Genomic DNA, 131,838 nt, shown 5'->3' on the forward strand with positions numbered 1-131,838 from the left:
TGGGCATCGGACACTCTCCCCCACCCCCCGCATCTTGTCCCCAGTGTATCGATGAGGAAACGGAGGCTAGGGAGGTTCAGTAGTTTGCCCCCTTGGGCTGGATGCTCTGTATGGGAGACATCACCCCTCAAACCTGCAAAGGCCCCTGGGAAAGCGTGTTGAAATGCAGATTCTGACTGAGTAGGTCTGGCGGGGGCGGAGGGTGGCAGGGGGCAGCGGGTTGCTTTCCCAGACTATGACTGTAAGTCACAGGACACTTGTCCTGGAGGCAAACAGAACCCTATGATTAAGATCACATCCTGCTTTTTATTTATTCTTTTAAATACATATTTATTGATTTCAGAAAGGAAGGGAGAGGGAGAAAGAAACAGAAACAACAAGAATGAGAATCATCGATTGGCTGCCTCCTGCGCGCCCCCTACTGGGGATTGAGCCTCAACATGGGCATGTGCCCTGACAGGGAATCGAACCATGACCTCCTAGTTCAGGGGTCTTCAAACTACAGCCCGCGGGCCACATGCAGCCCCCAGGGGAGTCTGATCCTGCCCACCAGGTTTTTTGGGCAGTGAGCGCAGCCGAGGTGTTACAGTAGGAATTAGTAGTTCATATAGTCCGGCCCTCCAGCTCTCTGAGGGACCGTGATCTGGCCCCCACTTTAAAAAGTTTGAGGACCCCTGTGACCTAGTTCATAGGTCGATGTTCAACCATGGAGCCATGCAGCCGGGCCTCACCATGCTTTTTAAAGAAGAGAGAAGGGACATATATAATTCTACAACACCTCATCTTTGCCCCCAAATAAAGCCTCATGCTCAAAATGTATGGGAAGGTCATAGCTAAGCAGGTGGTGCAGGCAGTAGGTGACCCAGCACAAAAGCATGGGCAGACCCGTGTGAAAAATGACAGGAGGCCCACACTCCACACTAATGCATCCGTGGAACATTTCCAGGAGGGACAGAGAGTCCCTTCTCGGGGACACTGCTCTTTCAAGATATTGGGGATCCGGCCAAAACCAGTTTGGCTCAGTGGATAGAGCGTCGGTCTGCAGACTGAGGGGTCCCAGGTTCGATTCCAGTCAAGGGCATTTACCTTGGTTGCAAGCACATCCCTAGTAGGAGGTGTGCAGGAGGCAGCTAGCTGGTCGATGTTCCTCTCTCATCGGTGTTTCTAACTCTCTCTCCCTCTCCCTTCCTCTCTGTAAAAAAATCAATAAAATATATTTTTAAATATAATAATAATAATAATTTGGGAGCAGTCATATCCTCTTGACATATTGCTCGGACAGTTGGATGTAAGGTTTTGGAGTTCCAGGTGCATGGCAGACACTGGATGAACTCTGGGGAAGGTCCCACAGGGCACGACCCCACCTGCATTCTGCTGGCCAAGGGCTCCAGCACCTTGGAAAGTGTCCATGGACCCAGCTCATACCCCGGAAGAAGACAACCATTGACCCGGTTCATACTCCATGGGGCCATCACCTCCCGCCTGGATGACCAAGGTGTCAGCCCCAGTCCTCCCACTCACTCATGGCCCTGCCCAGTGCAGCCACCATTGCCACTGCTGGCCTCCCTTCCTGGCACTAACCGGCCAGCTCACTGGCCAGCATCCCTGAGCCCCTCACTGGTCCCAACAGGACAGATCCAGGTCTTGCAGCCCCCCTCATTAGGATGCTCTTTCTCCAGCTCCCCACTGGGCTCACCCCAAACCCCCCCCCCCCTTATCATATCTCTGCTCCCATTGCACCATGTTACATGTTTGACCATGTGGAATGTCATGGATGTCAACAAGTCCCCCCCCTCCCCTAAAGTTCCCAAATTAAAATCCCTTCAGGCCGAAACCGGTTTGGCTCAGTGGATAGAGCGTCGGGCTGCGGACTCAAGAGTCCCAGGTTCGATTCCAGTCAAGGGCATGTACCTTGGTTGCGGGTACATCCCCAGAGGGGGGTGTGCAGGAGGCAGCTGATCCATGCTTCTCTCATCGATGTTTCTAACCCTCTATCCCTCTCCCTTCCTCTCTGTGAAAAATCAATAAAATAGAAAAGAAAGAAAAGAACAGATGGAGTTTCAACTCTGTTGGACTCCCCGTGTCAGCCAGCCCCTCCTGCCTCTCGAACATTCCCTCTGTAGGATCATGTGGCCCCCTCCTTTTCTCTCCCCTCCCCCTCGCCACTGGGGAGCGGTGCTGAGCCAAGGCTTTGCAGGACGCGGGCACAGAAAGCTGGAGAGACTCAGCAGCCACTGGGTAGGCGACAGGCGCGGTACAGGGCGGGATGCGGCGTTTGAGACGCAGCGTGGCGCGTTCCCATGAACGCGAGCAGATGGGGCCTCCCTCCCCTCCCTCGCTCCTCACGTTCGCGTTGGCTGACCACGCGGCACTGCTGTTCTTTTGTTCCACACGGAAGAACCTTCTTTGCTTCCAAAGCGAGGAAGGAGAGCACGGGCAGGGGGTCCGGGAGGACGCCACGCGAGCACCTGAGCAGCCGTGGGGTGCTCCCGCCTCGTGCCGGGACGCTGCTGTTGTTTACTGCACCCAGTCCCCCCTGGAGGGCCCTCAGCATATGGTCCTCCCGCCAGCTCCCCAGCACCTCCCGCGGCATATGCGCGGAGTGCTCCCTCCTGGGGGACGCGGGCGGGCCCCTCCCCGGGCCCGCGGCTGCACCGTCTGACAATGTACAGGTTGCATATTGCTGGACGCCGCCTCCGCTGGGAGCCAGCTCAGCCTTTTAGCGTTCATTCAGCGGAGAAGGGACAATAGCCGGGCGCCCAGTGACCGTGAACTTGACGGGTTTGGTCTGGGGCGGGGAGGAGGGACGACTCCGGGGAAAATCTGCAGATTCCACGGGCGGGCCACACGGGGTGATGGGACCTGTTGGCTTCCAATTTATCATCATAAAACGAAGGCCATGACCACAGCTTCCACGTGGCGCGTGCTCACCACGTGCTAGGCGCCGGGCCAAGATGTTGAATGTCAGATTCTGATCCAACCGTTCCGGGCAGATCGCGCGGCCGGCCTCCCAGGAAGGCAGGGGCCAAGTTCAACTTGTGCCTGCCTCTCTCTCTCTTCAGACCTCCGTGCGATCGCTGTCAGGTTGAGCTCCCTGAAATGCATTCCTGATGCCAGTTTTACACTTTAAAAAAAAAAATGGCTCAGCCGAAACCGGTGTGGCTCAGTGGATAGAGCGTCGGCCTGTGGACTGAAGGGTCCCGGGTTCGATTCCTATCAAGGGCATGGACCTTGGTTACGGGCACATCTCCAGTAGGGGGTGTGCAAGGGGCAGCTGATGGATGATTCTCTCTCATCGATGTTTCTAACTCTCTATCCCTCTCTCTCCTCTCTGTAAAAAAATCAATAAAATATATTTTTTTAAATGCCTTTGGTGATAGATTGGGGAGGTGGGAGAAAGCAAAGCGGGGAAACCTCTGGGATTGGATAAAGAGTGAAATTATAGGAAGAAGCTTCTTGTACTTATGGGGGTGCAGGATATAGTTCAGTCAAGGGTTAACCAATTAACAGAATAACAATCACCATGAGGGAATGTGTGGGTTCCCTCCCCTCTAACCCTCCCCCTGCCATCTGCTGTGCCCCGGGGGGTCCAGGGAGAAAAAGGGAAGTTGCAAATTACTCTGACATTCCACAGGTGTGTTATCCTAGATGCAAAAAGACAATGGGCTCAGTTAAGAAGAAAGCTGATCTTTCTCAGGGAAGATTCCAGCCTAGGGCATGACTACCCACCACAACTGCCCTTAAAGTTTTCACTCCAGACCCTCTGTGGTCACTATAGGTCCGGGGTCGGCAAACTGCGGCTCGCGAGCCACATGTGGGTCTCTGGCTCCTTGAGGGTGGCTCTTCCACAAAATACCACGGCCTGGGCGGGTCTATGTTGAAGAAGTGGCGTTAGAAGAAGTTTGCGTTGAAAAAATGTGGCTCTTTGGCTCTGTGGACTAATGAGTTTGCCGACCACTGGGCTAGGTCTTGGAGGTTACTATAGGTCAGGTCTTTGAGTTTGCAAGGCTGCCACGCAGGCCTCCCCTGAGTTAGTCAAGTTAGCATGTGGCTCCTTTTCATGAGAGAGAGAGAGAGAGAGAGAGAGAGAGAGAGAGAGAGAGAGAGAGTGAGTCCTGGAGGAGATGATGGCGGTCAGGAGATGATAGACAAAGCGTTAATGATAGATCCTCCCTTCCTCCAACTGATGGACGGAGAATGACGTAAACTCCACCTGCAGTCCGAACATTCCTGAGCACCTAACCAGGCACCTTACAGAGATTGTACATCGAACCACCAATCAGCACCTGCCAAATACCCTAAGTCCCCAATTCCTAAGTCCCTAGGTCCCTAATCATGTGCCTTATGTGAAACCACCAATCAGGATGTGCTGAGTGCCCTAAGCCCCGCCCCTTCCGTTTCCTCCCCTCAAAAGGTGCCTGCACCCCGGCCCTCCTCCTGCTCTTTCTCCTCCGGAAGGCAGCCCCGCAGGGGTCTTCTCCCCAATAAAGCCTGGGTCCTGGCATCCTGGTCTCGGGCCCCTCTGTTTCTTTTTCTTTTTAAATATATTTTATTGATTTTTTTACAGAGGAAAGGAGAGGGATAGAGAAATAGAAACATCGATGAGAGAGAAACATAGACCAGTGCCTCCTGCACACCCCCTACTGGGGATGTGCCCGCAACCAAGGTACATGCCCTTGACCGGAATCGAACCCGGGACCTTTCAGTCAGCAGGCGGATGCTCTGTCCATTGAGCCACACCGGTTTTGGCTCGGTTCCCTCTGTTTCATCTTTCAGATAAAGATGCGAGTGGCACTGCGATTTGGAGACAGGCAGTTAGCGGAGCCTGACAGTGGGCGGATCAAGAAGCACTTAGGAGGCATAATGTTCGTTTGGTACTTTGCTCCGTGAGGTGGATGTCCGCTTTCATCTGCACTCAACCCCACAGAACCTCTGGGGGGCCGGGGGGCCCCGTTTACAGCGTGACGTTTCCCGCCGCCAGATGACGGTCCATTTGGGATGCATTACAAGCCTGCTCGCTGTCATCAAGCATTCCCGGGCCCATGTTGCATCCATATGGGGGCTGGACCACTTGTTCGTCCCGTTCCCTCCCATTTGGGGGGGGGGGGCACGGTATAGGAAAACTGGGGGCGGAGGGGGGGGGAGACACACAATTTTGCATAGATGTCTTCCTTCCTATTCTCTTTTTTCTCACGTTTCTAGATTGGAAACCAAAAATGTTGACAACAGCCGAAACCGGTGTGGCTCAGTGGATAGACGTCGGACTGTGGACTGAGGGGTCCCAGGTTCGATTCCGGTCAAGGGCATGTATTTTGGTTGCAGGCACATTCCCAGTAGAGGGTGTGCAAGAGGCAGCTGATCGATGATTCTCTCTCATTGGTGTTTCTAGCTCTCTATCCCTCTCCCTTCCTCTCTGTGAAAAATCAATAAAATATATATTTTTTTTGTTAAATGTAGACAACACTTGATCAGCCAGGACCTCCTGCCTCCAAAACCATATTGACCCATGAATTTCCCTGCAAATATGTTACATACATAAAACCAGGAGGGCCACTCCGATAGCATCTAATCAGAGAACTGCTTTTTTTTTTTTATTTCTCCCATCTTTGGCACAAAAAAAAAAAATGAAACTTCTTTGAATCATGACATTCCATTCAATGCACGAGGGGCCAATGGTTTTCAGGGTCCCCGGTGATGTTATAGAGCCCTTTTTTATGGTTTCTGACAGAGGATCTGCATCAGGCATCAGAAAGGATGAGCTCATTGCTTTCAGCCGAGTCTGAATGACCGTCTCTCTCTCCCGCACCTAATCCTACCTGGAAAGCAATAGCCGCGGCTCTGCCTTCCGCCTCGCCCCCAGTCTCCCGGCCACCTGCATCTCGTTTTCATTACCCAGCTATGTCTTTGTTCCCCTTTAAGAGCTACAAAGCAGGGCCTGGCTGGAATGCCCTGGGAACAGAGGGAAGGAATGTTTTAGAATGGGGGTGGGGAGGAGGCAGTGGATGATGGAAATGAGCTTCCTCCTTGAACCCCGTATAGTTAGGGCAGGGGTCTTCAAACTACGGCCCGCGGGCCACATGCGGTCCGCAGAGGAGTCTGATCCGGCCCGCCAGGTTTTTTGGGCAGTGAGCGCAGCCGAGGTGTTACAGTAGGAATTAGTAGTTCATATAGTCCGGCCCTCCAGCTCTCTGAGGGACCGTGATCTGGCCCCCACTTTAAAAAGTTTGAGGACCCCTGCGTTAGGGCAACGGAACCAGGCAGTGAAGGATTGGCCATGTGAGTCCTTCGCTTTGCACCTGCCTCCATGGACTCTCTCCCCTGCTGCCTTCGTGCTGCATGCCCCCCCCCCCCCCCCGCCATTGACCATGGAGCTCCATCTTCCCCGTGGCAGAACCTCAAAACTCTTATGACTGTTGGACATTAAAATTGGGACTCAGACGTTTTTGGTTATGATATGTTTATTTCCAGTCTGCAGTTGCAGGATTTTTTAAAACTTCGTGGCCCTCGCTGAAACTGGTTTGGCTCAGTGGATAGAGCGTCGGCCTGCAGACTGAAGGGACCCGGGTTTGATTCCGGTCAAGGGCATGTACCTTGGTTGCGGGCACATCCCCGGTGGGGGGTGCGCAGGAGGCAGCTGGTCAATGGTTCTCTCTCATCGATGTTTCTAGCTCTCTCTCCCTCTCCCTTCCTCTCTGTAAAAAAAATCAATAAAATATTTTAAAAAAACAAAAACAAAAAACAAACTTCATGGTCCATGCGCAGAAGTCGGTTTTCGGCTGGGCGAGTCTATCTTGAAGAAGCGGCATTAGAACATTCAAGGGGCCAAAGAGCCGCATGTGGCTGGAGAGCTGCAGTTTGTCGACCACTGAATTCTAACCCATCACTTACTTGGGGGACAAAACAGCAGCTTGTCCACTGACAACACGGCTGACGGCACCCTGCTCAAACCCTTGCAGGTCTGCTGTTTCTTGCTCAGTCGCCAGTTGAGCGAGCTTTTGTTAAATATTTCCACAAACCGGGTTTAATAGCAGTGGGGAGACTGAGCCAATCATGGAAGGAAATCAGGGCCCAGGAGACCTGCTTAAATGCAGCGACCACTCCGGAGGCCACTTCGTCTTGCCTATTAGGAAATCCTAACGCGATTACAGCTTCAGGCTCCGCGTTCATTTCCTCCACCCGGAGCTGGATCCTCATCTCGCCAAGTAATTCGGGGCCATTTGGACTCAGTTCCTGGCTGGAGACTAACCATTTCTCAGCCACGAGCACCTACATTTCTCATACCGGGGAATCCCATAATGCCGCGTGCGATCGTTTTTAAACGCGTGTGGTTTCCCCAAGACTGCGTTTTATGTGGAAATAAACGAAGGGGCCCCCGGTGGGAACAAGCAGGGACTCTTACGTCTGAGCCTGCCACTGGAGGCCTCAGCCGCCGACACCTGCGTTTGTCAGAGAGGCAAAGGCGGACACGCAGCCAGCAATGAAGGCTCAGATGATCCTGATTGGATGCTGTTCATGGAGAAGCAGGACTTGGCTACCTAGAAGGGGGGAGAGCTACCTAGAAGTGAGAGGGGGGCATGTCCTATGGGATTGGTTAGCGCAGTGGTCGGCAAACTCATGAGTCCACAGAGCCACATATCAACAGCACAACGATTGGAATTTCTTTGGAGAGCCACATTTTTTCAACTTAAACTTCTTCCAACGCCACTTCTTCAACGTAGACTCACCCAGGCCGTGGTATTTTGTGGAAGAGCCACACTCAAGGGGCCAAAGAGCCGCATGTGGCTCGCGAGCCGCGGTTTGCCGACCACTGGGTTAGCTGTTCCCATTTGGCTTTCTCCACTGGTTCCTGAGATGGAAATGGGCAAACATGAGGGAAGGTGTCAGTCACTGACCAAGTCCTGGCCACTCGGGGTTCCCTGTCCCAAGGGCGACTGGCTGATTTCCCGGTCTGGTTCCTGCAGGTCATGGGTCAGAATTCTGGGTTTTTGTTTGTTTATTTGTTTGTTAATATATTTTATTGATTTTTTACAGAGGAAGGAAGAAGGAGAGAGAGTTAGAAACATCGATGAGAGAGAAACATCCATCAACTGCCTCCTGCACACCCCCTACTGGGAATGTGCCCGCAACCAAGGTACATGCCCTTGACCGGAATCGAACCCGGGATCCTTGAGTCCGCAGGCTGATGCTCTATCCACTGAGCCAAACCAGTTAGGGCCAGAATCCTGCTTTGTATTCCTGATCAGACTGCAATCAACATGAGGAGAGAGTTGGGGGGTGAGGGGGGGGGGGATAAAGTGCATTATGTCCCAAACTCCATGCTTCTCGGATTTTAACGCCGGTTATTCCTTTTCTATTTTGCAATAGCACAAAACACTACCTGTTCCTGAGCTCTCAAATCACATGGGGGGAGAGCAAGAGCACAGGAACACTCATATGGCCCGTGGCGCTGTGGCTTTGAGCTCAGAGAGGCATCTGCTTGCAAATGATGAGAAGGACCTGCCCCTGTCGCTATGGATACGAGGGCCCGAGGAAGAGGGGGGATGGACAGAGCTGGGGATGAGCAGTAGGTGCTGAGAAAAGGGGGAAATCCCGGAAAGAAGGTGCAGGGCATCCCTGAACAGGAGCATGAACCCTCATGCGTGAACCACACACACACACACAAACACACACACACACACACACACACACACACACACACACCACACACACACCACACACCACACATACACACACACACCCTACACACACACACCACACACACACCACACGTACACACACACACCACACACACACACACACACCACACATACACACACACACACACACACACCACACACCACACACACACACACAGGAGCCCTGGAGTTTGTGGGAAACACAGATTCTAACGCACAGAGCGGAGGGTGCTGGGGAGGGCTGCCATCTGACGGGAACATTTGGCGTCTGAACCGCCTTAAAAGCTGACCTTCTCCCCGGAGCCAAACCCACACGCGGCAAGCTGCACGCGTTCGGAACACAGGGCTTCTCCATGCGCGGGGTTCACGGATCGGAGCAGCAACTATAAGGTCCCGTCGTCATTCCAACCAGAGCAACAGGCACCTGTGTGAGTTCTGCAGCAGGGAACGGACCGCTTTGCTTTTAATCCATCTCACATTTAAAAAAAAAAAAAAAAAAAAAAATCTTGCCGAAACCGGTGTGGTTCAGTGGATAGAGCGTCGGCCTGTGGACTCAAGGATCCCAGGTTTGATTCCGGTCAGGGGCACGTACCTTGGCTGCAGGCACATCCCCAGTAGGGGGTGTGCAAAAGGCAGCTGATCGATGATTCTCTCTCATCGATGTTTCTAACTCTCTATCCCTCTCTCTTCCTCTCTGTAAAAAATCAATAAAATATATCTTTTTTAATCTTGCAGGAGTGCACAGTACACACACACACACACACACACACACACACACAGATAGAGAGAGAGGGAGAGAGAGAGAAGCGAGACAGCATACAACACGGAGCCCCAGGGAACCACATGACTCATTCTGTCTTGAAAAATGCCAACGAAGTCTGTTCCAGTGGGAACTGTCCCCAACGATGAGCCATTGCGAACGTGAGTCATGACGACGCGGGAGATACAGCCAGAAATCTACAAATCACCTTTCTTTCCTTCCTCCCCTGCTCCCCCGTGTTCTCTACCCAACGGCCAACCTCCTACGTATATCCCCTGGTGTCAGTTCCTCCTGAGAACTGGCCCCCTTCTCCTCCCGACCCTAAGTAAGCCCTACCTCTGAGTGCTTGCACTGTCCCCCATGCCCACCTCTATCCTGGCAAAGTCATCATGTATGATCATCCTCTAGTTCACATGTGTCAAACACAAGGCCCGCGGGCCAAATCCAGCCCGCCAGGCCTTGCAATGTGGCCCGCACCGCGCTGTCATCACTGCACTCCGCTGTCAGTTTATGACATTGTCAGTTTATGACTGTTCAGTAAACCATTCGGCCCGAGATTTAGGCTGGATTTTAGATTTTGGCCCCTTCTCTGATTGAGTTCGACACCCCTACTCTAGTTACAAGCCTGTCTGCTCTTAAGAGACTGTGAGATCCTGGAAGAATAACTGCATCCTTTTTCTCTCTCTTGACTCCATATGTGCCCAGCCCAGGTGCTGGGCAGATGGACGGAGGGATGGCCGTGTGGGTGGACGGACAGTGAGGTCCCAACGAGAGGCCCTTGGCTTCCCCCAGTCCTGCAGGCCTGCCAAGGACGCCAGCCCGAGACACACAGCCATGCGGGCTTCCTCGGCCACACAGCTTGGACAAGTCTTAAGAACAAACTATTCTTTTTTCTTTTCTTTTTTTTTTTAAATATATTTTATCCATTTTTTACAGAGAGGAAGGGGGAGAGAGAGAGAGTTAGAAACATCGATGACAGAGAAACATCGATGAGCTGCCTCCTGCACACCCCCAACTGGGGATGTGCCCGCAACCAAGGTACATGCCCCTGACCGGAATCAAACCCGGGACCCTTCAGTCAGCAGCCCGACGCTCTATCCACTGAGCCAGACCAGTCAGGGCAAACTATTCTTAAAGCAAATGTAATCTACATTCAAAGACAGTCCTGGAATGCGTTGGCTGATGCATTCTCCATGAATTCTCCTACAACCGTCATCAGATAACGAAAATCATGCCACGGACCCTGCACACAGCTGTAAGGATGGAGAAACCTCAAGGAAAGGAGCCACCGTCCCCAAGACCCTTTCTGATAATCATGAGGCTTTATGGCAGCGGTTCAAGCAAGACATCCTCCATGCTACCCATCCTTCCTTCTCTTTGGCCCCAAGTTCAAGTGGAAGGGTCTGACCAATGGGAAGGCTCGAGAGGCACATAGGAGACACCGTTTAAGGGGACACGGAGTTTGACAACCAGTACCAGTGCAGAGACAGCGCCTGAGATCAAGGGCCTCCCTTGATGGCTTCCCTGGAGGACTTTTACATGAAAACTCCAGCCTCGCCCAGGTTGCTTAGTGGTTGAGCATCGACCTATGAACCAGGAGGTCATGGGTTCGATTCCCAGTCAGGGGCACATGACCCGGTTGTGGGCTCCATCCCCAGGAAGGGGCGTGCAGGAGGCAGCCGATCCATGATTCTTTCATCATTGATGTTTCTCTCTCTCCCTCTTCCTTCTCTCTGACATCAATAAACATATATTTTTTAAAATAAATAAATGAAGCTCCATTCTTACAAAGACACCCATGAGGCCCAAGGAGAAAGGCTGAAAGGAGGAGAGTCACGCATGCTTGCAGTCCTGGCTGCTGTCCATGGTACTGATTCTATTGGGCTCCATGGCTGGGGCCTCTGGCTAGAGAGAGGGGGACCAGAATGCTAGAGGCTCACTCAGGGGCCCTTTCCAGAGAGGGGTCGGGAATGACACACGATTGCATCCAAGGATGCTGAGAAACGCACTTCTTATTTTTGGCAAAAGATGTCACGGGGATTTGGTGATTTCATAAATCCAGAGGAAACGCGGCGCTGAGCTGTGTAAGCTCGGCACCGCGCCCGGCCGCCGCTAGGTGGCGCCACTCAGCAAGGCAGTTGGAGGCGGCTGCTCAGCTCTGGGAAGGGGGCGGTTCCCGCAGGACAGGCTGTTCCCATGACTGTCTGCTGGGTAAAACCCCATCTTTTATTATTATTTTTTTAACACTTCTATTTTCCCAACCTGCAACAACGACGTCCAGGCAACACTTTACGAACACAAGTCTCTGATGCATTTGTCAGTTCCCCTTTAGTTACAATGGGATTTGGAGAACTGGTCACCGGGAGACAAAAAGATAGGAAATTATCCCAAATTTTGTGACTCTTGCCTGTGGGTAATGTCTGAGTTGAACCATGAACATTTTTAAAGCGCAATAAAAATTTTAAGAACTAGCTAAAATTTCTGCCCTACATGGTTTGGCTCAGTGGCTGCAGCATCAGCCTACGGACTGAAGGGTCCCGGGTTCAATTCCAGTCAAGGGCACATGCCCGGGGTTGTGGGCTCGGTCCCCAGTAGGGGGCGTGCAGGAGGCAGCTGATCCATGATTCTCTCTCACCATGGGTGTTTCTCTCTCTCTCCCTCCCCCTTCCTCTTTGAAATCAATTTAAAAAATAGATTTTTCTTAAAAAAGAAGAACTAGCCAAAATTTCTTGCATCACTTGCCAATGCAATTAGATAGCTCGCCCAGCGAGCCAGAAACTCTATTCCCGGGGAGGAGCGTATCCACAAACGTGAAGGCGGTCGGAATGCTCACAGCAGCTTCATTCATAACAGCCCAGAGCTGGAAACAGTCCAAATGCCTATCAACAGGAGGACGGATGAACAAACTGCAGTGTGTTCATAACATGGGCTCACGCTCAGCAATAAAAATTGCTGACGTCCTGACTTGGACCGCGGCGAGGCTTTCTGTTGAGTGAACGGAGCCAGACACTGAGCCCTACAGACGCTAGGATCCCATGCATAGGACGTTCTAGAACAGGCAACGTCACCTGCCGTGACAGAGAGCAGATCGGCGGTTGCCTCTTGGGGTTGCCGACCGCCTGGAAGGAGGCAGGTGGAACCTACTAGAACCGTGGTCGGCAAATTGCGGCTCGCGAGCCACAGGCGGCTCTTTGGCCCCTTGAGTGTGGGTCTTCCACAAAATACCACGGCCTGGGTGAGTCTATTTTGAAGAAGTGGCATTAGAAGTTTAAGTTTAAAAAAATGTGGCTCTCCAAAGAAATTTCAATCATTGTACTGTTGATATTGGGCTCTGTGGACTCATGAGTTTGCTGACCACTGGGCTAGAATAATGGAAATGTTCTTGGTTTTTAAAAATATTTTTATTGATTTCAGAGAGGAAGGGAGAGGGAGAGAGAGACAGAAACATCAATGACAAGAAAGAATCATGGGCCGAAACCGGTTTGGCTCAGTGGATAGAGCGTCGGTCTGCGGACTGAAAGGTCCCGGGTTCAATTCCGGTCAAGGGCATGTACATTGGTTGTGGGCACATCCCCAGTAGGGGGTATGCAAGAGGCAGCTGGTTGATGTTTCTCTCTCATCGATGTTTCTAGCTATCTATCCCTCTCCCTTCCTCTCTGTGGAAAATCAATAAAATATATGAAAGAAAGAAAGAAAGAAAGAAAGAAAGAAAGAAAGAATCATGGCTCGGCTGCCTCTTGCACCCCCCCCCCTACTGGGAATCGAATCCCTAGCATGTGCCCTTGACCGGAACCAAACCCGGAACCCTTCAGTCCACAGGCCGAAGCTCTAGCCACTGAGCCAAACCAGCTAGGGCGGAATGTCCTTGTCCCTGATTTGGGGTAGCTACACAGGTGTGTACATGTGTGTCCATAGGCATGGAGCTGTGTGCTTTGATTGGTAAAATATGTGCATTTTACTGTAGGAAATTGTACCCCTCTCCCTCCCCCGCCATTCTGGCTGCTAAGGTTAATGGGAAGGAAGCAACCAGAGGACAATTAAAAGGCGCATGCAGTTAATGTGGCTGCCACGAGAGGGCAGTCTAACACGATTCCTGCAAGAGGGATACTCAGGGCTCAGAGGTAACAATAGCTTAAGGCTTCAGAAACACATTCACAAGTCCACTTAGTGGGCTCTCTTATTGCAAAAGTGATGCAAAATCTGGGGTTGGGGCTATGGCCTTAAAAACAGTGATTACAGCGAACATTCAAGAGAGGAAAACTGGAAACCTTCAAAACATCCAATGGTGGCCCTGACCAGTTAGGCTCAGTGGATAGAGCATCACTCTGTGGATTGAAGGGTCCAAGGTTCGACTCCAGTCAAGGGCATATACCTTGGTTGCGGGCACATCCCCAGTGGGGCTGTGCAGGTGGCAGCTGATCCATGATTCTCCCCCTCCCCCTCTGAAGTCAATAAAGACATCTTTAAATTTTTTAAAAAATATCTATTTATTGATTTCAGAGAGGAAAGGAGAGGGGGAGAGAGAGAAACATCAATGACGAGAATCATTGATTGGCTGCCTCCAACAAGTCTCCTACTAGGGATCGAGCCCACAACCCAGGCATGTGCCCTTGGCTGGAATGGAACCTGGGACCCTTCAGTCCGCAGGCCAATGCTCTATCTACTGAGCCAAACCAGCTGGGGCCATATTTACATTAAAAAAGAAGAAGAAGAAAGAAAGGTAAGCTTTGCATGGAACAAATTCGGAAAACCGTAGTAAAGATCATATTTGCTATTTCATTCTAAACTTTAGAATCTAAAGGAGCTTCGTGCCATGAATAATATAGCATGTCCCAAAAGTAGACTTCTTAGAAAAACTTTTTTTAAAAAATCACGATGAGGACAACAACGTATTCAGCTTCTACAAAGCATGGCGTGTCAACCACAGATGGGATACGGAGGACTGTGCTCCATCACAGATGGTCTATTTTTTCCTATATTTCACAAAACGGGCAATTTGTACCACTCTTTCTTTTTTTTCCTTTTTCCATTTTGCTCTTGGAAATCCTATAGATGGAGGAGGAGGGGGGAAAAAAACACCTCAACTGAATGGAAACATGAACACATTCACTTTTAGTGCTGTTTGTAATCTTCCTCGTTGGTGGGGAGGAACATCACTGAATATTCTGTCATTTACTTGAAAAAAAAAAAATAAACGTGGAGTGTAATTCATTTTAGGTGAGCCATTTGTTTTATGAGCCGTGCATGTTTATTTGGAGTGTTGTGTTTTTATGGAGCGCCATAAAGACACTTCTTATCAATTGATTTGTTGGATCAGCAGTGGGCCTCTTTCCAGACCGAGACGTGGCAGCTTTGCCGAGAACATTATCCAGCTCGGAACGCCAGTGCCGACGGGAATCTGGGCACATCAGGGCCCGCTCTCCCTGCCTGGGAGACCTCATCTCTAGGATTCCTCCTTGTCATCACGTGGCTGACAAATGGCTTCTCTCTTTGTTGATGGTTCATTGCATACAGGGGTTTGGATGGTGCCGACTTCCGTGCCAAAACCGGGAGTTCAAAAGTTCACGTCTAGTCTCACGTGACGCAGGAACTTCCAATATGGTAGAACTTGCACCTTTGATAAATAACTAATTGCAGCCCTCCCTGGCCAGGTGGCTCAATGGCTGGAGCATCATCCTTTGCACCAAAAGGTCAAAGGGCTCATGCCTAGTTTGTGGGTTCCATAGGGGGGCAACCAAGGATGTTTCTCTCTTGCTCTCTCTAACCTTCCTCTATGTTTAAAATCAATGAAAACAGATATGAAGGTGAGGATAAAAATAATAATAATTCATTGCAATGCAGGGCAGAAATTGAAGGAATTGGTTTATTATTTTGAGGGTGTTAAGAATAACTATCAGGCCGAGACCGGTTTGGCTCAATGGATAGAGCGTCGGCTTGGGGACTGAAGGGTCCCGGGTTCGATTCCGGTCAAGGGCATGTACCTTGGTTGCGGGCATATCCCCAGTAGGGGGTGTGCAAGAGACAGCTGATCAATGACTCTCTCTCATCGATGTTTCTAACTCTCTATCTCTCTCCCTTCCTCTCTGTACAAAATCAATAAAATATATTTATTTTAAAAAAAGAATAACTATCAGGAGGAGTTCTTTTTTCTTTTTTCTTTTTAAAAATATATTTTATTGATTTTTTACAGAGAGGAAAGGAGAGAGTTAGAAACATCGATAAAAGAGAAACACTGATTAGCTGCCTCCTGCACACTCCCCACTGGGGATGTGCCCACAACCAAGGTATATGACCTTGATCGGAATTGAACCTGGGCCCCTAGAGGCTGCAGGCCAACGCTCTATCCACTGAGCCAAACAGGTCAGAGCTAAGAGTTCATATATATATATATATATATATATATATATATATATATATATATATATATATGGAGAGAGAGAGAGAGAGAGAGAGAGAGAGAGAGTTTATTTATTAAAATAAATAAATAAAATATATTTCTTTTATTTTTATTACTGATTTCAGAGAGGAAGGGAGAGGGAGAGAGAGAGTCAGAAACATCAATGATGAGAGAGAATCATCCATCAGCTGCCTCCTGCACGCTTCCCTACTGGAGACAGCTTTGCAACCTGACTTGGAATCAAACCGTGACCTCCTGGTTCATAGGTCGATGCTCGATCACTGAGCCACACCAGCCGTGCCCGAGGAGTTCATAACTCGAATGTGTATTTGTACCTTTCAGCTCTACGTTGCAGCCGCCTCCCATCTAGCCTGGGCACTATGAATACTGTCCTGGAGGGCTGGGCGAACTTCCCACAACTCCCAGACGCCCCAGGGCCACCTTGGACTCAGGATCACATTCATATGTGTGTGTGTGTGCAGCATGAGGTGACAGGGCCATGGTGCAGATCTCCCAGAAACACCCACCAATTGTCCCGGGAAACGTCCTTTGACACCTGGGTCCCGCCTGGCCTGAAGCAGGACAGGGGAGCGGCCAGACACCACAGCTGAGCGCACCAGCTCCCAACGCCGTACCAGGACACTGTATCTTCCGCTAAGTCTTTCTTTTAAATCCCCGAATATCATCACATCTGGTGGCATCCCGTGATCTTTATGACAGGGTGTTTAAGATGATTTAACGGGCTGGTGCGGAAGAATCTCAGCGTTGGCTTAACTACTGCGCCTTTAAGAGAATGGAGCCATTGAGAGCTACTGCGGAGAAGGCGCTGTTCGTGGTGCTGAACGGGCTTCCTTAGGCACGTGGGTGAGGGTGGTCGCTGTCAATGTAGATGCTCAGACGTACACAGAGTGTACACAGGGAGAGGAGGGTGAAAGGAGGCGCCCTGATCAACATCCGAAGCGAGCAGAAAACTGCAAAACGCAGAAGACGGTCCCCCGTGGGAAATGAGGGAGGGGTGCTGAGCACGGGAACCAAGACTTGAGTGATGTGCTGCAAAGAGATGACTTTTCTATGTTGTTTTTTTTAAAAAAATATATTTTTATTGATTTTTTACAGAGTGGAAGAGAGAGGGAGAGAGAGCTAGAAACATCGATGAGAGAGAACATCGATCAGCTGCCTCCTGCACACCCCCCACTGGGGATGTGCCCACAACCAAGGTACATGCCCTTGACCGGAATCGAACCTGGGACCCTTCAGTCCCCAAGCCGACGCTCTATCCATTGCGCCAAACCGGTCTCAGCCTGTTAGTTATTCTTAACACCCTCAAAATAATAAACCAATTCCTTCAATTTCTGCCCTGCATTGCAATGAATTATTATTTTTATCCTCACTTTCATATCTGTTGTGTTTTTTTTAAATATATTTTTATTGATTTTTTACAGAGTGGAAGAGAGAGGGAGAGAGAGCTAGAAACATCGATGAGAGAGAACATCGATCAGCTGCCTTCTGCAAACCCCCTACTGGGGATGTGCCCGCAACCAAAGTACATGCCCTTGACCAGAATCGAACCCAGGACCTTTCAGTCCACAGGCTGACGCTCTGTCCATGGAGCCAAACAGGTTTCAGCTCTATGTTGTTTTTTAAATACATTTGTATTGATTTCAGAGAGGCCGAGACTGGGAGAGAGAATAAGAGAGAAACGTCAATGATGAGAGGGAATCACGGATGGACTGACTGCCTCCTCCACGGTCCATGATGGGGATTAAGCTTGCAATCCTGGCATGTGCCCTTGACCGGAACCTGAGACCCTTCAGTCTGCAGGCCGACACTCTATCCAGTGAGCCAAACCAGTTAGTGCTATTTGTCCTTTAAATACACACACACACACACACACACACACACACACACACACACACATATTATTGATTTCAGAGAGGAAGAGAGAGAAACATCAATGATGAGAGAGAATAATTGACTGGCTGCCTCCTGCATGTCCCAAGCTGGTGATCGAGCCTGCAACACAGGCACATGCCCTGACCAGGAATTGAGCCATGAGCTCCTGACTCATAGGTCAATGCCCAACCACTGAGCCACGTGGGTCGGGCTGGTGAGGGATTACTTATCTGCTGTCCCGTTAGCAAGTCCCCAGCTGGGCCTTCGCCTGCTAACAGGTCGTTCCCCAGTTTGACAGCAGGTGGCTCAGATCTGCTGCTTCCATCCCAGGACCAGAAGCGTCCCGCCTGCAGCCACATCCAGCTGCAAAGAACAGGCCAGGGTAGCTCACTGTCATGCCAACGGACCGTGTTCTAGGAAAGAATGACACGCTACCCCAAGCAATGTCCGCGTTCAGGGTCTGTTCCCATCCTAGCAGCTTGCCTAGGAGATAAAGTCTTTCTGTGATCTCTGATTGGCAGCGAAGAGGTTACATTTTAAGTAGGACAGTAGGCTCCTACTGAGGTCCCCTAATAATAAATGGCAGATCCAGAATCGGGGTTTAGTCTGTTCAGCAACAACAGAGTTCTTTTCACTCCCCTGCACTATCACAGTACAGGAAGGAAAGGAGGAGGGAGTGAGGGATGAAGGAAGAGAGGGAGGGAGGGAGAAAGGAAAGAGGAAGGGAAAGAAGGAAGGAAAGGATGGAGGGAGGGAGAGAGGGGGATGGAGTGAGGGAGCAGGGAAGGAGTGGAAGGTAAGGAAAACAGAAGGGAAAGAAGGAAGGGAGGGAGGGAGGAAAAGGAAAGGGAAAGAAGGAAGGAAAGGAGAGAGGGAGGAAGGGAGGGAGGAAGGGAGGGAGGGAGAGAGGGAGAAAGGGAGGGGGAGGGAGGGAAGGAAGAAAAAGGGAAAGGAAAAGGGAAGGGAAGGGAAAGAAGGAAGGGAGAGAGGGAAGGAGGGAGGGAGGAGGGAGCCAGGGAGGGAGGAAAGAAAACACGAATTGTTCTCTTGTAGGCTTTCTTGGCTCTTTAAAACATTTTGGTGCAATGTGCTAAGAAGGAGGAGGAGGGGGGGAGGAGGAAGAAGAGGAGGAGGAGGAGGAGGAGGAGGAGGAAGCAAAGCAACTGTGTATTGTCTACTGATGAATCTCTCTTCCAGTTTTGGGTCTCCTGCTAATAAATTTCCCACGGTGCCATACCATACAGGCCCGGATGACACATTCATTCCACCAGCCTAAAATTCAAATGAAACGTTGACTAACAAGAGGCCTCCTGGGAACTAGGCTGCAAATTAGAATTTAAAAAAAAAAATTGTTTCTGACTACAGGAGGCTTACAAGCACGTAAACAAGGATGGGAGCCGAATGTGGGAAGAATGTGGCAGGGGCAAGTTCAAGGACCCATGACGGCCAGGAGCCCACGGCCACCAGACTGGGTGTGAGCAGGCAGGTCATGGTGAGGCAGCATCAAGTCTCTAAGCAGAAAAGGGGGTGGTGACCTGGTCATAGGGCAAATGTGGAAAGAAAAATCTCCAATTTGTGGGGTCCCAGGCCCCAACCCTCAGAACCTCAGAGAGGTTGCTGAGTACTACCGACCTCCTACAAAAACAATTCACCCAGCCCTAGCTGGTGTGGCTCAGTGGATAGAGCATCGGCCTGCAGACTGAAGGGCCCCAGGTTCCGGTCAAGGGCACATGCCCAGGTTGCAGTCTCAATCCCCAGTGGGTGGGGGAGGGGCGTGCAGGAAGCAGCCAATCCATGATTCTCCCTCATCATTGATGTTTTTCTCTCTCTCTCCCTCTCCCTTCCTCTCTGGAATCAATACAAATACATTTTTTAAAAAGGACATATATACACGTTATATCAGAACATGTATACACACTGTGGATGCAGTTGGACGACTCTGCAAGCTGGATGAAGAGGAATTTTAACCTCTGCCCAGATTAAAAGTAGGAAACATACTTTAACCTATTTTACATGTGACATTTCTGCTTGCTTGTGACCTCTGACCTCCCACACAGGTGTGTCCTTAGGCAATTGTGCATACGACATCAAGAGGTTCACGGAGACCCTCAAAGCCAAGAACACAGATGTGCCCCTGGACACCAGCCTCAGAGACCCCGTCCTCGATAATTCCCCTTTCCCTCCACAGACATTCTGAGACCATTGTTTTCACAGACATGAGCCCGGCTAATGTTGGCATTACCTGGTTTTTGCTGATTCCATTCACTCTGCAATTACCCTCCCGTTCCCTGAATGCTGCCTCCATCAGCTATCACATCACAAAGTCTGAAAGGAGCTCAGTTCCAGTGCCCACTCCATTCCGACCAGTGCCCAGATGGCATGAACGTGCCCAGTGGGTTTCTAAGCCTAGACTAGACTAGAAAACACTGGGCTATGTTCAAGCTTCGTAAAAATTTTGCCCCGTCTTAGAATTGGTACCTGTATTTCAATCCTGGTCTACTCTGTGTGTGTGTGTGTGTGTGTGTGTGTGTGTGTGTGTGCGCGTGCTTTCTTTAACATCCTCTACACTACAAAGCACATTATATAAACTTTCAAAATAACTTGAGCCCTAGCTCAGTGGTTAGAGAGTCGGCCCACAGACTGAAGGGTCACGGGTTTGAATCCAGTCAAGGGCATGTACCTCGGTTGCAGGCTTGATCCCCGGCCCTAGTCGGGGCAGGTGCAGGAGGCAACCAATCAATGTGTCTCTCTCACATCAATGTTTCTCTCTCTGTCCCCCTTTCCCTCAACTCTCTCTAAAAAATATATCTATAGGTCAATGGAAAAAATATCCTCGGGTGAGCATTAACAAAAATAAATAAAAACAAATTTTAAAAAAGTTGAAAGTCACCGATGGCCTTGAATTTTTAATGGATTAGGGCCGTGGTTGGCAAACTGCGGCTTGCGAGCCACATGCGGCTCTTTGGCCCCTGGAGTGTGGCTCTTCCACAAAATGCCACGGCCTGGGTGAGTCTATGTTGAAGAAGTGGAGTTAGAAGAAGTTTCAGTTTAAAAAATGTGGCTCTCCAAAGAAATTTCAATCATTGTCCTGTGGTTATTTGGCTCTGTGGACTAGTGAGTTTGCCGACCACTGATCCAGGGAAAGGATGATTTGAAGGGAAAATGACAGCAAGTTCTCTATTGCTTCTTTCTCACTCGTTGCAGTTACAGAAAACCTTCGATCAGACCTCTGACAGAGACCACGCACACGAAGCAAAAGGTTAATGGTGTTGTCACAACCACCACCACCCCTCTTTTTAAATCATTATCCTCGTGGTTTTTATGGCGATATTACCTTCACCTTTGCATGAACCCACTTCGCCAGCTGTTCCCTCCGCCGTGAAGTTGGCTGAACAGGATAAATGCCACGTTTTATCAACCAAGCCCAAGGGGCTCCGAGGCTGCCTCTTCGAACCACAACGGGAAGGGGAGTTTATTGCAAGTCTCGGCTTTGATTTGTAAATTGTCCTGAAGTCAAACGCATACGGGATGCCAAGGTACAGAATGCAGAAACGCAAGACGGCGTGAGCGCAGAAATCGGTGTCGTAAACGTCGATAGGTTGACAAATGAGGAAGCTCAAGACGCCTGAGGAAGGCACGCAGCTCCTCCCTCCCTCGGTGAACTCACACCTCGGGCACCTCTGGGCCTACGCACCCCGAATTCGGGATCCTTCCCTCCTCACAGCCCCAGCACCCCCAGGAACTGAGGAGACAAACAGCAGGTACTTTTCACGTACACAGAAAGTCTCCACACAGTTCCAAATGTGACAAAGTGAAGGCATTATTTAATCATGAGGCAATAAGGTGATGAATAGCAAGAACCTACAGCCAAAAATACTCTACCCAGCAAAGCTATCACTCAGAATCGAAGGCCAGATAAAGAGCTTCACAAATTAAAAAAAATTAAAATAGCTAAAGGAGTTCGTCACCGCCAAACCAGAATTATATGAATTGCTGAAGGGGTTTCTTTAGGAAGAGGAAAAAGATAAAGATGAAAATTATGAATAACAAATATGTAACTATCAACAAGTGAATCTAAAAACCAAGGGAATTAAAAAACCTGATGAACAATATTAACTGGTGAATATAATAGAATCAGAGGTATGGAAGGGGAGTGGACTGAAGATTTTCAGGGAAAAGGGGAGTGGTGGATGCGGGAAGAGACTGAACATAAACTGTGCACCTATGGATGAGGACAATGGGGCGTGGGGAAAGGGCAGAGGGTGGGGTGGGAACCTGGTGGAGGGGAGCAATGGAGGGGGGAAAATGAGGAACATTTGTAATAATAGGAACAATAAAGATTTATTTTTTTAAAAAAAATCATGAGACAATAAAATAAAAAATTTAGCCTGGCCAGCCTGGCTCAGTAGTTGAGCATTGACTTATGAACCAGGAGGTCATGGTTCAATTCCTGGTCAAGGGCACATGCCTGAGTTGCAGCTGGATCCCCAGTAGGGGCCGTGCAGGAGGCAGCTGAGCAATGATTCTCATCATTGATGTTTCTATCTCTCTCTCTCTCCCTCTCCATTCCTCTCTGAAATCAATTAAAAAATATATTTTTAAAATACTTTAAAAACTCGTTCAACATTCTACCAGACAAACGTAAACACAATCACAAAGCAAGAGCATCGAATGCTATAGAAACAACTCCGAAATGTTATGTTCGTCAAAGGCCGAGCTGTCCAGCAAAATGGCCATGTGGCGGGTTGTGCATGCCAATGCTCTCGAATGCCAGGAGAGGCCTACATTTCTGGCAAATTGGACCCAATATTCACATTCAGGCTATGAAGGCAACTGCCTCAAGTTTCCTGATTCCCATGGACATATGGCAGCTTCGGCCGCCGTTCCATTCGCTCCTCGATGGCACAGCCATTTACAATCATGCAGGCCTGGAACACTTAACTGCTGCTATTTCCTGCCGGTCACGTTCCCTTCCTAATTCACACCGCCAACTGGGGAGGACAGGAGGCGCCAACCCGCCATCTTTCTTGGGTTAATTTGCATACTTACTCCTGATTGGCTGGTGGGTGTTGTGAAGGTACAGTCATTCAAACGCGAGCAGTCATCTATATGCACAAAGTGTGCCCACAAACTGTGGAGAATGCAGAGTCCAGAGAGCAGATGCCACCAAATCAGATGCCTCCCCCCAAGTATCTGCCCCACTCCTGCTCAGTGGCTTCTCACAGAAACTCACTCATGGCTTTTTAGACTGAGATTCCAGCCATTGTTAAGCAGGGATGAGTTTGAGCAGGTGGCAGCCGAGACAGTGTGGCTAGTGCTTAGGAGCACAGGCTTGGAATCAGAACACTGTGAGGTCCCATCTCAGCTCCACCTCTTTTTTTAAAGTATATTATTTCAGAGATGAAGGGAGAGGTAGAGAGAGATAGAAACATCAATGGTGAGAGAGAATCATTGACCAGCTGCCTCCTGCAAGCCCCCTACTAGGGAATGGAGGCTGCAACCCAGGCATGTGCCCTTGACTGGAATCAAACCCGGGACCCTTCAGTCTGCAGGCTGACGCTCTATCCACTGAGCCAAGCCAGCTAGGGCAGCTCCACCTCTGACTGAGTGAACTTGCACAAGTTACTTAACCTCTCCTGGCCTCAGTTTCCCCATTGAAAAAACTATGCCCAAAATATTTACTATCCAATAGGGTTCTCCTGAGAATTAAATGGAACAATATATGCAATAAACCTGGTCTAGAACTCGCAACATAAAAAGCACTCACTCAATACATGCTCGTTGTTACTGCTTTGAAAAGACTAATAAAAGAGTAACATGCTAATTGACTGTACCTTCATGACGCCCACCAGCCAATCAAGAGTGAGTATGCAAATTAACCCGACAAAGATGGTGGGTTAATTTGCATACACAGAGGGCTGAGAGCCCGGCAGGACGCAGGCATTCAGCACCACCCAAGCCACTCCGGGCCTCTGGGCAGTGTGGGAAGGCAGAAAGGCAGTGCCAGCCAGAGCAAAGGTGGTGCCAGCAGCCAGAGGAAGGAGGGCCCATTCTTGCATGAATCTTCATGCATTGAGCCTCTAGTCACTAATAATAAGTTAACATGCTCACACCTCCCAGGGCTGGAACAGCAAGCCCCAGCAATGTTTGACTCGCCTACTCGCAGTAGCAAAACTGATGCTGGTCCAGGAAGAGCTGGCATCAGCCCCCATGTGGGAAGGTGGGGAAGATGCCGCGGCTCAGAGTCCAAGTCCCAACCCATGTCAGCATCTCCCTCACCTTCACACACCAACTGGTTTGAAGCAGCAATGACAGAAGCCGAGACAGACTTTAGCACAAAGAAGGCAAGCACAAGGCTGAGCTGACCTGGGCAGATGCCCGGACAGGGGGCAAAACACAAAACAGACACAAGGGCTGCAGACTGATGCTCATGGGACATCCAGGGCTCAGGCCACACTGAACTGGCTGGGGCAGGAGGAACTCTCCAGACTCGTCCAGAATCAGCTGGAGGGAGCGAGTTTGCACCATGCTGCCAAGACCCGCTCCCCATAGACTGAAGGCAGTGCTGTACTGAATCTGTCCCTGGATTAAAGGGACACGCCCATCTCCCTCACCTAGCCAAAGAAAGGAATAAAGTCCTCCATGAAGGGGCAGCACAGAGTGCATATCTGAAACAGCAGTTATCGTCTGGAAGTCCAATTCGGGGTGCCCCTGAGCCCTAAGATAAGACGCGGCCCAAGGACCCCAGCCTCAGAGTCATTCTCAGCAGAACCCCCCTAAGACCTTGCCAATCCCAGTGGCTCTCCCAGGGAGACAGACTGCATTGCTGCAAGAAGCTACGGATTCAGACTTAAGACATGCTGTTAGGCCAAAACCGGTGTGGCTCAGTGGATAGAGCGTCAGCCTGTGGACTGAAAGGTCCCGGGTTTGATTCCGGTCAAGGGCACATGCCCGGGTTGTGGGCTCGATCCCCAGTGGGGGACTTGCAGGAGGCAGCCGATCCATGATTCTCTCTCATCGTGGATGTTTCTACCTCTCTCTCTCCCTCTTCCTTCCTTCCTGAAATCAACAAAAATATATTTTAAAATAAATAAAGTCTCACATTAATCATCTAAACTCAAAGAGAACAGTAGAGCAATCTTTAGTTTGGGATCCTTATAAAAGGATCCAAAAGGGGAAAAAAAGAGAGAGAGAGAGAGAGAGAGAGAGAGAGAGAGAGAGAGAGAGAGAAGAAAAAAGAAAAGAAATACAATAGTTATATCAGGCAAGGTCTTAAATCTCAATATGAGAGTAAGCTACCATTATTAGCTCACTCACTGACTTGGAATTTTTATAAGGGATGTGTTTAAAAGGGTTAGATGATGATGGCCAGATAGTGAAGGCTGTGCTAGATGGAATGGATAAGGGATGGAAGATTAAAGAAAACAATGGGACCGAGGACAGGGGGAAAGAGCTCGGGGCGTAGACCGGTCATCAAAACAACTGGACATGTCTCTGAGTCTACGATACTGAAGTCACGAAACCCTTTTGGGTGGAGCAGAAACTGGGGTGGCTGGTTTAGAAACAGCCTGATTCATGACCTGACCTTATTTACAGCAGGAAGAATGACCCGTCCCAGCCATTCCCATCTGAGACGGGCTGTGAGCCCAGTGGTAGAACTGGTTCCAGTGGTACCTGATTGGGAGCCACGGCACTACATGCCACCTTGCCCATTCAAGTCCCCAAACCTCATAAGGAAAAGTCACTGAGTTGCACTTTCCAAGTTCATTTCCTCTCCAAGATTGCAGATGTAATCATAACCACAGCCAGTTCTGCCACAACTTCTGGTTCTTGTTGAATGAACCCAGTGACTCCAGCAAAAAACGCTCCCCAAGTGCCAGAAACCCCGCCCCCGCCCGTAACCACAGCAACGGTGACACGCCGCTAGCCCTGGGATTCCCGGTTCCGCCCCCCTCCCCTCCCGAATATTGTTTCTCACTATCTGTCCACATGGGCGCACCGCCTCCCTATTGGCCGGTGCCCCAGGGCTGTGCCTCGCTTCAGCCAATAAGCGGCCTGTGCACGTGCACAGCTGCGTATCCCGATAGGTCACTGCGGGCCGATCACGCACTGCCTACCTGAGCCAGCCGCCGCGTGGGGCGCCAATGAAATGACTCAGTAGCCACTTCCAACCAATCGGCATCAAGCTGGGGTCCGCCGCCGACCTATGGGCGCGCGCCGGGGGCGGGCATTCCCGGCCGGCTTCCAGTCCCAGCGGGGTTTGTTAAAGTGACAGGCCCCAGGGCGCGCCAGGGCTCCTCCACGGGGCATCGCACCGCGGCCGCTGCGGCCCTCCGTGTGCGGCCGGCGCCCGTGACAGCGGCGCCGTTCTGCTCCCGACCCCGGATCCCGGGCGCTGCCGGTCTCTTGAGCGGGATGGGCGGCGAAGCGGGGTCGGCGGCGGCCCTGGGCGGCTCCGAGGGGGGGCGCGTGAAGAGCCTGGGGCTGGTGTTCCAGGACGAGGGCAAGGGCTGCTACGCGAGCGGCGAGACGGTGGCGGGGCACGTGCTGCTGGAGGCGGCCGAGCCCGTGGCCCTGATCGCGCTGCGCCTGGAGGCCCTCGGCCGCGCCACCACCTCCTGGGGCCCCAGCGCTGGCTCCGCAGCCCAGGCCTCCGCCTCGGAGGTGGAATACCTGAACCTGCGCCTGAACCTGCGCGAGGCCCCTGCTGGTGAGCAAAATGACAGCCCCGAGGTCCGGGTGACAGCGGGGACGCTTGGGAGGGGGCGCGCCTGCAGATGCTCACCTGCCGGGTGGGCATCTGCTGGCCCCAGTGGGGTGGGGTTCACCCTTGCAGGTCACGCGCAGGTAACAATGCCTGCACCCACACACACACACACCTCATAGCAGCACCGGGGAGATCCTGCGAGGTGGCTGCATCCCTCTACCTAGCATCCCAGACCTCCTAGGAGCGCTCTGGGAGGGAACCGGTTGCCATGGAAACCTGGGATGCGCTGTCAGGAAGCCAGTGTCTGGGACTGTCCAGGTCTCTTATCCCTTCAAGGCCTGAGCAGCCAGCTTGTGTGAGGTGCCATGCCCTGGCGCCCCGAGTTTTATGGGCCTCCCTTCTGCCGTCCAGAATCTGGGTGCTGGCTGGTTCGTGGGAAATTAGCAAAACCTGTCTGGCCGGGTCATCTTCAAAGAAAGTGTTTCTTGGCCATCCTACTTGGAGTCCCTCTCTCTCGGGAGCACGGGTCCCTTAAGAGTTCTGCCTCTGCCTTTCCTTCCTTTTTCTTTACTATTTTTGCTGCTTTTGTTCCCTTTTTCACGCCGCCCACCCCATCCCTTTAGAGACAGGAGGGTCTGGATATGGTAAGAGTCTCTGGGGGGCCTTAGCTGGTGTGGCTCGGTGGATAGTGCATCAGCCTGCGGCCGGAAGGGTCCCAGGTTCGATTCCAGCCAAGGGCACACACATGGGTTGTGGGCTGGATCCCCCATAAGGGGACATGCAGGAGGCAGCCGATCCATGAGTCTCTCTCATCATGGATGTTTCTCTCTCTCTCTCCCCTCTCCCTTCCTCTCTGAAATCAATAAAAATATGTATTTTTTTAAAATCCTCTGGAGGAAAGATCATCCTTCCTTTCCACTCTTCTGAAGTCCAGTTTAATAGTGTAGGCCAGTGGTCGGCAAACTCATTCGTCCACAGAGCCAAATATCAACAGGACAACGACTGAAATTTCTTTGGAGAGCCACATTTTTTAAACTTAAACTTCTTCTAACGCCACTTCTTCCAAATAGACTCGCCCAGGCCATGGTATTTTGTGGAAGAGCCACACTCAAGGGGCCAAAGAGCCGCATGTGGCTCGCGAGCCGCAGTTTGCCGACCAGGCATCTAGGCTTTTCCAGGAGTCTCCGTGTGGGAACCCACTCTATGGCTGTACCATTAGCGTTATGCGCTATCAATGATTTCCTTCAATCATGAAACTACTAGGAACATTGAGTCTTAGTCTTCCTGTAGTAGGTAGAAGCTATTTTACTTATTTTTTTCTGCTTCATGAGCTTCAGCTTTTAGCTATTAAATAATGATACCAGCCCCCCCCCCCCCTCCTCACCCACCAAGCATAAGATGCACTGTATCTTTGCTTGACTTTTGCTATGTCTTATACAAAATCGATAGAATGTGCCATTTTGGCTTGTCCTACTATGCAAAAGTAAATCCCACAGATAAGTCCTCAAAGTGTGTGAGAATGGAGTGATCCCCAAAACTGTAGTGAGAAAAAAAACATTTGGAACCAAAGCTCTCTTGTTTTGTAATGTTTTTGTTTGTTTGTTTTTCATTTATTTTTGTTAATTTCAGACAGGAAGGGAGAGGGAGAGATAGAAACATCAATGATGAGTCATGGATCGGCTGCCTCCTGCACGCCCCCTACTGGGGATTGAGCCCACAAGCCAGGCATGTGCCCTTGACCGGAATCGAACCGGGGACCCTTCAGTCTGCAGGTTGACGCTCTACCCACTGAGCTAAATGGGCTAAGGCTGAAGCTCTCTTTTGAATGACCAAGAGCAGTGTGTTAGGTGACAGCTGTTACCTGCCTTTGGGGCTTTTCATCGTGAATGTGGTTTCCGGGGGGCAATCAGCTCCCCCCTGCCTCCCCCAAAGGTAAGAGACCACAGATTCTCAGGATGGCTGAGAGGGCCGTGGAGAAAGAAGTAGATTGATTCTGTCCAGGACTTTGGACTCTGTCTCTGGGCCCATGGCGACTGAGTAAATAGATGTCAGATTAACAGCAATTAGACCTACCTAGCAAACAAAAAAAAACCAAAAACATACTTTGCTGAAATCTGGGCTAATAAATAACATTATGATTCACAAGTCAAATTTTTGTGTTTTCGTTCGGATGGGCTGGAATGCGCAAATCTAAACAACTTGACTGGCTTGTTTGCAGAAGGCATCATAACAAATGCGGGCAAAAGTGTGTTCTACTTTCAAAACGGTCATCGTTTTCGTGGCTTTCCTACAGAAATACACAGAGGTCGCTCCTGTGTCTGAAAGAAGTCAGCAACTTTTGTGGTCACGTGTTCTCGGGGTCGCTTAATGCCAAAACATAGCGGATTGCCATCATCCGAGCAGATTTTCAGAAATATTGAAAGGGTTTGGGGAAGGGTGGCTTATGGGATCTATTTTCAGAAAAACCTCCTCAGCTCATTCCTGGGCATTGCTCATCTACCCCAACTCCTTATTTTCGTGGCAGCTGATTTTCTTCAGAATTTTATTGCGAAATTGTGGTCGAGAGACCAGACCGGCCGGAGAGTTAGTTCCAGTTCTTGGTGACCTTGTGTGCATCCCTCATCCGTCCTGAGCCCCCCTCTAACTCTGAAGGGCTTCTAGCTCACACAGCTCAGCTGGAGAGAGAGAAACATTAATGATGAGAGAGAATCAATGATTGGCTGCCTCCTGCACGCCCCCTACTGGGGATCGAGCCTGCAACATGGGTGAGTGCCCTTGACCAGAATTGAACCCAGGACCCTTCAGTCCCCAGGCCTATGCTCTATCCACTGAGCCACATCAGCTAGGGCTTTGGCTGTAAAACCATTAGCAAATGGAGCCTCATGGCATATGGGAAAGGATGCATGAGTCAGCCTGGGAAACTTTTAAATTCTAAACAAATAAAATGAGAAAGAGAAAGAGAAAGAGAATGAAGGCAAATACTGGAGTTCAAATACTGTCACCCACACATCTATCAACTGTCTCAGTTCTTTTTCCTGTTTGTGTTTTGAGGGGATTACACATCTCTTTTAAAGGTTCCTTTTAAAAAATATATATATATGTATTTTATCAATTTCAGAGAAGACAGGAGAGGGAGAGAAACATCAATGATGAGAGAGAATCATGGATCGGCTGTCTCCTGCATGCCCCCTACTGGGGACTGGGCCCGCAACCCTGACAAAATGCCCTTGACCGGAATCGAACCCAGGACCTTTCAGTCTGCAGGCCGATGACAGTCCCTATGTTGGTTAGTTTTGTCTTGAAGTGGGAACTTCATCTTCCTCTTACCCTCCTTTGAAATCCTGAACCACTTCCCCCACACGTCTATCATTCCTTGCTTCCTGCCATTCCCTTCATCTGAGCGCCCTCCCACTCATCTCCATGCCAACCGCAGCATGCCATGGTGCGGTCCTCGGTGCAGTCCTCAGGGTGCCAGTCCCTGGCCCCTCAGGCTCCAGCACTCCGTGGTCACTACTGGGGTACAGGTGTCAGCCTCCCTTCCTCCCAAGGCCCTGGGTAAGGACTGAAGTTGAAGTTATTCATCCTTATAGCCTCACATCTGGGCACTATCAACCTTGACCTCAAATGAAGCCCACCATTTTAAACATTTTACAGTACTTTAAGTTGGCCTATTCAGCCCCAGCTGGTGTGGCTCAGTGGATAGAGCGTCTGCTGGGGAGTAAAGGGTTGTGGGTTCAATTCTGGTCAAGGGCACACACCCAGGTTGCGGGCTCGATCCCCAGTAGGGGGTGTGCAGGAGGCAGCTGATCATTGAGTCTCTCTCATCATTGACGTGTCTGTCTCTCCCTCTCCCTTCCTCTCTGAAATCAATAATAAGTTGTCATATTCAGTAACCTAGTGATTATAAATTAGAATGAAGCCCAGCTCTCAGGAGCACGGGGCCTGCCCTGAGCCTTCCCTTGCTGGCTGCGCAGTGAGCGACGTGGCTTCGCTGCTCAGGTTCAAGGGCACACCTGGGCTGGGACTCCGTCTCTGACTGTCACTTACCCTGGCCCACATCCCTGTGGCCTGTTCCTTTGGCCTCCAGTCACCCCGCCCCCACCCCCGTGGATTTAGTAGAATGACCTTAAATGGCCCACGTTTTGTTCATTTTCCCCCAATATATCACACTTTGCAAATCAGGGCCAGCTTCAGGAGCCAATGGGCCAGAGCGGCGGGTGTTCCTGTGTCTGAAAGCACCAGGTTGGGATGTTTAAGGCCTTAGAAGTCCCGTGAAACACTATCCCGTTCACTAGCGATTTCTGCCTGTTAAAAGGCTCTCAGTTAACTGCTCTCAGTGAGCGGATGCGGTCGTATCAAGTGGCCAGACAGAGCGTTCCCAGTCTCTGCGGCCCTTTCTCCGTCCTAGTCACTCCACCCTGGAGGGAGCTTCATTGTGAACTTGAACCTGTGAGCTTGGGAAGGTTCCCTGGAGGCCCCCGACCAGCACTGCCGGCCTGGAGCTGGCCTTGAACCTGAATAACACATGTGCACACCTTGCATCTCGCTTCCTACCACCAGGGATAAGCCTGGGTGTGAAATAAAACAGAGCTGGCTGACCCCTAGCAGGAGGAAGGGGTCATGGCCGCACGTGGCAAAGCCCCTCTCTCTATCCCACGCTAACGCTAACCACCCAGACACCCATTCGTCAGCAGACCTGGGGTATAATCAATACCTGGTTCTCGCTTAATAACTGGTCCTGTGTAGTATTATACTTAATATGCGTAAGAGTCGACATTAATTTTTCTCCTCTTTTTCCACCTCTGCCCAAGGAGTACACAGCCTGACTTTTGAGATATACCCAAAATAGATAGATGTATTTTTTTATTAGTTCGTTTTCAGTGAGATTTAATATTGGTATCTGATGTTAGTTAGCATAATAGTGTACTGATGTTGGTATACCCGTGCTAATATAAGAGTGGGTGGTATCCATACAAATGTTTGTGTATATACATATAAATATGTGTACACATGTTTATGTATAAACATACATGTGTGCAAATGTTTAGGTACATGCATATGTGTGTACACATTTATGTATATACATGTATGTTTGTACGTAAATGTTTATGTGCATGCACATAAGTGTGTACACGTGTTTATGTTTATATGTATGTGTATGTATACAAATGTTTATGTATATACTCAAAAGTATGTGTACACATTTATGAATATATGTGTGTGTATACACGTGTTTATGTATACTCACATACATGTGTGTGCACACATTTATGCATATGGGAGCACTGGGGTCTCACACTTTCTGGTTGGTACTTGTGTAATTGTCTATTTGAAGACAGAAGCTGTATACATGTTGAAACTTGGTACAAACAGATTCAAATTTTAATTCTCAGAATCTCCGTTCAATGAACTTTTTGGAGTCCACCAGATAGTACAGCCAGGGAAACCTCCTTTTTAAAAAACATGTGACTTAGGCCGAAACTGGTGTGGCTCAGTGGATAGAGCATCGCTTGGGGACTGAAAGGTCCCGGGTTCGATTCCAGTGAAGGGCATGTACCTTGGTTGCGGGCACATCCCCAGTAGGGGGTGTGCAGGAGGCAGCTGATCGATGATTCTCTCTCATCGATGTTTCTAGCTCTCTATCTCTTTCTCTTCCTCTCTGAACAAAATCAATAAAATATATTTTAAAAAAAAACAAAACAAAAAAACATGTGACTTAGGTGGTGACACTTCTTGACCTGGTCCTAACCTTAGTCAAAATAAAATATCTGCTCTGTTTTAGGTGAAGGCATCCTCTTATTACAGCCCGGAAAGCACGAATTCCCATTTAGCTTTCAACTCCCGTCTGAGTAAGTGGAACAACTGTAACTTTTTAAAATGTTCTACCCGGCCCCCCTGTCCATCCTGCCTCCCCCCCCATCCATCCTGCCCCCCGTCCATCTGCACGTGTGGGTACCAGTACCTCTCACTGGCAGGTGCACTTGCTTATCCTGAAAAGTCCCAGACAGACCCGCCCCTGCCCCTGCTTTTAACCAAACCAACATGCTGAGAGCTTTGCCTGGTGTGTGTGTGTGCGTGTGTGTGTGTGTGTGTGTGTGTGTGTGTTTTATAGTGAATATTTGTTTTTCTTTTTACTTTATTTTTATTTTTTATATATTTTATTGATTTTTCACAGAGAGGAAGGGAGAGGGATAGAGTTAGAAACATCGATGAGAGAGAAACATGGATCAGCTGCCTCCTGCACACTCCCTACCGGGGATGTGCCCGCAACCAAGCCACATGCCCTTGATCGGAATCGAACCCGGGACCTTTCAGTCTGCAGACCAAACCGGTTTTGGCTGTGTGTGTGTGTTTAATGTGTCTTTTTAATCTTTATTGCTAGCCCTATTACATAGGTCCTCCTTCCCCCCACCCCACCCCTACCCCCTGCCCCAATTAACCTCCTCCAGCCGCTCTGGTTGTGTTTGCCTGAGCAGTAAACTGAGCCATTCATTTCATTCATTTCATTCATTTCATTCATTTCATTCATTTCATTCATCTCTCTGGCGGCGCCCAGGCTGTTGGTGACCTCCTTCTCCGGGAAGTACGGCCGCATCCAGTACGGCGTGCGGGCGGTCTTAGAAAGGCCCGCGCTGCCCGACCAGAGCGTCCGGCGGGAGCTGCAGGTGATCAGTCACATCGATGTCAACACACCCGCCTTACTCGTAAGTCCTTCCTCCTTCTTTCCCGCCCGGTCCTCTCTTCCTCCTTCCTCTCCGGAGCAATCCACACCCAGCCACTGAGGGCTGGTCTGCCCTGTCCCTTCCTGATACGATCACCTAGCCCCGTGGTCGGCAAAACGCGGCTCAAGAGCCACAGGCGGCTCTTTGGCCCCTGGAGTGTGGCTCTTCCACAAAAGACCACGGCCTGGGAGAGTCTATTAGGAAGAAGTGGCGTTAGCCGAGACCGGTTTGGCTCAATGGATAGAGCGTCGGCTTGGGGACTGAAGGGACCCGGGTTCAATTCCGGTCAAGGGCATGTACCTTGGTTGCGGGCATATCCCCGGTGGGGGGTGTGCAAGAGGCAGCTGATGGATGACTCTCTCTCATCGATGTTTCTAGCTTTCTATCTCTCTCCCTTCCTCTCTGTACAAAATCAATAAAATATATTTAAAAAAAAATAAGAAGTGGCATTAGAAGAAGTTTAAGGTTAAAACATGTGGCTCTCCGAAGAAAGGTCAGTCGTTGTCCTGCTGATATTTGGCTCTGCTGACTAATGAGTTTGCCGACCACTGTCAGTGTAACCCATAGGCGTTCATCTACACACGTGCTCCGAGGCTGAGCAAATTGCAAATCACGCGTGTTAACCAATGACACAGGCGGGAACGCATGTATAAGGCTTAATAATAATAATAATAATAATAATAATATAATAATGCGTACCCAGACAGCGTTGCTTCTACCAGAGCCGACACAGGCAGGGGCTGGGTTTGGGGGGGCTGGGGTATTCTCAAGCCTCAGTAATAGCAGGTTGGGGAGCAGTAATTACGCAAGAGTATTAATCAGGCCCAGCCCGTGATTGAGGCTCGGGCCATTATGCTTTGCATCCTTCCATCCGGCGTGTCATTTTCTGACATTAAGTAAGTGCAGGCAGCTGTGGGGGGACCCTTACACTAACTTGTAATAACCACCCGGAACACTGTCGCCCGAGGAGCAAGATGAGGCTCTAAGTAACAACGGAACGGCCGCGATGGGGGCTAATGAGCGGGATTCTTTTATCTACGCCCGCATTATCAAAATCATATAAAATTAGACCTTGTGCTTTCATGATGGCTGCTGGGCTGGGACCGAATGGTTCTTCATTTCAATATGAATGAATGATTATTATTTTTTTTTTCCTTTATAAAACACACTGGGATAATTGAAACTTTTCATCATGGCATACTGGTCCCAGAGATATATTTTAATATGGGGGTTTCTTTCTTAGCCAATGCTTTTAAAGATAAAGGAAAAAAAGCCAGGCGTTAGAGGAGTTGTTTAACTCTATTTCCGCATGAAAATGGACTAGAATTCACTCTAATGTTCACCTTTAGATTGCAGAAATATTCACAGATGTGCCCTGTTTGCATATTTCAGACCCAAATCATAACTAACCATCACTCAGCGATCTGGTGTATAGCTAAGGCTTACCCCGGCTTAACACCTTTGAAACTGGCAATGCTAAGTGTCTTGTATTTTATTTTAATTTTTTTTAATATATTTTACTGATTTTTTTACAGAGAGGAAGGGAGAGGAATAGAGAGTTAGAAACATTGATCAGCTGCCTCCTGCACACCCCTTACTGGGGATGTGTCCGCAACCAAGGTGCATGCCCTTGACTGGAATCAAACCTGAGACCTTTCAGTCTGCAGGCCGATACTCTATCCACTGAGCCAAACTGGTTTTGGCAGTATCTTGTATTTTTAAAAATGACTTCAAATTGGGAAATAAACTATTTATGGGACCATGATGGCAACTGATTTAAAGAGATTTTATTTTTTGCCAAAAAAAAAAAATACTATTATCCTTCATTATTATTTTTTAATACATATTTTTATTGATTTCAGAGAGGAAGGGAGAGGGAGAGAGAGATAGAAACATCAATGATGAGAGAGAATCATTGATTCGCTGCCTCCTACTGGGAATGGAGCCCTCAACCCAGGCATGTGCCCTTGGCCGGAATCGAACCTGGGACCCTTCAGTCCGCAGGCCGATGCTTCATTGAGCCAAACCGGCCAGGGCTACTATTCTTTCTATAAACAAAGAAGAAACACATTATGATTTTGGGCTTTACAATGAACTTGTAATCTGTGTATCCTGTAACCCGAGCCTTTGAGGCCTGTATTGTTTCCTTGGAGTGGGAAGTGCAGTGGTGTGTTCAGTCATCATTTGGATCCATAACCCCGGGTATGTTTTCCTGCCATTACACAGAAAGCAAAGGCCATTCTACCCTAAAAACACTGGACATGTCTGCCTAATAACGCATTTGGAAGTAAATGGGGAGGAAAAGGGCAGTAAGTGGGGAGGAAAAGGAAAAAGGCTTATTCTGCAGTTTCAATGCCAAAACACATAGAACACGATGGTTATTGATTTTTCTGCCATTTCTCCTTTGACCTGATCTCCATAGAAGGTCTTAAATAAAATAGCACTTCTGCCCTGACTGGTTTGGCTCAGTGGATAGAGCATCTGCCTGCGGACTGAAGGGTCCCAGGTTCGGTTCCGGTCAAGGGCATATACCTTGGTTGCGGGCACATCCCCAGTAGGGGTGTGCAAGAGGCAGCTGATCGATGTTTCTCTCTCATTGATGTTCCTAACTCTCCTCCCTTCCTCTCTGTAAAAAAACAATAAAATACTTTTAAAAAATAATAGTTCTCACATGTTAATAGGGATCCCTAGGGGTGCTGGTTACTTTTGTAAGGGATGGAGTATCATTCCCCAGAAACATAATGCCTAATCCAAATCTGAACATCCATTTTTGTTTTCCCAAAAAGTGAAGGGTTTTCCATGCTTCGTGTGTCGGTAAGTATTCTACCTAAAATGTCACAGGAAATCAGAAAGGTTGATCTGTCCTACCCATTCCTTTACAACTCCGTCATGAAGAATCCTATCATTCTCTTACGTTTTGTGAATTTCCTGGACTGGTTTCATTAAAGCTGTTTTATTCTTTGAAATTTCCAAGAGCCCCGTATTGAAAACTCAAGAGAAAATGGTCGGCTGCTGGTTCTTCACCTCGGGTCCCGTCTCGCTGAGTGCCAAAATCGAGAGGAAAGGATATTGTAACGGTAAGCGCAATGTCGTGAACGCTCACATGGCAGATTCATTCACTTTATTAGCTAAAAATTTAGGTGATCTTACATAATGTGTTTGGTCATTTCTGCAGAATCCACTATTTTAAAGTATGTATCATAAATGTGGCTGCTTTTGATATAAATAATTGATGGTTAGCCCGGGAAGCGTTGCTCAGTGATTGTGCATCGACCTATGAACCAGGAGGTCACGGTTCGATTCCCGGTCAAGGGCATATGCCTGGGCTTCGGGCTCGATCCCCAGTAGGGGGCGTGCAGGAGGCAGCCGATCCATGATTCTCTCTCATCACTGATGTTTCTATCTTTTCCTCTTTCTCTCCCTCTCTACAATCAATAAAATTTTTAAAAATAAATAATTGATATTAAATATTTTTGAGTGGACAAGTAGATTCCAATAAAACGCCAGATATTCCTGACTTCCGTCCTGTGACTCTTATACCTGGAAACGTGGGTAAATGCTGGCATCCTGTTTTCATGTAAAAAAAATGTCCAGGGCAGCATTGCTCAGAAGAGCGCTCTTGTATGAAAACTGCTACCCTGTTTCCCCCAAAATATTAATTTTTTCTCCCAAAGTTGCGCTAGGTCTTATTTTCAGGGGATGTCTTATTTTCGGGGAAACACGGTAGGCCTACTGATTTCACGCTGGGAATACAAACATCCGGGGCTAGAATGTAGAACGCTGGCCAGCTTAACCTTCCGGCTGATACCAGAACTCCCATTTGCGAAGGGCCCGATTCCGTTCCAGGAATCCGGCCCCCACCCCAGGGTCCCGTCTTACTGGAAACGAGTGGGGGATGGTAGGTAGGATGGTAGGATGTGCCTTGCCATCTAATCCTTAGAAGCCAGGCTCAGTTCTTTAAGGGGGGCGGGGGGGCAGATTTTAATCAGGTGGGCACTGAGCTTCTCAGTGAGCTTCTGTACTTACTATGGCATTCAACCATTAACTTGTATATCTTACTTAATTTTTGAAAATATATTTTATTGATTTTTTTTTACAGAGAGAAAGGGAAAGGGATAGAGTTAGAAACATCAATGAGAGAGAAACATCGATCAGCTGCCTCCTGCACACCCCCCACTGGGGATGTGCCTGCAACCAAGGTATATGCCCTTGCCTGGAATTGAACCCGGGACCTTTTAGTCCGCAGACTGATGCTCTATCCACTGAGCCAAACCAGTTAGTGCCTTACCTTAATTTTGAAAGTTATTAGTCATTTACATTACTTTAGAAATGCTAATCTAATATCACAGCATTAGAAAGTGAATAACCTATAATAATAAAAGCATAATATGCAAATTAGACCGGACGTCCTTCCGGACTAAGCCAGGGCTGGGAGGAAAGCCGGGGTACCAGGTGCCTGCTGGTGGCCAGAGGGAAGCTCAGATCCCAGGAGCTAGAGGGAGCTGGTGCTAGAAGGCGGAGGAAGGAAAGCCTACTCTTGCATGAATTTCATACATCACACCTCTAGTCCTATATAATAAAAGGCTAATATGCAAATTGCTCCATTGACAGGAAGTTCAACCAGGGGGCGGGCCTAGCCAACCAACTGCCCATATCCCCTCTCCCCCGTCCAACCCTGCTACTGATTGGCTCCCCAACCCATGCACAAATTCGTGCACCAGGCCTCTAGTGCAATAATAAAACCATGTCTGCCACAACCTGCAGTGAATTTTCAATCCTCCAGCTCAGATTTACAATAGGTTTTCCATCAGGACTCTCGAAACTTGTTGCAGTTTTGTTGCGAACCTTCCAGCTTTCGTGGGGAGAACTTTCTGCCAAGTCTCTGAAGGTTCTGGCATGTTCTTTGTCCATTTTAGGAGAAGCCATTCCGATCTATGCCGAAATAGAGAACTGTTCCTCCCGCCTGATCGTCCCCAAAGCTGCTATTTTTCAAACCCAAACGTACTTGGCCAGCGGGAAGACGAAGACCGTCCGGCACATGGTCGCCAACGTGCGAGGAAACCACATCGCCTCGGGGAGCACCGACACGTGGAACGGGAAGATGCTGAAAATCCCGCCCCTCCCGCCGTCCATCCTGGACTGTTGCATCATCAGAGTGGAATACTCCCTGGCGGTAAGCAGAGCTCTTGGCAAAACTAACAGCGTGCAGAATGGTCGGTCCATGGTCCTGCGACTATGAACACTTGAACCCCAGTCATTTCCGGTCAGCAGCACTGCACTGCATTGTGGGCCAGATGAGCACCGGCCTTAGCTTTTGAGCAAAACTGTCCCTCTCCGGGATTGAACTCAGTGACATGAAAGAATGCAGGGGCATTGTGGTTGCTTGCTGTATCGAAGAACACGTACTCCCTTTTCTTTTCTCTTATTTATATATATATATATATATATATATATTTTTTTTTTTTTAATTTTTACAGAGAGGAAGGGAGAGGGATAGAGAGTTAGAAACATCGATGAGAGAGAAACATCGATCAGCTGCCTCCTGCAAACCCCCCACTGGAGATGTGCCCGCAACCAAGGTACATGCCCTTGACCGGAATCGAACCTGGGACCCTTCAGTCTGCAGGCCGACGCTCTATCCACTGAGCCACACTGGTTAGGGCCCTTTTCTACGGTTATTACATAAGCCTGGCTCACCAGCAGTGAGGCGTGTTAAGGCCACGGTTCCCCGTCCCTGAGTGTGCGCTGTATGGGGTGCGCTCCTCCTGCGGTCTGTCCTTCCTTTTATTGGGTCTGGACAATGGACAGTTGTGTTATGGGGCAATGGCAGGTGACAAATGCATTTGTTTCTATGAAAAAATAAAGGAACCAGCAATTTCGGTGTTGTTTAACTTCGTTGGTGCCTTTTCTTTTCTTCTTAAATAGACTTTTATTGATGTCAGAGAGGAAGGAAGAGGGAGAGAGAAACACCAATGATGAGAATCATTGATCAGCTGCCTCCTGCGCGCCCCCTACTGGGGATCGAGCCCACAACCCGGGCATGCGCCCTTGGCTGGAATCAAACTCGGAACCCTTTGATGTCTAGGCTGGTGCTCTATCCACAGAGCCAAAGAGGTGGTTGGTGCCTTTCTGTCTCTTTCATTTCCTGTTTCTTCTGTGATAACAGGTGTATATTCATATCCCTGGTGCTAAAAAGCTGATGCTGGAGCTGCCTCTGGTGATCGGGACGGTCCCGTACAGCGGCTTTGCCAGCAGGAACTGCAGCATGGCCAGCCAGTTCAGCGTGGACATGAGCTGGTGGGCGCTGGCGCTGCCGGAACAGCCCGAAGGTAAAGGGTTCGGGGTTCTCGCAGAATGATGCTTTGCACACGAATTACCTAAGAATAGGACGTGGAACAGAATGAGCGCTCACCCTGCTGCCGCCATAACTACACTTACTCTTACTAAACCCATCAGGCAGTTGAAGGAGAAGCCACTGAGAGTTTAGCTTGCTCGGGAATAAAGTCTACATTCCCTGATTCTGGCGTAAAATAGAAAAGCAACGAAAGGTAGTCAGCATAAAAGTACAGTGTGATATACACTGAGTGGCTAGATCATGATGATCTCTGAATGCATAATAATCTGGCCACTCAATGTGTGTGTGTGTGTGTGTGTGTGTGTGTGTGTGTGTGTGTGTTAGAGGCCCAGTGCATGAATTTGTGCATGGGTGGGGTCCGGCCAGGCTGGCCAGGGGGAGGGGACATGGGCAAGTTGGCTGGCCTGCCTGCTGGTCGAACTCCTGGTCGAGGGGACAATTTGCATATTAGTCTTTTATTCTATAGGATATACACTGAGTGGCCAGATGATGATGCATTCAGAGATCATCATCATCTGGCCACTCAGTGTATTTTCTGTAGCCACATTTTTTTCCATTTCATTTTTAATTATATCTTTATTGATTTCAGAGAGGGAGAGAGAGAGAGAAACATCGATGAGGAGAGAGAATCATGGATCGGTTGCCTCCTGCATGCCCCCCACAGGAGATTGAGCCCACAACCTAGGCATGTTTCTTGACTGGGAATTGAACCATGCCCTCCTGGTTGATGCTCAACCACTGGGCCACACCAGCCAGGCTGTAGCCACATTTCACATGTTCGTTTTTTTTAACCCAGATTTTGATACACATCTCAAAAGAACAGAGTATCATCAATGTTTGCACTTTCATCCAAGCAGACTCTCCTAGTTGCTTTTTGGTGCAATGCGCATAAAAACGTGCTGATCAAAGGGAAGCCTACCGCTGCTTTAGCGTCAACTTGAGAGCGATTTCTTGTTCACGTGAGAGTGCAGAGGGGTTCGTGGAATCGGGTTTTGCACGGGTGTCTTAGTCCCGCCCCGTTTCCGCTTCAGCACCCCCCGATTACACGGACGTGGTGTCAGAGGAAGAGGTCTCCAGACACAGCCCCCCTTACCCACGGCCGCCCAGCTGGGAGGGCCAGGCCCGCTGCCCCGCCTTCGTCTGCATCCAGGACTTCCGGCTCCAGCCGCCACCTCTTTATTCAGAGGTAAGCAGAGCGAAAGCAGATCCATCCGACCAGCGTTGTTGCAAACGCCTAGGTAGTAGGGGATTCATATTTTAAAAGTTTCTGGGTGTGTTATTATTTATTTTAAAACATATTTTATTGATTTTTTACAGAGAGGAAGGGAGAGGGATAGAGAGCTAGAAACATCGGTGAGAGAGAAACATCAATCAGCTGCCTCCTGCACACCCCCTATTGGGGATGTGCCTGCAACCAAGGTACATGCCCTTGACCGGAATCGAACCTGGGACCCTTCAGTCCACAGGCTGACGCTCTATCCACTGAGCCAAACCGATTAGGGCAAGTTTCTGTTTGTTTTGTTTTGTTTTGTTTTTTTAAATATTTTTATTGATTTTTTACAGAGAGGAAGAGAGAGGTGTTATAGACTAGAAACATTGATGAGAGAGAATCATAGATCAGCTGCCTCCTGCATACCCCCTACAGGGGATGTGCCCGCATCCAATGTATATGCCCCTGACCAGAATCGAACCCGGGACCTTTCAGTCTGTAGACCGATGCTCTATCCACTGAGCCAAACCAGTTAGGGCAAGTGTTTTGTTTTGTTTTGTTTTCTTTTGTTTTTACGGTGACGAGAGATGAGCACTCTGCACTGGCCACTCTCCCCGATGGAGCACTTTCCTTGTGCTCCGTCACCGTGTGGGATGCAGCCGAGGACCACAGAGCATCAACGCGCCTCCGGGGACTCGGTGGTCCTCCCCATCGCGTCCTTGGAAACGGGTCCCGGAATCGTTGCCAAGGAGTAACCGGGCTGCTCTCTCTTGCAGGTCGATCCGCATCCCAGTCGCGTCGGAGAGGCCCAGCCTGTGTCCTTCATCCTCTGATCACACCTGGGACATCACTGTGACCCGCACCGGAGGACGCTGGCTGTCTCCTCCGCCTTTTCGGGGACTTGGGGAGGGACGATTCGCTTAAGAGATTCGCTAAATAGGTCAACACCGAGGAATTAAAAACTACGTGAACTTTCCAGGGCCCGACGGGACTGTCGTCTGAGCTGATGGCAGGCCCAAGGTCCCCGCGGAAGAGGGGGTGACCTTGGGAAGCCACAGCGTGTAGACGGGTCCCGATGGGGACCCAGTAAGTGAAGGGGCCAGGAATGTACGTAACCATGGCAACGCGCCTCTCCGAGGGAGCCCAGAGCGGACAAAGGGACCAGAGCTTCCAGGCCGTATGGGCGCTGGGAGGGCACTTGATTTGGGGGAAGTTGGCAGCGTAGCCCCGGGAGCCAGGGATCCCCTGATTTCTCCCCGAACCCATAGGACTCGAATCCAGGAAACCTTTCCTGAGATCAGGGTCCAGGAGGCCCCGATGATGTGACTCAGCGCTCACTCTCCTGGGGTGCTGGGTTGGCCATGTGATTTGTAAGTGGGCGGGGGAGTAGGATGAGCAGTTAGAGTCCCTCCCAAGTTCAGGTTCAAGGGCAAAGATGAACGTCTACATGGAACCAGTCTGTGGAAGGCTGGGGCTTTACCCTCTTTCAGTCCCTGGACCGGATAGTGTTTGCTTTTTCTCATGTCTTATTGATGGGAGCATGTCAGAAAGAGAAGGGGGCGGGGGAGGGGGAGAGGTTGCATCGTTAGAAAGCCTTGATAACTATTCCAGAAAGAAAAAGAAGGTCTTTCCCTAACCTACCTCTAGGGGGTGATCGGACCCGTGTGAAACCTCAGGCTGATGCGTTTTGGGAGGGTCTAGCCCCGTGGTCGGCAAACCGCGGCTCTCGAGCCACATGTGCCTCTTTGGCCCCTTGAGCATGGCTCTTCCACAAAACACCACGGCCTGGGCGAGTCTGTGTTGAAGAAGTGGCGTTAGAAGAAGTTTAAGTTTACAAAATGTGGCTCTCCCAAGGAATTTCAGTCGTTGTGCTGTTGCTATTTGGCTCTGTGGACTGATGAGTTTGCCGACCACTGTTGCAGTGATGTCTTACCGCATCTGAAACCGCCCGCAGGGAAAAAGCCCTTACAGGTGGCGTTGGCTGGACGTTCCCGGATACACATATACACCAAAGGGCATTCCAAAATAAATGCAACGTCAAAGAGGGTAGAGACAGGCCATTTTAAAAAAAAAAAAAAAAAAAAAAAAAAAAAAAGCATGCATTTCCTTCCTGTGGGGAGGGCGCCGTGGCTTCTGATGACAGGCACCGCCTGGTACCGGGTCAGTCCAGCTCCTTCAGTGACTCTGTTTAAACTGTGATTTCCTTTCTTGTTTCGGTGCAATATTTGATTGGCATTTAACCTCAGGAGAGAGAGACCAGCAGGCTACTGTCGTTGCTAAAATCCTAAGGCGTGTTTTCCCCCTTCCCCTGGGCCCTCCCAGTCGTGGTTTCACAGTCCCTTGCTCTGTCCTCTCATCTGTCATTCTGTGGTCTGGAAGTGTGTCTGGACAGGAGGGGAGAGGGGGGTGGGCTTCTGGGATGGAGATTTGGGACCAGCTGAGGCCTTGTAGGGTTTGATCCAGAAACCCCGGTGCTTCACTCAACAGAACCGTTTACCTTCCAATCAGTGTGTCCGGTGAAAAATCGAAAAAAAAATACCCTCTCCGGTTAGATTCGGAATTTTAAAAAATTAGTCGGCCACCTGATTAGGGATTTTTCTACAAACATGAGATACGTGTGTGTTTTTTCACGCCTCTCTTCTCTGTGGTCACGGGAGCCTCATGCGTGTCTTTCCGTGTGAGCCACTGTTAAAAAATCGCCAGGCAAGATGGTCACACCAACACTGTGTGCGTGGGACTGAGATTGTCGGAGCGCAATTTCCCTGCCTCAGTTTCCAGCTCTGCTTGTCTTGGTGTTCGATGTAAAACCGGGAGCTGCGTTTGGGCCCTGTCGAAACCGGTTCGGTTTTACTTTGAAAGAGATCACCCCCCACTATGTGTTGAATTGTCAATCAGTTCACGCACCCTACCCAGACTCTGTCCATCTCCACGACCGCCAGACACAGCAAAGAAAGTTGTGAAAGAGTGAGGAGTAAGAGAAGGTCTCAGTAACTGGCTCCAGATCAAAAAGCCGGTACTTACTAGACCCTCTCCCTGGCTTGGCTTTATCCCCTCTGTTAGAGAAATCTTTTTTTTTTTTTTTTTTTTTTTAATATATTTTACTGGTTTTTTACAGAGAGGAAGGGAGAGGATTAGAGAGTCAGAAACATCGATGAGAGAAAAACATCTATCAGCCGCCTCTTGCACACCCCCCACTGGGGATGTGCCCGCAACCAAGGTACATGCCCTTGACCGGAAATCGAACTTGGGACCCTTCAGTCTGCAGGCTGATGCTCTATCCACTGAGCCACACCGGTCAGTGCCGGTTAGAGAAATCTTGAACCCGGAAAACAGAAGCACGGCGGACACAGCCCATTAAGAGAAGACCTCGAAAGTGGGGTTCACCTGTTTCATTCCTATTGGTACGTCTGCCCTTCAGGGGATAGAAACTGTATTCCTTTCCTTTCCCAGATTTTGCGAATGTGGATCATTCTACACCGGGACAGGAAACACTTGGAAATGAAGGTTACAAGTTAGCTGTTGTATTTGCTTGTTTTGTTTCCAAAGAAACCATGGCCTTAGAATTTTCTTTCTGATACAAACATTTTGAAATGGAAAATGTGAAACTTTTAGCACACAAAAAAATCTTCTGTGGGTAGAACTTTTTTCTTTTCAATAAGAAACTCAATAGGCAGGGGGTTGCGTTTTTGATAAGTTGACTATGAACGCCTTTTTTATTTTTATTATTAAAAATGTAGTAATTTAACCCACAGGGGAAAAACACGAAGATTGTATTTTGTACTCTTGTTTGAACCCTATGGGTTCCTTTTGTTAATAAAATGATCGCCATGATGCCGGAAGTTGCTGGTTTTGTTCTGTTTGCGTGTGACTGTGCCTCAGTCTGTTACAGACTTAAGGGAAATCAGTACCGTCAAACCAACACTCACTACAGGAAGGATGCCTGTTTCTTTTTTATTTTATATTTTGTTGTTGTTCATCCTCACCCGAGGATATTTTTCCATTGATGTTTAGGGAGAGTGGGGGAGAGAGGGAGAGACTGAGAGAAACATCGATGTGTGAGAAACACATCCATTGGTTGCCTTCTACATGAGCCCTTACCAGAGCCCAGGCCGGGAAGGAGGCTGCAACCGAGACATGTGCCCTTGACTGGTATCGAACCTGGGACCCTTTGTTCTGGAGGCTGACGCTCTATCCACGGAGCCATAACCACCTAGGTCCTAAGGCATCTGAGCCCGTTTTTACAATGGGCTTGGTTTCTCCAATATCAGTGTAGGAGAAGCAGTCAAGAGGAATAACAGGTGTAAGCTCTATGGGTGGATAACAGAGCATTATCTGCTTTTATCCCCAGATGTAGTGGCCACTTTCCAAAACCCTGGATTGATTACTAGGTCTGGTGGGCTGCTGGTGGACCCACTCACACTAGGGACATGGACCTAAATAAACTTCCCCTTTCCACTAAATACTCACATAGACAATTGCGATATGTGTTGTTGGGGGAGGGGTTGTTTTTATAATAAACTTTTATTGATTTCAGAGAGGAAGGGAGAGGGAGAGAGAGAGAGAAACATCAATGATGAGAGAGAATCAATGCTCAGCTGCCTCCTGCACACCCCCTACCGGGGATAAAGCCTGCAACCTGGGCCTGTGCCCTGACCTGGAATCAAACCGTGACCTCCTGGTTCATAGGTGGATGCTCAAACCACTGAGCCATGCCAGCTGGGCAAGCCATATGTTTTATACAAGGAATCAGAAACCTGCCCAGACCCTCAGTCCTGGCAAATTAACCTTAGCCAAGGTGGCAAAAATGAACCCAGGCATTTACTACTCAAGCGTTTATGCTACGTGAGATGGTGTTCAACGAATCAATAATAAATACAGGTTGCGTCCGCATTTGCAGTCCACATAAAACATTCGTCCCAAAAGTATTCTAGCATCGAGGCCACATGCATTAGGGATTCTGTAGTTCCTATCGGAAAGTCGTGGGCTGTGAGATTTAGAACGAGGCAGGGCGGTACAAAGAATCGAGGACAGAGCCCTCATGTTACAAAAGAGGATACAGAGTCCGCAGGTGTAACCCGGAGGTTTGACCTACATTCTCTGCAGGATGCTTGCTAAAATGTCCTGATTCCCCCGGCCTCCACAGAAGTTACGGAAACAATAGCTACTCAAAACCACAGACTTGGATGCTATGCACACGGCGGGTCAAGTGTTTCAAGTTTGTATCTAAATGTTTCATTAGTTCATTTAATGAGTAGCTAGAACCCTTTCTTTAGCAGAGGGGTCGGTTTCTAACTGCTAATTTGAAATAATTACAGTTTCCCAAGAAGGTGCCGTAACAGTGGAGCGATCCTATGTTTCCATCACCCAGTCCCGCCCACAGGGAACCCCTACGTAACTGTAATACATCCCCAAAACCAGGAAATGGTGTTGACACAATATACACTGAGTGGCCATATTATTAGGGGGGTAGGGAGGAGAGGACATGGGTGGTTGGCCAGCCTGCTTGCTGATCGAACTCCCGGTCAAGGGGACAATTTGCATATATTAGCCTTTTATTCTATAGGATAGACACTGAGTGTCCTGATAATTATGCATTCAGAGATCATCATAATCTGGCCCCTCAGTGAATATGATCAACCAGAGCTCAGGCCTACATCTGTCAAGGAGCTCCAGCTGGGGTCAAGCCGGGGTCACCCACACCATGATGGGCGGAGTCACAGAAAAGCAGGCAATGTCAGAATGTGACGGCAGGAGGGACCCCCACCCCCAACACCCATCGGCCCCTCTGAATGAGAGACTGGGCAGATGAGAATGCGCGGTTAGTGCTAAATTTACATGGTTTCTGAAACGCGGTGGGGGGGGGGGGGGGAGAGAGACAGAGGACTAACATATCTTTAGCAAGAGGAGGAGCTTCAGAGCACATGGCTCACTGTCCGACGAGGTCAAGTTCAAGGCCGCCCAGGCCAAAGCACACGGTCACGTGCCCGGCAGCAGGTCTGTTTCTATTGTTGTTGTCTATCCTCCCCCGAAGATATTTTTCCATTGATTTTTAGAGAGAGTGGAAGAGAGGGGGAATAACAGAAAGAAACACATTGATCGGTTGCCTCCTGCATGAGCCCGATCAGGACCTGGTCCAGGGAGGAGCCTGCAACTGAGGTCCGTGCCCTTGACCGGAATCAAACCCGGAACCCTTTGATCCGAAGCTCTATCCTCTGAGCCACACTGGCTAGGGCTCTAGGTGTCTTACAGGAAGGACCTGGGCACCAGGTGCCCATGTACCCATGCCCCAGCTTGCATTTCACCTTGGTCCTCACTGTCTATTCCAAGAGCAACGTTAGGCCTGGGGCACTTACAACATGTAACTGTGTTTCTCTCTCCTTCTCCCCTATTTGCTTGGGGTTCAGGGGTTCAGGGGTTCAGTTTCTCCTATGACTTGCATCTGCAAGAGGGCTCCCCCTGTGTGCTGGCGCAGACAGACCCCGGAGCCCCAGGAATTTTTATATTTATTACAGAGAGAGGCAAGCACCCGCCCCGCCCGTTCCCATAAACACAGACGGGCAATTAATGTGTTTGGTTCAAAAGCTGTAAACATTGGTACACCCATTTGCACGTTTAAATGGCTCCGCATAACAGTCAGGCAGGTGGTTAACTATATGTATATTAAATTCATAGAGAAGCTGGTAATTTTCCGTTATAATTGCCAGTTCACAGTTTACACGGTAAGAATTTTTTGAATAGGCCCATTAGCAGAGTTAGTTAGCCGGGTTTTTTTTGTTTTTGTTTTTGTTTTTAATATATCATGTTTTATTCGCTTGCGCTCCTTCAAAAGGAGAGATGTTCAGTGTTCCCCCATGAATCAATAAATGTTTGCGTTGGTCTTTATTCTGCCCCAAATGCCACGTTTGACAATGGATGAAATATCGTCGGGTTTTCCTAAGCAGCTGTTTGAATGCGGCCGTTTTTTGCTCGTTGTTTTGTTTAGTATTATTACTCGGCTAACGGCTTACAAGTCTTATTCATTCGCTATTAATTCGTTTTTATAAATAAAATCAAAATAGGGCCGCGTCCCAGCCCCTTGGAATTTTACAGCGTATGGCACTTCCCTGGCAGTTAGCGTTCGACGATGCAAACTTCTGACCCAATGAAAAGCGGTCCCATTTCTCTAAATGATATCCCTTTAAGAGCCAAACTCTGAAATAGACGGCGCTGATTTATGAGTAATAAGATTGGATGATTTTTGTCACCACGGATAATATCTCTCTTTCCCAAAAGGCAAGAGGCAGCATCCGGCTTTTATAGCAAAAAAGGCAATTTGGGATGCCAGACCTGTAGGGAGGACTCGGCTATCGCGTTGAGTTGCTCCAACATTCTCAACGTTTGTCATTCCCTCAAGTCGCTCCTGGATTTCTCCTTGAAAACAGGATCTGGCCAAAACCAATGTGGCTCAGTGGATAGAGCGTCGGTCTGCGGACTGAAGGGTCCCAGGTTCGATTCCGGTCAAGGGCATGTACCTTGGTTGCTGGCACATCCCCGGTGGGGGGTGTGCAGGAGGCAACTGATGGATGATTCTCTCTCATCGATGCTTCTAACTCTCTATCCTTCTCCCTCCCTCTCTGTAAAAAATCAATAATATATATATATATATATATTTTTTTTTAAAGAAAGAAAGAAGGAGAGCTTAAAGGTGTATGCAGACCCTACAGCCAGTGTGGCTCAGTGAGTAGAGCGTCAGCCTGTGGAACAAAGGGTCCTGGGTTCGATTCCATTCAAGGGCACACACCTTGGTTGCAAGAGCCTCCAGTCGGGGCTCATGAAGGAAGCAACCAATCGATATGTTTCTCTCACATCGATGTTTCTCTCTGTCTTCCCCTCTCTCTAGTCAATGGAAAAATACCCTCTGGTGAGGGTTAACAATAACAACAAAAATGTAGGCCCGACACGGGGAGGGAGCCCAGCGGAGGGGACTTCGGCAGCTGACAAAGCCACATTCCTCCCCGTGACTGTGTACCTTTCCTATCAGTTTATGGGAAGGACCCAGAGGGCCATGACCTTCACTCTCCTTCTGTTCTTATGACCTTGGGCCTCTCCCCACACAACCTCCCTGCATTCAGCAGAGCTCCCCTAAGTCCCGCAGGGGGTTTCCAAGCCCAGCTAGAAGGGGCCCAAGAAGTCACCAAAACCAACCAATTTACCCATTTCTAGGGGAGGACACCAAGGCTGGAGACGGGAGGAATGTGCCAAGGGTGCCAGGCACGCCCTCCTCCCTGGCATTTTCCATGCTAATCCGAGAGCTGACCTTTAGTTTTTTTAGACTTGAGATACTGGCTGTGCATACATTGAAGTGGGGGGAAAGCACAGTCAAGAAATGGGCTGCCCTAGCCGGTGTGGCTCAGTGGATAGAGCGTTGGCCCACGGACTGAAGGGTCCCGGGGTTCGATTCTAGTCATGGGCACATACACAGTTGCAGGTTCCCCGGCCCTAGTCCGGCTGCGTGCAGGAGGCACCCCATGGATGCGTCTCTCTCACATCGATGTTTCTCTCTGTCTCTTCCCTCTCTCCCTTCCACTCTCTCTAAAAATCAATGGGAAAATATCCTTAGTTATTTAACAACAAAAAAAGTAAGCCTCTCTCTTAGCTCTTGGACATGGGTTCTATCTCAACGACCCCCAGGTGGGACAGGAAACTGAGTAAGGGTGGAGTGGGAATGTGGACTGATTTAAGTCAAGGAAACATACAACAATCCTTTTTTTTTTTTTTTTATAATATATTTTCTTGATTTTTGACAGAGAGGAAGGGAGAGGGATAGAGTGTTAGAAACATCGATGAGAGAGAATCATCAATCAACTGCCTCTTGCACACCCGGTACTGGGGATATGTGTGCAACCAAGGTGCATGCCCTTGACCGGAATCAAACCCGGAACCTTTGAGTCCGCAGGCTGACACTCTATCCACTGAGCCACACCCAACAATCCTTGATATCCATTCAGGAGGTGACAAAGCCGTCACTGTCTCAGCGGCCACGACAGTGTCCTGGAGGCACCCTTGCCCTTTGCAGCCGAGCTCAGGAAACCCACAGAGAATGCCAAGCCAAGGGGCCTCACCACGACACACCAATTAGAGCTCAGGTCTCCTGCCACCTCATCTCAGTTCCCTCCCGGCCCCCCTTCCCCTCAATGGTCCACACAGTCTCCTTCGTGCACAATCAGATCCCGGGCTGGAACCTCGAACCCTCGCCACTAGCAACGGGAACTGTCAGAATCATCCCTATGTCTCTCTAGTCCTTGTAAATAAAACCTTCTCTTCCTGCCCGGCCGGTGTGGCTCAGTGGTTAAGCATCAACCTATGAACCAGGAGGTCCCGGTTCGATTCCCGGTCAGGGCACATGTCCAGGTTATGGGCTCATAACCCTAGCCGGTGTTGCTCAGTGGGTAGAGCATTGGACTGTGGGTTCGATTCCAGAAAAGGGCACGTACCTTGGTGCCAGGCTCCTCCCCGACCTGGGCCCTCCCTGTTCGGGGCTCGTGCGGGAGGCAACCGATCGATGCGTCTCTCTCACATCCATGTTTCTCTCTGTCTCTCCCTCTCTCCCTAAAAATCAATGGGAACATATCCTTGCATGAGGATTAACAACAACAACAAAATACTTGCTACTGCTATTGTTTAGAGAGGGGGTTTGGAATAGAAGACATGGAGAGTTTAACCAAAAGATCTATCTGATCTCTCCTTAGAGTTTAACAGGTCAGACCACACCAAAGCAAGCGGAGATAAACGTGTCCGAGGGGTTGGGCCTGCACTAGACAAGCAGCTGAGGGTGGTTTCCTGATGTTTCTTCCAACCTCGGGGGTCACTTGTTTGGACTGTCTTTCCGGGGTCGGGGGAGTTCACACCGCCTCCTAGGAATTCACACCATTACCGGCTGTGGGGGGACGCCCCCTTGTCCTCGGACTGGCTTCTCTCTGGCTGTTTTTCAGAACCCAGCTCCGTTTCTATTGCCAGATCTTCCCAGCACCGGTGACCGGCTTTCAGCTTTGGTTTCCTCCTGGGGGCGCGGCCCAAACTCCCCGTCATCGGCCCACCCTCTGACCTCAAGCATTTGTTGTCTCCTTGGGAAAGGTGACCGGCTCCACTGTCCCCACACAAAGCCGTGGTGTCACGTCTGGAAACCTGAGCAGATTCCCACGGATCTGAGCCTTGGGAAATGGTTACGGGTCTTTAAAGAGGAGAACAAAGCAAGGGCCACCGGCAGACCTGACAAGCTCAGGGGAGGCCTGCGTGGCCGTCTTGCAAACTCAGAGACCTAAAGCTGAGAACCATGTGGCTCAGTGGATAGAGCATCGGCCTGTGGACCGAAGGGTCCCAGGTTCGATTCCGGTCAAGGGCATGTACCTTGGTTGCGGGCACATCCCTGATGCGGGGGGGCGGTGGGGGGGGCGGGATGGGGGGGGTTGTTTACAGGAGGTGAGTGATCGATGTTTCTCTCTCATCAGTGTTTCTAACTCTCTATCCCTCTCTCTTCCTCTCTGTAAAAAAAATCAATAAAACATATATTAAAGAAATAAATATAGTCACCACAAAGAATGGTCTGAAATTAAACTTTAGCTAAAAGCAGTGATGGTGGGCAGTCACATCCTAAGCTGGATTCTTCCCTGATAAGGCCACCCTTTACCTAACTGAGCCTACCTGCCTTTTTGCACCTATAATAACACACCTTCTCAAATGTCCGAGTAACTTGTAATCTCCCTTTTTCCGGACCCCTTGGGGCACAGCCTAAGGTGCTGAGCGCCAGGACAGAGACCACAAATTCCTTCATTATCATGTTAATTGTTCCGACACACCACCTAAATATGTGTCCATCATTTCACTTTTTATCCAATCCCTGCTTTGCTTTCTCCCGCCTCTCTAGGCTAGTGGTCAGCAAACTCATTAGTCCAGTGTTTTTCAACCTTTTTTGGGCAAAGGCACACTTGTTTCATGAAAAAAATCACGAGGCACACCACCATTAGAAAATGTTAAAAAATTTAACTCTGTGCCTATATTGACTATATATAAAGTAATTCTCTTGAATAGGAATCAAATAAACACAAAGAAAGTATTTTATAATTACTTTATTATAAAATATTAAGTAAACAAAATAGTGAAAAATTATAAAATTCTTGTCTTGTCTGCACCTAAGGCACACCAGGCAACATCTCGCGGCACACTAGTGTGCCGCGGAACAGCGGTTGAAAAACGCTGCATTAGTCCACAGAGCCAAATATCAACAGTGTAAAGACTGACATTTCTTTTGAGAGACACATTTTTTAAACTTCAACTATATAGGTAGATACATTGTTATTAACTTAATTAGGGGACTCCTACGCTGGCCTTTGCTAAAAACTCAAGGGGCCAAAGAGTTGCATGTGGCTCGAGAGCCGCAGTTTGCCGACCACAGCTCTGGTCTATCACCAATGGATTTCATGTAACCCACCCAGGTCCCTTCCTTGGATGGCAATGTATACATCAGGTGTAACTCGCCATTCTCTGGAGCATGATCTCCATCCATTAAGGTTGTGCTTCCCGGCGATTGCCTACAGTTTGGCTCCAATAAACTCACAAAAACCCTTTACAGGTTTGAATGTGTTCATGGTAACACGGCAGGCGACAGGGCGTGAGAATTAGATTCATTGATACGGGATTTCTGGGGACCACTGGCATCTCTCACAGAAGGTCCCAATCTCCTTCCTCCCCCAGTCTTTTTTTTTTTTTTTTAAATATATTTTATTGGTTTTGTACAGAGAGGAAGGGAGAGAGATAGAGAGTTAGAAGCATCGATGAGAGTCATCGATCAGCTGCCTCTTGGACACCCCCTACTGGGGATGTGCCCGCAACCAAGGTACATGCCCTCGACAGGAATCGAACCTGGGACCCTTCAGTCCACAGGCTGACGCTCTATCCACTGAGCCACACCGGTTTCGGCATCCCCCAGTCTTGGAATGACTCTCAGAGCCGCTTATGGATAAGGTGACCAGACGTCCCGCTTTTGGCGGGACAGTCCCGATTTTCAGCAATTTGCCCCGCGTCCCGTGGCGTTTTTAAAAAGTCCCGATTTTTTGGAAAGAATCTTTTGGAAAGAAGCACCTTCCTTATGGACCGTCCATGAAAACAAGCCCAATGCCTTTCACCCACTGCAGTATCCCTTCCTTGAGTCATGCATTCTTCCCCCCAGTTGAGTCCGGTGCTTTCTGAAAAATTAAGTTTAGGAATTTGCTGGCCTGTAAACGGCTCTGCCCCTGGGGGAAGAGGGGGGGAGGGGGAGCCGTTCTGGGAATTCCCACAGCCTCGGAGCACTCGCCTTCCTGGGAAATTCCCCATCGCCAGGCTGGGAAGGAGGCCAGGAGCCTGAAATAGGCGGCAGGGTTGCTGGGCGCCTCAGGCCTATACAACACACATCAGCCACCTCAGAGTTCCGCCTGCCTGTCCCCTCACTAAGGCAGGGAGGGACTGAATGGGCTGCATGCTGATGCTCAGGCCAAAGCCGCCCTGAGAAAGGGAGCCGGACCCCTGGCTCTTCATGACACCCCCTGAGAGGCAGCTGGACGTTCCCCCCAGAAAAAGAGAGACTCTAAAAGGGGCTTCTCGGTGTTTTATTTGTGAAAAAAATAAAATAAAATAAAATAAAATAAAATAAAATAAAATAAAATAAAATAAAATAAAATAAAATAAAATAAAATAAAATAAATGCCTCTGCCTCTCTAATGGAAAGCTTCTTTGCGTTTGATAAAAACAAAGTCTGGCCCTGGCCAGTGTTGCTCAGTGGGTAGAGCGTCGGCCTGCGGACTGAAGGGTCCCAGGTTCGATTCTGGTCAAGGGCATGGATCTTGGTTGCAGGTTCCCCGTCCCTGGTCAGGGTGCATGCAGGAGGCAACCCACCCATGTGTCTCTCTCACATCAATGTTTCACTCTGTCTCTCCCTCTCTCTTCCACTCTCCCTAAAAAATCAATGGGAAAATATCCTCAGGTGAGGATTAACAAACAAACAGACAAAAATGCCTGTGTGTGCACACATATGTGTGTGTGCAAGAGTGGAGAGGGCACAGGAGTGGCTCCCTTGCCCTGTTCCAGGGCCCCTTTGGGCTGTTTATGGAGTGAGGTTGCCTCTCCCCAGCCCCCTGGCTAAAAGGGATCTGCAAACCCAGCTGCTCTGAGCAACTGCCTGGTATCAGCAGCCCCTCACTTGCCATCAGCCGGAAGCTTAAGACGGGAAGACAACGCGGGGACCGGGGAGGAAAGGGCTAATCGGAAAAACATAGGATCTCTAGGACCAGGCTGTTAGCTCATCTGGACTGCGGGTTCGATTCCGGTCAAGGGCATGTACCTCGGTGGCAGTCTCTTCCCCGACCTGGGCCCAGTTCGGGGCTCGTTCGAGAGGCAACCGATCGATGCGTCTCTCTCACATCGATGTTTCTCTCTGTCTCTAGCTCTCTCCCTAAAAATCCAAGGATATTTTCCCTCCCATCCAGCAGCCAGTGTGGCTGTACAAGGCTCAGGGGACCACGGGGCATAGGAACGGAGCAGCAGGAAACCATCTGCCAATGGCCAGCAGGACCAGGACACAAAGTTCAAGTATTTGGCTCACCCTTCCCTGCACTGGGGACAGGCGCCGTGTCTTATTTTTTTTATTTTATTTCTTTAAAATATATTTTATTGGTTTTTTACAGAGAGGAAGGGAGAAGGATAGATAGCTAGAAACATCGATGAGAGAGAAACATTAATCAGCTGCCTCCTGCACACCCCCCACTGGGGATGTGCCCGCAACCAAGGTACATGCTCTTGACCGGAATCAAACCTGGGACCTTTCAGTCCGCAGGCCGACGCTCTATCCACTGTACCACACCGGTTAGGGCTAGGCGCCGTGTTTTAGAAGAAGGCTGTCAGTCATCTCACCCCTACACCCCAGGCCCTGTCCCACTTGACCTCATCAAGGTCAAGGGCTGGGCAAGCAGACGGGTGGGGCTTGCCCACAAGGACCCGGTCAGAAGGCATAAACCAGGGCAGGCCAGCGTTCATGGAGTGCCACCTGAGCCTCAGGCCGTGTGCTGGGAGTCAGCTACTCAGAAATTACGTGACCAGGGCCCAGAGTTTCCTCCCGCAGGCGGGCACACCTTCTCCGGTGACGGCTGCCCTGGCACAATGCCCAGGGTGCCCGGGGATTCACCCAGGTGTTTCAGGAAAGCTTTCTGCCTGGTGTCACGCCTGGGTGTATTCCTGAAAAGATGAGTGAGGACACGTAGGCAGGGCCCTGGGGGAAGAGGCGGGACTCTAAGGAAAGGGATGGCACCCACAGAGCATGGAGGGTGCCCTGCTTTCTGGGCACACGGCCCACGCAGTGAGGCAGGGCAGGGCCCGGAGGTGGACAGACAGGTCAGACGGAGGGAGGCGGGGTCCGATCTGCAACTCGGGTGGTTGCTGAGCTTGAATGGCAGCTGGGAGGTTGAGCAGAGGCCAAAGAGAGAGCAGGCAGGGGATTATGGGGGGAGAAGAGAGATGGCAAACCTATCCAGGCCACCTGGACACACAGCGTGTCCCCTGGGGCTCCAGGCTGCAGAGCTGACACCTGTGCTTGTATGTGTCCAGGACAGTGGCTCTCAGCCTTCCTAATGCTGCGGCCCTTGAATACAGCTCCTCATGTTGTGGTGACCCCCAGCCATACAATCATTTTAGCGTTGGTCTGCGGACTGAAAGGTCCCGGGTTCGATTCTGGTCATGGGCATGTACCTTAGTTGCGGGCACATCCCCAGTGGGGGGTGTGCAGGAGGCAGCTGATCGATGATTCTCTCTCATCGATGTTTCTAACTCTCTATCCCTCTCTCTTCCTCTTTCTAAAAAATCATTCTTTGATCCTCCGGGTATGGGTGTCAGAGACTAAGGGAGGGAACCACAGGTGCCGCCAGTCCTGGAATCCTGAACTTCCGGCCTTGCGTCATTTAAACACTCAGGCTGTCACTCAGAAACTCAATCGGATGTTCTCCCTTTTGAGCATCTAAGAACTATATATTTTAAAAAATGATTGTATGGCTGAAGGTTACCACAACACGAGGAGCTGTATTAAAGGGCCGCGGCATTAGGAAGGTTGAGAACTACGGGTCTAGGAAGAGGGATGAAGTGAGTGGGCGTGGCCACTGCCTGGGGGAAGAGACTCTCTGACAGGCGTGACGCATGGCCCTTTAATGGTAGAGGATTTAGCTACTTCCGTCACTCACCCGCCCAGGCTCCCTATTGTGCCAGAGAAGGACTATCTCCTGGTGATTAACCAACAAAGCCAGAAAAGCCAACGCCCACATGGAGGTGAGACTGCAGGGAAGTCTGTTTTCCTGTTTTGTTTTGTTTTTTCCTTAAATATAGTTTTAATGACTTCAGAGAGGAGGGGAGAGGGAGAGAGAAACATCAATGATGAGAGAGAATCATGGATCGGCCGCCTCCTGCACGCCCCACACTGCGTCATGCACACCTGAATGCATCCAGGAACTGAACCGCGACCTCCTGGTTCATAGGTCAGCGCTTGGTCCGTAAGAAATAGGCACGCCAACATAAAGAGGCAAATGTACTTCATCTGAATCACTCCTTTCGTTCGTTAAAATCAACAACAAAGCTCGGCTGGTGTGGCTCAGCGGTTGAGCATCAACCTATAACCAGGAGGTCACGGTTCGATTCCCGGTCAGGGCACAGGCCCGGGTTGTGGGCTGGATCCCCAGGGTGGGAGTGCAGGAGGCAGCCAATCAATGATTCTCTCTCATCATTGATGCTTTTCCCTCTCTCTCTCTCTCCCTTCCTCTCTGAAATCAATAAAATATATATATTTTTTAAATTATAATCCCAGCAGTTATCTACCTAAAATAAAAAGTGATTTAACTCATGAGTCTAGTTCAGTGGCTGACAAACTGCAGCTCGAGAGCCGCATGCGGCTCTTTGGCCCCTTGAGCGCGGCTCTTCCACAAAACACCACCGCCTGGGCGAGTCTGTGTTGAAGAAGTGGCGTTAGGAGAAGTTTACGTTTAAAAAATGTGGCTCTCCAAAGAAATGTCCATCGTTGTGCTGTTGATGTTTGGCTCTGTGGACTCATGAGTTTGCCGACCACTTGTCTAGTTCAATCGCGAGCCAGCCCATGCCAAGGGCCTGTGCCCGCGTGCAGCACGCACAGTCCTCTGTGCCAAGATGCCTCTGGGGCTCTCAACAGAAGACGGAAGCCTAGGCCACAGCAGACAGGAGCAGAGGCTCCAGGGATGACACCGATGACAGCATGGGGAGGGACAGAGTTAGTCACCGAGCATGCCACCACGGCAAACCCTTCTGGAAGCTTCTGCCATCACGGCCCAGGTGCCGCTTCCCGCTCCCCAGCCGCGGCCTTACCACGGGTTCAGCCCTCCATCCTTTGATCCTCGGGGTGTGGGTGTCAGAGACTCGGGGAGGGAACCTCAGGTGCCGCCAGTCCTGGAATCCTGAACTTCGGGCCTTGAGTCATTTAAACACTCAGGCTGTCACTCAGAAACTCAATCGGATGGTCTCCCTTTTGAGCATCTAAGATCTCGCCATGGCTGTGTGCAGAGGTCGGCAAACTCATGAGTCCACAGAGCCACATATCAACAGGACAACGATTGAAATTTCTTTGGAGAGCCACATTGTTTAAACTTAAACTTCTTCTAACGCCACTTCTTCAACACAGACTCGCCCAGGCCGTGGTCTTTTGTGGAAGAGCCACACTCAAGGGGCCAAAGAGCCGCACGTGGCTCTCGAGCCGCGGTTTGCCGACCACTAGAGGAATCACTAGCAAAGAAACATTTCTAGAGCCCTGAGCAGTGCCTCCTGGTCTGCTAATCTTCCCGCAGACAGAGGGCCACACGAAGTCGGGCCATTCACGCAAATGAACGGTTTCAGGTTCATTTCTCTGGCAGATGGGGATGAAGTTGCAAAGACCCACCCAATCTGGGCTGGAGCGTCTACTGGCTTCTATTTGCTTTTAATCGCACAGCCACACACGAGCATTGTCCCTTTAAAAAATATATCTTATTGATTTTTTACAGAGAGGAAGGGAGAGGGATAGAGATCTACAAACATCGATGAGAGAGAAACATCGACCAGCTGCCTCTTGCACACCCCCTACTGGGGATGTGTCCGCAACCAAGGTACATGCCCTTGACCGGAATCGAACCTGAGACCTTTCAGTCCACAGGCCAACGCTCTATCCACTGAGCCACACCAGTTTCAGAGAGCGTTGTCCCTTTTAAAATGAAAACAATTCAGACGGAAGTGAAGGCCCTCTTGGCCATTCACTGGCTTACCCATTGCCCCCTCCCTGGGTGTTACCGCTGCTCTCAGTGGAAAATGTGTCATCAGACCCGTACGTGTGGGTACGTGCGGGTACGTATGTGTGCGTGTATGTGTGTGTGTGTGTGTGTGTGTGTGCACAAGTGCACGCACACACATATTCAGATGAAACTCTCCAGCCTTGGCTGTGGCCCAGGATAGCAGATGCTCTGTTTCACAGTGAGTACGGGATTGTTATGAAGGACATCAGTGGTTTCTGGCCATGGACCATGTCCGGGGCACAAAGGGACTTGGGGAGCAGTATTAGGAGGGGAGAGAAGGCAGGGGATAAGAGTTGTCAGCCCCACATCCATGGGGTAGGGAGAGGTGCCGTGTCTGCTCACCTGGAATCCAGGAAAATGCGCCCCTGAGGCCAAGCTGAGAGTTTAACATGTGTCCCTGACATGGTCACATGTAGCATCTTTCTCTGTGTTGTTTTTGCAGGTTGTTTCTTTTTAAAAAATATTTATTTATGGATTTCAGAGAGGAAGGAAGAGGGAGAGAGAGATAGAAACACCAGTGATGAGAGAGAATCACCGATCCGCTGCCTCCTGCATGCCCCCCACTAGGGATCGAGCCTACAACCCAGACACGCGTCCCTGGCCGGAATCGAACCTGGGACCCTTCAGTCTGCAGGCTGATGCTCTATCCACTGAGCCAAACCAGCTAAATAACCAAGTTATTTAAAAGCACTAAAAGGAAATACATAACTCAGTTAACTCTCTTTGTCCCTAAAAACAAATTATGAGTGGTTCTTTTTCTGTAATTGAAATAAATAATTTCCATATGAGCCTTTTTTTTTCTTTCCGGTTCCATTTAAATGAATACAAATGCTGGATGTTACAAATGGCAGCTCAGGCAAGGACACTTCATTTAAGAGCTGAACATTGTCCTAACTGTCTTGCACACACGGGGTTTCCCATGTAAGGGAAACACGGACACATACCAAAGAGACCCCATCCCTTCAGACTGTCAGAAACGGTTCCAAGTCTCACAGGGAACCTCATACATGTCACCATACATGTCACCATAAACACCTGTGGACGTAAGGAGCCACATGCTAACCTGACAAGCTCAGGGGAGGCCTGCATGGCGGTCTTACAAACTCAGAGACCTAAAATAAAGATGATCTGAAAATTAAATATTTAACGACAAATAGGTTATAGTGGGTAGTCATATCCTAGGCTAATATTTTTCTCTGACAAAGATCAACTTAGATCTTTCCTGAGCCCGTTTGCCTTTACGCCTCTAAGATAACATATCTGTGAGATGTCTGGGTAACTTATGTGGTGGGCACCAGGACAGAGACCACAAATTCCTTCATTATCATGTTCATTGTTCCTGCACTCACCCAAGTATGTGTCCATCATTTTACTTTTTATCCAATCCCATGGGTTTTCCCACTGCTTTGCTTTATCCCACCTCCTTAACCCATCACCAATGAATTTTATGTAACCCACCTACATCCCTACTTTCATTGCAATCCTCTATAATAGGGGTGTTGAACTCAATCAGAGAAGGGGCCAAAATCTAAAATCCAGCCTAAATCGCGGGCCGAATGGTTTACTGAACAGTCATAAACTGACAATGTCATAAACTGACAGCGGAGTGCAGTGATGACAGCGCGGTGCGGGGCACATTGCAAGGCCTGGCGAGCTGGATTTGGCCCGCGGGCCTTGTGTTTGACACATGTGCTCTATAATAAAAGGCTAATATGCAAATTGACTGAATGGTGGAACAACTAGTTGCTATGATGCACACTGACCACCAGGGGGCAGACACTCAACTCAGGAACAGGGAGCATGCCTCAGCCGCCAGGCATACATCCCCCAAGGGGACTTTGAGAGAGCACAGGCCAGGTTGAGGGACCCCCTTAGCCCCCAGCCACTGCACAAATGTTGTGCACGAGCCTCTAGTATATAATATAAATACAAATGTAAGCCGCCATTCTCCGGAGCATTATCTCAATCCGTTGAGGTTCTGCTTCCGGCATATGTCCACAGTTTAGCTCAAATAAACTCACAAAAATTCTTTACAGTTTCAATGGGTTCTTTTCGTTAACACACCAGATCCTGAGCACAGAGCTTTGTGTGAAATTGCACCCCACACGTACTTCCTCTGAGGTAGACTAGGGTCTGCCTCCCTCCTTCATACACAGCCCTCGCTGCTTCCTAAACCTCATTAGATCGGTTCTCGTGCTTCGCCACAGGAATTAATTTTATGCTAATCGCACATGGCAGGGACGCTCAGGGCCAGCCCCACAAAGCAAGGGTTTTGCAAATGAGTTAGCTTTTCCTATTTGGCGAAGGTGTGGGAGAGGCCAGACGAGGAGAAGGCAACCCGGGCCCCCAGGTAATGTGTCCAGACTTGCTAATTAGCTCAGATGTCTCATTTTATCATTTCATCAGAAGATGGTTTGGGGGCATACGCCGTCCGGGGGTCATTCTTTCTGACTCAGCTGATTAATGTGGGGCTTGTCAGATAATTGGAAAGGTCGAAAACACGGTGGTGTCTCGTCTTTCTCCGAGAGCTAAAATTAGTGTCAGGGAAAAAAAAAAAAGAAAAAGAAAAAAAAAGTCTGAGAAATATCCTGGGAGCATCTTCCCGGAATTGGGAGTATCTGAATTTGGATCAGTGGGTGGTGTGCACCCTCGAGCCATGTAGCCCTGGGAAAGAGCTTATCTTTGTGAGTCTGAAGTTGCTTCTCCGTGAAAATGGAAAGAAAGCCCTAACTGGTTTAGCTCATTGGATGGAGCGTTGGCCTGTTGACTGAAGGGTCCCAGGTTCGATTCCTGTCAAGGGCATGTGCCTTGGTTGCAGGCACATCCCCAGTAGGGGGTGTGCGGGAGGCAGCTGATCGATGTTTCTTTCTCATCGATGTTTCTAGCTCTCTACCTCTCGCATTTCCTCTCTGTAAAAAAAAAATAAAAATAAAAATATATATATATATATATATAGATAGATAGATAGATAGATAGATATAGATAGATATATAGATATATATATATATTTTTTTTTTTTAATGGAAAGAAAAATGCCTCTCTCCTAAGGGAGAGCCCGGACAGCGCACACTCGCTGAGGTTACAGACCACGGAGGGAGGAAGACCTCAAGCAAATGAAACCAGAAATTAAAATGTGCTGCTCAGCATGCAGCCAGGGGCAACCAGAACAAGACTCAATGTCTAAACCAACTGGACACTTTTTTTAAAATATTTTTTTTTATCGATTTCAGAGAGGAAGGGAGAGAGTGAGTGAGAAACATCCATGATGAGAGAAAAATCATGGATCATCTGATAGTATACATAAGATACCGTGTGTATCAGTTAGAATCTCATCAAAGTGAAATGGGACCACTTAGCGGTCCCCCCACCACCACCTCTTGGAGGGGATGATAAGAAAAGAAAACTGAATGGACACCAACAACAGGGGTGTGAGGGCATGAGTGGAGGGATTGGGGGATTAATGGACACATATGCAGTACCTTAATCAATAAAGAAATTTAAAAATAAATGAATAAATAAATAAGTAGGAAGTTGACAGTATAGGCTTATATAGTCTGAGGCTAAGAAAAGAGAAAACACAGAATGTATTCATATTTATCAGAAGCTAGATCAATGCATCCATCTAAATCACTTCGTTCAAACTTGCCCCTGACAAAATCCAGCCCAGCCGAAGCTGTATCTCTTGAGAACAGGGGCTTTCGTTGTCTAAAACTGCAACACACACACACACACACACACACACACACACACACACACACACCCCGTACAGAGGAGACTATAATAAGCTCGCATGTACTCTCCATCCACAAGTAAGCAAGTATCGTTTCCGCCCCTAAAAGTAACAGATCTGCTCAATTCTAATTCTCCAAAGAGGCCTTCTGAGAAATGTTTTCATCGGCGCCACCTGGTGGCGAGAGCCTAGAAGTGCGCTCTCTTTTCTCGCAATTAAACTGACACCAGGACAAATTCTATAGGAGACAGTCGGCCCCTCACCTCCCTCCTTTGCTTTATCTTCTCACTGGCACCCTCAGCCCCGTTTCTGTCCCACTACAATCGGCGGGTCCTTGAAATTCCCCCATTTTACAGCATGGCCATTCTGCTCATTAAAGCCATTTTGCGGCAAGATTTACAGCAACGCCAGGAAGAAAGGAAACGGTTGTAAAATAACGGTGGGCATCTATACAGGCCACCTGTTCCACAGTCAGCCACTCATGATTGCCCCTTTTGCCTGTTCGATGTGCTTTAAGAGACCTTTCACTTGCCCCTCCTCCCCCAAAAGGTTTTCAGAGGCGACGGTACTTTCCAGAAGGTTGCTGAGGCCTCACATCAGGCTAACCTTGCTGGCCATGGAGCCACACCAGGCCTGGAGGCCCATCCTTGGTGGCCGATCCTTGCTCTGAGTCTTCGAGTTCTGCCGAAACCCAGATATCAGACAGAGAAAAGTTTCACCGAAACTCACAGGCCGGCTACAAGATACTTCTGAACCCAAACACACATCTATATATATAAAAGCCGAGTGACCGGAACAATGGAGTGACCGGGATGACGGGTCGCTATGATGCACACTTCGGCAGCCAAACAGCCTGCATGGCTCCCCCCAACCCTGATTGGAGGTGGGTCCAGCGGCCAACCTTCCACATCTCCTACTCTCCACTGGCCTGGCCGATCGGCCCCCAACAGGGCTGGCTGGCTGGACGCCACCTGTGCACGAATTCGTGCACTGGGCCTCTAGTATTCTTATTTTTTTGAAAAAATGAAATGGCCGAAACCGGTTTAGCTCAATGGATAGAGCGCCGGTTTGGGGACTGAAGGGACGCGGGTTCGATTCCGGTCAAGGGCATGTACCTTGGTTGCGGGCATATCCCCAGTAGGGGGTGTGCAAGAGGCAGCTGATCGATGACTCTCTCTCATCGATGTTTCTAATTCTCTATCTCTCTCCCTTCCTCTCTGTACAAAATCAATAAAATATATATTTTACAAAAAAAATGAAATGAAATCTTCAAGGAAGCTATGGACTATGCTCCACTGTGGAGAAAATACCAAAGCCATAATCAATAAGATCACTTCCCATTTAATGAGCACCTAATCGGCGCTACCTCCAAGTTTCATACTTATTATCTCCAATCCTGCAAGGTTGGTTGAATCAACCACTCCTTACCTCCGAGACTTCAGTATATAATTCTCTCAACATCACGTTAGACGGTGGCCTACTAACCACTCAGGAATGTGGTGAGAATCCAAAGGGACAGTAGTTAACAGCTCAGATGCACCAAACCCTTATTCCGTGCTAAGCATCCTCACATCTTAATTCATTTTATATGGTCATGACCCACCGATTAAACCAAGTATTACCAATATGCCCCATTCGTAAGCGAGTGCTGAGATACAAAGATGTTCAGTAACTTGCCAAATGTAAGTGGACCCAAAAAGTCACACTCCGGAACACTGTTCTTTTGGTATCAAAACAGTGACTACTGTTTCGATGAATAATTTTTTTAAAAATTGATGAGTAAAGTCGGCAGTAAAGACTTCCAAAACTTCTGATGTTTACACTCCACCACAGTCTATTATGTCTGCGCCAGCATTAAAAAACCAGTATACATACATGAATTAAAAATTGTTACTATAAAATTCTTACCAGTATCTGAGCCATCAGCAAGTTGTACAGATTTGCCTGGAGGAGGGTCTTGCCTCGATGTTGATGAAATATCTGCAATGCACAATAAGACAAAACTCAATGAAATAAGGTACATCAATCCACAGGTAGATATAAAGAACAATGTACACTGAGTGGCCAGATTATTATAATATCTGAATGAATAACAATCTGGCCACTCTAATATATATATTAGAGTGGCCAGATTGTTATTCATTCAGATATATATATATATTAGATGCCTGGTGCATGAATTCGTGCATAGGTGGGGTCCAGCCAGCCTGGCCAGGGGGAGGGGACATGGGCGGTTGTCCTGCCTGCCTGCTGGTCGAACTCCTGGTCGAAGGGACAATTTGCATATTAGCCTTTTATTATAGAGGATATATACTGAGTGACCAGATTATTATGCATTCAGAGGTCATCATCATCTGGCCACTCAGTGTAAACTCATTTTCGTTTATAACGCTCTGTTTCTCCTATCTGATTTAAAACAAAACTGCATAGCCAAAACTAGTAGTCTGTATTGATGGACACACACATGTAATAATGTCATTTTTATGGTAACAACAGCACCAAGGAGGAGAGAGGGAACATAGCTATACCTATATAAAGAAGCAAAATCTTTGTGCAACTTCCCAGAAGTATTTATATATATATTCTATTGATTTTTTTTTTTTTTTTTTTTTTACAGAGAGGAAGAGAGAAGGATAGACAGCTAGAAACATCGACCAGCTGCCTCTTGCACACCCCCTACTGGGGATGTGCCTGCAACCAAGATACATGCCCTTGACCGGAATCGAACCTGGGACCTTTCAGTCTGCAGGCCGACGCTCTATCCACTGAGCCAAACCGGTTTCGGCCCAGAAAAAAGGCACATCCCTCCTTTCTCCATCATCTTGCTGCCTGGTGCCAGGATGTGATGGCCGGAGCGTTGGCAGCCATTCTGGGCCATGAGGAAGCAGGCTGGGAGGCCAATGACTTCATGGAGCTCCACCCCTGCCCAGAACACACACCTCTGCGCTTTTGCAAGAGAGGGAAGTGCGTGCTATAGGGGTTTTGTTCTCCTGTGAGCCACCAAACCTAACTGGAGCTCATACTACTATGTAAGCTTCGCCTCCCACTGTAGAAACCTTTTCCGATAGAAAGCCTTGCCACGCCCACTCTCTGGTTTGATCCTCGCCACGACCTCAGCAATAGGCGCGGAAAATCCTTTGGTAAACCACAGAGGGAAAGACTGTAAGGCCCACAGCGGGCTGAAGGCCAGAGGCGTGGGTGAGGACTCTGGCGTCTGGTCCTGAGCCCACGCCCCAGACCAACTCAGAATTCAACAGCCCTGACCTGACTGCTCCAAAACGCCCCCCTCAGCCTGTGTCTGCATTCTCCAAGCACCATCTGTACAGTGTTAGAGGAAGCCACAGCCCACATACACACACACACACACACACACACACACACACATACACACACATACACACACATACACATACATACACATACACATACACACATACACACACACATACACACACATACACATACACACATATACACACATACACACACACATACACATACATACACATACACACATATACACACATACACACATACACATACATACACATACACACATATACACACATACACACACACACATACACATACACACACACACACACACACACACGGTGGGCCTTTCCTCGTCACAGCCCAAAGCCATGCTCTCTGCTTTCCCTCAGGGTTGGAGTAAGAAGGTGCCAGAAGCTGAAACCAGTGTGACTCAGTGGATAGAGCGTCGGCCTGCAAACTGAAAGGTCCCGGGTTCGATTCCGATCAAGGGCATGTATCTTGGTTGCAGGCACATCCCCAGTAGGGGGTGTGCAGGAGGCAGCTGGCCGATGCTTCTCTCTCATCAATGTTTCTGACTCTCTATCCCTCTCTCTTCCTCTGTAAAAAATCAATAAAATATATATATATTTTTAAAGAAGGTGCCAGGGGCAGCCTTTCGCCATTTGGTTATGAAAGATCCACAGTGGCCAGTCATGCCAGCCACGGGTCATGAGGCCGTCCGCGTCCTGGTGGCTGGGAGCATTTCAGGGGTGTGGGGTGAGGCCACACCTGCTGGTGTGGGTCTGTGTCAGCCCACGACGACACAGCCCAGACAGAACGAGACCCTCCGAGCATCCTCTGTGCTGTGTCTTTTTTTTTATTTTAATTTATTTTAAATCCTCACCTGAAGATACTTTTCCATTGATTTTTAGGGAGAGTGGAAGAGAGAGGGAGAGACAGAGAGAAACATCGATGGGAGAGAGAAACACATCAATGGGTGGCCTCCTGCACGCACCCTAACCGGGGCCCGGGCTGGGGAGGAGCCTGCAACCGAGGTCCATGCCCTTGACCGTAATCGAACCCGGGACCCTTCACTCCGCAGGCCGATCGATGCTCTATCCACTGAGCCACACCGGTCAGGACTGTTCAGTGTCTTGAGGCCACCACACCCCCACCTAGCTTCTTTGAGTACCTTTGCTTACGAGCTGGATGAAGTCACGGGGGGGGAGTTTGCAGACGGTTAAGTGAGATTCAATTTCAGGCAAGATATAAAATAAAGGAGCTCTACTCAAGCCAAAACCAGTTTGGCTCAGTGGATAGAGCGTCGGCCTGCGGATTGAAAGGTCCCAGGTTCGATGCCCGTCAAGGGCATGGATGGACCTTGGTTGCGGGCATGTCCCCAGGTAGGGGTGCGGGAGGCAGCTGATCGATGTTTCTGACTCTTTGCCTCTCTCTTCCTCTCTGTAGAAAAATCAATTAACTGTATATTAAAAAGAGAGAGAGAGAGAGAGAGAGAGAGAGAGAGAGAGAGAGAGAGAGAGAGAGAGAGAGAGAGAGCGCTCTACTCGAAGCAGATGGAGACACTGGGGAAGGCAGATCCGGAGCGGAGGCCTCGCCACGGAGGGCGGGAGCGCGGAATGGCGGGCCGGGGAGCAGCGCAGGGAAGAGAGCACCGAGGGTCAGGGAGAACCCCTGTCTGGACGCCAGGGAGCTCCTCCCGAAGCTGGGACGAATTAGCTGCACGTGCAGGGGCCGCGGATGAATCCTCCTAATGGACTCCACATCATTCCCCTGATCATTAGCGTGCTCTCCCCGCTCGGTGGCCTCTGCGTTTTAAGAGAGATGTCAGGAGCTGGAGAAGCTCCAGGGAGAAGCCATAAAGATGATGAAAGGGCAGGGAGGCAGGTCTCAGCAAAGGTGAGCGGCGTGTGAGCGACCGCCGCGGCCTCTGTCTGATCCGAGCCCCCGGAAACGCACCCGCGTCCGTGGCCCCGACCGCACCCCAACATCAGCATATTTGAAAGATCCCCTTTTAAAAGCTTTTTTTTTTGCTTTTCTTTTCGTGTCTATCCAGGCGGTATTGTGTGACCCCAGCCCGAGCCCAAATCAAGTGCAGACATTCGCCTCCGGAGAGTTATCTCTCCCAGCTGTTGACCCCCTGGCTTGGGGTCCTGTCGATGGAAATGAACTCAGAGACTGGCTGAGGCCAACGTTTTAGGCAAAAAGAGGGTGAAAGAGACGTGAGAATTCCCAGTTTGGTTTCTGGGGAGACATGAGAGAGACCAAAGGAGGGGGAGGAAGGAGAAGAGGTCCCGGCTTTGTGCACCAGCCACGGTCAATGTCTTAGGGAGTACAGACACGGAATCCGATGAAGCTGATAAAAACCTGCAGGAGCCCTAGCCGGTGTTGCTCAGTGGGTAGAGCATCAGCCTGCAGACCAAAGGGTCCCAGGTTCAATTCCGGTCAAGGGCACGTACCTCGGTTGCAGGCTCCTCCCCGGCCCGGGTCCAGGCCCTGAAGGAGGCAACCAATCGATGTGTTTCTCTCATGTCGATGAAACACCAATCAGCTGCCCCCTGCACACTTCCTACTGGGGATGTGCCCGCAACCAAAGTACATGCCCTTGACTGGAATCGAACCTGGGACCCTTCAGTCTGCAGGCCGACGCTCTATCCACTGAGCCAAAACAGTTAGGGCTGTTCTATGATTTTATGTTTACCAATGACTCATTTATCTCAGCCCTTTGCATTCATCATGTCTCTAATCAAAATAAACCCACATTTCTAAGAACATGGAAACTTTTCTTTGCAGCTACATAAAACTTAAAACCTTGATGATTTGGCCCGAGTGAGCCTTTGAGTTTGACTTGCTTGGTTAAGAGCATGGCTGCTCCTGCTGGTGGTGAGGTCCCGAAGGGTGTCCCCCTCTCCCACTCCACCCCCAAGGATAAGTGAGCTTGAGAGCCTTCATCAGAGTATGCCGGATCTTCAAGGCCAGCCCCTGGTCCTGACAGAGGACGGGCCCTGTGAAATGGACAAGATCTGGGGGCGACACGAATGCCCCCCCCCCCCAGGCCCAGGCCCACAGGGCGCAGCATAAGCAGGGTGAGAGTCTGAACTTTCTCCAAACAGCCCGGCTGCCCCTGGAACCCATCCCTGCGGGGCCCTCCCACCTCCAGCTCCCCCTCCGCGGACAGCAATGCCTGAGACCGTCCTCGAACCCCTGCCCGTCCGCAGGCCAATGCCTTGGAAACGCAGGTACCGTCGACGCGATCGCCTGAGGCCTTTTTCCAAACGTCTGCTCGGCAAACGGGCTTTTGAAAAGCGAATCGCTCCCATGCGGCGGCGAGGCTGGTTAGTAAATCAAGACTTTTCATACCCATCGTGGGCGTGCTGCGTGTGTGCTTTTCGGGGGGCTTCGTTTCCCAGGGTCCCCCCCGTCAGCGATCAGAGAGGCGTATTTACAGAGAAAGCAAAACAGATGGGGCGGCTGGCGCTGCGGGAGCCACATCTGGGGCCAAGGCCAGCCAGCCACTAGCCTGGGATGGATCGCCTTGCCCTCTCCCAGCTCTGTTCCCACACAGACGACACACCCCCATACTGGACTGGGGTCACAGCCACCCAGTGGTCCCCAGCCACCTGTGACTCCTGCCCCCTCCCCCCTGGAGATTCACCCCCATCAGTTCTTCCCTTTGGTCCGCAGCCCACGACGGTCCTTTCCAATTAGGGCAGGTCAGGTTCCTCCTCTCGAGCATGGTTCTCGCGATATTTTGAGAGACTTTTTCTCTCCTTCCTCCCCGTCCTGTGTCTCATGTCTTCCCTGAAACCAATCTGGGAATTCTTAGGTCTCTTTCACCCTCTTATTACCTAAAATTAATAGTAATTTTTATTATTTCCCTTTCTGGAGGACTCTGACAGCTCCCACAAGCCAAAGCATAGATGGTGACATGTAGGAAGCGGTTATAGTGTTAAGCCTCGGACTGACCTGCTGGCAAAGTCGCAAATATAGTAAGTCCAGCTTGGAGGGTACAGTCCTCTTACCATAATTGAACTTGATCTTGTGACTGCTCCCTAGATCTTTCCTGGGTAGCTAGTGGGCTGTGAGAGGGGCAGCAAGTGCTGCCAAGATAAGTAAAACTTGCAAGAACATTGTAAATGACTTTGTTTGCCCCTGGCTATAAATAAAGCATCAGCTTTGCAGTCTAGATCTGCTCTGTGGCCTCAGCCAGGCACAGAAGATCCACCTAGGCCCAGCCTATTCTCTTTGTCTGTTTTTTCTTCATCCTTCACTGGCCCTCCCTCAGGCTCACCGAACCCTTGGCTGTGCTGGCGTGGCACAGTGACATGTGACATGGTTTCCACTCATCTGCCTTCCAGCCTTCAAGTAAGATCACAGGAGCACTCAGGGGAGGAGCCGGAGCCCAGCCATTCCGGTCCCAGGGCAAGACTTCCCCGTCCCACGTCATCAAACAGAAAAGCCATCTCCAGACGAAGTCCTCCCGTGGCCCGCCACAGGCCACGTCAATCAGTGAGGCCACATCTGCTGGCTTCGTGGGGGAGTGAGGGTCTGGGTGGGAAAGAGCAGGGGTCTAGGCTCTGGACAAAGCCACGTGCAAAGTCCCCTGGCCTCTCTCATCCTGGCTAGTCTCTTTCCACTGCTAGCCTGGATAAGTGAGTGTGGGAGCCCTCATCAGAGTATGCCAGATGTTCAAGGCCCAGGCACCAGACGCATGTGCAAAGGTGAGGATGTAACAGTTTTGCTGCACACCGAGCATGTCAAACTCATGGCCCGAGGGCCACATGCACCCCACAACACGTATTTTTGCAGCTCAGCCAATATAACAGTACGTAGGAAGGTTTTAATAAAAATTTTGTGACTTAATTTTTACAACATCCTGTTTTATATAATTATTAATAACCAACTACAATGTTCGCTAATGACTGATGACTAGAATCCTGTTGCATTCATTTCCCTTACACGCAAGCACACCATTTCTCTCCACTAACACCAGCAGCGAATGTTTTAGCAGCCGATCGCCACATCATCTGTCTTGGACTGATTTGTTTGGTGTGTGCAACAGGAAATAGTTCACTTTCAGAGAATAAAAAAAATAGGTTTGCCCTTAACCTGTTTGGCTCAGTGGATAGAGCATCAGCCTGCGGACTGAAGGGTCCCAGGTTCGATTCCAGTCAAGGGCATGGACCTTGGTTGCGGGCACATCCCCAGCGGGGGGTGTGCAGGAGGCAGCTGATCGATGTTTCTCTCTCATCGATGTTTCTAATTCTCTATCCCTCTCCCTTCCTCTCTGTAAAAAATCAATAAAATATATATTTTTTTAAAAAATCTACTCGGGGCAGCCAGGTGTTAAGCTCCTAATTAAGCGGCTGTCAATCATGGCTGAAGCCTCCTTTATCCCTGGGAGCTGAGTTGAAGTCAAGAAGCTTGAGAGTCTCGGGTGCCAAGCTGGAAAAGGTGGGGAGGAACCTTCACCCCAGAAAGAAACGCAGCTCCTCCGACACCTGAATCTCAGCCCGATGAGACCGCAGGGCCCTTCCGACCCTGGACTGTCAGATAACAAATCCGTGGGTTAAGCCACAGAGTCTGGGGGGCTGTGTAGAAAAACGCATGCACCTAGGGACATCAGAAATGGGAAATTATCACACACCGCTCTTCGGCGTTCTGCTGTGCGGCCTGTAATCCGTTCCCCATTTAGGCTGGAATGTTTTTCCTCAGTGTGGCTGCTCACAGGCCAATTAATATGCATAAAGGGCCGCATAATTAGTTGCCACAGGTAACCCCTCTCCGGCGGAGTGAGCTGAGCTAATGCGTGCTGCCCCATGAGCGGGGCGGGGCGAGCAGAAGTCCCCGCGTCCGACCAGGAAACATTTGAATAATATGGAAATGCACTCCATGTCATTAGCGGGGTGTCAGGTTTGACAGGCCGTGTTATTGTGAAAATAAATGAGTTTTGACACAAATAACTTAGGTATGCATTGATTTCTTTCTTTCTTTTTTTTTTTTTTTAAAGCAAATCCTGGAACAAGATGTTAGGTACTGCGCGGTCGGTTTACAAAGATGTTGATGGCTATTAGGAGAAAATCGCAGCCAAGGTTTGCTGATTCGTGTACTCATTAAGCTGCTCTCGGGTGTAACAATCATTACACTCCCCTGAAATGAATACTGTTCGTCTTGCATATTTAATTGACTCTAGTAACCCGTATTTATGACAATGGCGGGAGCTGTCAGCAATAGGAAGATGGGAAAAGGGAGAATTCAAATCACCATGATCAATACCAAAAACACCACGTTCTGACCCAGCCAGCATGGCCCAGCGGTTAAACATCAACCTACAAACAAAGAGGTCATGGTTCCATTTCCAGTCAGGGCACAGGCCCGGGATGCGGGCTCAATCCCCAGTAAGGGGCGTGCAGGAGCCAGCCAATCCATGATTCTCATCATTGATGTTTCTATCTCTCTCTCCCTCTCCTTTCCTTTCTGAAATCAATCCTATATAATAAAAGCCCAGCAACCGAATGGCAGAACGACCGGTCAACCGGCTGCTATGACACGCACTGACCACCAGGGGGGCAGAAACTCAATGCAGGAGCTGCCCCCTGCTGGTCAGTGACTGGGATAGCGGCCGGAGTCCTGGTTGGGGTGCGTGCAGGAGGCAACCAATCAATGTGTACCTCTTATATCCTCTTATCTTTCTCTGATTTGCCCTCTCTCTTCCACTCTCTCTAAAAATCAATGGAAAAAATATCCTCGGGGGAGGATAAATAAATAAAACTCTTGATGAAGGATCAGTAAGCAGGCGAGGCCATGGAGACCAAGAAAATAGCTGTGGATAAGAAATGTCTGCTTCCACCAGGCGGCTTTTATTTGCCCTGTGGTTTATTCGAACCACATCTTGGACTTGAAGCTACACCCTCGCAATGATGGATCGTAAGAGTGGGCACACTCACCAGTCACCCAGGATAAGGTCTTACGAGGCCACTCATTTTATATATACATTTTTAATTATTATTTATTAATTTTTTACAGAGGAAGAGAGAGGGATAGAGAGCTAGAAACATCAATGAGAAAGAATCATCGGCCAGCTGCCTCTTGCACACCACCTACTGGGGATGTGCCCGCAACCAAGGTCCATGCCCTTGACTGGAATCGAACCTGGGACATTTCAGTCCGCAGGCGGAAGCTCTATCCACTGAGCCAAACAGGTTAGGGCAGTCCACAGGCTTTTTATTGTGTGCTTTTGTTGCCGGTGTTAGTCCATACCTGAGGGTATTTTTCCACTAATTTTTAGAGAGAGTGCAAGAGAGAGAGAGGGAAAGACTGAGAGAAACATCGATGTGAGAGAAACACATGGATTAGTTGCCTCCTGCACGCGCCCCAACCAGGACCCCAGGCCAGGGAGGAGCCAGCAACCATGGTACATGCCCTTGACCGGAATTGAACCCGGAACCCTTTGGTCCACAGGCAGATGCTCTATCCACTGAGCCAAGCTGCCTAGGGCAAGAAGTCCACAGTCTCCTTCCCAGTCCTGCCCAGTTTTGGAGTCTGTCTCCCACCCGCCTGTGGGGTTGGCGCACATGAAGTTATGACAAGAGCTCACCCCCCAGACCTGGGCTGCGTGGCCCGAGCACAGAACTGCGTGAACCGCAGCGACAGGCCCATTTAGAAACAAATTAGGGGTTAAGGAAAAGTGCGCGGCAGAGGCAAAACCGAGTTCCCCGTCTTCCTTCCTGTCGGTTAGCATTAGAAAGCGCCTCCAAGCCGCGAGTGTCAGGGATATGAACGCGGGATGTCACTCGGGCCGCCTCTAATTGAAGCCGGGATAAATGGAGTGGAAAGGCGGCGTCTAATCCAATCAAAACATGAAAAAGGTATTTTGACACGGAAATTGCCAACTTCCCGCGTATTTTGTCTCCCCAATTACACCCTCCCCTGTCATGTTGCGTTGTTTTTTTTAAAAAAAAAAAAAAGAAAGAAAGAAAGAAAAAAAAATCATATCTTAATCTCCCCGTCTCCTAATAATTATGTCATCATTCTTGGGCCCTGGGCACGGCGGAACGGTATTTTATGGGATATGTCACTCATTATTAGCTAAACACACGCTCTGTCCCCAGCGATACCATATCTCACGGCGCTCAAATATGCCTGCTGTCAGCTTCCGCTTTGCACATGCTCCGGGAGGGGGTGCGAAGCCTGCTTCTGGACGGTTCCTCCGGCTCATCAGCGTTTTCTACAGGGATACCCGACACCCCTTTTTTTCTCTAATGGGATGGGGCGACTGGTTGCAAATATAAATCGCTCGTCATTGCCGCGCGCTGGGAAAATGACACGCACAGGGATTTTACAGCTGCTGTGGAGATGGCAAAAGAGGTCAGAATTTTTTTAAAATAAAAGATCAGATTGATATGCAGAGAGCGGTTACACGGTACTGGTGGGAAGAGCTAGTAAATAGTATTACCAGTTAGTCGAGACCGGTTTGGCTCAATGGATAGAGCGTCGGCTTGGGGACTGAAGGGTCCCGGGTTCGATTCCGTTCAAGGGCATGTACCTTGGTTGTGGGCATATCCCAGGTAGGGGGTGTGCAAGAGGCAGCTGATCGATGACTCTCTCTTATCGATGTTTCTAACTCTCTATCTCTCTCCCTTCCTCTCTGTACAAAATCAATAAAATATATATTTTTTTAAATAGTATTACCAGTTGTCTCTAAGCAAGAGAAACAAAGAAAAGCTGTTGTAGGCCCCCTGGGTTCACAGGGGAGAAACATGGCAGTAAAAGTAGTGCTCTAGGTCTCTCTGTTCGCTAGAGGCAGAAGCAGAACTGGAGTCCCCAAGCAGTGGTCGGCAAACCGCGGCTCGCGAGCCACATGCAGCTCTTTGGCCCTTTGAGTGTGGCTCTTCCACAAAATACCACGTGCAGGCGTGCACGTACAGTGCGATCGAAACTTCATGGCCCATGCGCAGAAGTCGGTTTTTGGCTCTCCAAAGAAATTTCAATCGTTGTGCTGTTGATATTTGGCTCTGTGGACTAATGAGTTTGCCGACCACCGCCCCAGAACTCCAACGAGGCTCCACCAGGGACCTGTCAGCCTCTGCCCAGAGCCCCGTTCTAGAGCCACTTACATTCTAGCTCTCCTGGCACTCTAGAGCCCATTACATTCGACAGCCCCCTTGCATTCCAGAGCCAAGTGCATTCTAGAGTCCCATTACATTTAGGACCCCGTTGCGTTCTAGAGCTAATGACAGTCTAGAGCCCCATTGCGTTCTAGAGCTAATGACAGTCTAGAGCCCACTGCATTCTAGAGCTAATGACACTCTAGCACCCACTGCATTCTAGAGCTAATGACACTCTAGCGCCCCATTGCATTCTACACCCAATGACATTCTAGAGCCCCACTACGTTCTAGAGCCAGTGCAATGCTTTGGGGCCACGGGAAAAGGAGCAGTGAGGTGCATCTGAGGAACTCGCCAGATGCCGGGGCCGGAAGAGGAGCATATCAGGGAGCAGCTCGCACAACTGGAAGTCACCAATGAGCCATCCTGGCATCTCAGAGGCCCCTGGCTTCAGACACTACCCTGCCTTAATGGGCACACACCCTTGGAGGAATAGAGCAGGAATGAGCCGTGGGTTCAGAAAGACGCACGTTTAATCCTGGCCATGCTACAGGCATGTTCATGACCTTGGGGGAAGTCTCTGGGCCTCATGGCTCAGCCTTAGAATGCTCCCCTGTGGAACAGAGGTAATACGTACTACCGGACCTGCTGCTGGTCGAATGCAAGCAGCCTGAATTCCCTGTGCATGGCGTGTTTTCACATCTAAATTGCCAGATGACAGACACTCAATCCACTGAGCCACACCGGCCGGCCGAAGGTTGGCTTAAAACGCTGCCACAGCAACCCAGGGTATGAGGAGGAAAGTGGACCTTAAAGCCACAGTCCACCCACCCTGTTTTCCCCCGACCGCTTCCTGTCCTCCAGCCACACTGTCACCCTCCCTTCCCCAAAAGGGCCACCCTAACCCTATTGCACTGGGCCAGCCCTGGCTCCTTAGGACCCAGCAATAAGCTTCTCTAACTCCCCCACCTCTCCCCTTACCCCCCCCCCTTGAAGTCTCTCCCCAAGCTGCAGCCCTTCTCAAAAACCAAAGGGAACAATAAGCACAGATCATCACAGCCATTTCGTTCAGCTGCTATGGAGACGGGATGGATGCTGCTGGAGATGCTCATCCCGAAAAGGATTCTGGGCCACAGAGCAACTTCCCCGCGGGATCAGAGTCTGGCCTACACTTAGCGGCCGCCCAATGGGAGAGGGGCGGGAACGGACTTAATGTCTGAAATACCGGGCACAGGGCACGCACGCAGCAAAATGCTGCAGTCACACATACTAAACTGGCCCCCGATGCGGGGAAGACACACCACTGCACAGAGGATCTCCTCTGACAACCCCTCTAAGGCAAGGTGACCAGACATCCCGCTTATGGCGGGACAGTCGCGACTTTTAACGATTTGTCCCGAGTCCCGCAGCGTTTTTATAAAGTCCCGATTTTTGGAAAGATCCTCCTTCTCCCTTCCTCTCTGTGAAAGGAAGGAAGGAAGGAAGGAAGGGAGGGAGGGAGGGAGGAAGGGAGGGAGGGAGGGAGGGAGGAAAGAAAAGAAAAGAAAAGAAAAGAAGAAGGAAGGAAGGAAGGAAGGAAGGAAGGAAGGAAGGAAGGAAGGAAGGAAGGAAGGAAGGAAGAAAAGAAAGAAAAGAAAGAGAAGGAAGGAAGGAAGGAAGGAAGGAAGGAAGGAAGGAAGGAAAGAAAGAAAAGAAAGAGAAGGAAGGAAGGAAGGAAGGAAGGAAGGAAGGAAGGAAGGAAGGAAGGAAGGAAGGAAGAAGGAAGGAAGGAAGAAGGAAGGAAGGAAGGAAAGGAAAGGAAAGGAAAGAAGGAAAGAAAGAAAGAAAGAAAGAAAGAAAGAAAGAAAGAAAGAAAGAAATGAAAATAAAAAATTTAGTTACACTTCACGCCATTTCAAAAAGACTACAAAAGTCACTGAAGCTACAGAAAATAGGGGGAAGAAGATGAGAAGAGAGGAATCAGGAAAAGAACACGCAGCCGGGTGGTGAGAAATAAGCCTAGAAATAGTGAGAAATATCGTCTCCTCACCAAATTAAAGCAGTGCAGCATGAAATGTACAACTTAGCGGGAAACCGGTGCCCTGAGCTCGCCTGTCCCTCCTGGGGTCTCTGATTCACGGCCTCTGGGCTGTGTTTCCTCCTCCTCCCTGCGCTGACTCAGAGGATGCAAGCCAAGGCTCGGGGACCTAGCGGGCTGGCTATGGGCTGCCTCCATCCGCGTTCCTCTACTCCCATCTACTGCTGGCAGGCTGCTACTTCCCCTTCCCGGCTGCTGCTCCTCTGCCCTCTCCACTTCCGCATGGACCAGAGCCTGAGGCACGGCTGCAGCGAGTCACTTCTCCTGAGAGAATTTCCCATCAAAGCGTGTGTGTGTGTGTGTGTGTGTGTGTGTGTGTGTCTGTGTGTCTGTGTGTGTGTCTGTCTGTGTGTGTGTCTGTGTGTGTCTGTGTGTGTGTCTGTGTGTATGTGTGTGTGTGTGTGTGAGAGAGAGAGAGAGAGAGAGAGAAGAGAGAGAGAGAGGGGAGCAAGACTTGATCATGCTACTTATTGCCTGGCATATTTGTCAACATCGGTGAATAAAAATGTTCTCTTTTAATAAGTTCTGAGAACAATTAACAGTATTCTAGTTTACCGCCTGGTGAATTACTGCTTTCCTGTTATGTATTTCGCTTTAAAAAAAAAAATCTATTTTATTGATTTTTTTGCAGAGAGGAGGGAGAGGGATAGAGAGCCAGAAACATTGATGAGAGAGAGAGACATCAATCAGCCGCCCCCTGCACACCCCCCACTGGGGATGTGCCCGCAACCAAGGTACATGCCCTTGACCGGAATCGAACCTGGCACCCTTCAGTCCGAAGGCCGATGCTCTATCCGCTGAGCCAAACCAGCCAGGGCTGTATTTCACTTTTGACGGTCAAAGTAAGACCATCATCACTTAAATTTGTTTTGGTTTGTTGTTGTTAATCCTTACCTGAGGATATTTTTCCGTTGGTTTTTAGGGAGAGAGGGAGAGACAGAGAGAAATATCGATGTGAGAGAAACACATCGATTGGTTGCCTCCTGCATGCACCCATCCCAGGGACCGGGTTAGGAAGGAGCCTGCAACCAAGGTAGCTGCCCTGACTGGAATCAAACCCAGGACCTTTGGTCCGCAGGCCAATGCTCTATCCACTGGGCCAAACCAGCTAGGGCAGTAGTCGGCAAACTCATTAGTCAACAGAGCCAAGTATCAACAGTACAACGATTGACATTTCTTTGGACAGCCACATTTTTTAAACTTAAACTATATAGGTAGGTACATTGTTATTAACTTAATTAGGGTACTCCTAAGCTGGCCTTTGCTAAAAACTCAAGGGGCCAAAGAGCCGCAGTTTGCCGACCACTGGGCTAGGGCATGTTTCTGCTTTTTTAAGAGGATGTCGGCTTAATTAGGGGAGGTGGGAGTCAAACCTGTGTTAGTTTTCAAAGCACATTGTCACTCTGAGTATGTTGCTATCTATCAAGCTTTCTCCTTGTTTTGGGGTTTCAGGGGTGGAGTTTATTTTTGGTGTTCATCTTTGTTTTAATTACAAAGGGGCATTTTCCCACTGGCTTAAGGGTGTGGACAGCAGTAAATGAGCTTAAGAGGAGATCAGGGTCCACCATGGACATGGATGAGAGGAGAGCCACAGAGCAAAGACTCAATTTGTTGAGCTTTGGATGGAAGTGTGTGTAATTTTTTCAGGATTACCATTTTTTTAAATATATTTTTTATTGATTTTATACAGAGAGGAAGGGAGAGAGATAGAGTTAGAAACATCGATGAGAGAGAGAGTCATCGATCAGCTGCCTCTTGCACACCCCCTACTGGGGATGTGCCCACAACCAAGGTACATGCCCTTGACCGGAATCGAATTCAGGTTACCATTTCCATTGTGGGTACCACTTCCTCTCCCCCCGCCCCACCAGCCAAATGAGGAGACAATTCACCTTCAAGTGTGGGCTGCAAGATGAGTTTGTCGGGAAGAAATTAACTGTCACTTTTTTATCTTGATTCATCACAGGTCTTTAATCAAAGTCAATGCGACACCTCTCTGATTCCTCCTCTGTCAAATGCTGCCCTGAAAACCACACCAAGCTTCCCTGTGCCCGGGGCTCATTAAAACTCAGCAGGCCCTGGCTGTTTGGCTTGGTAGCTAGAGCATCGGCCTGCAGACTGAAGGGCCCTGGGTTCGATTCCAGTCAAGGGCACATGCCGGGTTTTCGGGCTCCATCCCCAGAAGGGGGCATGCAGGAGGCAGCCTGTCAATGATCCTCTCTCATCATGTGGTCTGAACGGGAATCAAACCCTGACCTCCTGGTTCATAGGTCCATGTTCAACCACTGAGCCACACCAGCCGGGCCATATTCAAGCTTTATAACACCGGTTTCACACAGAGAACACTCAGTAGGTCTCTTTCCTGCCTTTTAAAACCAACTGGCCCAAGAATTTAAGAACACTGGGTGTACTTGATCTGAGATGCTTAAGCCCGACCCCCAACAAAAGGACCAATTTCGTACACCGGGCCTCTGGTACAGTATGAGGTAATTCATTGAACTGCATTGGTATTTTCTGTTTGTTTTGTTTTGCTTTTAAAGTGGCAATGCAGTGTGGGTCTCCAGATCCATTGTCCAATTAATTTAGTGAGTTGTAAAATATTGCATCATTCAAAAAGTACTTCTAGAGGGAGGCACTCTTTAAGTTAGGGGTGTCGAACTCAATCAGAGAAGGGGCCAAAATCTAAAATCCAGCCTAAATCGCGGGCCGAATGGTTTACTGAACAGTCATAAACTGACAATGTCATAAACTGACAGCGGAGTGCAGTGATGACAGCGCAGTGCGGGCCACATTGCAAGGCCTGGCGGGCTGGATTTGGCCCGCGGGCCTTGTGTTTGACACATGTGCTTTAAGTCAACCTCCCTTCTTTGTAACGTTCAGAAGGGAATTTGCCCCTTCCCGTGTGGCATTCTCTTGACCCGGTTGTAGTTCCTGCTTACCCACTGTTCTTGAATGCCTTTCGCCATTCTTCAAATAGCCATTGCTTTGCTAGATCATCATAACTCACTCGGAATAGCCAGATGTCGTCTGCGTCATTTGTCCGACGTGATGGTAATATTTTATGAAGGACATTGACAAGCAACATGTTTCTGAATTTTGTTTAGCATATGGAACTTAAACTGTAAGAGCTGGCAGTCCAGTGTCCCCCAAGGTTACCCAAGGGGAAAGGAGACTAGTGGTTTTATGCTGAGGACTTACTAAGAGTCAGGGTCAGTGACAGACACTTCTTGTAAGTCACCCATTCATTCATTTGAAAAGACAAGCATGGACAAATGGTATTCAAACATAGCCCCCAGGGCTGTAAAGTTGTAGGCAATGCCATGTGCTAAACACCATAGCTATCTTTGTAATAGAACGCTGGAGAAACTAAAATAGGAAGAATAATTTAGAGCAGTGGTCGGCAAACTCATTAGTCCACAGAGCCAAATATCAACAGTACGACGACTGAAATTTCTTTTGAGAGACAAATTTTTTAAACGTACACTTTTCCTAATGCCACTTTTTCAAAAAAGGCTCGCCCAGGCTGTGGTATTTTGTGGAAGAGCCACACTCAAGGGGCCAAAGAGCTGCATGTGGCTCCAGAGCCGCAGTTTGCCGACCACAGGTTTAGAGTAAAGGCTAGAGAAATGGATGCGTTTCAGGCAACAAATTGAAGATATAGAAAAGATAAATATCCATCCATCTATCTATATAAAATCCTAATATGCAAATCAAGCGAACAGCAAAATGACAGGCTGCTGTGATGCACACTGACCACCAGAGGGCAGGCCCTCCACGCATAAGCTGCCCCCAGCCTGCAGGCCCCGAGAGGCGGGGTCAGTGAGGGGTGGGGCCAGCAGGCAGGTTGTAAGTCAATGGGGGGGGGAGGGGGTTATCTCGCCACAACCCAGCCTATACTGACTGATCCAGCAGCATGTGCGATCTGACCTCTTCTAGGCCAACCTCAAAAGTGGCCTCCTCCATGACTAAATTGAGGGGCTGGGATCATCCTTGGGGGGCGCAGTTCTGCGGGAGAAACAACTGCTGTGGACCAAGAGCCCCCTTTTACGCCGGGAGTGTGAGAAGGAAGAAGAAAGAAATGCCGGGGAAGAGACTAATTCCGTTTGGGAGCAGAATTACGCCCGGCAATCATTCGGACAGAAACTCCGGCAATTTACCACGGCGGCAGCCATCCTTCTGTCTCCCGAGGGGAAAGCAGAGAGCTTTACTTTCTAGAAGAATCCTGACCTTTTCCATCCCACAGACTGGCAGCAATTTAACCAAGATTCCTGTAGTCCGTCCCCCGGGACAGCAGCCGTGCGAGGGAGAATATTGATTTTTCTCTTTTTAAAAAAGAAACTTGCTAAAATGAGCACGGTGGTGATGGCATCTTTTTTTTTTTTAATGCAGAAGAAGGTTGAATTAAAAATAAATAGATAAATAAATAAATTACGCTCTTGGGGTTATATGAAAGGAAGGCAAACGCTGAGCTTTCTGAGAGCAAATCCACCAAGAATGACTTGACCCTCATGTCCTGGGAAACCAATGCTTTCAACATGGACACACATCAGTCTCTGATAATGAACTTGACATCAGCATCTCAGGGCAGTTCCACTAGGGCCGTGGTCGGCAAACTGCGGCTCGCGAGCCACATGCGGCTCTTTGGCCCCTTGAGTGTGGCTCTTCCACAAAACACCACGGCCTGGGCGAGTCTATTCTGAAGAAATGGCGTTAAAAGAAGTTTATGTTTGAAAAATTCGGCTCTCCAAAGAAATGTCAATCGTTGTCCTGTCGCTATTTGGCTCTGTGGACGAATGAGTTTGCCGACCACTGCACTAGGGCATACGATTTATTGCAAAGACAGGTCACCTGGAAGCTTGGATGGACCCAACTGTTCTTCCCAAGTGTCTAGTCCAGGGGTCCTCAAACTTTTTAAAGTGGGGGCCAGATTATGGTCCCTCAGAGAGCTGGAGGGCCGGACTATATGAACTACTAATTCCTACTGTAACACCTCGGCTGCGCTCACTGCCCAAAAAACCTGGCGGGCCGGATCAGACTCCTCTGCGGGCCGCATGTGGCCCGCGGGCCGTAGTTTGAAGACCCCTGGACTCTAGTCCAACCTCTCTTTGGCCACGCCCCCCCAAAGCATCTCTAACATCCTGATGCCCCCCTATGACATGCAGACAAATCGCGGTAAAGAATTGGCTCCAAAAATAGCAGAAAGTTTATGATCCTGTCTCGTGCCTCACTACATTTTATTTTAGTTCACTTATGGGTCCAAGGCTCAGCCTTGAGCGGGATACTCTGACCTCCCCCGGAAGTTGATGGTCCCTCCCGTGTGTCTCCACACACCCAGCATACCGCATTCTACCCACTTGCCGGCCTTGACGTTCCTAAGAGCAAGGACCATCTCCAGTGCATCTCCGTATCCCCAGTACCTCGTGCCCACGTTGCCCAGAACGAAGCAGGTGCCCAGCAAGTGCTGGGTGGATGCTCAGATAATAAACCAATGAATACATTTCCTACCAATGCCCAGAAATAAACCAATGAATACACTCCCCTGAGTGGAAGCTGAGAAGGAGCTAGGCAAAGAGAAGAGACTAGCAATGGTTTTCAAACTTGAGGGCATCACAAGTCCCCTGATGGCTTTTTTTTTATTTTTTAATATATTTTTTATTGATTTCAGGGAGGAAGGGAGAGGGAGAGAGAGATAGAAACATCCATGATGAGGGAGAATCGTTACTCGGCTGCCTCCTACATGCCCCACCCTGGGGATCGAACCCACAACCTAGGGATGTGCCCTTGGCTGGAATCAAACCTGGGATCCTTCAGTCCACAAGCCGATGCTATCCACTGAGCCACACCAGTTAGGCCCACGTGGCTTTTTAAGACGCAGAGTGCTGCCGAAACCGGTTTGGCTTAGTGGATAGAGCATCAGCCTGCGGACTGAAAGGTCCCAGGTTCAATACCAGTCAAGGGCATGTACCCTGGTTGTGCGCACATCCCTAGTAGGGGGTGTGCAAGAGGCAGCTGATCGATGTTTCTCTCTCATCGATGTTTCTAACTCTCTATCCCTCTCTCTTCCTCTGTGTAAAAAAAATCAATAAAATATATATAAAAAGAAAGAAAGAGAGAAAGAAAGAAAGAAAGAAAGAAAGAAAGAAAGAAAGAAAGAAAGACGCAGAGTGCTGCCTCCAATCCAAAACCCAGTCCTTAATTTGATGGCCCGGGGAGAGGCCTGGGAATGTGTATCCTTAAGTTCCCAGGTCACACTGATGCTACAGACACAGCGGCCACACCAAGGGAGAATTCACCGTGGCTTGTCTGATGTCAAGGAGCTGGCTCGCTGGGACCACGTGCTCACACGGTGGAAACAAGAAGAAAGGACGAGAAAGAACGGCCAGATGGTGGACGATAACCAGCTCGGCTAGAGCCCCGGACAGCGGGTGGACCACACAAAAGGGAGCGGATACCCCAGGCGGACCTCATTGCCATTTCTCAAAGAGGAGGAAATAGATCCTAAGACGCTGACTCGCTTGTCAGGGGCCAGATCGCAAGTCAGCGGGGCAAGCACAATAGAAATGCCTGCCCGTGGGTACAAAGTGACACGCACAACAATGTCCACTTCTCTCTTCACAATGGGCTCGGACTGGACACAATGAGTTTCCATCAGCGGGAAAACGAGGAGATAAACTGGTATGTAGCCACGTGAAGGGATGCTTCACGGTGATTTTTGCAAAAGAATGACAGCTATAAGCAGCCACGTCGATGGATCTCACCAAACGGTGAGTGAAGTAAGTCAGGCGCAAAAGAGCATTTAAGTCTGTTTATACCAACTGCAGAGGCAGAACTAATCTATCATGAGAGGGCAGAACGGTTCCTTTGGGGGAATAAGGAGAGTGATTCGGGGGACCCTACAGCAGTTTCTGGGGTGCTGTTGATTTCCTACTTTTTTTTTAACATTGTTTTTATTTTATTGATTTTTTTACAGAGAGAAAGAGAGAGGGACAGAGAGTTAGAAACATCGATGAGAATCATTGATCAGCTGCCTCTTGCACACGCCCTACCGGGGATATGTCCGCAACCAAGGTGCATGCCCTTGACTGGAATCGAACCTGGGACCCTTCAGTCCGCAGGCTGACGCTCTATCCACTGAGCCAAACCGGTTTCGGCTGATTTCCTACTTCTTGACACAGGTGAGGGTTAACGAAGTGTATTCATGTTAGTATGTTTGCATTTTTATGCATGAATAGGATATTTCAAAGCAGGGGGATTTTTTTTTTAAGTGGCTGAAAGGAAGATAAGAGAAATGGAGCTAAATCTGAGTCAAGCCCATGGGAACTGGCACCAAATCCCGAGGCCCGAACAGAACAAGTTAACTCCACACCCATGTCTCAAGCCCAATGGGTGAAATGCTCAGAGAACCTGGGAAGCGACATACCTAAGTACCTGAGAATCATGGAGCTGGAATCTACCTGGAGGATCATTCAAGTTCTAAAGATTTTCTATCAAAATCACTGACAGCTGGGAAGGTGGGCTGGGGCAGCTGTCTTTGGGCTGAACTTACTTCCCTATCAAAATGTGTCCTTGCCCAGATGGTGTGGCTCAGTAGTTGAGTGTTGAACCATGAACCAAAAGGTCACTGATTCGATTCCCAGTCAGAGTACATGTCCGGGTTGCAGGCTCGATCCCCAGTAGGGGGCGTGCAAGAGGCAGCCAATCAATGTTTCTCTCTCATCGATGTTTCTATCTTTCTCTTTCTCTCCCCTCCTCTCTGAAATCAACAAATATCTCTCTATAGATATAAAAGACTAGTATGCAAATTGTCCCCACGGGAGTTCAATCACCCGCTATGATGTGCACTGACCACCAGGGGGTGGCATGGAATAAAGGAAGGCCCCACCTGGCAGCTGGCAGCCCTGATCACTGGCCAGGCCTAGGGACCCTTACCCATGCACAAGTTTTGTGCACAGGGCATCTGAACGCACAATAATCTGGCCACTCAAAGTGTGTGTGTGTGTGTGTGTGTGTGTATTGTAGGCCCAATGCATGAATTTGTGCATGGGTATGCTCCAGCCAGAGTGGCCAGGGGGAGGGGACATGGGTGGTTGGCCGGCCTGTCTGCTGGTCAAACTCCTGGTCAAGGGGACAATTTGCATATTAGCCTTTTATTATATAGGATATACACTGAGTGGCCAGATTATTATGGATTCAGAGATCATCATCATCTGGCCACTCCGTGTATATGTATATTAATGTCTTCTCATTGGATCTGTAACCTCTCTCACTATTGGGGAAGATTTAGGTCTCAACTCAGAAGGTAACAAACACATTCTTTCTTCTGACCATTTTCACAAAAGAGGAAGAAGCCCGAGTGACCCCGACTATGGCTCCCAAACCCATTCTCAGGAGATACTGGGCTTGTCCTCAACATCTCTGTGCACCCAGCAGCCCAGCAGCCCCGCAGGCCGCCGCCAACATCTGGCCTCTGCCGAAACCCCGCCTCCCAGCTGGCCTATCACAGCGACCAGTCTCGGCACGGCGGGACCAGAACCCCCCTCGCTTTTCCACGTCATAAACCTGCATCTGAGCGCAGGTGAGGGCCCCCGTGACTATAAAAGCCAGCAGGGCGGAATGGCCTTTGATTCTTTGTTGATCGCGGGCTAATTAAAACACAGGCTGAACAGAACTCAGTGCTTTAATGGAGGTTACCAGATGTGTCATTACGTGACCCCGCCGGGTCTGAAGCCCGCGCGTGTAATCACTGTAATTTTTTATTGAGCGCGGCAGCCCTGCTATAGTGAAGGGTGTGTCTCTCCTTTGATTATAAGGCCCGCGGTGTAAGGAGCGGGGAGAGGATGGGTAATGACTGAGAACCTGCTTTCTGGGCACTGAAACTATGATTAATATAAAAGCCCTGTCCAGGAGGGAATTCTCGGGAGCCTTGCACGCTGTAGTTACGCTCCGTGCCAAAGACACATTTCTCGCTGCAGGTGTAATTACTGGCTTTTTAAAAGTCACCTTTCATCCCCACAAATGCAATCTCCCTCCCGAGGGGTGGCTGGCCCAAGTGCATGGAGCTGTGGGGGTAGTGGGAAAATAAAGCAAAGCTCTGGATCTTCTCAAGCTCATACTGTGACGGCGAAGGCAAAACTCTCCCAGAAATAACCAAAGAACTTACATATGGGTACATGGACCAACCCGCCACAAGGCTTCTGGTTCTACTGGGAAATCGGAAAGATATTTAAATGTCTACCTAATGATGTCAAATGGCATGCCCAGAAGACTAGATATTCAAGACCCCCTTTTTGGTAAAATAAGCCAATGAGTGAATGAATGAACGAACGAATGAATGAATGAATGAATGACGCACAGCACAGAAGCACCAGCACCACCTTGATGATGCACACAGGTCATGAAAACATTTGCATATTTAACCCAGTGATCCCACTTCTAGGAATAGATCCTAAGAATCCTGAAACACCAATAATAGTGGCACAATGTGCAATAGGTAAGATCTCGAAACAGCCCGATTACCCATCGGTAGATGAATGAATAAAAAAGGAAGTGGACCCTGACAGGTTTGGCTCAGTGGATAGAGCATCGGCCTGCAGACTGAGGGGTCCCGGGTTCGATTCCAGTCAAGGGCATGTACCCTGGTTGCAGGCACATCCCCAGTAGGAGATGTGCAGAAGGCAGCTGATGGATGTTTCTCTCTCATTGATGTTTCTAGCTCCCTATCCTTCTCCCTTTCTCTCTGTAAAAAATATCAATAAAATATATATTAAAAAAAAAAAGAAGAAGAAGTGGTACATTTACACCATGGAATACTATGAAGCAGTAAAAAAGGAGAGTCTCTGGAAAGTATGATGCTAAGTGAAATAAGCCAGTCAGAGAAAGACAAGTATCTCACTCAGAGGTGCCATCTAATGAACAAAATAAACTGATGAACAAAAGAGATCCAGAGATATGGAAGCATGGACTGATGAATCTCAGAAGGAAGAGGGTAAGAGGGGATGAGAAGAGAGTAACCAAAGGACTTATTTGCATATATGCAAATCCCATGGACACAGACAGCACAGTGCAGTAGGCCTAGGTGGGGGTAAGGTGGAGGGGGTCATGGGAAAAGGACATCTGTAACACTTTCAATCATAGATAAATAAAATAAAAAATGGCATGAGAATAAAGTATGGACCCTGAACCTCCTATTTTGACCCGTAAACTAACGTGAGGGACCTGGGATGGAACCACCACCACCTATTCCATCCACAGAAAGCCTCCTGATGGGAGAAATCAGCTTTGATTTGAAGTTCAAGTTGAAAGTTGAGCTGGAACCCAGCCCGCCCCCTGGGGGCGTTAGCTGGTACGGTTTTTAAAGGCTGGATGTTTCTAAGATGTAATTATCACTTCTCTAATATTTCTTCTGGGTCGGTGAGCTACTGGGAAGAACTTCGGTTAACCCGTACGCTCTGAAAACCCGGCCGGCCACATCATCTCGCCTCCCCGTGTGTCTCTGGGGGCGAGAACGGGCCGGCAGCCTGAGGGTTAAGCAGTACTCCTGCCGTGTCTGCCCTGAACTTGCCCAGTTAAATTGCAGCAGCATGGGGCTCCGTAATTATCTAATTGTTAGTGTTGTGCCTTTGCGTAATTTACGATGGAGCATTAAAGTCTGACCCGGGTTGGAGATGAAGTGCCAGAGTGCTGACACCCAGGCTCAAATGAGTAGGTAAGCGCCCAATTAATGATGCTGCTCGGGAGCCTTCATTTCCACCTGACCACACTGCTACGCTAATCAGTTTTCCGAGCCTCTCGCCTTCCATGCAACTAACGAGCGTTTCTGCAGCTTTTCCCGTCCTGGAGGCCCCGCCCCCTCACGAGAAGGTTCCCCGGGGCTGCTGGGTTTTAAGGTGGCTGCCCGCCCCGAAGGTCAGCTTCACGGGTTCCCATGGCCTCTTCTGACAAGCGCTTTCTGATCCCACGCACGGGTGCTGGACTCGGTGAAGGACAGAACCATTTGGAGGTTTACACTGAGTGGTCAGATGATGATGATGTCTGAGCGCATAATAACCTGGCCACTCAGTGTATATCCTATAGAATAAAAGGCTAATATGCAAATTGTCCCCTTGACCAGGAGTTCGACCAGCAGTCAGGTTGGCCAACCTCCCATGCCCCCGCCCCCTGGCCAGGCTGGCTGGACCCCACCCATGCACAAATTCATGCACCAGGCCTCTAATATATATGCAGTCTATATACACTGAGTGGCCAGATGATGATGATCTCTGAATGCATAGTAACCTGGCCACTCAGTGGATATCCTATAGAATAAAAGGCTAATATGCAAATTGTTCCCTCCACCAGGAGTTTGACCAGCAGGAAGGCCAGCCAATGGCCAGATGATGATGATGTCTGAGCGCATAATAACCTGGCCACTCAGTATATATCCTATAGAATAAAGGGCTAATATGCAAATTGTCCCCTTGATCAGGAGTTCGACCAGCAGGCAGGCCGGCCAACCTCCCATGCCCCCTCCCCCTGGCCAGGCTGGCAGGACCCCACCCATGCACGAATTCATGCACCGGGCCTCTAATATATACATACAATACATATACACTGAGTGGCCAGATTATTATGCGTTCAGAGATCATAACAATCTGGCCACTCAGTGTAGGTCATGGAGTCCGTGAATACTCTCGGGCAAGGGGCCTCACGGAAACCCCCGCCGTCCATCTGACAACTGGGAATGCAGAAGCAAAGCAACGGTGGCAGAGGAAGCAGAGGTACTGGTCCCTTTTCCAACGTCACGCCCCCTCCATTCTTCTGGTGCAACTGTTCCCAGTCCCTCCGCCCATCGGCACCTCCGCCTAAACAGCAGCAACGGAGCATAAAACATTGGAGTATTTTTGGAGACTCGAGATGTCATTACTTTGACCTCGATGCTTAAAAGACGCTGAATATGTGAACACTTGGATGAGCATCTTCATGGGGAAGTGACTTGCTAATTAGCATATGTGGTCGCGAGGACCAGACTTCTGCCTCCCGTCTTCCGGTCACTGAGTCTCCCGTCTTCCGGTCACTGAGTCGCCATCACGTGGCATGTTGATCCGGGTTACCGGAGCCCCTCCAGCCCCACCTCCTAAAGTCAGGCATGGGCTGCAGATGCATGGACAGCCCCTGCCAAACACACAACATTAAACCCAACGCGGACTCCTCATAACTATTTCCCCTAACATATATGCTAATTATACACATAGACTTGCCTTCTATACCAGATGCATCAACCTTTGGACATGACCTAGACCTTCCTGTCCAGCTCATTTTGGTTCTAGTCCTAAAGCCAGCGAGACCCTCTGCAGCATCTGTGGCTTTCAAATTGGAGATCAGATGCTTTTTTTTTTTAGTTTTTTATTTCTAATCAAATCTACTCATCAAATCGTTATAAAACAAGAGGCCCTATCCATGAAATTCATGCAAAAGGAGGCCTTCCTTCCCCCTGCTGCCGGCTTCCCTCTGGCACCCGGGACCCGGGCTTCCCTCACAGCCCCAGCTTGGTTCAGACGGTTGTCAGGAAGGACGTCCGGAAAGACGTCTGGCCTAATTAGCATATTACACCTTTGTTATTATTATAAGAAGATTCTCATTAAGAGGAGGGGAGAAAACAATGACTAGAACGAGCACGGGGGATTTTTAGGATGGTGAAAATACTCTGTGCGACACTGTAATGGTGGATGCATGTCATTACACATTTGTACAAATCCATAGAATGTACAACCCCAAGAGCGAAAACCCTAACATGAACTATGGACTCAGGGAGACGATGATGTGTCAATGAAGGCCCACCAGACGGGGCCCATACCCCGCTCTGATAGGGGATGCTGATAACGGGGGAGGATGTATGTGCGGGTAGGGATATATGGGAAATCTCAGTAACCCCCCCCCCCCTCAACTTTCCTGTGAACGTTCAACTTCTCAAAATAAAGTCTTCATTCCAAAATCTCAGGATGAAAATAGAGCTCATTAGGGTAGCATCTGAGAATATACTGGCACCCACAGTTTCATAATCACTGTCCTGCCGGGCCAGCGTGGCTCAGTGGCTGAGTGTTGACCTATGAACCAGGAGGTCATAGTTCGCTCCCTCGTCAGGGCGCGTGCCCTGGTCGCGGGGTTGATTCTCCATGTGGGGTGTGCAGGTGTGGGGTGTGCAGGAGGCAGCCAATCAACGATTCCCTCTCATCACTGATGGACCTGCCATCTCTTTGCCCTGCTCCTCCCACTTCCGGTGGAGAGGGTAATTTACTCTGAATTGCCCTTTAATCCCCGGGCATCTTTTGACTGCCTCGCTGTCAAAACAGAGTGCGTTTCGTTCGGCCGCCTGGTCGACCGGGCTTTCATTAATCCACCGTGTTTTAATATCCATTAGTGAGCATGAATCGGAGAGGATGGATTTGGGGCCGGGATCCCATTCCTCTTGTCTTTTCTAATTTCCTGTCATCGGAGGAAGGTTCCCCCTCCCCCTCTCCTTCTCTTTCCCCCCTTTTCACCCTCTCAGTGAAGCTTCAAAGGGGATAAAACGAACCCAAAAGTGTGTGTCTCTCTGTCCACGTGGACGGATTGCTATTTGTGCCACTCCAGCCGGATTTGATGTTTTTCTCGGGATAGTTCTTTTTTTATCCTTTTTTTAAATATATATATATACTTTTTTTTTACAGAAAGGAAGAGAGCGGGATAGAGAGTTAGAAACATTGGTGAGAGAGAATCATCGATCAGCTGCCTCCTGCATGCCCCCTACTGGGGATGTGCCCGCAACCAAGGCACATGCCCTTGACTGGAACCGAACCTGGGACCTTTCAGTGCTCAGGCCGACGCTCTATCCACTGAGCCAAACTGGTTTCGGCATCGGGATGGTTTTTGCCAAGTGCACGCACCAGTTTGACTCATCATATAACTAACAAGGTCAGAGACCCCATCCTCCGTCACTGACCGCCACCACACTCGCTCTGTGTGTGAGCCTGCTCCCTCCCTCTGCATGTCTTCTTTCTGATTCCCACGCTCCTGCTCAGCACCACAGTCCTGGCCCCTGCTAGGGCCTGGGAATCCAGCATGCAGAAGCGAAGTGCTGAATGAAGTCATCCTGGCATCACTGAATTCAACGTAATTATAAAATGGGGGGAGGGGGCTGGAATGGGCGGGAGCACCCTAGCTGGTGTGGCTCAGTGGATATAGCATCGGCCTTCGGACCAAAGGGTTCTGGGTTCAATTCCGGCCAAGGGCACGTATCTCGGTTATGGGCTGCTCTCTGGAGTGGGCCTGGTCGGGGCTCCTGCAGAAAGCAACTGATCGATGTGTTTCTCTCACATCAATGTTTCTCTCTGTCTCTCCCTCTCTCTTCCACTCTCTCTGAAAATCAATGGAAAAATATCGAGTGAGGATTAATTAAAAATAAATAAATAAAAAGATATTTTATTAGATAGAAAGTTCCTGAAAAACAAGATCTGGGACTGATTCATCCATGCAGCTCTCCGCATAAGAGAAACATCATAAACATTAGTTCAAAGAAAGAAATAACAAATAACCCCCTTCTTTTTCCCGAGACACCCTTCAGCACACCTCCACGGACACCCAGGAAGATGACACCTTTGCACACAAATCCTTTCAGCGCGATCGTTAGAGCCAAAGCAGGCAAAACACACTGGGGTGTCGGCACCTTCCGGGGAACAGGCTGTATATAAGGCGCTGGTGAAAAGCAGCAGGTGCTTTTGATAACTGAAAAACGCATTTTTCTGTAAGAACCGGGAAGGAATGTAAATGCTGAATATGCATGTCCTTGGAGTCGTAGTTAAATCAATCATTGATCTTTGATGCGACTTGATTCTTTCCCCATTATGACAGAGGACCTCGTTCAGGATCTCTTTTGTGGGGGCTGTCAGGGGGAGGAGTCGGCTTTGTTCCTTCCTAGTGCCCCAGAGGTCAGGGCCAAGATGCCAAGGCTCTGTTTGGAAAGTGACTTGAGTTAGAAGAGAAGTCGGGCCAAGATGCAAGGGGATGCAGTGGCGTGTGGTGCTGCCACACTGTGTGCCACACACACAGGGCCCTGCCACACTGTGTGCCATCCACACAGACCCCTGACATACTGTGGGCCACACACACAGGTCCCTGACATACTGTGGGCCACACACACGGGTCCCTGACATACTGTGTGCCACACACACAGACCCCTGACATACTGTGGGCCACACACACAGGTCCTTGACATACTGTGGGCCACACACACGGGTCCCTGACATACTGTGAGCCACACACACAGGTCCCTGACATACTGTGGGCCACACACACGGGTCCCTGACATACTGTGTGCCACACACACAGACCCCTGACATACTGTGGGCCACACACACAGGTCCCTGACATACTGTGGGCCACACACACGGGTCCCTGACATACTGTGAGCCACACACACAGGTCCCTGACATACTGTGGGCCACACACACAGGGCCCTGACATACTGTGGGCCACACACACGGGTCCCTGACATACTGTGTGCCAACCACACGGGTCCCTGACATACTGTGTGCCAACCACACAGGCCCCTGACATACTGTGGGCCACACACACAGGGCCCTGCCACACTGTGTGCCAACCACACAGGCCCCTGCCACACTGTGTGCCAACCACACAGGCCCCTGACATACTGTGGGCCACACACACGGGTCCCTGCCACACTGTGCCACACACACAGGGCCCTGCCACACTGTGTGCCATCCACACAGACCCCTGACATACTGTGGGCCACACACACAGGTCCCTGACATACTGTGCCACACACACGGTCCCTGACATACTGTGGGCCACACACACGGGTCCCTGACATACTGTGGGCCACACACACGGGTCCCTGACATACTGTGTGCCACACACACGGGTCCCTGCCGCACTGTGTGCCACACACACGGGTCCCTGCCGCACTGTGTGCCACACACGGGTCCCTGCCACACTGTGTGCCATCCACACAGACCCCTGACATACTGTGTGCCACACACACGGGTCCCTGACATACTGTGGGCCACACACACGGGTCCCTGACATACTGTGGGCCACACACACGGGTCCCTGACATACTGTGGGCCACACACACGGGTCCCTGCCGCACTGTGGGCCACACACACGGGTCCCTGCCACACTGTGAGCCACACACACAGGTCCCTGCCGCACTGAGTGCCACACACACGGGTCCCTGCCGCACTGAGTGCCACACACACGGGTCCCTGCCACACTGTGTGCCACACACACGGGTCCCTGCCGCACTGTGGGCCACACACACAGGTCCCTGCCGCACTGTGAGCCACACGTTCATAAACATGCCCGGCCGGTGCCTTGCTCTGATTTCTCCTCCAGCGCCCCTCGGCTGCGCCAGACCTCAAAATCTCAGCTCGAGGACGAGGCCTTCTCTCTGTCTTCACTGCAAGGACAAACGTGACAGAAATGGAGGGCCCTAGGAGATATTTCCAGGGCCCCGGTGTCAGGGAGAGCCTTCAGCCCGGCCGTGAAGGATAGACTGCGGGACGCCACCCGCTATACAGATGAGCCCTCAAATGAGTGCGGGAGCCGAGCGTCCCCGGCCTCCGCCGCCGGCCACGCCACCCGCCCGCCCGCCCGCCCGCCGGCGCATCCATCACCCGTAAGTGCCACGGCAACGCCACCTCTGATACCTCGTCATCGGGCCACCTGCAAATGAGGCACTAGATTAGGGCTGACACGGGCGCCGCGCAAGCCAGTGTATAATTAATTGGCGCCTCGCCAGCTTGACAAATTGGGGATGATGAATCTATCTCGTATGAATAGGGAAGAAAAAAAATGCATAATCAGTCAAAGATTTTGTCCCGACAGCTCTCCTCGGCCTCCCTGCCACCGCTAAGCCCATTAAGGCAAGGAGATATCACTTTTGAAAAAGGCAAGCGTCCTTCCGATGCGCGATTTATATCCTGCCGGGGCCTGAATTTATGGCAGGAGGCAACCCCGGTTTTCTCGACGTTAAGGAGAGAAGACGCTTCTCCTGTAGGTTTCAACAGGAATCTGTGTCCCATGTCCTCTGGTTCAGCTGGAAATATGTGCAAATAGACTTTGGGGAAGGGGATGCTTTATGATTTTTTAAATATATTTTATTGATTTTTTATAGAGAGGAAGAGAGAAGGATAGAGAGCTAGAAACATCGACCAGCTGCCTCCTGCACACCTCCTACCAGGGATGTGCCCGCAACCTATGTACATGCCCTTGCCAGAATCAAACCTGGGACCCTTCAGTCCACAGGCCGACGCTCTATCCACTGAGCCAAACCGGTTTCGGAGGGATGCTTTATTATTAAAGCATTTTTAAAAATATGTTTTTATTGCCGGGACCGGTTTGGCTCAGTGGATAGAGCGTCGGCCTGTGGACTGAAAGGTCCCGGGTTCGATTCCGGTCAAGGGCATGTACCTTGGTTGTGGGCACATCCCCGTAGGGGGTGTGCAAGAGGCAGCTGATCGATGATTCTCTCTCATCGATGTTTCTAACTCTCTATCCCTCTCTCTTCCTCTCTGTGAAAAATCAATAAAATATATATTGATTTATTTTATTTTGAGAGAGGAAGGGAGAGGGAGAGAGATAGAAACATCAATGATGAGAATCATGGATCCGCTGCCTCCTGCACAGCCCACATTGGGGATAGAGTCCACCACCCGGGCATGTGTCCTGACCAGGAATCAAACCCCGACCTCCTGGTTCACAGGTCAACGCTCCACCACTGAGCCACACTGGCCGTGCTCTTTACTGGAGTTGAACCAAACAGGCCGCCTCGCCTCTGTGGGGATGAATTTATGTCAAATGGAAAAAAGAACACAGAAACCTTCCCGTCCCCATTAGTAGACAGAGCGATTCTGCCGTAGATGGGCGAGGTCTGCTTTCTTTTGCGATTGGCAAAATTTTATAATTTTATAATTTCTTCTGCCTTCAAGTTGGGTCAGCGTGCGAAGTGAAAAGTACCAATTAGGTAATTATCCGGCTAATGTGACAAACGATAAAAAGAGAAAAATCAAACAGGCTCTCCCATCCGTAAATAAAACACTCCTGAATTACGGGCCAGATTAACGAGATGGTTAAGCTCTGGGCGAGAAGACTCTGAGCTTCCAGGAAGAAAGAGAGAGAAGTTCCCACGCTCCCACTGTGCGACCTGCAGGTGTTAATTACTTCGTGGCTCTTAAACCTTCGGGATTTTAAAAAATATAGATTTTTATTGATTTCAGAAAGGAAGGGAGAGGGAGAAAGAGATAGAAGCGTCCGTGATGAGAGAGAATCATGGATCAGCTGTCTCCTGCACGCCCCGTACTAGGGATCGAGCCTGCAACCCAGGCATGTGCCCTTGACCAGAATCCAACCTGGGACTGGCTGACGCCCTATCCACTGAGCCACACCAGCTGGGGCTCTGGGATTTTTTAAATCTCTACTCTGGGTGTCCGTAATACTGCTTACCCTTTCTACTAAATAACCAAGCAATTCTGTTTGTTCCTATTGTCTGGAAAACAAAAGCTGTCTGCAGGTTTTGCAAGCCAAGCCTTGCAAACACTGACAGTGGTCTATAGTTCAACCTGTCCCTGGTCCCTTTTCACTGGATGTAGAATAAAACGCTAAGGCCACACTTAGGTTAAAAGGTCACAAATGTCAAAACTTCATGGATGACCCCACAGACAACTGAACTTGAACACGCTATTCATGCCACTCACTGAGGTAAGTCCTTCTAGGCTAAGGTGACCAGACGTCCCGCTTTTGGTGCGACAGTCCCGATTTTTAACAATCTGTCCCGCATCCCGCCAAAAAATCGGGACTGTCCCGCCAAAAGCGGGATGCCTGGTCACCTTATTCTAGGCATGCACCCATCCCAGTCACGTGTACATGCCCAGATGGAAGCTTCGACAGGTAAGCAGCATGCAACGCATTGGTGGGGTTTGCAGTAAGGCACGAAGGAGAGGGATCGGAGGGCAGAATGGAGCAGGCTGCGCTGTGAAGGGGGTTGGGGTTCAAGGGCAGTGAGCCGAGAGCTCCCCGGTCTGCCCCGTTTCTGCCGCTTGGCTCCAGAAGGCCTGCCCTGTAAAAAAGATGCCTGTGAAACTCGATAACCACCACCTTGGAAATGGACTTGCCGTCCTGTAATTTGAATCACACCTCATCTTCGCGTGGCAAGATGCCCTTTATTCCATCCGTAAATCACCTGCCTTTGAAGAAAGTAACTGAGCAATTCAAACGTTGGAATCATCTCTTATTGGTCGGCCTGGTAGAGTCCCAATAGAATGATGATATAAATCTTCCCAACCCCTACACACACACCAACACACCCGCACATACACATTCTCTCTCATCCCAACACAGTGCCTGTTTCGTGAGATGATGCCAGAACTTGGCAAGGAATTAGAGAAACAACAACAGTAAAAAAGAATATAAGATTTCCAACCTTCATTCCTCTCCTTCTGAATGGGGCAACATCAGACACATTCAACTGTTGAAGAAAAGATACTGACCACTATATCTAGCAACACTTCTGAGTTGAAGCCCACAAATTCATACTTATTTATATACTAGGGGCCCGGTGCATGAAAATTCATGCACTGGAAAGGGGGGATACCTCAGCCCAGCCTGCCCCCTCTCACAGTCTGGGAGCCCTCTGGGACAGGAGGCAACCCAGCAATCAGGGGAACGTGATGCCCCCATTACACCTCTGCTGCTGCCACTGCCGGCAGCGCAAGCCTCAGCCGGCCCTGGTTACCTGAGCCTCAGGCGGCCCTGGGCAGCTGGGCAGCTTGGCAGCTGCCATCCAAGGCTTGCCTGCCCTTCCTCTCTGAAATAATAAAAACAATGTTTTTATCTTTCTCTCTCTCTCTCTCTAAAATTAATCAATCAATACAGTTTGAAAAAATGGGAGGTGAGCCATCTCAGCACTACCTGCTGCCTCATGCTACACCAGGAGGCATCACTTCCCTCACACACATGTCTGTTTTGTATAATTCACCAAACTTCTCCCACCCCCCATTCCCTAACTACCCAAACCTGCATGTCCCTAAGCAAGCTCAGAACCAGCCCATAAACCTTTCATCACTGTTACTGTTCGTGTGCCCTCAGCCGGTTCCCCATGACACTAGGAGCAAAAACTACGTAACTCAATAGCGGAACTGCTTGCACGTGGGGTCAGGCAGACCCAGGCGTGACGCTGGCTGTGTCCCTTGCTGAATAGCCATGACCTTGGGCAATTTACCCCACTTTCTAAGCCTCGGTTTTCCTGTCACTAACCTTGGGTTGACAGTGACTATCCTAGTAACATCTAGTGCACATATGTCAAACACAAGGCCCTCGGGCCAAATCCAGCCCGCCAGGCCTTGCAATGTGGCCCGCACCGCGCTGTCATCACTGCACTCCGCTGTCAGTTTATGACATTGTCAGTTTATGACTGTTCAGTAAACCATTCAGCCCGCGATTTAGGCTGGATTTTAGATTTTGGCCCCTTCTCTGATTGAGTTCGACACCCCTAATCTAGTGGATATACACTGAGTAAGCCAGATTATTATGATCTCTAAATGCATAATAACCTGGCCACTCAGTGTGTGTGTGTGTGTGTGTGTGTGTGTGTGTGTGTGTGTGTATTAGAGGCCCGGTGCATGAATTCGTGCATGGGTAGGATCCAGCCAGCCTGGCCAGAAAGAGAGGACCTGGGCAGTTGGCCGGCCTGCCTGCTAGTCGAACTCCTGGTTCAATTTGCATATTAGCCTTTTATTATATAAAATGCACACTGAGTGGCCAGATTATTATGCATTCAGAGATCATCATCATCTGGCCACTCAATGTACATCACAAAGAATTGCTCCAGCAACATTTAGGGGATCAATAAATGTGGGTCCCGCTCCACATATGTGTCAATTCCCTTTTCAAATCCTTCATTCTGAGCAAGGCTGGCCCAGCACGTGCCACGCTGCAGCTACGGTCTCGCCGCGAGAGAGACGGCTCAGCGTTGCTAGTGCCAAGGACATGGGGCATGAATGGTTACACTAACCCGGGGCCCCGGAGCTGAGTGTGTCCCTTTCGGGGGGACCGTCTCAGGGGTCCTCAAACTTTTTAAAGTGGGGGCCAGATCACGGTCCCTCAGAGAGCTGGAGGGCCCGACTATATGAACTACTAATTCCTACTGTAACACCTCGGCTGCGCTCACTGCCCAAAAAACCTGGCGGGCCGGATCAGACTCCTCTACGGGCCGCATGTGGCCCGCGGGCCGTAGTTTGAAGACCCCTGCTAGCTCCCTTGCTTTGGGTACGAGAGGACCCCAAAGCATCACGTGGGTTTGACGCACACAAACACCGATTTCCACGGCCTCACGTTCTACGTGAAAGGCGGGCCCCCGGGAGGGAAGCGGCCGTTGCACTTTCTGCGCAATTTCACACCTGACAGTTGCCGTGCCCAGCCAGCCACGGGGCCGTGTTTTATTGCCGGCCATTGAGAAGAATTAGCTGGTGACCCGGGAAGCTGATATATAAGGCCCTTTTAATCACCAATATGGCTTTCAATTACCCGGCGTAAACTTATTAACCTTCTTACTGCGGAGACCTGATGGATGGGATGCGTCTACACGCCGGTTGTGAGCGGAGAGGACAGTGCGGTGTCGGAGGCGTCGGCGTGGACAGAGAGAGCCGCTGCTCCCCATCGCGGGGACGGAAGTGGGGTGGCAGCCCCCCGCTGGGTCCCTAGAGGCCCATCTTGTACTGACAACCGCTCAGGTCCTGTCTGAGTGACTCTGTGACCTGACAGGGTGAGGTCCAAGCACCTCAGCGCGACACTAACTCCTGCTTTTCCAGCTTCTGCGCCTCAACAGTCACCATGCCCCAGGGCGCTGTGCTGGTCACTGCTCCGCCCTCCAGCCATGTGTTGTTCTGATTTACGGGAATCGCTCATCCACCCATGGCCACTCACACAAACCCACAACCCTTACACACTCACAGCCCCTCACACATAACCCCCCCCCCCCAAACACCCACACCCAGTCCCTTATACACTGTAACGTGTCTGCATTCACGGAGTGCTTAGTACACAGTACGCACTCGGTGAGATTTTGCCATCACTGTAATGACACAAGTTGCTCCCGTTATAATTCTACAGCCATTAATAACGACACTAACAAGGCCCAGGACGGTGTGTCTAAGTGGATAGAGCATCGGCCTGCAGACCAAAGGGTCCTGGGTTCGATTCCAGTCAAGGGCACGTACCTCGGTTGCAGGCTCTTCCCCAGGAGGACACCAATCGATGTGTCTCTCTCACATCGATGTTTCTCTCTGTCTCTCCCTCTCTCTTCCGCTCTCCCTAAAGATCAATGGAAAAAATATCCTCGGGTGAGGATTAAAAACAAAAAAAAATGACACCAACAGAGATGATTGGGATGATTTTTTAAAATATATATTTTATTGATTTTTTTACAGAGAGGAAGGGAGAGAGAGAGAGTCAGAAACATCAATGAGAGAGAAACATCAATCAGTTGCCTCCTGCACACCTCCCACTGGAGATGTGCCCGCAACCAAGGTACATGCCCTTGACCAGAATCAAACCTGGGACCTTTCAGCCTGCAGGCCAACGCTCTACCCACTGAGCCAAACCAGTTTCGGCCCACACTCCATTTCTGACTCAGTGGGTATAAGGGGAGCCCCAGAATCTGAATTCCGATGCTCTATCCACTGAGCCAAACCGGTCAGGGTGGGATGATTTTTCAAGCTATTTTGCAAATCAACAGCAATAAAAATAATCTATCAACTCCATAAAGCAGTGTCTTGCTCATGAATCATCATTTGTTCAGCACAGGGAAATTATGAACTGTCTAGAAATAATACAGTAAAGACAGCTGATGACAATTGGAGCATAAAGAGTCTAATATAGACTTAGAAATAAATCTAGGATCTCCTATTCTACTAAAACCCATTTACTTAAAAAAAAAAAAATCCCATAACCACTTTCCATAAGTGGACATCATTTAGTGCTCAGTGACAATGAAATTCCACTGTAAGTATAGACTGCATGCAGAACACCTGCCTCAATACCAGGATATTTGGGCACGATTGATGTCATTTCGATGAATAGCGGCTAAATATTAAGTATCTCACCTAAACCTGCCCATGTCCTTGGGCGTGGGCACAGCTGTCCTCTGCTCCTAGCCTGGCCATTTCTGGGAACTTTCCATGGGACAGGAGTGAGACACAACTTCTGTTTTTATTAATTTGTCATCTAGTTTAGAGCTGTCTGGCTGATAAATGAAGACACATCCTATATAATAAAAGGCTAATATGCAAATCGGCCAAACAGCAGAAGGACTGGTTGCTATGACATGCACTGACCAATAGGGGGAGATGCTCAATGCAGGAGCTGCCCCTTGGTGGTCAGTGCACTCCCACAAGGGGAGCACTGCTTAACCAGAAGCAGGGCTCATGGCTGGCGAGTGCAGTGGCCTAAGCCAGTGGTCTGCAAACTGTGGCTCTCAAGCCATATGTGGCTCTTTGGCCCCTTGAGTGTGGCTCTTCCACAAAATACCATGGCCTGGGCAAGTCTATTTTGAAGTAGTGGCGTTAGAAGAAGTTTAAGTTTAAAAAATTTGGCTCTCAAAAGAAATTTCCATCGTTGTGCTGTTGATATTTGGCTCTGTGGACTCATGAGTTTGCCGACCTCTGGCCTAAGCCATCAGTCAGACATCCCCTGAGGGCTCCCAGACTGCAGGAGGGCACAGGCCAGCCTGAGGGATGCCCCCCACCCTGCCAAGAGCATTAATTTCGTGCACCAGGCCTCTAGTTAGTATAATATTAAAATCACAGACACTCCACTGCCACCACGAAAAAGCAGTTCATTCTCCAAAGGGTTATAGATCTATGTAACAGGGGAGATATTTGAAAGGAGGTAATTTCAGACTGAGCACTAAAGACATTTTAATAGCTCCAACATGGATTGAACTTAGTGGAGTGCGGAATTCTCAGCTGAAGAATTAGGACCGGCCCCAGCCAAACCCGGGGGCTGTTAATGGCTCAGGAGGGGGCTGTGCAGGCCAGAGGAGTTTCCTGTTAACATCCTAGCCCACCACGGGCTCCTGGAGTGGAAATGAACTTCTCCGGGGGGTCACTTTCTATGCTAATCAAGAAAATAAAGTGCTTCCTGTGTAGGAATATGCGCAAATGTAAGACCGAATTCCCACTGTAAAATGTTGAGGCATAAAGAAGAGGTGAGCCCTGACCGGTGTGGCTCGGTGGATAGAGCATCGGCCTTCAGACTCAAGGATCCCAGATTCGATTCCGGTCAAGGACCATGTACCTTGGTTGCGGGCACAAACACAGTAGGGGGTCTGCAGGAGGCAGCTGATAAATGTTTCTCTCTCGTCGTCGATGTTTCTAACTATCCTCCCTTCCTCTCTGTAAAAAATCAATTAAAAATATATATTTTTTAAAAAGAATAGGTGATCCCTAGCCAATTTGGCTCAGTGAATAGAGCTTCAGCCTGTAGGCTGAAGGGTCCCGGGTTCAATTATGGTCAAGGGCACATGTCCGGGTTGCGGGTTCAATCCCCAGTGGAGGCAGCTGATCCATGAATCTCTCTCATCAGTGAAGTTCCTATCTCTCTCTTTGTCCCTCTCCCTTCCTCTCTGACATCAATAAAAATATATTTAAAAAAATAAAAGTTGCCAAAACCGGTTTGGCTCAATGGATAGAGCGTCGGCTTGGGGACTGAAGGGTCCCGGGTTTGATTCCGGTCAAGGGCATGTACCTTGGTTGTGGGCATATCCCCAGTAGGGGGTGTGCAAGAGGCAGCTGATGGATGACTCTCTCTCATCGATGTTTCTAGCTCTATATCTCTCTCCCTTCCTCTCTGTACAAAATCAATAAAAATATATTTAAAAAATAAAATGAAATAAAAAAATAAAACTCTAAGTTCTGGTTTCCAGGTGAGTCTGTCCCCTCTCAATGGGTCCTTCCCCAGTCTCCCAACTGTCTGTACCATCTCAGGATACCCCTGAGGCCTCAGACGTTGGCTCAATAATCTCCCCACACATACACACACACACACACACACACACACACACACACACGGATCCATTTCCTGTCGTTCTTCATAGAAACTTGGTAACCTGGCAAATATTCATCCCCGCCCGATCCTCCGGGCTCAGCGAAGCAAAATGAAGCCACATCCGGGGGAATGTGACAGGGGAAAGCCACGGTGCTAAGCAGTGACATATGCGCTCAGTCCCCAAAGAACTTCATTACCGGAAGGACACATTATCCCCTTCTCTTCCCATGAGTCAGCACGGGCGGCAGTCACTCCTAATTGGCTTACGGCTGGGGATGAAATATTGGGATTGCCACCGTTTGTGATGACACAGCTGTGCTCCTGAGGGGACGGCCGAGACGGATCTGCGTGGGGAGAGACAGGTGGGGACTCGGGGAGCAGGTGGACTCGGGCTGCAAACGCAACTATAACTTAACCAATAACGGGCGCTGCTCCCCTCAGGTTTCTGGCGCTTCGTCACTAATGAACTATCGGAATTACAAACGGAGGAATAGCACAGGCGGCCCTTTGGAATCGGGGCTTAAATGGGAATATTTCGAGCCATTAACTGCAATTCATTTGAAAAATACACGCCTCTTTGGGGAGCAGTGGGTTGTAGGCATCTGAGCGGAGAAGAGGGTAGATTTAAGGAAAATATTACCAGCTAATGGTGACATTCGTTTTCCTTCAGGCCAGGAGGGGGTTGGGGGGGGGGGTGCAATCCAGGGAGGTAATTTTCAAGTTTAGAGAACTGATGAGCCTCTTAAGCAAAATAGCGGATTCCCTGTGATCAGCATCGCAGTCAAAATCGCATCCCGCTGAGCCGGCAGGCTGCTGCCAAAGGCAGAAAATCAACAGGCAAATCGCTTGGAATTCTTGGGTGATTCACACGGGAGAGAGCGGCCGTTGAATCATTCATGGTCCCCATTCTCCCAGCGTGCACTGGGGAGGCACTTGGAACTCACCAGCATTCGTTCTGGATCTTGGCTTTAGACTAGGACAGCGGTCGGCAAACTCATTCGTCCACGGAGCCGAATATCAACAGGACAGGGATTGAAATTGCTTTGGAGAGCCACATTTTTAAAAAACTTAAACTAGATAGGTAGGTACGTTGTTATTAACTTAATGAGGGTACTCGTAAGCTGGCCTTTGCTAAACACTCAAGGGGCCAAAGAGCCGCATGCGGCTCGCGAGCCGCAGTTTGCCGACCACTGGACTAGGATGATGGAGCATTCCACGAAAAGTAGCGAGAAACTGCTGAGACCAGGAGAGTCGTGGGCACTTGAGGTGCTTGGCTGCCCAGACTCTCCACTCCCCTCCTCCCTGCAGCTCACAGGGCCGTCGCGGGCAGCTCTGTATGAGTCCACTTTTCCTGCATGTTCACCCCAAAATCTGCCTCTCAACAGTGTCCCTTGTGGTTCTATGATACCTTGTAGGAGAACAAGAGAAAGTGTCTTCTGTGTCCCTTCAACATGTCTGCTCAAGTAAAGATCAACTGACTAGTGGGCCAGTGTGGCTCAGTGGTTGAGCGTCGGCCCATGAACCAGGAGGTCACAGGTTCGATTCCCAGTCAGGGCACATGCCCGGGTTGCAGGCTCAATCCCCAGTGTAGGGCGTGCAGGAGGCAGCCGATCAGTGATTCTGTCTCATCATGGATGTTTCTATCTCTCTCTCCCTCTCCCTTCCTCCCTGACAACAATAAAAAAATATATATTTTTAAAAAAGATCAAATGACTAGCCTACTTCACCCTTCACGTTGGTGTGCGACCCTCCCAGCCACATCCTGCATCCCCTTCCCTTCCACAGCCAGGCTGGCCGATCCCCACCCCTCACTCCAGGCCTCAGCACACATGCTATCAACCGCCCCCCTCCCCACCCCACTCCCCACCCAACCCCACCCCACTCCCCACCCCCCATCTTGGAAGTGCTGCTCAAAAGCTTTCAGAGGCTTCTGGCTAAGCAGCACTCCCCTGTGGGAGCACACTGACCCCCAGGGGGCAGCTCCTGCATTGAGCATCTGCCCCCTGGTGGTCAGTGCGCATCATAGCAACTGATCATTCAATGTGCTTATTAGCCTTTTATTGTATAGGATCTCCTAATCCTTGACTAAATCACAAATTGTGACTAGATCACAATTGCTTTTTCCTTCTTGTATTTTGTGTTCCCTGTGTGGATCCATTGTTTGAGCTTACCTTCCAACGAATGTGAGCCAGAATAAACGGTACCTCTGGACCCTTTGACCCCAGCTGGGAACTTTATTTTATTTATTTTTATTTTTTAAATATATTTTATTGATTTTTTTTACAGAGAGGAAGAGAGAGGGACAGAGAGATAGAAACATCGATGAGAGAGAAACACCAATCAGCTGCCTCTTGCACACCTCCTACTGGGGACGTGCCTGCAACCAAGGTACATGCCCTTCACCGGAATCGAACCTGGGACCTTTCAGTCCGCAGGCCGGTGCTCCATCCACTGAGCCACACCGGTTTCGGCTGAACTTTAGACTTAATCCTCAAGGTCACTCTCGCCTGGTGAGGTTGACTTTACATTAAATTCTCTCAAGGGGTCAAGGCGAGAGAGCAAGACAGACAAGCGTCTGCCCTTTGTAAATGAATAAGTAGCACTGACCATCTTTCTTGACCCTTTAAACTCTGAAATTAATCTAAAGAGACCCCAAAGGCCCACCTCACCCTCCCCTTACCTCTACCCCAGAGCCTTTCAAGTTCCCGGAAGCGATCCAAGCTCCTTAAGGTTTTATAAGCCAGCCTTCACAGCAGGCCCTCCGTGCTGACTGCTGGTGACACGGAGCGTCAGGGCAGCCGGTGAACCCTGCTAATACACGACCCCAATATGGCCGCGCGCCATTATCCGGGGAAATATCAGAACCAAGGCTTGTATATTACAGGGAGGTCCTGACCTCTGAAAAAGGCCCCTGGACACGCTTCAGGAGATGTCAGCGAAATGAACAGCTAATATCTGAGACAATCTGCTGACCGGGGTCTGAGAGTGCCATTGATTTAACCGCTTTTCAACCAGCCCTGCCCTTGCAAAAGGCGTGTATGCCCAAGAGGAAGAAGTGGGCAAACGTTCATGCCCCCAGTTCTTTGTCAAGTGACGGCGGGTGTGGTTTTGCCCTGGGAAGCAGGGGACATCCTGTCATCTTCCTCCTCAGTGACTGGGCTGCATTTTTGTTGTTGTTGTCAATCCTCACCTGAGGATATTTGTCCATTGATTTTTTTAGAGAGAGTGGGAGAGAGAGGGGAAGAGAGAGAGAAGCATGGACGTGAGAGAAACACATCCATTGGTTGCCTTCTGCAAGAGCTCCGACCAAGGCCGGGGCCAGAGAGGAGCCTGCACCCGAGGTACGTGCCCTTGACCGGAATTGAACCTGGGACCCTTTGGTCCACAGGCCGATGTTCTATCCACTGAGCCACACCAGCTAAGGCTCCCCTTTATTTTTGATTGTATTCTTTTCCCCGTCAGTCACTGTGCCCTGAGCCCTTCAAACGCTCTCACCTGGACGTGTGCCAGTTCCCCGGGCCTGGCTGACCCGGCATGGCGCTGGATCTGAGCTAACCTGCCCAGAATTTGGTGCAGAAGCCAGAACTGCCGAGGGGACTCTGCAGCAGATCAAAAGTCCTCCTTCCCCCTTCTGCAGCCCCAATCATCTTATTTTGGGCCAAAAGTCAATGGTATCAATTGAACATTTTATTGGGGAGCAGGCACTCGTTCATGTTTCTCCAAGGGGCCTGTCTGGACCCATGTAATGGCTGCCTTGCTTCAGGCATTTTCTGAAGAGAGGATGGCCTTTGGATGCCAAAGATGGCACCTGGGAGTGGGGCATGCGCTGACCCCAGAGGGCAGAGGGGGGGGGCGGGCGTGGGGTCCGGCCCCAAGTGCCCGGATGTCACGGCCGAACAAGGTCATGCCCTCATCTTGGCTTATCCTAAAGCCAGAACAATGTCTGGCCTAGAACAGGGCCTCAATATCTGCTCAATGAATGAATGAATGAATGAATGAATGGATGGATGAATGGCCAAGTGAATGATTCATTCTCCAAGAAGAGTTCCTTCATTGTGAGACCTGAGAGGCCTGTCTATCACAGAAGACCAGCACTCACCCCCACACTGTTTTTCCTTTCCCTCCTCGTTTTGACAAATGAAAGAAAAATGTTTTGTTACACAATTTCACACACACACACACGCATGCATGCACTTTTTTTCCTGCTTTGAAATGACAGTGGATGCTTGTCGAAGCCTCTGGGGTCTAGAAGGACATTGATGGCTTCCATGGTAGGAGCCAACGTCCTTTCTTTAGGGGAAACTTTATGCACTGAGCAGAATGTGTGTGTTTTTGTTTGTTTGAATTCGTACCCTGGTGGGGTCCCTCGGCCTGGCCAGGATTAGGGCCATTGGGCAAGCTAGTGGGGAGGGGGGGAGAAGGGAAAGGGAGGGGTCAAAAGAGGTTGACTGTGGGAAAGCACTGACCATCAGGGGGCAATTCTTGTGTTGAGCATCTGCCCCCTGGTGGTCAGTGCATGTCATAGCAACTGATCAAACGGTTGACTGTCTGCCCCCTAGTAGTCAGTGCATATCATAGCGAGTGGTTGAGCGACCATAGCATATCATTAGCATATTACACTCTGATTGGTTGAACAGACGACTGGACGACCAGACACTTGGCTTATTAGGCTTATGCTAGAGTATTATACTTTATCAAAAACAATATTATTATAACTAGAAACTGGAAGGAAAGGGGGGAAACTCTGTCTCTGTCTCTCTGTATCTCTCTCTCTCTCTCTCTCTCTGTTATACACACACACAAACACACAGACACACACACACACACACACACACACACACGCACACCATGAACAGCTTTACTGCCTGATTCTCTGGCTTCCCCCCAAAACACTAATGATTCTTTTAGGCCTCATGCTTTTCTCTAGAAAATGCTCTTAAGTACTTGACACATGCTAATGCTTATTTGTTAGCATGGACAGATAATAAAACGAAGGAACAAGCAGCCAATTCATTTAACAGAGCAACTCGGGAACGTTAATTCTTACACTGTGTGCGATGTTAGTGTCTCTGCGTGCACTTCCGGCTGACTTACGCTCTCTGATACACTCGCTTCCCGTTGGCTGGAATCCCACGTTAATATTAAAGGGCATTCTGCCCTGTGGGCCTGGAGACGTTGGAAATCCTCAGGCAGCGAGTTCACTGATGCAGGCAGCGTCTCTCCCTGAAAACTGGCAGGATGTGCCTCCTCCCTTCCCACAGGACTGAGTTCAAGAGGAGAGGAGAAATAAAGATGGTGCCGAAACCGGTGTGGCTCAGTGGATAGAGCGTCAGCCTGCAGACTGAAAGGTCACGGGTTCGATTCCGGTCAAGGGCGTGTACCTTGGTTGTGGTCACATCCCAAGTAGAGGGTGTGCAGGAGACAGCTCATTGATGTTTCTCTCTCATGGATGTTTCTAGCTTTCTATCCCTCTCTCTTCCCCTCTGTAAAAACTCAATAAAATATATATTAAAAAAATAAATTAAAAAGATGGCGCCGGGAAGAAGGAGGCGACCTACGCTCTTGCCCCTTATCCTCCATTCTTCCCCTGCCCCATCCGGCAGGGAGGGCAGAAGGAGCCCAGGGGACAGAGGGTGATGCTGGGGCCCAGGGCGGGGGGGGGGGGGGGAGAGGCAGAGAGACACACACCTGTGTGGGTCCCGCCTTGCCATGCAGCCCGGCACCGGGGAGCATGCCCAGCCCTGCCGTATATCACATCTCTGTTTCAGTTCTGCTTTGAAGGAGTCTTCCGTGCTCGTCTTTATGCCAGCATCTCGTAAAATTGAATTTATAACCCAAGAGAAGATGAAAATCAATCACAGAATGTGAAACCTCGCTTGACTACGCTATTCTAGTCTAGTTAACTTAATGCGCACCATATTTTCATGAGAAAAAGCAGACGACATATTGAATGACCCTACGGATCTAAAGGGCATTAAAATATAGTGCGGCATTGGATTTTTTTTTTTATTTCAACTTCCCAGTTGGAATTTGTTTTTCACTGGGAAAGGAAGGAAAATCTTATAGACACACATCCTATATCATAAAAAGCTGATATGCTAAGTGTCTGGTCAACCAGTCAGCCTTTCAACCAATCAAAGCGTAATTATGCTAATGATATGCTAAGGCCACTCAACCACTTGCTATGACATGCACTGACCACCAGGAGGCAGATAACAATGTACCTACCTACAATATATAGCTTAAGTTTAAAAAGTTTGGCTCTCAAAAGAAATTTCAATCGTTGTCCTATTGATATTTGGCTCTTTTAACAAATGAGTTTGCCCACCACTAAGTCTTAGACTGTGCTAGCTGAATATGATGAGGTTTAAAACGTGCATAAACACAGAATTCTCCAGTGGAATGTGGAAAGTTGGGTCACAGTCCCAGGAAGTAGGAGAAGGTACGGGGTTTCCCAGGGGCCTGGGAGGGCTTGGACTCATGCAGCATCCTGGGTACCCTACAAAAACCAAAGCTTTGAAGACATCCCGTGAGAGGCCTGGGGGGCAGAAGCCTAGAATATTCTTTTGAAAGTACGGGAATTATCCTTGCAGGCTCCCTCACCACTTTTGCACCAGAAGTCATAGTCCTATTTTTTTAAATATATTTTAATTGATTTTATTGATTTCAAAGAGGAAGAGAGAGAGAGAGAGAGAGAGATACACATCAATAATGAGAGAGAATCATGGGCCGGCTGCCTCCTGCAAGCCCCTCACTGGGACTCGAGCTTGCAACCTGAGCATGTGTCCACACCGGGCATCAAACCATGACTTCTTGGTTCATAGGTCGATGCCTAACCACTGAGCCACACCGGCCGGGCCCTATGTCAATCTTAGCACTGCATGCTCTCCAGAAATCAGCATTTTCCTCTCCCCCAAACGCCAGCCTCCACTTAAACCCTCGCGATGCACTGGTGGATCTCTCAGCTTTGCCTTGCAGCCCGAGCTCGGGGCCAGCCTTCCGAAAAGCCCTGGCCCCTGACCCGGGATATGTCCTCGCTCTCTTCCCTCTCTCTCTGAGGTGTTAAAAGGCTGTGTCTACTCTAAGATCCATTTCTCCCCTCCGCCACCCTCCCACCCCAGCAAAGACTTGCACACCCATTTGTAACAGCCCCTAATACGCGCCTGCATTTGATTTTCCTGGCGCAGCTTGAAATCCTCTCCTTCTAATTACCGGTTCAGTTTTCTCGCATCCCTCCCCGGAGATGTCTCAATTAGTGTACTTTTTCATACCGCCTGTCACCTCCGAGCCGCGAGGTGGGTCCCCCCCCCCCAGCCCCCCTGATCGAAAACCACCACGCGGAAAATAAATGAGGGAACCGTTCTGGGCGGCCGAAGGTTGGGGTTCCTTTACCAACCGGCGCACCTTTAATTGATGATAAATGGCTGGGAGAGCAGCCTTATTAATCCGGCGTCCCCGATCCGGTCGCCGAACTGGGTCCCTCCATCACTCAAAGGAACAGAGGAGACCGGCCAGGCAGGCGCGGTCCTGGGCGCGGGACTTCCATTCAGAGAAAGAGGGCACGGAGCTATGAACACAGCGCGGGGCCACGTCGGAAATTAACTCTCCTACCCCTTTAAGGCCACGGCGACAAACGCCATTTGTCTCTTTGCTAATTATGCTGGCAGGTAATTACATCCTATAGTGCATCCCGCGGATAGTTAGATGAAGGTATGGCTTTCTCCCGTCCCAGGATTCTTTTTTTTTTTTTTAATATATTTTATTGATTTTTTATAGAGAAAAAGATAAAGAGGGATGGAGAGCTAGAAACATCGACCAGCTGCCTCCTGCACACCCCCTGCCGGGGATATGCCTGCAACCAAGATACATGCCCTTGACCAGACTCGAACCTGGGACCTTTCAGTCCAATCCGTAGGCCGACGCTCTATCCACTGAGCCACACCGGTTTCGGCTGCCCCAGGATTCTTTCCATTCCAGCCCTGAGGAAAGATGGGGCGCAATGACAGCCAGCTGTCACCCCCACCCCCCACCCCGTGTGCTTCCTGCATCGGTGAGAGCTGTGGTGCCTTCTAGTTCCCCTAAAAAGCAGCGATTGTGTGGTGCTGACCTAGGTCCGGGGTCCTTCCCCGAGCCTCTGGAGATGCACAGGGTTTCCGCTCCAAATTCACCCTTTTTTGCAAAGCAAGGTCACCCTAAACGTTTACCAGAGGGTGAATGTGATTTGGAAAAGGGTGAACTTGAAGTGGAAAAACTGTAGAAACACACAGAAGGCACGTGTCCAAGGGAGGCATCAAGAAGACCCGAGAGGTCCCTGCCCCTTCTCTCTCTGCAGCCACATTCAGTCTCACTGAAACCACGTGTGACCTCGTCCTGTCCCCTTCACTCTCTTCTATTGCAATGGACTTTTAAAAATATCCAATATCATAATCCTATATAATCAAGGGGTACTATGCAAATAGACCAAACGGCAGGACAACTGAACAACCAATCAAAGCGTGATATGCTAATGATATGCTAAGGCTGCTCAGCAGCTCGCTATGACATGCACTGACCACCAGGGGGCAGACAGTCAGCTGGTGGGCCAGTTGCTATGACGTGCACTAACCACCAAGGGGCAAATGCTCCGACCAGTAGGTTATCTTGCTGCTGGGATCTGGCCAATCGGGACTGAACAAGATGGCCAGGACATGCCCTGGAGCCCTCCTGTGGTCCCTCCCCGGCTCGATCATGCACCGGTGGGGTCCTCGATGTGGCCTGTGCCCTCTTACAATCCAGGATCCCTTGGGGGGATGTCAGAGAACCAGTTTCAGCCCAATCCTGCAGGCAACTCCCCGTGGGAGGGCGCCAGACATGGGGCTCATGGCTACTGAGCACTGCTATGGCAGTGAGAGCCTCTTCCAATCAGGACTGGTTGGGGGGAATCCGTAGCAGGCACAGTGGGGCCAGGATAAGTGGGAGCAGCAGGTAGGAGCTGCAGGCAGCATTGGACTGTGTGTTTCGGCCTGACCCCTGCAGGCCACCTAGAGGGACCCCACCTGTGCACGAATTCATGCACCAGGCCTCTAGTACAGTGTTTCCCAAACTTCTGACATATGTGTACCCCTTCTATAATTTTCGTAACGCTGAGTACCCTTCGTACTCATGAGAACGTAGAATGAGGCAGCTAAGCACGGTGCAGTGCATATCCCCACCAAACTCCGGTGCAACGCGTACCCCCACCAGACTCTTCCCGCACCCCTGGGGGTCCGCGGACCACACTTTGGGAAACACTGCTCTAGTATAATATAGGTGCGCTGGTTGGTAAAGAAACCCCAACCTTCAGCCCGGCCGCCCAGAAAAGCTCCTCATTTATTTTCCGCTTGGTTTCAGTGAGGAAGGGAGAGGAGGAGAAACATCAGTGATGAGAGAGAATCATTGATTGGCTGCCTCTTGCACGCCCCACACTGGGGATCAAGCCCACAACCCAGGCATGTGCCCTGTTTAGGGTTCCAGAATCGAACCTGGAACCCTTCCGTCTTCAGACTGATATTCTATCCACTGAACCAAGCCGGCTAGGGCTAGATCATCATTAAGGTTTCTATCTCTCTCTCTCTCTCTCTCCCTCTCTGAAATCAATAAAACACACTTTCAATGAAATAAATAAATAAAAATAAATGCTGCTCTGAAACCACGCTGCGGCCCTGGAGGTAGCATCCTGCCTGCCCCGGCTCCCAGCCTGCGGAGCGCAGTGCTCCCCATAAAGAAACGCGGAATTAAAAAATCACCACCTCCCGTCGCCGCCGAGCGGCTGGAGAGCCGCCTGTACAGCCCTCTCGTGAAGCGATTTGGCCGCGGGCACGGAGAGCCATACACACACGGACTGTGAAACTTTCATGAAGAAGCGATCTTAGATTCAGAAAAGCATTCAACACCGTGTAATGCCGTTACATAAAGCAGCAGGGACAAAGGGGGAAAGAGCCGACGGGTTCAAAATTGGAGGCTGTTCAAATTAATAAGTGTCCCATTCATTTGATGAATTAGTACGCGGCCACTGAAAGAGATGGCTAGGGAGACTGCTCAAGATCTGAACAACTGGTTGTGGTATTAGGTTTAAAAACTCAAAAGGTATATCAGCCCTAACTGGTTTGGCTCAGTGGGTAGAGCATCTGAAGGGTCCCAGGTTCAATTCCGGTCAAGAGCATGTACCTTGGTTGCGGGCACATCCCCAGTGTGTGGGGGGGGGGGGCGGGGGGGGGATGCAGGAAGCAGCTGATTGATGTTTCTCTCATTGATGTTTCTAACTCTCTATCCCTCTCTGTAAAAAAAAAGCAATTATATATATATATATATATTAAAAAGAAGGTAAATCAGAAAATGAACCCGAGCATAAAATCCACACTGAAATACCAACAGCGACTGGGTTAAAAGGAAGACGTGTGGGTTTATCATTTCCTTTTCTCTGTTTTTCAAATTTTCTGCAATGCATTTATATTCTTTCTATTAAAATATATACATTAATCTGGTATGAAAAAAAGAAAAAATAGTTAACTCTTGTAAATGCGGGCCTATCCAATGAATCTAAAACCAGTGGCGTCCGGCCAGCATGCCTCAGTGGTTGAGTGCTGACCTATGAACCAGGAGGTCACGGTTCGATTCCCAGTCAGGGCACATGCCTGGGTTTCGGGCTGGATCACCAGTAGGGGGCGTGCAGGAGGCAGCCGGCCACTGATTCTCTCTCATCGTTGATATTTCTCTCTCTCTCTTCTTCTCCTTTCCTTTCTGAAATCAACAAAAATATTTTTAAAAAATAAATAAACCTAGAAAGGCTCCCCCAGGGAATTTCCACCGTGCAAAGGGTTCATTCAATCCTTCCCATTCGTTCCACTTCATCCTATGTGCATCTTTCGAATGGGATCAACCCCTACCACCTCCAGGAGGCAGAGTCTCCATGGCAACTGAAGCACGGGCTCTCAATCAAGGCAGATCTGTGTCCGGCAGCGCTACCTGGGCCAGTTACTTAACCTCCCTGAGCCTCGGTTTTGTCATCTGTAAAATGGGCACAATATCCATGCCAACGTTTCTCTGTGGGGACTGAACACGGCAGGCACTGATCTATGAAAAATCTAACACAGAGCCAGGGACAAGGCGGGGCAATAAAAGGTGGCTCTCGCAATTGCCCACCCTGTACTAAACCTTTTTATTTTTCTTTCAGAAAAAAATAGGGAAGACCGAGATGAGACTTCCCCAACTCCAGCACCTCTGGCATTTGGGGCCTGACCATTCTTCAAAGGGGAGGTGGGGGTGGGAGGTTGGGGGGGCAGGTGTCTTGTCCGGGGATTACAGGATGCTCCATTTTCTGTTCTCTGATTCCCGCCCAGCTTCCCTCACAAGAGGGTTAAGAGCCTAATTATTCTAAGAAGCGTTACCTTCACCCACTTCGCGGCAAAAGTGTCCGTACAAATGATGGCAAGCTTTGCAAATGTTGCTGGTGGGAGAGACGAAAATCAATTCTTTTTATGGCTCTTTCCCACTTCCCTCCCTCCTCTCTTCCCCTTTTTCGCCTAATTGGCCAGAAAGAAACGAGAACGAGCCCGCTTTTTCAAGCTGCTCCGTTGTGATGAGAATTTCTCGCCATCCCCTGCTTCTTGTTGCTTTTCCCTGACTTGACCCTGCTCATCCCCTTAGGTCCCTCTGGGATACATTTCCGATTAAGGATTAAGGCGCTCCAACAATTTGTGGGTTTTCTGTTTGTTTTCCGAGGGTCCTCCCTGGGCCATGCCTCCCAGTCTCTTGCATCTGGGAGGGAGACTCTCTGGGAAGATCAACAGTCCCTTCCTCTCAGGCCCAGAGCCCTCTGCTCCTAGGCCCCTGTCCGGTTCCACGTGGCATAAGAGTGAGCCCTTTTCCTGCAATTCTCTCCCTGAACTGGGGGTTCTCAGCAAGGAGTTCCAGACTCAGAGGGGCGATCAGGCAGGCGGGCAGGCGGGCTAGTGGTTGGAAGCCAGCAGTCCCAGATTGTGAGATGGATATCCAACTGCCCATTTAGGCCTGATCCCCATAAACCAGCAGTCGGACATCCCTCAAGGGGACCTAGATTTGGAGAGGGTGCAGGCTGGGCTGAGGGACACCCCCCGGTGTACAAATTTTGTGCACCAGGCTTCTAATTTCTACATAAAACTGTACAACTCATAATCATGAAGAAATAAAATAATTTCTTAATCCCCTGCAGCCATGAGATGAATTCAAGGAGGAGATTAATGAGAACGACTTGGCGGCAATCAACACAATCCGCTATTTCTTGAACGAAATCAAATAAAACGCAGTCCACTCCCGATTCTACAGCAGGCACGGTCATTTGTCTGCGGCTAACCGTGCCTTCCCGTTTTTACTGGCCTCGTTAAGCACGGGATACAGTGTCGTACGTTATAGCCCTGTCTCGCGTCTATTTGCTTTCTTTTTTTATTTTTTTATTTTTTTTATTTTTTTATTTGCTTTCTTTCCCACAGTCAACAGCTCAGCAAGAGCCTTGTAAACCCATTCCCTTAAGGATCGTTCCAGTCCGGAAGGTGCGAATCGATGATACAGGGAAGTCGGAGGCTCTAACTCAGAGGGAGCCACCGTGCCACCAGCACACGCAGTGAGGGCCAAAGGCTGAGGATGGCATTTCCGGTCCAGTTTGGGCCCCTCCTGGGCACCTTAGGCCAAGGGCACAGGCCCAGGTTGCAGGCTCCATCCCCAGTGGGGGGCATGCAGGAGGCAGCCGATCAATGACTCTCTCATCATTGATGTTTCTATCTCTCTCCCTCTGTCTTCGTCTCTGAAATCAATGTTAATTGATTGATGATTGATCGATTGATTGATTGCACCCACCCCTGGTCTCTTAGTCCAAGAAACCTGGGGCCTGAGGATTGCATCTCACAATGAAAGCTCAGGACCGCTATGTTAGAAGTCCAAGGACAGTGAGCAGACGAACCACCAGAGGGCGCAAGAGATCACCGAGCCCTGAGGACTCTGAGGTCCAGGGGGACATAAAAGGTACCTTAACCTCTCTAAATGCATCCGCCTTCCAGAAATCCTCACTGGGTCTCACTGAAGCCTGGCCACTGCACTGCTAGGGGGTGATGCGTCGCTATTTGGTACTTTCGGTAATTTTGGTAAATTAACCCCAGAGAGCCTCAGATCTGCCAGGAGCTGGCCCAGCAGCCGGGCTCCAGACCCCAGGTGTCCTATCCCCTGGCCTTCCCTCCCTCACACAGTCACACGCCCGCCGCAGCCTTTCCAGGGCCATGCCTGGGTGCCCGGTGGCTCTTCTCTCTCTTCAGAGGCAGCCATTCTGCTCACGCCGCCTCCAGGAAGCCCTCCTCCCCATTTCCTGCCGTCATTCTAGGCACCAGACAGGAACCAAACACGAACAGGGTGGTAAGGAGGCTTGCACAGCTCACAGCACCGGTTTCGATGCACTGACCGTTTATGCAAAGCCACAAAGCCAGCCGGAGGAGAGCTCGTGACCGCAGGCGTTATTTTTTTTTTTAACATAAAATGAAAAACAGATGCGAGGTTTCCAAAAATGTCAGAGGTGCCTAGTGCACAGCTTTGATGGACAAAGATACTGCAACAGACTGGAGGCCGCGGCTCGCTCAGGCATAGTTCTACCCCAAAAAGTGCACCCTCATCCCTTCCCTTCCCCCCCCCCCGCCCCACCCCTGGCTCAGGTCCTATCCGTGGGCAGCCCATAAACAGTCTGACCATCGCGAACTCCCATTACCAACAACAAGCGCTGCCCACACACTCTGTGGGGAAGTGTTCGTGGCTAATCAATTAAATTGATCGCCGTTTATTCAGTAAAAACCTGCTTTCTAAACAGTTCCTCCCTACACGGTGTTTTTGTCAGCTGCGAGAAAACGGGAGAGGAATTAGAGCTTTTCCTTTAAATTAGGGGTGTCGAACTCAATCAGAGAAGGGGCCAAAATCTAAAATCCAGCCTAAATCGCGGGCCGAATGGTTTACTGAACAGTCATAAACTGACAATGTCATAAACTGACAGCGGAGTGCAGTGATGACAGCACGGTGCGGGCCACATTGCAAGGCCTGGAGGGCTGGATTTGGCCCGCGGGCCTTGTGTTTGACACATGTGCTTTAAATGCAAGAGTGCACATTTGTAAAGGCATTAGGAGGGTGTGGACAGGAGGGACACCCCCCCCCTCGGCCCAGTCCAGCTGGCACGTTCCCATGGAGACCTCCCCCCACCTCCCGCCATTCCTCAGGTCACAGGCCGCTGGGACCCGGGCAGAGGCAACCACTGATGGCAGAGATTATGGGATGTCTGCGTCCCACCGGCTGGGAAATTGATCGGCTCCATTCAGCACCTCGGATGGGAAATCAATAGCTGACAGGCGGGTCAGGGGCCGTGATAAGTGACCACAGAGTGTGCCTGCTGTCTCTCAGGGAGAGTGATGCTCTCAGCCGCAAACGACACCCCACAAGTCCCATCTGGCCCGGGTACCACACGGAGGGGTCGGGGCCCTTCTGTGAGTGTGGTGGCATCCACGGAGGGCGGGTCCGGCCTGCTTGGGGTGAAGGTCTTTCTAAAGGGGGGCCACCGGGCCCTGGCTGGTGTGGCTCAGTGGATAGAGCCTTGGTCTGCAGACTGAAGGGTCCCAGGTTCGATTCCAATCAAGGGCACATGCCCGGGTGACAGGCTCCATCTCCTGTAGGGGGTGTGAAGGAGGCAGCCAACCAGTGATTCTCTCTCATCATTGATGCTTCTATCTCCCTCTCTCCCTCTCCCTTCCTCTCTGAAATCAATCCCATATAATAAAGGGCTAATATGCAAATCAACCGAACAGCAGATCGACCGGTCACTATGACGTGCACTGACCACCAGGGGGCAGGCGCTCAATGCAGGAACTGCCCCCTGGTGGTCAGTGCGCTCCCACAGGGGGTGTGCTGTTCAGCCAGGAGCCGGGCTGACTGCTGGCAAGTGCCCTTGGCCCAGGCATGTGCCCTTGGCTGGAATCGAACCCTGGGACCCTTCAGTCCCCAAGCTGATGTTCTATCCACTGACCCACACCAACCGGGACGATATTTCTTTAAGAGACGGAGGCAGAGGCAGTTAGCACAACCCAGTTAGCGGGGCTGGGGGTGAAATATCTACACGTCACAGCATCCACAGAGGGGCAGGGAAGAGGGAAACCTTTAATAGACACGGCCCCATCAAAGCAACTCATAATTAGGTACAAATAGGGCGCATGGCTCAGCGCTTTGTACAGATGCGTGGCCCAAGGGTGCTCCTGGCACATATGTGGTCCCAGAGTGACCCCTAGTGTTAAAAGGGAAGGAGTTCATTTTTAAAATGACATCAAAAATTAGCAGCTCTTACGGAGCCTTCGGGTACCCCTAAGGAATCTTCATCCTGTGATGAGATACAGATGTGATTTTTTTTAACGTATCTTATGGATTTTTTGGGGGGCAGGGGGATCAGAGAGGAAGGGAAAGGGATAGAGAGTTAGAAACATCGATGAGAGAGAAACATCGATCAGCTGCCTCCTGCACACCCCCTTCTGATGTGCCCTCAACCAAGGTACATGCCCTTGACCGGAATCGAACCTGGGACCCTTTATTCCACAGGCCGACGCTCTATCCATTGAGCCACACTGGTTAGGGTCAGATGTGATCTTTATACATTTTCTTTTTATTGATTTCAGCGGGAGAGAGAGATAGAAACATCAGTGATGAGAATCATTGATCCGCACGCCCCACACAGGAGATCCAGCCCGCAACCTGGGCATGTGCCCTGGACTGGAATCGAACTGTGACCTCCTGGTTCCTAGTGATGTTTAACCACTGAGCCATACCAGCCGGGCAAAGATTTGTCTTACTTATGGCGCAAACACCCAGAATCCCCTGGGACACAGGGAAAATTGATATTGGTAAAGACGCGGCCATGGCCTCCACACCTCCTGGGAGGGGAGGAGACACGGTTATCATGGCTGTCCACGTGCAGACTGGAGCTGGCAGACCCTGAACTGGAGGGGTGAGGAGCCCGTGTGAGCTAAGGGCCAGGCTGGGGCCCAGGTCTCCCAGACCCTGACTCCTAAGTCTCTGGAAATAGCATCCGATCTTCTATCCCTTTCAATAAACTTTTGCCTGAGAGCGGTATTGCATTTTATGAAGTGGGCGTTATTGTGTGTGTGTTTGTTGTTGTTGTTTTTTATGAGTTACAAACAGTAGGCACTTGACCTGTACTTCAGAGGGGCTCAAAGAGTCCCATCATGCCAAAACCGGTGTGGTTCAGTGGATAGAGCTTCGGTCAGCGGACTGAAAGGTCCCAGGTTCGATTCCGGTCAAGGGCATGGACCTTGGTTGCGGGCACATCCCCAGTAGGGGGTGTGCAGGAGGCAGCTGATCGATGTTTCTCTCTCATCGATGTTTCTAACTCTCTATCGCTCTCTCTTCCTCTCTGGAAAAAATCAATAAAATATATTAAAAAACAAATAAATAAGTAAAAAGTCCCATCTCTGTCTCATCCAACTCTAATGAGGGGTTACGGCCGCCCATTAATTGGTTCTGTGACCTTGAACACACCACTTAACCTCCTTGGCGGAGTTTCTGATTCCATCATAAAACCGCTCTCCATCTGACAGCGCAGCCTCGGGCCCTAGCCTCCCGGTCGCCACGAGACAAGTTTTCAAAAGCTCGTCTACACACCCACCTTCAGATCCCCGCCCCCTCACAGAAATCCCAGTGCTGCGGGTCTAGATGAGGCCTGGGAATTGCATTTTTATAGGGAGATGCCTTGAAAGTGTGGGTGCAGGTGGTCAGAGAACTTCCTGCAAACACACACACACACACACACACACACACACACACCAGTTTATGTGTCTGGCACCAAGGATGGTCTGGGCCTTTTCTCACCCAGCATTCTATCAACCAACAAATTCGTAAACTACGGAAAAGAGAGAGAGTAGTAATTACGAATGAGGCAGCGTAGACGGAAGAATCCAACCAGAGTCTAATAAAAAAATTTTAAAAATAAAAAAATAAAAAAACTAGCCCTGGCTGGTATGGTTCAGTGGCTAGAGCGTCAGCCTGCGGACTGAAGGGTCCCGGGGAGGGTCCCGGGTTTGATTCCGGTCAAGGGCACACGCCTCGGTTGCAGGCTCCTCCCCAGCCTGGAGCAGGGCGTGTGCTGGAGGCAGCCAATCACTGTCTCTCTCTCACATCGACGTTTCTCTCTCAGTCTCTCCCCCTCCTTCCACTCTCTCTAAAAATCAATGGACACACAACCTCGGGTGAGGATTTTTTTTTAAAAAAAGAATAGTTTGTGTTGCACATACTACTTTCCTTTCTCCTTGAAGGGAAAGGTCCCTCCCGCCCTGACCGGAGGCCCCACTTTTGCGATGTCTCAGTCTGCGGATTGAACACCAGACCCCAGGTCCCCCGCGCGCCGTCCGCGGCCCCAGAAGCGTCATTCTGACATGGACCCCCGCCCGTCGGGGGATCCTCAGAGCATGTCGCCAGCCAGATCAATCCAAGCCTGCTCCGCACGAGTAGACACGGAGACTAATAAATCACTGGCCCATGGATGGTAAGGGTGGTTCAATGCAGGTAATTATTTTTTTTTAAATGACTTTGGGAGCAAAAAAAATCAAAACCTGGGAGCATGTGTCTGATGGAAAAGGCCTACCCGGAGGTTTGGGAGCGCTCATGCCCCCAGGAGCCGGGAAAGGCCGCCGAGCCTGGCGGAGTCTGATGGACAGAATCGATCGCTGCCCCTCCCACGTCACTGGGCCCTGCACCCGCTCCCCTCCGTCCCTCCGGTCCCTCCCCAGGAGGCGGAGAGGCGGGGCCAGAGCACCCCTCCAGCTCGAACATGTTTGCAGGAAAGAGTCACACCGGCCCATCCATCACCACGCCTGTCAGCCCGAGAAGGTGCTGAGACAGGGGCAGGGTTGGAAAGCTGGTGGATGGAAGGCAGGCCACGTGCTAACCCGACACACGGTGGGAGGGGCGGGGGGGGGGGGGGCAGGGAGAACTGCAGGTCACTTCTGCAAACTCTAAGGCCCACAGTCACCACCAAGGATGGTCTGGCATTAAACCTTTAATGAAAAGCAGTCTATGGTGGGCAGTCACGGGATCTTCCCTGACAAAGGTCCCTCTGGACCAGGGGTCCTCAAACTTTTTAAAGTGGGGGCCAGATCACGGTCCCTCAGAGAGCTGGAGGGCCGGACTATATGAACTACTAATTCCTACTGTAACACCTCGGCTGCGCTCACTGCCCAAAAAACCTGGCGGGCCGGATCAGACTCCTCTGCGGGCCGCATGTGGCCCGAGGGCCGTAGTTTGAAGACCCCTGCGTCTGGACCTTAACTGAGCCTCTTGTCAGTTTGCGTCGTTAGAAAACCCGATCGCTCCGGAGTCGGAGTCCCAAACCAGAGACGCTCGCCTCAGAAGCTGTGGACAAGTTCAACCAATAAGCAGAAAGGGGAAAAAAGGAGCTAGCAAAAGGGGGTCTCTGATTAGAAACCTGCTTTCCTGGAGCATGTTTGATCAGATCCACTCGCCCTGCAAAGACTTCGCAAAGGGTCTGCGGCTCTCACGCTTTTAGCGGGAAAGTCTTGCTCACAGGCACACAGAAAACACATAATTCTTGAGCCTCCTGAGAAGATTTAACTTAGGTGATGCCTCTGGCAGAAAAGTCTTACAGGCCATCTACACTAATAAAAGAGAAACATGCAAATTGACCGTCACTCCACTACACCCACCAGCCAATCAGGAGGGAATATGCAAATTAAAGAAACAAAGATGGTGTCTGCCCAGCTGCTCCAGGCACTTGGAATGTACACTGTAACTTGATTTTTCGGCAGAAACTTGGGTGGGGGTGAGAGGCCTGGTGTGCAATTCACAGGATGTTTCTTGCCTTCATCACTGAAAACAGAACACACCACCCTGAGCTAGCTGGGCACAGGTTAATTTTAGCGTGGGTATCGCTTATCCTGAATTCCCCGAAGGATACACGTATGCCAACGTCGCTCTCACACTCTCTTGCTCTACTTAAAGCTTGGAGTGATGAATAGGGATGCCGAAGGGGCTCATGGGAGCTGTGAAATACGCTCCCGGTAGATTACAAACTACGTTGAGCAAAAATTAGAAGATGTAATCACTACTTTATCATCTAAAACTGGCTCTCCCTGCTGGAGGCTGATTTCTGTAGGTTTAATACACAGCAGGTTATGCTTTATGGATCTGTCCGCAGAAATGCTTTGCTGGGCGTTTTCATCAAGGTGAGCTCAGTAATGAGATGGTTAGGGGGCCTGGGCAGGGGTGTGGCTGTCCTTGGTACTGAGCTGGACATTCGTAATTCTTTTTCTTAATATATTTTTCTTGATCTCACAGAAAGGAAGGGGGAGGGAGAGAGAGAGAAACATCAATGAGAGATCATCATTCATCGGCTGCCTCCTGTACACCCCCTCCCCCCTGACTGGAGATCAAGCTTGCAACCCAGGCAGGTGCCGTGAGTGGGAATCAAACCACAATCTCCTGGTGTATAGGACAATGCTCAACCAATTGAGCCATACTGGCTGGGCCTGGAAGGTCATAATTCTTGGGCCTCCTGAGAAGTCTTAACTTTGAAAATGCCTCTGGCAGAGAAGTCCTACAGGCCCTGCTTTCTATAGGTAAGCGCATCTACACTAACAAAAGAGAAACATACAAATTGACCATCACTCCGCTACGCCCACCAGCCAATCAGGAGGGAATATGCAAATTAGAAGGACAAAGATGGCAGCCACCCAGCTGCTCTAGGCACGGAGTGGCCAGGTGGAGCAGGAGTCTGCTATGAGAGGGAGGGTGGGGGCCGAGTGGGGTGAAGGGATCTACAGGAGTGGCACTCAGGTGCAGCAAAGATGAAGACTGCAGACTTCGAAGTCTACAGTGAAGATGAAGAAGGAAGACTCCGGCCAGAGCGAAGGCGTGTGTCCTGGGTGCTGGAGGAAAACTGGTGCTGGAAGCCACGGGAAGGAAGGCCTATTGCACAAATCTCTTTGTACAACGGGTCTCTAGTGAAGTTAACAAAATCAACAAGGAATGGAAAGACCATGCAGAGCCAGAGTTGCCCTTGAAATTCTCTCGAGTAGCATAGTGAGTGGGGTAAGAATAATAATAATAATAATAATAATAATAATAATACTTAGCACTGCCCGGCTGGTGTGGCTCAGTAGCTGAGTGTCGACCTACGAACCAGGAGGACACAGTTCGATTCTCAGTCAGGGCACATACCCGGGTTGTGGGCCCCATCCCTAGTACGGGGCGTGCAGGAGGCAGCCAGTCCATGATTCTCTCTCATCACTGATGTTTCTAACTCTCTCTCCCTCTCCCTTCTTCTCTAAAATCAATAAAAATACATATATATTTAAAAAATATATATATATATTTTCTACCCAAACACGTTGCACGACAGTTTGGAGTAAAAGCCTCTTTCTGCCCCAGTGACCCCAACATGGACCAACAGAGGTTCAAGTGCATGACCTCTCCTGGATATAGTGTCCCTTGAAGGGCCTATCAACAGTTCGTCGTTCACACGCAGCGGTGCTAAATAAAAACAGCCCTGGGAACACGGCCCGGATTATGCAGGCCTCGAATCACATTTTCTATTATCCCCCAAAGTGATAAAGAATAAAACGGTCACCGTTTTCTCCGAGCGATAATACAGACACAATGAGCCTAATCGCTCGCGGAGCTTCGCGAACTTCCTGGATGATTTACGGAGGCATAAATCTACGGTGCGCTTCATGTTGGTATCTGGACTCTTGGAGTGTAGACAGAAAAGAATGTGAGGCTGGGGAACGTGGAGGAGACAGAAAAACAGACAGAACAATAACCATAAATCCCGAAGCATGCGGATAATGGAATGCGGGTGCGTGGAAATAAAGAGCCAGGAGAATGGGGCGTTAAAACAAATACGCCCTCCTCCATAATCACAAAGGGTTCCATTCCTGGGAACAGATCCGCAGATTTCCGCTCCGTAATAATAACTGTTATTGTTATTGATTAAGCACTTACCATATAACGGATGCCTGAGGCACCATCCATAAAGGAAAAAGGAAAGAATCGTGTTTTTAAAAAATCACTGCTGAAAACTTCATGAAATAGGCAGCGTCTACATCGAATTTAGCAAAGATAGTCATGGACCAACAGGCTTTGCCTGGATCGGCGTTTAATGGCTCCAATCGAAGCCAAAGGAAGCTTCTGGAGGCCATGGGAAAAAAAGAGTCAGTCACAAGAGCCCGGCCTGTGTGGCTCAGTGATTGAGCGTCGACCTATAAACCAGGAGGTCAATGGTTCGATTCCCAGTCAGGGCACATGCCAGATTGCAGGCTGGATCCCCAGTAGAAGACAGCCAATCCATGATTCTCTCTCATCATTGATGTTTCTGTCTTTCTCTCCCTCTCCCCACTCTCTGAAATCAATAAAAATATACTTTAAAAAAAAAAAAAAGAATCAGTCATGGGAGCCCGCAAGAACACAGGGGCACAGGGCAGTGCTCTAAGGACCCCTAGCCTCTGACTGCCACAGAAGCTCTACCTTATTAATAAGAACTTATTCCTGATAATAAATATTAAGAATGAATCACATCAAAATGGAACTATAAGCAAACAGATCCCATACTGTAAAAAAAAAAAAAAAAATTGAGATAGTGTGTTAGTTATTTTAGCTGGAAATAACTAGAACAATTGATTGATATGGTCATGCCATTGAAAAACCAGTAGAGTTAAATAAGTAACTTCTTTTGTAGATGGAAAGATATGACAGCATGCAATAAAGATGGAGGATGAATGGATAGATGGAATGGATGACAGATGATGGAGGGATAGATGCATGGATGGATGATGGATAGATGATGAATGGATGGGTGATGGATGGATGGATGATGGATAGATGGATAGATGATGGTGGATAACATGGATGGATGGATGGATGGATGGATGGATGGATGCCTGGGTGGGATGGATGATGGATGAATGGATGGATGGATGGATGGATGGATGGATGGATGGATGGATGGATGCCTGGGTGGGATGCATGGATGATGGATGAATGGAATGCATGGATGATAGTTGGATGGATGATGGATGGATGGATGATGGATGGATGGATGGATAGGATGAATGATGAATAGATGGATAGATAATGGATGGACAAGATGGGTGATGGATGGATGGAAAGGATGGATGGATGAACAGAGAATGAGAGAGAGGAGTGAGAGCTTTATTGAGAGAATTTCTTGCTGCTTTCATCTTCTCCAGGTGCCTAAAGGAATACGGTGACAGCCTCAGGCATTCTCGAAGACACGTGAGCCACTTCCCAACGCGCCAAAGAATTAGCCAAGCGGACAGATCTCCGACTGCCCTCCCTGCCACACAGAGCAATGCAGATCCTGCTCTACCCGGATAAATCTCACCGACTGATTGCTCTCATTCTGTGGGTCTCCACGTTCCCAGACCGTCCCAGGGAAATCAGGATGACACGGGATTTCCACAGCGGCCTCCGCTCTCCCGGAAGTTCTGAACTCTTTGCATTAGCATCTGTCAATGTGTCTTTTCAGGTAATGAAGGGGAAAAAATGGCCGAAGAGGGAATAAAGAAAGAGAAGAACCCAACAAGCCTCCTGCCTGCTCTCTACTCAGTTTTGATCGTGTGTCACTAGCTGCTGGACTGTTTCCCGCCTTCTTACTTCAGAGTTATCCCAGAAAGAAAGGAGTGCTTTTCCGCGGCCGACAGACATCATCCGGGGACTTGGGAACTTCTCTAATGAAAAGCAATTACTTTGTGTTGCCCCGGGCTCTTTCCACTCAGCAGAATGTGGATGTCAATGTCTCCAATTAAAGGGGACGCTTCGGAACAAGACAAATGAAGACTTGAAAGGAGAAAGTTGTTCAGCCGATGAGTTGGACACCGGGACTTCCTTACCAACCGGCACGGGAGCTGCTGCCGAGAAAGGGAAACATGCCGCTGAGCCCCAAGGCCTGGGTTCGAATCCCAGACCTGCCACCTATGCTGTGCGACTCAACAAAGCACCTACCACGCTGGGCTTGGGTCTCCTCACCTTTCAGAACATGGGTTTTCAGAAAAGTTGGCAGCAGACACAAACAAAGACAGGGAGGCATCGCAGACCACAGCAAGTCCAGAAGCTGCATCCTGGGAGAGGGGTGTTTGTCCTTAGGGCAGCTCTGACCTTGTGTCCACAGCCTACAGCTGAGAGAGTGAGGAGAGAAGCCTCCTGCTTTTAGCATCATCCTATCTAATAAAAGAGTGATATGCAAATTGACCATCACTCCAACGCACAAGATGGCTGCCCCCATGTGGTCAAACATGGGTGCCCCCAGGTGGACACAAGATGGCTACCACAAGTTGGCCAGCAGGGGAGGGTGATTGGGAGGGACCAGGCCTGCAAGGGAGGGCAGTTAGGGGTGACCAGGCCTGCAGGGGAGCAGTTAGGGATCAATCAGGCTGGCATGGAAGTGGTTAGGGGGTGATCAGGCTGGCAGGCAGAAGCAGTTAGGGACAATCAGGAAGGAAGGCAGGCGAGCAGTTGGGAGCCAGCAGTCCTGGATTGTGAGAGGGATGTCCCACTGCCCGTTTAGGCCCGATCCCAGTATGGGTCCCAGATTGGAGAGGATGCAGGCTGGGCTGAGGGACACACACCCCCCCATGCACCAATTTCGTGCACCAGGCCTCTAGTTAATAAATAAGTGTTCAAATGCATAGGACTTTTCCCTTAAAATGAGCCACTTAGCATATGCTCACCTGCCTTGTTAGGAAAATGATAGAAAGCAGATTTTAGCCTGGCTGGTGTGGCTCAGTGGTTGAGCATCAACCTATGAACCAGGAGGTCACGGTTCCATTCCAGATCAGGGCACATGCCCGGGTTGCAGGCTCAACCCCCAGTAGGGGGCGTGCAGGAGGCAGCCCATCATTGATGTTTCTATGTCTCCCTCTGCCCTCCTCTCTAAATCATTTTTTTTAAGGCCCACAGAACTTGACTTAGGAAAACCATCCAGCAGGAGTTGGGACTAAGGCGGGTCCGGGGCCCCGGTTAGCATCCTGTCCGACAGCCCAGAGGCCGGGGGCAGGACAGCAAAACCATCACCCGCCCGACTCCTGCCAGCTCCAAATGCCTGCATCTCCTCATAGCTGCTGGTTTCCTCCACAGACTTCCCATCTCGGCTTATCTTCTCTTTCCTCTGATCCCGTGCCTGCGCAGAGGGAGTCCAGGAGAAGGTCTTTCTTAACCTTCTGCGCCATTCATTACGGCTACTACGCTGGGAGTTCCGGCGTGCAGCACGCGGGCTTTTAAATAGAAATCATTTGGCTCTCAGCAGGGGCACCGGTGGCTTTATTTCCGAGGGCTCCGTCTGCCTTGCTCGAGGAGGAGCCGCGAGTTGCCAGGCGTTCACCTCAGAGCAGGAGAGACCCTCCCCCTGGCTCCCCAGAGCAGCCCGATTTGCCACCTGTCGCTGCAGGTGGCTGGGTCCCTCCCCCCCGCTTTCTGGTGTGAAACGGGGTTTTCTAGCAGAAAAGGCCGGCCTTACCATGAGCTCTGGGCACTGGGTCCCGCTTCCCGGTGGTTTTCTGTTAGAGGAAATCCCCTAACTCATTAAAACACACACTTAGACACACACACACACACACACACTCTCCCCAAAAAATAGATTAATTGACCAGTTCGGTAACAAGCCGCCCCAGGACCCAATAAACTTTGCGAAGAAATACATTTCAATGACAACCGTGCTCCGTGGGAACCCAGTGGGGATGCCAGCCTGATCATCCTTTGGCACGCAGGATTTTTTATATTTTCTTCACTTATGACACTTTTAAAAATATATATACTTTATTAGTTTTTTACAGAGAGGAAGGGAGAGGGACAGAGAGTCAGAAACATCGATGCGAGAGAAACATCAACCAGCTGCCTCCTGCACACCCCCTACTGGGGATGTGCCCGCAACCAAGGTACATGCCCTTGACCGGAATCGAACCTGGGACCTTTCAGTCCACAGACCGACGCTCTATCCACTGAGCCACACTGGTTTCGGCTGTTTTTTTGTTTGTTTGTTTTTTACTCGTTATTTGGCACTGGGAACACCCAAGCAGAATTCTAGGTTCTTGAGATCTGACAGTAATAGTCTCAGCCACAGAGATTCAAAATTGCATGCTGCCCAGGGAGGTATTTGGAGGGGGGAAAAATTAGTGAAGTTGGATCTACAGCATCAAGTGTTAGCGGTGGTTTAAAATATTAATGCAGGTGGGATGCCAGGCTATTTCGGAGGCTCAGCCAGACGTGCATTTGGCAGGAACCGTTCGCATACGCAATGAGGTACACGTGCAAGCATTTAACTATAAGTTGCCGCTAATCAATTGAATACGGAGGTGCAGCCGCCGGCCAGCTGGTTGAGGGCCTAGCAGGGGATCTGCCCGTATTACAAGGAGGCCCTGCCTACCTTTTCACACCCGCCCGCATTCCCGGCATTCTGGAGAAACACACAAGTGAGCTCATTACAGGTGGAAGGTCGGAGAGGTCGGAAGAGATCTCTGGATTCTGGACAGATGCCCAGGGCTGGCACACATACCGACATGTCCCTGCTCGTGTTGCCCGAGACAGCCGGCGTCTCTGAGGTGGCCACACACACTCAAGCTCACACTTCAGTCTGGGTGCATTTTCAACAATTGCACACTTCATGTAAAAAGATAAACATTTTCAAAAAATGAATCAACATATAGAAGATCAAGTTTCATTATATATTAAACTAGAGGCCTAGTGCATGGATTCGTGCACTTTGAAAGGAAATTAATTAGAAGGTAGCCGGGGGGGGGGGAGGGGGAGGCAGGCAGGAGGGGGGTGGGACTGGGAAAGAGGGTCGGACATGCCCTGGAGTTGACCTCCCACAGTCCCTCCCCATCCAGCCACATCTGGGGCAGCACCAGGGCTCAAAGAGCATCTATAGAGTGAGCAGGGTCCCTCCGGTAGGAGGGGTCCCTTGGCCTGGCCTGCAGGGATCGGGTGCAAATTGGCAGTCTGACGGGTCCCAGGGTGCGAGAGGGCACTCTGCAAAGTTGCTGTTGCTCAGCAGCTCCTGCGCGGAGTGTCTGCCCCCTGGTGGTCAGTGTGCATCATACTACTGGCCGGTCAGCTGGTCACTTGGCCTTTTATATATATATAGACTAGTATGGGTAGCACTAAGGATGTCCAACTGCTGGCTTAGGTGGGAAGCAGGCCCCAGCTATAAGTCAGACATCTCCCGGACTGCGAGAGGGGGCAGGCTGGACTGAGGGGCCCACCCCCGCCCTGCACAAATTTCATGCACCAGGCCTCTAGCAAATAATAATAAGAACTGTTTTGTGTACTCAAAACTTTAAACCGACTTTTGCCCCACCCTTTATATAATTCCATATTAGTTAGTTATTATATCCGATATGTTGCATATATATATATATATATATATATATATATATATAGCCGGGGTCCTCAAACTTTTTAAAGTGGGGGCCAGATCACGGTCCCTCAGAGAGCTGGAGGGCCGGACTATATGAACTACTAATTCCTACTGTAACACCTCGGCTGCGCTCACTGCCCAAAAAACCTGGCGGGCCGGATCAGACTCCTCTGCGGGCCGCATGTGGCCCGCGGGCCGTAGTTTGAAGACCCCTGTTTTATATAGTATTCCCCTGTATAATGGAATATTACGCAGCCTTGAAAAGGAAGGAAATTCCACCGAAACCGGTGTGGCTCAGTGGGTAGAGTATCGGCCTGCGGACTGAAAGGTCCTAGGTTCGATTCTGGTCAAGGGCATGTACCTTGGTTGTGGGCACAGCCCCAGGAGGGGGTGTGCAGGAGGCAGCTGATCAATGTTCTCTCACATTGATGTTTCTTGCTCTCTATTCCTCTCCCTTCCTCTCTGTAAAAAAAATAAATAAATAAATAAAATATATTTTAAAAAAGAAAAAAAGAAAGAAAAGGTAGGAAATTCTGACACATGTTATGCATAGAGGACGTTATGCTCAATGAAATAAGCCAGTCACAACAGGACAATTCCTGTACAGTTCCACCCATGGGGGGCTCTCAGAGGCATCACATTCATGGGAAAAGACAGGAGGATGGTGGGTGCCAGGGTTTGGGGGAGGTAGGGGAGGGGCTTCTTAATGGGTACAGAGGTTGAGCTTTGCAAGACGAAAAGCTCTGGGGGTTGGTTGTACAACCAGGTGAAGACACTGAGCCCTGAATTGTACCCCTAAAAGGGGCTGAGACGGTCAAGTTGATATTGCATGTGTTTCACCATGACAGAACAAACACAGACACAAAAGTGACTGGCCATGTGGTCTGCAGGCCCTCCGGGTGCACCCCGGGGCCATCCAAGGAGGGCAAAGCAGGGCACAGCCCCGGCATCAGGAGGACCTGGGTTCAAACCCCAGCCTGGGCTGTCTCCTCGCTGCATGGCTTTCATGAGGCGCCTCTCTGCGCTGTGCCTCAATGTCCCCACCTGAGAATGCCAATGGCTGCAGAACAGACCCCAGAGGGGTGTTTTTTTTATATTTTTGTTTTCTTAAAATATCACTTTTTTAAAAAATACATTTTTATTGATTTCAGAGTGGAAGGGAGGGGGAGATAAAAACATCCATGATGAGAGAGAATCATGGATCGGCTGCCTCCTGCACGCCCCCTACTGGGGATGGAGCCCACAACCCGGACATGAGCCTTGACTGGGAATCGAACCTGCGACCCTTCAGTCTTCAGGCCGATGCTCTATGCACTGAGCCAAACCAGCCAGGGCCCTTAGAGGGCTCCTATGAAGATTAAACAAGGTGAGGTTTTGCCAAGGCACCAGGCCTGTGTGTGACGCTATATGAAGGCACGGTCTTGGCTGGTTAAAGCCACGGCCCTCCTGTGGGCACCATGCCTGTCCCGGGGTGAAGCAGGGACCTGGGGGGTGATTCGGAAAGGGGTCCAGGAAATGAGGGAAAGCCCTGCTCCTGTGAACCCCCAACTCACCCCGAGAATGCTCTGACAGCCCCCCACCCCACCCCCGCTGCTGTTTTATCCCATTTCTACTGATTTCCGAGTCCAAACAGCTTTGTGGCGTCTGGAAACTTCATCCCGAAATCCCGCGTGCCCCTCAGTGGCAGCTCGGGAGAGGTGAGAGGTCAGAGGAAATGTAGGCCAGCGAAAATAACACCGCGGCGAGAAATTAATTGCACAGCCTCCTTAATAGGACAGGGGACTCCCCAAAACCCGGTCACGCCGCCCCGCTTGTCTCCGCCGCCGGGCGCGCCGGTTCCGGGCACAAAGGCCGGGGCGGGCTCCCCCGGGCATCGCTGCGTTCGTTTGGCATTTCTGGCTCCAATTAACCTTCCGTCTCGGCTCTTTTCCGAAGATCCTTCTTTTAATTCTCGATAAGCTTATGTTCCTCCTACTGGCGTCCACCGGCCTGTGCATCAAAGGCCTGTGCTGGGAACTCCGGCCCCGTTTCAACCTGTTTCAAGGTAACACAGTCGCCCGTGCTTCGCCTGTTTGTGAGCAGAAGGTTGGGTAAGAGGCAGTGTCCTGTGGCCCTGACCGGTGTGGCTCAGTGGGTAGAGCCTGCGGACTGAACGGTCCCAGGTTCGATTCCGGTCAAGGGCACGTACCTTGGTTGCGGGCACATCCCCAGTGGGGGGTGTGCAGGAGGCAGCTGATCGATGTTTCTGACTCTCTATCCCTCTCCCTTCCTCTCTGTAAAAAATCAATAAAATGATTTTTTTAAACTTATTTAAGAGACAGTGTCCTGATATTATGTCAGTATGGGACAGGTTTCCTTCCTTCCTTCCTTCCTTCCTTCCTTTCTTCCTTCCTTCCTTCCTTTCTTTTTTCTTTCTCTCTTTTTTTTCCTTTCTTTCTTTTAATATGTTTATTGATTTCAGAGAGGAAGGGAAAAAGAGAGAGAGATAGAAACACCACTGATGAGAGACAATCGTGAGTTGACTGCCTCCCGCACACCCCACACTGGGGATTGAGCCCAAAACCAAGGCAGGTGCCCTGACCGGGAATCGAACCGTGACCTTCAGATTCAAAGGTGGACGCTCAACCACTGAGCCACAGGGGCCCGGCTGGGACTTAGGATTCTTCATTTCAATCATTTATTTTCTGAGTGACATTCACTTCTTTTTCAAAGTTAGTAACCTTTTCTCAAAAACGTAACCCTGTCATTGAACTTATTCAACTTTGCTACGAAACCAGTACATAATGAAACCAGTACTGGTTTACGTCTGTAACGCAGGGGTCATTCATTGGCCACACTAGGTGATACCTTCGAATGCCGTCATCCTCAGTTAATGCCTAGTGCTCCCTGGACGTTAAGAAAAAACATTCCCAGCTTCCCATTCACACCATACGGATTAAAAACATTTTATTTTTTGCCGAAACCGGTTTGGCTCAATGGATAGAGCGTCGGCTTGGGGACTGAAAGGTCCCGGGTTCGATTCCGGTCAAGGGCATGTACCTTGGTTGCGGGCACATCCCCGGTAGGGGGTGTGCAAGAGGCAGCTGGTCGATGATTCTCTCTCATCGATGTTTCTGACTCTCTATCTCTCTCCCTTCCTCTCTGTAAAAAATCAATAAAATATATTTAAAAAAAAAAAAAAAAAAAAAAAAACATTTTATTTTTTGTCCCGGCCAGGATGGCTCAGTGGCTGAGCATCAACCTATGAACCAGGAGATCACGGTTCCATTCCCGGTCAAAGGCACAGGCCCGGGTTGGGGGCTCCATCCCTGGTGTGGGGCGTGCAGGAGGCAGCCGATCCATGATTCCCTCTCATCTTTGATGTGTTTATCTCTCCCTCTGGTTTCCCTCTCTGAAACCAATAAAAAATTAAACAACTGTGTTTCACACTACGCGCATCAGACGCTGGGTTTTAAAATAACCCGGCACGGTGTGAACTTAGCTTTCAGCATCGACGCAGCTTTCCCGAGTCTGAAACCAAGTGGCTGAGAAATGAAGATGTGAGCAGCAGCAGGTGCAGGGCGGAGCCAGCGACAGGCCATTCACACCCAGACATCGCGAGGCCTGAGGGATGCTGGATCCCCCCTGCAGTGTATACACCACACACACACACACACACACACACACACACACACACACCACCTCAGTGACACGCCAAGAGAAGGCTCTGTCTTCTGCATTCAGGTAGGATTCCATTTGTATTTAACATCTGCATGGAGCATCGGCCTCCGGACTGAAGGGTTCCAGGTTCGATTCCAGACAAGGACACATGCCTGGGTTGCGGGCTCAGTCCCCGCCGGGGGACATGCAGGAGGCAGCCGACCCATGATTCTCTCTCATCGCTGATGTTTCTGTCTCTCTCTCCCTCTCCTTTCTTCTCTGACATCAATAAAAATAACATTTTAAAAACCACAAAGTTTTTAAACTGGCAGACTTCCTCTCATGCTTTAAGACTCTCAGGTCCCAAATCCTTAACCCTAATATGGATGACAAATTCGACTATTTCTCTA

At 49.8% G+C, this 131,838-nt stretch overlaps 1 protein-coding gene across 2 annotated transcripts; it reads left to right on the forward strand.

The window, feature by feature from the left end:
- The first annotated feature begins 25,975 nt into the window (after window positions 1-25,975).
- Window positions 25,976-118,205, forward strand: ARRDC4 (arrestin domain containing 4). 2 transcript variants are annotated; one of them, XR_014793638.1, is made up of 9 exons: window positions 25,976-26,435; window positions 32,215-32,281; window positions 32,989-33,136; window positions 36,129-36,231; window positions 38,071-38,327; window positions 39,321-39,483; window positions 40,541-40,695; window positions 41,496-43,086; window positions 118,194-118,205. XR_014793638.1 is itself a non-coding variant. In XM_084869238.1 (8 exons), exons 1-8 carry the CDS (start codon window positions 26,141-26,143, stop codon window positions 41,550-41,552), a joined length of 1,245 nt encoding a protein of 414 aa, XP_084725364.1. In that variant the 5' UTR covers window positions 25,976-26,140; the 3' UTR covers window positions 41,553-44,552. The 2 variants fall into 2 exon arrangements, 1 of the variants encoding a protein (XP_084725364.1); XM_084869238.1 differs by lacking the exon at window positions 118,194-118,205 and having other exon boundaries at window positions 41,496-44,552.
- Window positions 118,206-131,838: the final 13,633 nt, after the last annotated feature.

The sequence above is a fragment of the Pipistrellus hanaki genome, assembly GCF_964339955.1.
Source record: "Pipistrellus hanaki genome assembly, chromosome: 21".
Lineage (NCBI taxonomy): Eukaryota > Metazoa > Chordata > Mammalia > Chiroptera > Vespertilionidae > Pipistrellus > Pipistrellus hanaki.

What these genes read in the sequence shown, in the direction of transcription:
- ARRDC4 (XM_084869238.1), top strand. Translation starts at nt 26,141, where the DNA reads ATGGGCGGCGAAGCGGGGTCGGCGGCGGCCCTGGGCGGCTCCGAGGGG. An exon ending in AGCTTTCAACTCCCGTCTGA is followed by an intron (nt 32,282 to 32,988) that starts GTAAGTGGAACA and finishes GGCGGCGCCCAG; the next exon opens with GCTGTTGGTGACCTCCTTCT. An exon ending in GCTGCCGGAACAGCCCGAAG is followed by an intron (nt 39,484 to 40,540) that starts GTAAAGGGTTCG and finishes TTTCCGCTTCAG; the next exon opens with CACCCCCCGATTACACGGAC.